The sequence below is a fragment of the Ambystoma mexicanum genome, chromosome 5p (genome assembly GCF_040938575.1).
Source record: "Ambystoma mexicanum isolate Mex_15411 chromosome 5p, UKY_AmexF1_1, whole genome shotgun sequence".
NCBI lineage: Eukaryota > Metazoa > Chordata > Amphibia > Caudata > Ambystomatidae > Ambystoma > Ambystoma mexicanum.
In genome coordinates this window covers 529,341,932-529,486,110 of record NC_090930.1, presented here as the reverse complement: position 1 = coordinate 529,486,110, position 144,179 = coordinate 529,341,932, and positions in this window count along the sequence as shown.

The window sequence follows — 144,179 nt, the reverse complement described above, 5'->3', positions numbered from 1 at the left end:
CTCAGACCCCACCTCCCTAGTCACCCTCTACAACACAACCATTTTAACAGCTATTAACAAAGTAGCACCCTTAATGGTCCAGAAAGCAAAACCTTTGGCACTTGCCAACACCTGGTTCTCTGCAGACCTACAAACCCAATAGACAGCTAAAAGGACAGCTGAATGCAACTGGGAGAAATCCCCATCACCCAAGAATAAAACCACTTCCTTGCCCTAACTAAGTAATACAAAACAGCCACCATTAAAGCCAAAGAGACTCATACAACCTAAGAATCCAGAATGCCCAATCTAGCTCCAGAGAACTATTCAACATACTTCGCAAGCTAGAATCATCAGCCCATAACCTTGAGCACTGCATTAGGGACCAGCAATGTTGTTCAAACATCTAAACTGCTCTAGCAGACAAAATCACCCTCCTACAAAATAAAACTGAAACCAAAAAATTGATACTTAACCCGGACCAGACTCCGGAAGATACTCCACCCATAAGGCAGCTAAATATACACAAATTCGCTTTCACTCCTCTGACCACCCCAGAAACCATCAAAATTATCAAAGGACTTAAACCCTCAAGATGCAAAGGGGACACCTGCGCTCCCACATTCATTACGGAATGCACCAATGAACTGGCCCCATTCATTAATGCACTCATCAACAGCTCCTTTGCCTCTGGCAAAGTTCCAGATGACTTAAAAGAAGCTTCGGTACTACCACTTCTAAAATAAAAACACTTTGACCCAAACATCCCAACCAACTTCCGTCCCATTATCACAGTGCCATTCTTACTAAAAATATTAGATCAAGTAGCTTATCTACAGATTCAAAAGTTTCTTGAATCAAGCAATCCCCTAAGCCTTAGACAGTCTGGCTTCCACCCAGGTCACGGAACAGGAACAGCTCTCTTGGATTTAAAAACTCAAATGGATCAAATTAAGGACAGAGGGGACCTATGCATCCTTCTCCTGCTTGACCTTTCCACAGCTTTCGGTTTGGTTAACCACAATAACTTGTGCCACCATCTAGACAATTTGGGTGTCACATATACTAACCATGCGGATGACACCCAAATACTCATCCCATTCACCGATTCTTATGATACTAACTCAGACACCATCAACAAAATGTATCTTTTCATCCAAGCCTTGATAGCTCAAAAGGAACTTCTCATCATAGGCAGCAAGGCCAAACTCGACAACCTCCCACAACCATACAAATACTTCAAAATTGATGGCAACACTATTGCGGTGGCTAAAGAAATAAAAACCTTAGGCGTCTATATTGACTCAACCCTATCTTAACAAGACAGGTCAATTCCATCATCTCCGCATCAGCATACACTTCAAAACTAATTAGAGCTAGCAGACCCTTACTCTCACCTGACAATTGCATTACTCTGGCCAGAGCACTCATCCTCTTGAGGATCAACTATTGTAATTCTCTCTATGCAGGATCCAACTCCAGAAACATCAGCAAACTTCAAGTTGTGCAAACTAACGCAATCAGAGCTGCCCTAGACTTACCCAGACACAAGCACATCTCATCAACAAGACGCAACATTCATTGGCTCCCAGTAAGAGACAGAATCAGATTCAAAGTCCTCTCACTGACCCATAAATGCCTGTCTAACAAGACCGCAGCTTACTGTTGGAATCAAATCACAAAAACCCAATCCAGCAGGCCTAGCCGCTCATCCCACACCAGCCTAATCTACATGCCTAGATCAGGAGACAGCAGGCAGGTGGAGTAATCTTCCCGGTAGTAGCTGCCCAACTTTGGAATACTCTGCCTCCCTCATTAAGAATGGACACGTCCTCTGGTCTTTCCGAAAAAAAAACCTAAAAACCATTATGTTCAAACAAGGTGCTGCCCAAATCCTTTAGTAAGGCTGCTTCAAAGGACCAAATCCCACATAAACCCTGAACTTTTTAACCTGGGGCAAAACAACCAGTCATTATCTATTAACTGCCCGCTTCATGTCCTGGTCTCTCAGAGTGTTTGTTCAGCACTTTTTTTCTATTAATGATCAGCTCCATTAAACATGCAATGCACAGATAAAATGGCTCATTGAAATGGCACCAAATAATGAAATCATATTATTGGCTATAACATTTGAGCCCTCTACTGGAATTGAAAAATAAAACAAAAGTAGATTGAAATTAAGCAAACCTCTCTCTGTTATCTGCGCATAAACACAATATTTGAATGTGTGGGAATGATTTAATACATTTATATAACATAAAAAAAAACCTAATGGAACATGACTGCTGTCCACAAATTCAGAACTTTCTTGCAATTATGTATATGCAGGCCCGAATAATCTTGCAGGTCCATTCAAGAAATTATACAAGACATATTTAATTCCATTTTGACAATAATTCTTTAGAGGAACAGCCAAATTCCTCCCATTATTGCATGGAAAAATACAATCTGCCAATCACAATAAATGGGGGATTTTTGGGAGTGTCAATATTTGAATAGAAACTAACATAGGCACTGTTCAGTCAGAAATTGCTTTATCAAACAATACTGCATGAGTGAGGCTTGTCTAGAATTGAAGGCCAAACACACAGGAACTTGAGAGTGTTCATGTGTGCATGGGAAGATTTCAGAGGAAGGGTGCAAGTCAGACAGAAGAAGTGCTGATTGGGATTCTATCTGGATGTAGCTGATGGAAATCTCCTTTAAGAAGGCCTTTTCCAGAAGTAGCCAAATGAATATGCCTTTCCCACAACAGAAGCAGGTTGCCTAAGAGGGATTTTGCAATCCCTTGGAATGAGAGGCCTTTAAAAAGATAAACCAAAATTGAGAACAACAACCCCTGTGCAGTGAGATATATGTTTAAAAAATGTGTTAAACCCCTGATTGCAATTGAAAGTGATTTGGGGGAATTCTTTACAAGCTATGCCACTAATTGTGGATCGTAAGGGAAACTTGTCGAAGAATTCTTAAAATAGAACACCCTAGAATGTATGATTGTGCAGAGCGTATTATTCTCTGGCAGAACCCAAATATTAATTAATCTCAGTGTTTTTACCTGGGCAATGTATATATGGATTTGTGAGATCATGTACAACACTATTCACAGATTTGCAGGAATTGGTAAACTTCTTGACATGTGAAAACCATAGTTTACTGGATGATGTTGATAGAATTGGCTCTGGACAGATCAGTAATTAGTGACAGCATAACAAGCTGTTTATTGCACAGTATACGATGTAGTCCCCAGAGCATAATTACATGATTAATTGAGTTAAGTTTAACCTGCTCAAATTTGAGAAGTTCTATTTTGAGTGTGAGCTTCATATTGGAGAAGATGGCATATTTTATGTCTAATTTAGTTATTAAGACCTACTTTTATACAAATTGATGTTTGTGAGCATTGTAAATGTAAATTATTTGTAAGATAACAGGCTGGTTGCATTTCTTCTGTAGACAAGCTGCCTATAGTTGTGTGGAGTACTGTGGGTGACTTCCCCAGCATTTAATGATTGGGGACCACCTTTCATTTTGATGCATTGTTTTGAATGAAACTGAATTTTCAGATAGAAAGCACACTGTTTCTTATCCTAACATTTTAGGGTGGTTTTGTCGTGGTGGAGGGTAATTGGATCAGTGGGCATTTTTCTGTAAAACGAATCTTAAAATCTGAGATATATTTCATAGCTTAAAGTCAATACAAATTCTGCTGTTTCCAACAAAGGAGAGCATTTGACAGATGGGGAGGTCGTCCTTATGTTGTCAAGAGGAACGGTCCTGCTTGGTTGTCGCAGAGAAGGCATTTATGGTTTATGATTGGAACCATAAAATAATTTGGTTTCAGTCCAATGTTAATCAGGATGATCTTTGCAAACTACCAAGCATCGATGGCTAGAGTAAAACTAATTGGGCACTGACAGACCCCTTTTCTTTGAGGAGTAGCACCACTCCTATTTGCATTGATTATGGAGTGTAATGCAGCTTATAGAGCAGACTACACTATGACAGGAGTGCTGTGGACAAAGGAGCAACACAAGGTCAGTCTTTTTGTGGCCAATGCAATTTTATTATCTCAAACATAAAATATGCCATGGATTCTATTTGAAATGTTTAGATTCTTAATGTTATTAAGTTTTAAGTTCCATACCTCAAGGTTCTGACTGTTCATCTAACCAAAAGGAGGGCCAGAGCTACTTGTGGGCCTGAAGGGCCCTAGACAGCCCATATTTTGGATTGCCCTACTAAACAAAAATTCACCAGGCGGAGAGTACATGCTGGTGGCAATGGCCTTGTATTTGTCACTAATATTCCACTATAAAAGACTTGAATAATTCCCTGAAGAGGCTCTCTATGACATGGACAGCAGCATTTCTCACTAATCTGTACCAGCTCTGTGATACCTCTGGGTCTGGGAGTTGTCAAATAAATACATTGAAATTAACAAGCCAACCCTTGCACATATGGCTTTATGATATATTGCTGTTGTCCATTCAGCAAACTGCTTCTTAAATGATTAAATGGTGTAACTAGCACAAGTAAAAACAGGCACGCTTATCGCTGTGATGCATAGTCCGTTCTTGTTGGAATTGTAAGATCGGACCAAAAAAAAAAGGTCCGACCATACAAAAAGTCTTAAAAATGCTACCACCAAAGGTTCGAACACCAAAAGTTCAAACCTTTGGTGGCAACATTGTAGGTAAGTATAAAAAAAAGACTGCGGGGGGTGCAGGGGTGTCCCCCGCAACATCCCGCTCACTATACTGTGTGGTATAGTAAGCGGGGTGTTGCTGGGGTCACCCCTGCAGTACACCTGAAAAAAATAAAAATAAATAAAAAACGGGGGCTGTAGGGGTGTCCCCCGCAACATCCTGCTCACTATACTTTAGGGTATAGTGAGCTGGGGTTGCGGGGGAAAACCCTGCAGCTCCACAGGGACACAGCGTGAAGAGAAGGTAAGTAGGGTTTGTTTATGTTGGGGGGATGGGTGGGGGGGTGTCGTGGGCATGTTGTGGGTGGGAGTGTCGGTATGTAGGGGTATTGAAGGTGTGTTCCCATGGGAAATGTACAACCCTTTTGTGGTTCGTACATTTCACATGCAAACTTTTCAGCCGTGGGAAAATCAACCGCGGTCGGATCACGTAGATCCTTCTTGTTTTATCTAAACATTTGCAGATGGGTTGCTTATTTTAAAAAAGTTGCACATAGTCCATTTGGCCTGTATTATGATAGCAACACAGTTGACATTAAACTCAGCTAACCTCCGATTTGTTTTAAAATGCCCTTATTTTTTATTGCAGAAGGTTCCTGTCACACCTCACAACTTGCATGTCTCTTCTCTGAAAGACAGATTTGGGAGTGTCGGACCTAATTCAGATATGTGACGGGAAATATTGAAATGAATTCTGTACCCAAGTGCCTTAAATCGGGGGTATTTATGAAAACGATGAGAATATGTGGTTACACCATTTTGTTTCTGGTGTCCATACCTTTTACATAATTGACCTTATCTTTTGCAGGATTATCATTTTTGACAGGTTGAAAAGAAATCACGAGCTGGGTATGTGGAGAAGAGCAGTTCTTTCTGAGGGTGGGGGGATCAGCCATGCTGATGAGCTGTTTGGTGTGCAGAAATGGAAACAACTGTCCAGAGGAAGAATGCGATCTGGACAGAAATATTTGAAAAGGTGGTATCTGTTGGCACTGTACCCCTCGACAACAAAGACTGCCGCAAGAAGTGGAATGACCATGAGGCCAGTGTGCAGTCCCATATCTCCATCCACCAGCAACAGGCAGCTGCCACAGGATGTGTCACAGTCGAGCCACTCACCCTCAAGCCCTGGGAAGAAAAGGTCAGCAGTATTCTCCACGTGGCTGCCATAGAGGCAATTGGTGGATCAGAGGTTGGAATAAGCAGGCAACCTGAGCCTGATGAGTAGGAATGTATCTCTGTCGTGTAAATGCATGATCTGAACCTCTAGCCCGGCCATGTGCCAAGCTCATAAATCATGTGGCTACAATGGAAACGCCAGGGCCATGGGACTATCGCTGGAGCAAAAAAGAAAACATGCCACCTATAGAGTTACACAATGTCCAAATTACTGAAACTACAAATGTGGCATTGCATCTATGGAAATGGCACATTAGTATTGCATCTGTCATCCAGCCTCCTTGCCCTAGTCAAATGTTGCGAGTGCTGTGGGAGGCCCATGGAAAAGTCCATTGTCCATGATGCTACAGTACCATGCTGACTCCTCTGAGCAAGCCACAGGGTGCACATGACAACGAAAACCATGAGACACAACATTCCATTGACACACCACCAAGATCTTTGCACATCACGGGGCATACATGCCAGTGATTAAATATTCTTCCCCCTGCATGTGAATCCATCCCTCTCATTAGCCTTAGTTCCGCCTCCTCCAAAACCATGAGTGTTTTGCACTCCCATATGTAGACCCCATGATGAGTGACCGTATTCCATTCACCACCAGCAGGTACACACACCAACAGGAAGAGAAAGCCAGGCTCAGCACACCAGGGCCAACATAACCACCACTGATACTAGTGAGGTGCTGATGGCAACCATTAGCTTTTACTTTGACTTTACTTTAAAATATTTATATAGCGCAACCATGGACTCATGGGAATCAGGGCGCAGACATAAACAGAGAAAGCAAAGGGGAGAAGAGTATCAGACACGGCTGAAACCTCAAACTATGCTGGCCAAGGATTTAATCAAACAGCCATGTTTTCAATTGTTTCTTAAAAAGCACCAAGGAATCCAAGCCTCGGAGAGCTGGGGGAAGCTGGTTCCAGGCTTTAGGGGCTGCGATAAAGAAGGCTCCACCATCTACCTTCTTAGTCCTAGGGAGGATCAGATAGTTCTGGTTACTGGACCTGAGAGGTCTGCTGTTCACTTTGTTAGAAATAAGGTCTTGCAGATACAACGGCATAAGGCTGAGACTACATTTAAAGGTAATAACCAGAAGTCGAAAGCGAACACGCATCTCCATAGGGATCCAATGACCAAGCTGGGCCCATTCTAAAATGGCTTTCACCTAAGAGAGATTAAAATATCCCCCCAAAAGAAAGTAAACATTTTGGGAGTAGTTTTCGATCAGCATAGGCAATGAGGTCTAGGATTTTCAACAAAAAAGAGTATTCGTAATTAGTCTGTAGTTGAGCGGTACTTCTGTTGCAAGACCCAGCTTTTTTAGGATGGGGGTGACCCAAGCCTTTTTGATGTCAGCTGGGCCACCGTCACGTTGGCCACCACTCCTGTGCCCCACAGTAATTTCACTCACAAGAAGACCCATGCCAAGAACACATCTGGCACCAGTATCTGCACAGCAACTGCATCCACCAGCCATACTGCCTCCACCCAAGCAGCTCCATCTGCCACCAGCACCACCACCCTGCAGGCTTCTCTGGAGTCCAGTGACGTCTTGCCCACCGGTCTGCAGGCCCCACCTGTCCCGCCTTACCTGCTTAACTGTTTTAGTACTAGTAGCATCAGGACACTGACACAAGAACATATAATGCTGATATTGGACCTGTGGATGGCAGTGGGTATAGACAGGTATCTACGTGACACACCAAGCACTGACAGTGTGCCCTATTGCACCCTTGAATGGATCTACCTCAGGCTGAACAGCATTGACTATCACCTGTAGTGCATTGAAAACACAGCAGGGCAGCATCCGCAACAGCTGAAGGCCATTGTGGATGCTGTTCAGGGCTCATCCTGATCGATAGCTAAGGCAATGTGCAGGCAGTGGCGCCACCTCATGGTAGTGACAGTTACAATACAGTTTTATATCAATGCATAAGAGAGCTCATGGGGGTTATACCATCACGTACTGAGACAGAGCACAGGACATTGCTCCTGACATCAAATCATATCTGGGGGCAGGATCACAAAGTTCAATTTCTGTCACAATTGCTGTCACACCTACAGGAGACTCACTGGCAGGGATCCCCTGTCATCGGTCCCAGTGCTCGGCAGTATGCAAATGCAATCAGAAATCTGGCATGGTAAAACGTTGCCATTAATAGGAACACAGTACATGAGACACTCATGCTGGGGGTAAGGGTGGAGGGATAGCAAGGGTGGTGAGGATAAGGGTAGAGGGAGGGCAAGGGTGTTGGAGATAAGGATGGATGGAGGGTAAGGTTATTGGGGATAAGGGAGGAGGGAGGACAATCTTGTTTAGGATAAGGGTCGAGGTAATGGAAGGCAAAGGTGTGGTATGGTTTGAAAATAAAGTCAAATATGAACATGAAATGAGGAGTGCTCAATCATCAGTGAGTGGATATGAAAGAGTTGGTATGTAACTATATACAATCATAGGAGGTATGTGTCATCCAATGTCCATTAAAGACATTCTCAATAAGTTCTTGCTGCACAAGATGTCCATCCCTTCCTGTCACACGGTCACTGCATAGCGCAAAGTGGTTGCTAGCACATGAGTTGTCATCCAGCTCTGGGGGTGCCATCTTGACATCCGGGGACATAGGGACATGTCTCCTGATGCACATGTTGTGGAGCATGGCAAACACCACACTTTCCCCACCTCATCAAGCCCGTACTTTAGGAAGCCTCTGCAGGGGTGGGAGGCAATGAAATGTCCAGGGGTGCATGCTGCATGGGGGCACCAGCCTCTGAGCAAGCACTATTGAAACACGTGGTCTGCAACATACCGCTCAACATGCCTGCAGTGTGCTGGAAAGTGTCAGTGGTGAGAAATTGCAGCACTGACACAAAGTTCAGCCGTGGTGGGGTGGCTGTTCATATGTTGACCCTGCTTTCTAAATCTTCCTGCAGCAGGATGTGTAGATCAGCTATGGTCTGCCTATTAAGGAGGCACCGTTTTATTCACTGCCCGGTATGATGGCCTGACCCAGGGAATGAGTGCTTTCCTTACCCAGCATTTCCTTTGCCTTTATGCAGGTGATATTTTGTGATGCTGCTGCGCATGGATCTACAGTTCAATGTACAGTAGAAGGTTCTAGAGGTTGCGTTTTGCTACTGCTACTTACTATGTGGTGCTTCTGAGCGCGTTTGGGGATAGTGTGGGTCTTACATACCCGTTGATGTCCAATTGGGTGTACATGTGTGTCAATTTCCATCACTTGGATGTATTTACCGTTACTCCTGGTTGGCGGTAACTGCACTGCATGTTGATGTAGTTAGCTCCTGTTTTTGGGGGTATTTCAGCAGTATTTCACTTTGTAATAGAGGGGAATTACCATTTTATTTCCCAGTGGTAATTCTTCTGGCACAATTACAGCTCTTTCTCCTTGGTAATTGTCCTGTCTTGCATTATCTGTACTGGGAGAATGACTGTCTCTTTTCCATTACCTTTAATTCAGCAGAGCAGCAAAAGTGAGAATATGCTGTACCAGCCACTTTTTGCTCTTGCATGGGCACTCGTAAGGTGGAACAATGGGCCTCATTACGAGTCAGCCGGTCTGGAAATAATGGTGGCGGTAAACCCGCTGCCACTGTTGTTTCCGGACCGGCTGATCTCGAGTTCTGCAGACGGGAGGTGTCACTCTCGCCAGGTCTGACCTGGCAGGTTTAACACCACCCGCCTGCAGGCGGACGTGTAAACACTAGCACCAGTACAGCATGGTGCCGGTGTTTCCACTTCCCCATTCCCATGGAGTCATATAGGACTCCATGGGAATGGGGATTTACCGAATTCTGCCTCCAGAATTACCGGTTCACTGGGTTGTAATGCCCCAGTGATTCCGGTAATCACAGAGGCGGAATGGTAATATGAGTCCGACGGTAATCTGCCGGTTTTTCTGGCTCGGTTACCGCTGGACTCGTAATGAGGCTCAATGTCTTGATGTTGGATTTTTGAAGTTCTCTCCCTTGCAGAGGTTTGATGATCTTTTTGGTAGCAATTCTTCTGCCATTTTGTCTTCTGTCGAATGTGTTTCAGCAAATGGTTTCTGTAAAGCTGCTTTCCAGTGTTGTGCAGATTTCTTTGTATGGAAAACGAAGGCAATGGCTGCTTTTTAGGCTACTGCTGAATTCAGAATGTTTAGATTGAGCAGTTATTGACCACTTTGTAAGCCTTCCGATAGTTTCAGAGGCAGTCAGTAAAATAATACATGTGCAAATAAGTGTTATTATTGCATCCATAGAATACGTTTGTATGATGTATAAAGTGAAAGCACAAGATAATTTTTTCATTTTTGATACTGACCCAAAAAACCTGCCACTTTGCCAGAATTGATCTCGATCACCGATTTTGGCCGTTCCCTGATTAGAGATGTTTCCATTTACATTACAGTTTTGTATCTGACTTTAAAGTTAACTATTTGCAATGTAACTTGCCCTTTGTATTCCAAATTATAATTTCTTACCGGATGAATCTAGATATTTGATTGTTTTCTGGCTTATGTTCAAAATTTCCTGCTCCTCGGTTATAGATTAAAATGTATTCCTTCCTTCTGGGCTTTGGCAAGTTACCAATTTGTTTTTTTATCTTGGGTCCCTGTTAGAATTCCTTTGTTAAACTGTCTTCACACGGATTAATGAATGATTTCCTGCTTCCTGTCATTAATCATGATTTGGTACATAATTTGATCATGCATGTTCATGACAGCACAGTATTTTACTGAATTGTGCACTTGTTCATTCAATTTTCCCCAACACACTAAAACATCTAGAACCCCCATTCCCCCACACACATACACCTACTTAGTCATTCGCACTAAGGTAAGAGGGACACAATGAAATGAAAAATATTCTGCAAAACATACAAAAACTTTTGCAGTACCTAATTCACGCACACATACCTCTCATCTGAGCTTTGTGCACTAGTGGCAGGAGAGGATAACTAAATTAAAAACTTGACGCAAAAAGAATACGATCCGATGAAATGCCCAACAGGAACTTCTGTACGCAACATGAGATAGGGTTGCTGTACACGTGCAATAGTGTCAGAGGGATAGAACGTAATACAAAATATTCTGCAACATGAGACATATTCTGCAAAATATATAAAATGGTCTGCCAGCCCCAACACAAATCTTTTAACTTAACTGCCATATCATGTTAATGTTAATGTTAAAGGTATTTGTACCGCGCACCGCCACCACCGCAGTGGTCCACAGGCGATCTGGCAGATCGGAAAAGGAGGGTGTGAAAAAAAGGGGAGTGGGGGGTTAGTAGGGTGTAGTGGTAGTAGGAAAGTGAGAGTTGTGATGTCCCGTTGGGTTTGCACCTTTGCTGAGCTTAAAGTGCGGTTTTTGGGTCGGTGCCAATTCCCATGTGCTGTTGTGCCGGGTTATGTGTTGTTAGGCTGTTGTTGCAATGTGGTGAAGTCTGTTCAGATTGCTGTGAAGACAAGTGGAGTTTCTGTATGAGAAGTGTATGCGGACATTTGAGGTTTTAGAATTGGGTTAGCAGGTTTTCCTTACCTCTTTGTTTCTGCGCTCAACATCTATGATTATCCTGTGTGATTGGAATTGTTGTTTGTCCGCCTAGTTGGCAGGCATGTTGAGGAGTGGCAGATGTCCTCTGACTTACTCTAGTTGTATGTGAATCTGGCTGATGCGAGCGTGTTCCCCCACCCTGGGGTTGGCAATGTTTAAGTTTTAAGTTAGAGGATTCTGTTCCCTCCCTGCCCATCACATGTGGTCAGGGAGGGATGTATAGTATAGTGTAAGCGAGGTGTGTAGGAGTGGAGCAGGAAAGGGTGGTTAATACGTTGGGTACTTTCTGAGTTCTTCTAGGTGGCTTATTTCCACAATTCTATCTACATGTGATGCACAGGCTAATCTTCATAACTCTCTCCAAATGAGACGCATGGCCAACCTTTGCAATTCTGTCTAAATGTGTTGCATGGCTGATCTTTGAAATTCTGTCCAAGTGTGACACACGGTTAGTTTTCACAAATTCTATCTAAATGAGGCACAAGCTAATATTCACAAATCTATCCAAATGTGGCACAGGCCAGTAATCACAATTCTGTCTATATGTGACCCAGGTTAATGTTCACAATCCTGTCTAGATATGGCGTTAGTTAATATTCACAATTCTATATAAATGTGACACAGGGTAATACTTCACAATCTTGTCTGGATGTGACGCAAGTTAATATTCACAATCCTGTCTAGGTGTGACACAAGTTAATATTCACAATCCTGTCTAGGTGTGACACAAGACAGTATTCACGATTCTGTCTTAAATGTGGCACTAGATGATATTTGCAGTTCTATCTAAATGAGTCGCAGGCTAATATTCACAATCCTGTCTGGATGTGACGCAAGCTAATATTCACATTCTTGTCTAGATATAACACAAGCTAATTGTAAAGACTGGCGGGTCTGTACTTTTGCCCCATATATGGTAGGGTAAAGGCACAGAACAACCCCAGCAAGGCTCTCAATTTAGTAACGCTGGGTGAGCAGCCAGGCTTAAGCTTTCAGGGGTGATGCAGGCAGGCTCTTAGGTACAGTGTTTCCCCAGAGCCCCCACAGAGGAATGTCCACACACTGTTAGGTGATAACACAGCTTCTTTATATAAAATAAGTTTGCTATCTCTACCAACAGTATATACATATAAATAATAACACTTTGTACATGGAACGACTTATTCAGAGAATGGTAAATATATGGTAAATATATACACTCTATGTGGTACCACACACTACTTAAATTTAGTAAGAACACACTAACTGCAGACAGTTTTACATGGAAGGTGTAACCAGCATAGAACAGGAAAGAAAGGCAGGTTAGTTATGAACAGTGGCAGAATGTTATTTTTAGACTAGACAAGTCATTCTGAGTGAGGATCCCCCACCTTGGCAACCTGTAATAGAAAGATTAGGGAGCAATTTATGTTGTCTTTTACAGCTCAGTCCAATAGTGTTCAATAACATTTGTGCTTTCTTTTACAAGGTTTTAGCCCAACAAAGTACCTGAGAGGCCACAGGAGAGCAGGATCAAAGATGAATCAGGGACCCCTGAATGACTCCTGAGGCTAGAAGATGCCCTTCTTCATCACAGTACCTTTGGTCCCTTGGCAGGCAAAGTGGCAGAGTTTCTTGGTTTTATTCAAGGATTCCCTCCGAAGATGGACCCCCTTTCGAAGAAGGAGCCACTGAGAAGCTCTGTCCAAGAATAAAAAGGAACCAAAGTCTTTCAGCATGGTAGCAGTTTGGCTCTTTGCAGTGCTCTCCTTTGGTCGATTATTTCTCTGACTGTACAAGTCCTGTGAAGAAGAAACTTGCTGTGGTCTCCTTAAAGGCTTGGGGGATGAAGATAAGACCACTGCGACCCTTTGATAACTTCTGGCAGCGACTGATTTATAGGTCATTTTGGTGTCGGTTTTTGGAAGGCAAAGGTGTGGTATGGTTTGAAAATAAAGTCACATATGAACATGAAATGAGGAGTGCTCTTCTCATTTGTTCGACTTTCGGTTCTTTGGGGCTGAAGCTGCAACAGAGATCTCTGCACAGCTTCTGGTGACCTGGACTCGGCCACTGGAATGGACCTCAGACCCTCACCAAGTCTGGACCTTTGGGACAACTTCGTTAGCTTCTGGTGGTGGGAAACCCACTGAGGGACCTTCCACAGCACTCCACGACTCTGGGATCTCTCCGGTGGGAAAAAGAAGTCAGTGGTGACTGCAAGGATGCCCTTTCAAATGTTCTTAGGCAGTTTGGAACTTTTGCAGCTCCAGTTGACCAGCAGCTCTATGCCAGTGTACCCCCTGTTCTGGGAAGTAGATAGCAACGTCTTCCAGAGGTCACAAAACGTACCTCTGGAACCTGGGTGACATCAATGAACTTCTCTGGCTCGAGATGTCCGGCACTACTCTTCTGGAATTCAAAGACCCCTTCTCTGGATGGCAGACACACAGGACTGGCTTCCATTATACTTTGATTAAGAGTTACAGTTTTGCACGATGGTCCCTCGTAGCTCACGGAGAGGTCTCCTTTGCAAGTCCTCTCTGGATCAGTTCTTGGGAGACACAACAGATTTCAAATTGGTGAAGAAATGCAGCAGCAGACTTCTCTTCCAGCTGGACTTCAAAGAGCAGCTTCTTCTTGCTAAGCTTCAACTTCAGCTACTGAACAAATTGCTAAGTGAGAGGCCCCCAGATATACACATCTGTCCCTCATTCACTCTAGCTGAGCCAGCCTCAGACAGCCAATCACACAGTAGGGCATTCATGCAGGCATGCCGCCAATCAGGCTCACAGGCATTCAGGCCATTCAATCCACCCAGACATCCATAACAAAAGATGTGGATTGGGGCAAGTACCCAGCCTTTCATCGCACTACACTGCATTCATGTCAGTTTCAGTCGTCAGGGCTGTCTCATTCCTTTTGTCACACATACAGAAACCAGACACCCATAACAGAGAATGTGAGTTCGCTTCAGACTCCATTCACACAGGTCCCTCCCCTAAGGTGTACCCACAACACACAACACTTGGGAAGGCTCCAGTCAGTCTGACAGGAGGCAGCCTCAGAGCCATATATCATATTTTCATTGAACAGCCAGTCAGGGGCAAAGGGAACAACAGAGACATATATTGTGTTTCCACCTATCAGCCATTCAGGAGGAAGGGACAGAGTCAGGGCTTCCCAGGACTTTGGGAAATAAGGTAAAAGGCAATAGAAACCAAGAGACTACAGGGGCCATCTTGCCATCTGTCATGAATCCACGTATTAAATATGTCACAGGTTAATATTCACAATCCTGTCTAGATGTGATGCAAGCCAGTATTCATGAAATGGCCACATAAACTGCACTTACCAGGGGCAGATGGCTACTCGAGCCGGCTGCAGATGGGAATGCACGCCGGGCCTCGGCCCTGGAAGCACCTTTGAGAACACACATGGAACTGGCCAATTGGAGGGCGAGGGTGGGCTGGGAGGTGGGGGAAGTCAAGAGGGATGGAGGAAATGGCTCAGTGCCTGTAGCCAGGAGGCTGTGTACACAAGAGTCCCAGATGGATACACAGGCCAAAATGGCCACATAAACTGCACTTACCAGGGGCATATGGCTATTCGAGGGGGCTTCATATGGGAATGCACGTCGGACGTCTGCCCTGGAAGCACCTTTGAGAACACAAATGGAACTGACCATTCGAAGGGCGAGGGCGGGCTTGAAGGTGGGAGAATGCAAGGGGGGCGGAGAAAACAGCTCAGTGCCTGCATCCAGGAGGCTGTGTGTACATGAGTCTCAGATAGATACACAGACAAAAATGGCCAAATAAACTGCAATTACCAGGGGCAGATCGCTACTCGAGCCGGCCGCAGATGGGAATGCACGTCGGACCTCGGCCCTGGAAGCACCTTTGGGAACGCAAATGGAAATGGTCAATTCGAGGGCGAGGGCGGGCTGGGAGGTGGGAGATGGCAAGGGGGACTGAGGAAATGACTCGGTGCCAGCAGCCAGGAGGCTGTGTGCACACGAGTCCCTGATGGATGCACGGAACAAAATGGCCACATAAACTGCACCTACCGGGGGCAGATAGGTATTCGAGGCGGCTGCAGATGGGAATGCCTGCTGGACCTGCGTCCTGGAAGCACCTTTGGGAACACCCATGGAACTGGCCAATCGTAGGGTGAAGGCGAGCTGGGAGGTGGGAGTAGGCCAGGGGGTAGAGGAAATGGCACGATGCCTGCAGCCAGGAGGCTATGTGCACACGAGTCCCAGATGGAAAGAGGGGCCAATATGGCCACATAAACTGCACTTACCAGGGGCAGATGGCTGATCGAGGGGGATGCACATGGGAATGCACGCCGGACCTCGGCCCAGGAAGCACCTTTGGGAAAACACATGGAACTGGCCAATAGAAGGGCAAGGGCAGACTGGGAGGCAGGAGAAGGCAAAAGGGATTGAGGAGATGGCTCGGTGCCTGCAGCCAGGAGGCTGTGTGCACACGAGTCCCAGATGGATACACGGGCCAAAATGGCCACATAAACTGCACTTACCAGGGGAAGATGGCTACTCGAGGTGGCTGCAGATGGGAATGCATGCCAGAAATCGGCCCTGGAAGCACCTTTGGGAACATACATGGAACTGGCCAATCGAAGTGCGAGGGTGGGCTTGGAGGCGGGAGAAGGCAATGGGGACGGAAGAAACGTCTCCGTGCCTGCATCTAGGAGGCTGTGTGCACATGAGTCTCAGATGGATACACAGGCCAAAATGGCCACATAAACTGCACTTACCAGGGGAAGATGGCTACTCGAGCCAGCGGCAGATGGGAATGCACGCCGGACCTCGGCCCTGGAAGCACCTTTGGGAAAACACATGGAACTGGCCAATAGAAGGGCAAGGGCAGGCTGGGAGGCAGGAGAAGGCAAAAGGGATTGACGAGATGGCTCGGTGCCTGCAGCCAGGAGGCTGTGTGCACACGAGTCCCAGATGGATACACGGGCCAAAATGGCCACATAAACTGCCCTTACCAGGGGAAGATGGCTACTCGAGGTGGCTGCAGATGGGAATGTACACCGGACCTCGGCCCTGGAAGCACCTTTGAGAACACACATGGAACTGGCCAATCGAAGGCCGAGGGCCGGCTGGGAGATGGGAGAAGGCAAGGGGGATGAAGGGAATGGCTCGGTGCCTGCAGCCAGGAGGCTGTGTGCACACTAGTCCCAGATGGACCCAGATGGATACACAGGCCAAAATGGCGACATAAACTGCAATTACCAGGGGCAGATGAAATACTCTTTTTTAGGTAACAAAGAAAACAGCTGGAAAAATGCATTTCGAAAATAGTTAAGGTTATAAAGCTGAGGTCTATGGCAGTCTTAAGATTTTACATATTATTAAACATAAAATCAAACCAACATTAACATTGTAATAGACTATAATATATTGTAACCTTAACTTTTTTTGGGGGGTAAAGTTTTTTCCCACTAAAAAAAATGATCTAATGTATAAGTCATGTATGTCCCAAAGCCCCGGTGACCCATAGGGAACACTTTATTTCTAGAACTCTCTGACCATTGAGGCCTGCCACTCAAAAAGTTCAATAATTTGCTTGATGGTTGCTAACGCTTATGTTTGAGAACAAATCACACGTTCCACTGGAAAGAATTGCTGAATCACGGCTTTCTATGACTTTTCTCACTTACATATTCTGAATGCCTTACACACCAAAAACATGTGGTAGAACAGCATCCAGATTCTGCGCAAATCAAGGTCTCCACAAAACGCAGAAACATCTGTAGAGGAGGAACCAAGTACCTCTACCGGAAGTTCCACCCCTATTCTGCCTATATGTTGGCAACTGGAAATGGCGAGATGGGCAAAGACAATAATGGTTCCTATATCGCGAAAAAGTCCTTGAAACAAGGCATCCATTGAGAACCCTGTTTATGTATCCAGAGAAATGATGGTCTTCTGAAGGAAATTCCGGAAGAAGTGTGAAAATGAATGTAAGAGAAGCCTGGTGATGTCACATAAAGCAGACGTGACGCACCCACAAGAGATGCGAATGGAGCAATAATATAGACCTTATAGAACCTGATGACGAAGTAGTGAAGTGAGCAACATTTCGGGAGCGAAATGAAGATTGCACATGCGGAGAAGCACTGAAGAAAATGCAAAGCCATTTTACAAATGTACAGATGCAGTAACGCAAGTAGACAAAGTAATCCTAAGGCTGGCTACATAGTGAATAGATTGCAGGCGATGCGCCAATGTATATACATAGGAATGTATAGAATCTGGATGTTCCACAACGCATTTTAGCAAACTAGGACCCCATGAATGAAAGGGCTGGAAGTGTGGCACAGCAGAGTAAGAATAGCTGATGGCGAATGAAGATTCGAGAAAGGCATGTCTGGCTTACTGTCAATAGTTGGGGCCGCCAAGAGCCTTGCCATATACTCGAGAGGATACAATAACGTTAGAAGCAGGCTGAGCTCCTGCTTGAGGTGTAATGAAAAATCAATGAGGGTGCCAAGATTTCCTCATTTAATAATATACAATACAATGAAGGAGCTCAAAAACGTGGTCTCCAGTCACATGGTCAGATGAAAATAGACTTTGGGGCTAGCTACACCGAGACCAGAAGATAAGGCCATGCCACACTCCCTTTTCTTCTCAGGCCCAATGAGCCTCTACAAGGCCGAGTTCAAAGAGCTCATTGAATGGCAGATTGCAGGAGTGATGATGGATGTTGAGCTAATTGGGTGGGAAGGCATGACCAGGCCAACCTCCCAGTAGCTGGAGTACAAGCTTGCGTGTTGCTAGCGAGTGGAATATTCCAGAAGGGTACAATCGTGCCAACCAGTTGTAGAGGGCCATGTATTAAGGAGCCCTTTAGTTTAAGAAGCCAATAGTATGTTGTGTATTAGTCTGACACGGAAGATGACTTGCACTTGGGATGGGCTTAGTTGTCCACCTGATCTTAGAGACCCAATCACGCCCCTTTATCCCATAGAAAGTATATGTAGAAGTTCCCTACAAAATGAAATTTTACATATTTTAATATCTCTCTGTTATTCCACAGAGATAACTCATATAGAGATGAGTTATCTCTGTGGAATAACAGAGAGATACTAGAGACATCTATTGTAAAAGTGTTTAATGATTGTGAAACATGATGTATCATTGTTTTGCCTTCTGTCTTTGCTCCAAATTGAGGTGTAGCCTATGAATTGGCTTTATATTAGAAAAATATATTCTGAATGTATCTCATTTAACATTTTTTTATATATGTGATTGTATTATTAAAATATGTAAACAGTTTTCTTTCTCATTGAGTTGCCCTTTTAGTTCTATTTTCATATTATGTATACCTTATTCTACCCAGAATAGATAGAACAGACACTATTAGCAGGTACTTATTGTGTGTCTACTGGGTTTCCTTCTCTATTTTTATACTGAAGTTCCCCACAAACCAACCAAAATGTCTTTGTAGGTTTTCTTATTTGCCACGTTGTTTGACATCACTTATGACAAATTTTTGCTATAAAAGTAATGTTTTTTTTATGAAATGCATTGTGATTGTGCTGTGCGACACACATTGATGTCTGTTGTACTCCCTATTTTAAAGACTTGTTATCAAAACAGCCTTGATTTTGCCAACTTTCTGAGTCGGTCTGATTATTGATGTATGATTAAGATCTGCATCCCCATCCATCTCAGATACTGTTACCTCGTCTTAAAGGACCCGTTCCTCGGGTTCACTTGGTAGCAGAGAGATGAGGGTTACAGAAAGACCCATTGACCCAGTAGGCTTTTAGAAGTTCGGACTATCGGGCGTCCTCCACCATTTAGCTGGAGGATTGCGAGGCTTCCTGTGGGGAGCGGCCGATATAGAAAACTTGCAAGTAAAGAAGATACAGGTGGGACGCGCCCCTCTTTCACGAAATCCCTCCTGGTTTCCACAGACGCTGAGCAGACCGAAGGCAAAGGTGGGCGTTTGGAGGAGGAGACGATACACAGTGTCAGTAGCCGAAAAGCAAATGGTGAGTGGATTGAGGGGAATGGCAACTAATGTGGGAACAGGGGATTGTGGTAATAGCAAAGAGTAACAGGGGTTGGTTGAGCAAATAATGTATGACGAGGAGCATTAAGATGAGGAACGTCTAGATAAGCCCAGAGTCCTATGCTCAAGAAGCGTCTAGAAGGTGCTAGTTTAAAACCCAAAGTGGGTACTTAGGTGGTACATGGAAAAGGTCTGTGAGTGGGAATAACTCAAACTCCTATTGGAGTAGTTTAGGGGCAAGTAATAGCAGCAAACAGCGCTGAGGAGATACATGTCAAAGTCGGCTAAGTTTGTCTGTTTGGGTATTTTATATATTGAAGAAAAATGAAGTGTTGAAAAGTGACAAGGATAGGTTGTGTTGAGTAGAGTTCAAAAGTTATTATCTATCTGTTTAGTCATTGTTGGCGCTGGCTGACCTAGGTGGATTTGAGTAAATTGTGAAGTAGAGGCTTTGAGCGGCAACAGTTGGTGTGCGCTCATATTTGTTATTTTTCTGAAACGTATTTTGTGTAAATCAATGGTAAATATCGACAATCAATTAAGACTCGTCACAATGGGGGAAGTTACTCCACTGATGCATCTTTGCAAGCAAGTGCCAAAACATGCACCTAAGATCAAACAGTATAGTTCGGAATGGGTTAAGGGCACCACCGACAAAATGTTCATGCCATGGCCACAAGGGGGATCGCTGCCAAAAGCGGTTTTGCAACACATGACCACGTACTTGCATGCTGCGAACACAGGATAAAAATTTCAGAAATGATTAGCTAGCTTAGAGGTTTGGAAAATGTACCAGGAGGAATGAGAGGATCTGCCTCCTGAGGATTGAATGCCTAATCAGTGCATGGAGGAAGGTGTTGAGTCTTCTGCTCCCCCTAACATGCCCAAAGTAAATGGCGATAGTATGAAAGATGATGGATTGTATCCTTAAAGGGAACTAAAAGCAGGTGATAAGGTATAGTTATCTGATACATGAACCGCCTGCTTATAGCAGTGACGAGAGCCCATAAAGAGAAAGGACTAAAGGAAAGGAGGAGACCTTTAAGGTCCTATAAGACAAAGAGGAGAAGAGCGAACGACCAAATGTATCCTTAGAGCTAGAACGAGAGATTAAGTGGTGGAAAGGAGAAAAGGATAAAGCTGACAAGGTTACGCTCGTACAGAACAAATGGATGGGTGGACAGATATTTCTCAAGCTTGATGTGAAAAACATCAAGGAAGTAAGGCAAGGGGAAGATCAAGACAAACAGGATAGAAAAAACAGGGAACGTGAGAAACGATCGAAAGCTGATGAGCATAAAAGGAAGAGTAGGAAATGATGAAATTAATGCTGCTTTTGCGCATAAACCCAAAGTAAAAATTAACACAAATATATACAAAATTGTCCACAATTGTTGCTTGTGTAGGTTGATTCTATTTAATTGATACAGCCCAGCCGACATGTGTTTTGACCTGATGGTCGTTCTCAAGGCTGGTTAATTAAATACAGACAAGGAAATAATAACAAAGTGACATCCAGAATCAACAATAGACAAACACATAAAATTACATATCATTTATAACAGTCCATTGTAGTTGGATTTGAGAGGCAGCGGAGATCGTGAAGGCATATATTAAAATCAATTGGCACTTTAAAAGATTTTAACAAAATCGTCCCTTAGCAACAGCAGACACGTATAATAGAATTACACTGCTTTCGGTGAAAACCTAGCGCTGTGCCATCCCCAGCAACCCATGCCATCACCTTCAAGCTGTGAATGTGTGTGACACCTGATCATAAAACGATCCCAAACGGAGTCCTGAAGAGATAAGTGGACAAAAGACGAAAAATAGAAAAAAGAAAAAGAAGAAATAGATAGGAAGGGTCGATAACTCACCCAAAAATTCTGTGCTGCAATCTACAGAAATAATATGTATATGCATGTATGAATGAAAGGAATACATCGAAATTCTTCATAAAGAATGCTCACCAATCATTGGCAAAACTTGCCACCAGCTGGATAATGTCAATGATATCCGGTTCATAGGACTGAAGAAGGTCCAACTAGGTACTCGTGGTGGTGCCCATCAATTGAAATTGAGACAAATGGAGGCTAAATATATTTGCAACATGCAATGCACTCTGAGGGGATTAAACTCAGATCATGAGATGGGTAATTTTTTGTAACGTTCTTTACCCTGTATAATTGTACTACTGGTGTCGTGCCATCTCCAAGTGGTCAAATCTGGATAGCTTACACAACCATTCTCTGTACAGAGGAACAATCCCTCCAATCTTCGTCAAATGAATATATCTGCATTACAAGTTAGTTGGTTTAATTTATAGGCCAACACTAGTCTATTTGATTGCAATTCAATTTTGTTTAGTTTAAACAATTATATAGTTCGGAGCATCATTTTTGGTGACTGATTGCCAATCACCTCAATTCAATATAGGACTGATCATTTGTTAATTCGCACATATTCTACTATTTTCTCTTATTGATGAAGTCATTTACGAGAGATTCTGTAATCAAAACACTTTGTGATTCATTATGAAGGCACAATTTCATCATTAATTCAAAATGATCTTAATTCGGTAGTTTTGACAATGACAGGTCATAATATCTGCACAATCCTGCTTAATTAAAACAAAAGTTTCTACCAAATTCGGAAATGATCAGTGCCGGTCCATCAGACCATGTGATTTTTAATTTAGAACGTTACAATTCTGGTACTTTTTAAAGAATTAGTCATGCATTACGCACTACTTTATCTTTTCTAATACTTAAGCATAACACATTTATTTATTATATTCGCTAATTATTTGTCACAGTTTCTAAACCATGTGATCCGTGTGTGCTACGTCCCACGTACGCATCACGTGACTGAACCGATGTCTTCAAACTTTACCAGCTACATGGCGCCGGTTCACATCGACGCGTAGTTACTCTGCATTTTAGGCTTCTATATACTCAGTGGTAAGTGATCGCTTTTCAACTATTTGCAAACCTTTCCCCCCTATTGGGAATCTGTATCTTTACAGGATTTGCTCAGGAAGCATGGTCATACACGATTTCGGTTATTTCTAACAGAGTCGGCTACCATAGTATTTGTATTGAAGTCGGTCCGTCTCATGAAATGGGTGTTATTCATTTATATTATGATTTCCTCATATGCACCTATCATGTTTCAGGTATTTGGACCCATGAACGTCCTTATATTTTCATGGACTCCATTTCTATCACTTATGACGCTATTTACTCCGCATCACATTTTGTTCACTTACCTACTTTTCTCATGAGTACCCGCCTTCTATTTTGAGGGATCGAGCATTTTTTATGAAGAATTTCGATGTATTTATTTAATTCATACATGTATATACATATTATTTCTGTAGATTGCAGCACAGAATTTTTGGGTGAGTTATCGACCCTTCCTATCTATTTTTTCTTTTTCTTTTTTCTATTTTTCATCTTTTGTCCACTTATCTCTTCAGGACTCCGTTTGGGATCGTTTTATGATCAGGTGTCACACACATTCACAGCTTGAGGATGATGGCATGGGTCGCTGGTACCAGTCTAAATTATCATTTGTTATATTAGATAATTTTGATCACTTATATGATATATGGTGCTTGGAGATGGCATAGCACTAGGTTTTTACCAGAAGCAGTATAATTCTATTATACGTTTCTGTTGTTGCTAAGGGATGATTTTGTTAAAATCTTTTAAAGTGCCAATTGATTTTAATATATTCCTTCACGATCTCCGCTGCCTCTCAAATCCGACTACAATGGACTGTTATGAATGGTTTGTAATTTTATGTTTTTGTCTATTGTTGATTCTGGATGTCACTTTGTTATTATTTCCTTGTCTATATTTAATTAACCAGCCTTGAGAACGACCGTCAGGTCGAAACACGTGTCGGCTGGACTGTATCAATGGAATAAAATCAACCTACACAAGCAACAATTGTGGACAATTTTGTATATATTTGTGTTCATTTTTACTTTGAGTTTATGTGCAAAAGCAGCATTAATTTCAACATTTCTGACTCTTTGGTGTGGGTTTGGGGGACCACACTAGTTGCTTTTTGCTGCATATATACCCTCTCGTGAGAGGTTTTGGACCAGCGCACACCACAGTTTACTCCCCTGAATTTCATTTCTAGTAAAAGGAAGAGTAGACAAAAGCAGGAGCAGATGTATCAAGAGGAGCAAATAAGAAAGGTAGAAAGGGCAGAAGAACAGAGAAATTGTATCAACAGACAAAGAGCAATCGAAAAACGAGACAGGCTACAAAAGAAGAGAAAAGAGGAAGAAGAACAGAGATTATGAAGTAAATGAATGCAGAGATGAAGAGACAAAGAAGTGCATAGAGCAAATAAAGAAGGGAAGAGAAAAGACAGGAGGAGGATAGAATTAGATGGGAGGTGAAGAAGCAAAGGGAAATAAAGAAATGGAGCTAAAAAGGAGACAGAGGGCACGTGACATTGATCGCATTCAGAAAGAGCTGATTGAACCGAGTCCAGTAATATCATGGGACGACATAGAGAAGTTTCTCCTGTCACAAGCAGCAATACCAGGACCATCTAGGGTAAACCTAGATGAGAATGTTGAGATAGGAAGCATCGGAGATAGGATCGATAAAGTTTATCAGGAGATGAGAACAAAAAGTGAAATCGAGAAGTAAGGGAAAAGAAGATCGATCCATAGGTGTCTAGTCATGAGGCAAAGAAGGAAGCCTGTTTAGTCTCGAGCACAGAGCCTTGTCTTTAGACAGGCTGACTTTAAACAGAGAAGAGAAACATGAAAGTCATACTAGTTGGGGACTAGATATGTCAGACAATGACATGACAACCTTCCGTGAGGAAGAGGGAGAAAGTGTATTTGTTCCTGAGGGGTGTCTGCAGACAGACAAGGAAGTGAGATGGTAGGATTTAGACCAACCTAAAGAGAGGATGCCAGACCCCAATGCATACCCAGAGCCACCTAAAAGACAATTGCACACTGAGAGGGGGGAATCACCACCATATGTGAACAGGTTGAGGTCATTGCCAGGTAGAAGGCAATCAGGAACCATTGTCCCCACTATGAGTAGGCAGACGCTGGGAGCCGATTGCGGATTCAAGTTTACCAATTCCCCTTAATAGAGAAAGGACGGACCAGACCACAATATATCCCTTGGCCCCAGATGGACAAGGATAATTTAAGATGCAAACTTCCTAGTTTAACAGCAGGTGCAGGGAAATGGATTTATGAGCTAGAAAAAATGACAGGAGGAAATGCACTAGCTAAAGGGGACATTAGGGGTCTCCTAGCATCCAGGAAAGAGCTGATGACATTTGGATGAGAGCAGGTTACTCGAGTGTCACGGCAAAGAACACAGCTCACGACGGAGCACCATTTAATAATTGTAAGGTGGCTGTTTGGAAAGCACTCAGGGTACAGTATCCTGATACGTCAGATATGGGTGCAATTATGGCACGTAATATGAAGGATGACAAGAATCCGCTTGCTTACATTCAAAATGTTCAGGAACGGTGGACTTTGGAAACTCAAGAGCCGTGGATGAAATCACTGCAAGTATTTTATCACATTTTGTGTCAGGGTTTGCCAGAACAGGTACAGACACAGCTTAAGAAACTAGTGCAAATGGAAGCAAAGCCATGGGCAAAAATACATTTGACTATCGTGCATCATTACCGATTGCTGCAAGAGAAAAATAAGATGAAGGAGAATGCTAGGAAGCTTGAGGAGGGTAAGTTAGTCCAGAAGAAATTATCAAAGTACGCCATAGAAGCAGCGGTTCTGACAAGCGGTGAAGGGCTAGGAACGCAGCAAGCAGTGGGTATGCCACAGGTGAATAATCAACACCAATTGGATCAAGGAGGGAATGAGTTTCTGCCGAGAGGCAGAGGAACGAGTTTCAGAGGAAGAGGTGGTTTCCAGAATAATCAGGGTGGCTTTCAAAATAACCAAGATGGGTTTCATAATATGCAGAATGACAAACAAAATAAGCAAGGAGGGCAAATGAGAAGTCTCCCTCCTATATGTTGGACATGTGGTATGACAGGTCACATGGCACGAACATGCAGGAGTCAAGGGTATGTACAGAATGGGCAATTCTCAAGAGGGGGGACAGCTTATTCTCCAGCATATAGCTCACACAATAGGGATGGGTTTGCCCAAGCTCAGACGGTGTATCAAGCACAAGCGCCGCAAATGCAGCAGGCTTTGCAACCACAGCAAGAACCATTTAATCCTATGCTAGGGCAGTCACAGCATGCACCCATGCAGATACAGCAGAGTGCAAACACAGGACAGTTATTCACTTCTAGAGCAGGGGGTGTCACTGTCATGGGAGGAAGTCCTTTTACAGGCACAGGAATGCGCATGTATCCACAATAGGACAGTTCACAGGGTGACTTGATGTGTTCAGTACTATCGGTGACACCAAATCCTCAAGAGGAACTAAGGGTTGATGTTACTATAGGAGGCAAACCTTTTTCTTTTTAAGTAGATACTGGGGCAACTCGCTCATGTATATGAGAGAGAACGTTTTCTGTTATCAGGAAATGCCATGAATGCGCAAAGGCTTCTCTGGAGCTACAAGTAGAGTTCCTTTTACTGATGAATTGCCTGTCTCTATAGGAGAATGTGATATGTCTGTACCTTTATTGTTAATGTTCTGGGTCAAGATTTAATGATGAAGCTAAAGATGACAATTTCTTTTACTGATAAAGGCATAGTGGGTTCCATGCCAGGGATACATTATCTAAACGTGGCTACATTTATCATGGTGCTTACAGGGCAGATAGCTCTGTGAGGAATGCTATAAGAGCCAGAAGTCTTTCATTATGGGGTACACATTTTGTTGACGTGGCTACCTGGCTTAGTGGGAAAGATTATGAGGATACCTGATGAATTGTTGTTTAGGCCACAGATACCCTTGGACGAAGAGGGGGGGACAGATTTTTATCTGCCAGCTGCAGGAAGCCATAGTACGAGGGGAATTGGCCATGCTTAAAGGATTTGAAGACAAGGGCAGGCCGTGTAGAACGGTAATTGCCATTGGGGAAGGGTATAGATTGACTGACGTCACAGACGAAGATATGTTTAAGGATGATCCATCTGACGATTAATTGATATTTGAAATTAGTATTACATATTGGATACAAATAGAGAGAAGGGAGATCCCACAGTGAATGGTGATAGTGCGGCAGAGCCCTGCATTTTCTAATGAAGACATAGAAAAAGTACCAACCTCCTAATGGACTACATGCCCTTATGAAGTAGGCCTATTGAAGGGGGTGGGAGAAGTTAAGATTAAGCTGAAACCAGGAGCAATTTTACCTCGGGCAAGGCAATACCCAATGTCTCGAGAGGCAGATGAGGGTATTTTTAAGAATATATTGGCTATGATGGAACAAGGCAGCTTGGTGACATCAGAGTCACTGTTTAATAGTGCTGTGTACCCTGTGAAAAAATCGAAAGGAGGGTCATGGCATTTAATTCAGGACATGAGACCAATTAACCAAATTGTAGAGGCAGAGATTCCTTTAGTTCCGAACCATGCAATGATTTCATGTAGTATTCCCACAAAGGCACAATAATACATGGTGATTGACTTGAAAAATGTGTTTTTCTTAATGCCGTTGCATAAGGATTCTGAAGACCTCAGGTCATTTACGTTTCATCAGACTAAGTTGAAAAGCACTTGCTTGCCCCAGTGGTACTTTGAGTCTCCATCGATCTTTAATAGGGTCCTGCAGATGGACCTAAGCAATATTGATTTGCCAAGTGTTGTGCTGCAGTACGTAGATGATGTTTTAATTTGTAGCACAACAGAAGATGAGTGCAGACAAGACTCGATTCAGCTAATGACTATTTTAGCAGACAAGTGATACTCGGTAGACAAGGAGAAATTGCAATATTGTCAGGAGGAGGTGTTGTACATAAGCCAGTTAATCTTGCCAGTTTTAGGAATTCCTAATTATTCTGAGGAGTTCTTCCTATTTTCGCACACAAATGGAACAGTTATGACAGCAGTTCTTACACAGAGAACCACACTTGGGTGTAAACCTCTGGCATATTATAGTGGGATTCTAGATCGAGCCATGAGAGGACACTTTCCATGCAAACAATCGCTGGCAGCAGCCATGTTCGCTATTGAGAAGTCTACAAGTATCGGGATGGGGTGTTCCATGACCTAAGGGCACACTGACATCTCAGAGGACCTCTGCATATGAGGTAGTTATATCGAATTCAGCGAACAAAATAGTCAGGTGTAAAATAGTGAACTCTGCCATATTTGTAGCCGATCCTGTGACAGAGGACGAACAAGCGCATGATTGCTATGACTATGAGGAGTTTTATGACGAGATCCCAAGGGTAAAGGAGAATGCTCTAGCAGGGGGGCAGGTTCTCTTTATTGATGGGTCATCAAATATTGATCCAACTGATGGGCAAAGGCATTCAGGGTCAGCTGTGGTAAGACACAGAGCTAATGGAGAATGCTAAGTGGTAGCAAGTGCAAGATTACCATCTCACTTTTTGGCACAGGCTGCAGAATTGGTGGTGCTTATTGTCGCGCTCGTGAATCCCGCAGGACAGGAAGTGATGGTGTACAGTGACTCCGCCTATGTGATGTCAACCGGGCACGCAGGGCTAACATGTTGGAAAAGGAGGCGCTACCTCAGAGCGGACGGCACTTCAGTGCAACACGCTGCATTATTGGGCATGCTTATTAAAGCACTACAACTCCCAGTAGACATTGCAATAGTTAAATGCACAGCACATACAAAGAGAACTGATTTTTCTCACGCAGGAACAAAACTGCAGACGAAGAGGCCAAAAGGGTTGCATTTTCCCCTGATATTTCAAGTTTTGATACTCCTAATGTAAAGGAAAAGATGGTCATAATTATGATTGTAAATGAAGGATGTAATCATTTGTCTAGAACGTAGTTGATGGAAGTTCAAGGTACTGCTCCACAGGAAGAAAGGGAGCTATGGACACAGAGGGGGTGTTCTTTATCCCCCTCTGAAGCATTGTGGCATCAGGTCAACACTGGTAAACCGGTGATGCCTGTAGACTTATTGAGCGTAGCATTACAACAGCTACACTACCCCGTGCATGTAACTAGGGAAAGCCTTGCAGCAGCTATTCCGGAAGATTGGTTTGTACCGAACTTGTTAGAACACGTTGCTTTTTATGTAGCAAACTGCATCGTATGTCAAAGGTTTACTGCTGGGCACAAATTGCGAACAATTAGAGGAGTGATTCCTCGACCTAATGGTCCTTTTCAGCATTTACATATCGATTATGTTGATATGCTGCAAGTATGTAGTGCATATAGGTATATGATAGCGGTGGTGTGTCCCTTTTCAAGATGGATTGAAGCTGGTCCATGTACACACCCTGATGCCACTTGTGCTGCAAAGTTTTTTGTCTGAGAAGTCTTTCCTAGATGGGGAGTATGTGAGGTGCTGAGATCCGACAATGGGCCCCATTTTCTTAATGAAGTATTTGAACAGATCAGTCTATTGCTTATTGATATTTTATTTCTATCGCGCTTGTACACAAGTGTTTCAGAGCGCGACAAGGCAAGGGATGGAAACAGGGGAGAACAAAACAGCGATCTTACTGTGCCCAGTGACATTGAGAACGCGCAAGTGCATGGGAGAGGGGGATGGAAGGGGGGGAGAAGTGGAAAGTGTGAAGCAAAGGAGAAACAGATAAATAATAATAAATAAATGAATAAATAATAAAGGCAACAAACAGTGGTAGTGCAGCCAGCAATTTGCAAGTGCTAGGTTTAAGGCAGCAGACAGGGTAGGTCTGATAAGTACAGGAAGAATAAGGGGGGCTGTATGGGTACAGGTACAGACCCCAATGTAAGGGGTCGCCCAGAGGTAGTGCGGGAGGGTGACAGGGTGAGCGGGTACCTGAGCCCGGAGGACAGAGGATGGTGAGGTGCACGGTGCCAAGAGAGAACAGATCATCAGGGGAGAGGGGGAGCGAAGGCAGAAGAAAAGAGGAAGGTCTTGAAGTGCTTCCGGAACCGGAGATGGTTCTCCTCAAGTTTTAGAGTGGCAGGGAGGCTGTTCCAGAGGGAGGCCCCAGCCAAAGACAGAGACCTACCCCCAGCTCATTTCTTTGAAAAATGACTGACCCTGAGGGAGTCAGAGGTAGAGGAGCGAAGAGCTCGAGAGGGGAGGTATTTGTGGAGGCATAGCTGAAGGTATTTTGGACCCAGGCCCCAGAAAGCCTTGTGGACAATGCAGAGGGTTTTGAATTTAATCCTTGCATCCACTGGGAGCCAATGGAGAGATTTCAGAGCTGGAGGGATACGATCTCAGGGCTTGAGGCCAAGGACAGGTCTTTCAGTCCTGTTCTGGATTAGTTGCAGAGGACAGAGAGTAGAGGCAGGTAGATTTAGAAAGAGACCGTTACAATAGTCTAACCTAGAAAGAACCAGAGCTTGAGAGACAGTGAACTTCTGAGGGAAGGAGAGGAAAGGCAAAGTACCTCTGAGGAGGTGCAGTAGGAGTTTGACTTTTTAGAGACCTCGGAAATGTGGGCAGAGAAGGAAAGGGTGGAGTCAAAGATGACCCAGAGTTTCTTAGCTTCTCAGGTGGGGGTAGGAGGAGGGCCAAGGGAAGCCGGCCAGAGAGTGAGGGTAAAGGCTGGTGAAGGTGTGCTGATGAGGAGGATCTCCATCTTGCTGGCATTCAGACAAAGATCATTGGTGGCACACCAATCATGAATGGCAGTTAGGCAATCAGAGAGGAGAGAGGGAGAGGAGGTGGGCGAGGGCAGCCTGAAAATGAGTTGAGTGTCATCAGCGTAGCACTGAAAGTTTTAGCATAAAATGGCAATGCAGTGGCCGAGAGTTGCCAGGTATTGGTTGAAAAGCCAGGGCATAGTATTAAACATAAGTTTTCTTCTGCTTATCACCTGCTGGCGAATGGAATATCTGAGAGACTCAACAGCCTTCTCAACGAAAAAATCACCAAACTAAAATTGACACTGAAGAAGGGGTGGCTGTATTGCCTGCCCCTTGCATTATATGCATTAAGGAATCAGCCCGGATCGGACCACCATCTCACACCCCATGAGCTAGTCACAGGAAGGTGAATGGGAATGCCTCTGTCACCTCCAATGAAGAGTAGAAGTGATGCCCAGTCAACTGCGGAATTGTTAGTAAACGAGCTACGTGCGTATTTAACATGTTTGACTGCTAGTAGCTCTGTCATTTCAGATCAACTCAAGCGTAAGGGGTGTCAATCTCAGGACACAGATGAAGACCATTCTGCAACTGGATTCAAAGAACTACCTATACCCAAACTATTTATTGCCGATCCTGTGTTAATCTGCAACTTCACTAGGAAGTGACAGAGCCCCGATTTAGTGGTCCGTTTATTGTGGAGAATATGACTCCATCTGCAGTAAAAGTTCAAGAAAGGCATGCCTGGATCCACTTGATTGAGGTGAAGCCATATGCTGGTGAGACCGGAACACCCCCACCCAATTTGGAAGCAAGTCAAGAAGAAGCAGTTTAGCACATGCAGACTCTATCGATGACGAGGAAGAAGTACACTAAGATTGCTGATTAACAAATGCAAGTTTGCATTTGGACTGTGGCTTTTCCTGGACACTCTTTACAGATATTTTAGCAGGAGTGTGAAAGTAACTGTTCTTAAGCCACAGGAATTTGTAAAAAATAAATTGACTTTAGAAAATACTGATGTGATGAAAAAGGCCGGATCTTGATTTTATTTTCCACGACTAGAAAAGGGAGCAGTTCTCACTGAGTTTCTCTTTGGTCAGACATATGGTCCTGTCTGATGTTGATGCCCACAGACTTCTTATTATGGTCTTTTATTATATAATTTGAGTTCATCATTGTCTTGTTTGGCGCAACACCAACACATATCTGTTTCTTCAGGCACTTAAAAATGTCCCTGCGATTATAGATTATTGGCAGCAATAATTGAGCAAATTCAGCAGCTACCTGAGCATTTAACGAGGCTGCCTGATTAAAAAAGTGTTGTACTTCCTTAAAAATAGTACACTGGCACAATATAGTCCATTGAGCATAATGTAGTTCCAGAGAGTGAGCAGACTCAACGACGTGTGGAAAGACACCAATGGTGGGGTTTTATGTATTTGTGCATAATTTATGTGTGCACCCGCATCTGTCATTGATTTTCTATTCTTGATCATTCACGTGGCTTACTTTGTTGGATCCAGAAAGGCAGAAATCACTTTGATTCTCCCCACTCCATTGACCAATGCAGAGTTAGATGTTGTAAGGAGGCTGAGGCCATATGTGATTCTTCCTACACCAGGGGCACATATGAAGCCACCCATTTCTCTGATAAGTGTTCCTATGATTCCCCCTGTAGGAAGGATGATGTCTGATGTACTCCATGAGCATTTTGCACATATTCATTTGAAAAGAAATAGACCCAAGAGAAGTGCAAAGGAAGATGATTATGAGTTAAATAATTATCTAGACAGTACAACACATTTGGGGAACAACATGTGGTATCAACACATGAAGGAGGTAGGAAAGGGTACCTATGAGGAAGATTGTTATGTTTGTGCTCTCCTACCTTATGCTATGGGGAAGTCCAAGATCTTCATAGCTATAGAAGGAACAGTACTTTCTCCAGATGGTGGGGAAGAAGGCATAGTTGTACGCAGAGCTGTGGCAGTAACTGGACATCATAAACCCGTTATAGATCACGTGGAAAAGCGATGGAAACCACTATGGCCGAGGCTTGCAAAGCTGCTGACATGGTTCAAAGACAAAGGAGGCCTGTTGCAGATAGTGCCTCTGGCTAGTGCAGAACTGTGCTTAAGAAATGATGCCACACGAAAAGTTGGAGACAATCAGCAGTGTGGGTAAATCTTCAAAGTACCAGGAATGAAGGATGGAACAGTAGTGATAATGGACGACTACTTGGCCTGCGGATCCAGATCACACATGAAGCTGCCCCGAGATTGGGGAGGACTGTGTTCTATGGTAATTGTTTATGTTCCAGCATTTGTAATTCCAAATAGAGATTTGAACATTGTTGAGTTTCCAAAAGCAAATGCTCACATGAGAAAGAAGAGATCTATTGGACTCCTCGATCGAACAAAGAGGGAGAATTATTTCTCAGCTAAATCAATAGAAGCCTTCAGTTCTATTCCGTATGAACACAGGTTGTTCAGTCGGACTTTAGCAGCGCTTGCTACAATCTTTATGCCAGGGATGCAGTTGATAACAAATGCCAAATGGTTACAGATGACCAGATGAGAGCTCCTGCAGACAATTAACACTACTATAAAGGGATTCACTGCTATCAAGGAAGAGCTGAGAGCCATACGACTGATGACTCTTCAGAACAGATATGTCCTAGACATGATTACAGCTATGGATGGAGGTGTTTGTGCCAAAATGGGAGGATCATGTTGCACATTCATAACTTCTCATGATGACGGGAATGGCACCTGAACAGAGGCCATAACGATGTTGACAAACTTGCACGTCAATATGGAAGATGAGGTGGAAGACAATGCTGATGACAGCTGGTTTGCATCAATCTTCTCATGGGTCCCACGATGGATAGCAAATATCTTCAAGTTCCTTTCGAGCCCTGTTAGTGATGATCATGTTTGGATTCTGTGTGGTCAGAATAATAATCGCACAATGCAAAAAGACTGCAAAGAAAGCAACAGAAATGAAGATTATGATTGATGTTGAGTCTGGGTTTGGACCCAAAGAGCTGAAGGATGAAGAAATCAGAAACCATGTTAAGGCCAGTATTCATGCACCTGAGGGAACAAAAGTCATGTATCCAAGAAACCACAAGAAGTATGTGGCAAGATGGATCTATACAGTCCGAATGGACAATGCAGTCTAAGGACCTGGAGAGTTGTTGAACATGTGAAATCAGCAGGATACCTGAAGGGAGTAAGAGATATTTGGACTCCAAAGAAGCATTTCTTCAGACAAGGATGTCTGAATGTGGAGACTGGTGAAAGAGTGGTCAATGAATCGCTCAGAGTGGTGAGTGTAGAGGAGGAGCCAAGTAACTCTACCAGAAGTAACGCCCCTATTCTGCCTATATGTTGGCAACTGGAAATTGAAACATGCGCAAGCCAATAATGTTGCCTATATCATGAAAAGTCCTGGAAACAAGGTATCCATTGAGAAAATCCTATATGTATCCACAGAGAAATGACAGTCTTCTGAAGGCAATTCCGGAAGAAGTGTGAAAATGAATGAAAGAGAAGACTGGTGATGTCACATAAAGCAGACATGACGCACCCAGAAGAGATGCAAATGAAGAAAGAATATAGACCTTATTGAACCTGATGACGAAGTAGTGAAGTGAGCAACATTTCGGGAGTGAAATGAAGATTGCATGTGTGGAGAAGCACTGAAGAAAATGCAAAGTCATTTTACAAATGTACAAATGCAGTAATGCAAGTAGACGAAGTAATCATAAGGCTGGCTACGTAGTGAATAGATTGCAGGCGATGCGCCAATGTACATATATATGGAGATGTGAAGAATCTGGATGTTCCACGACACATTTTAGCAAACTTGGATCTCGTGATTGAAAGGGCTGAAAGTGTGGCATAGCAGAATAAGAATAGCTGACGGCGAAGGAAGATTTCAGAAAGGCTTGTCTGGCCCAGTGCCAAGAGTTGGGGCTGCCGAGAGCCTTGCCATGTACTCGAGAAGATACAATAACTTGAGAAGCAAGCTGAGCTCCTGTTAAAGGTGAAATGAAAAACCACTGAGGGTGCCAAGAGTTCTTCATTTAATAGTATTAAATTCAATGAAGGAGCTCAAAAACGTGGTTTCCAGTCACATGGTCAGATGAAAATAGACTTTGGGGCGAGATACACCGAGACCAGAAGATAAGGCCATGCCACACTCCATTTTCTTCTCAGGCACAGCGTGCCTCTGCAAGGCTGAGTTCAAAGAACTAATTGAATGGCAGACCGCAGGAGTGATAATGGATATTGGGCTAATTGGATGGGAAAGCATGACCAGGCAAATCCCCCAGCACCTGGGGTACAAGCTTGCATGCTGCTAGCGAGTGGAATATTCCAGAAGGGTACAAGCGTGCTAACCAATTGTAGAGGGCCATGTATTAAGGAGCCCCATAGTTTAAGAAGCCAATAGTATGTTGTGTATTAGTCTGACATGAACGATGACTTGCCCTTGGGATGGGATTAGTGGTACAACTGATCTTAGAGACCCAATCACGTCCCTGTATCCCATAAAAAGTATATGTAGATGTTCCCCGCAAACCAACCACAAGCCCTATTAGGTTTTCTTATTTGCCACGTAGTTTGACGTCACTTATGATCAATTTTTGCTATAAAAGTAATGTTTTTTTAATGAAATGCATTGAGATTGTGCTGTGCGATGCCCGTTAATGTCCGTTGTACTCCCTGTTTTAAAGATTTGTTATTAAAACAACCTTGATTTTGCCAACTTCCTGAGTCGGTCTGATTATGGGTTCACATCTATAACTCATCCTTCAAAAATGGTAGAAAAGAAACAAGTTAACATACATTTTAAAGTGGTAACATCCTTCCATGTCTGTCCCTAACCCACACTATCACTGTGACACAATATGCCCATTGCAGGAAGTTGATCACTCTCCTCCGGCAAACGTCTAGAATACTTACCTACCCACGTATGATTTCCCAGTTCTGATAACACCACACTTTTTCTTTTCACTAAGATCGCTGTTCATCTGGAGGAATAGGGAGAATACGTCTGATATCATAGGATTCTCAAGTTATGCCTAGTACAAATCTGGCTAGAGCTAAGAAATTGCTAATATAAGGCATTTTGGAGGCACTTTGCTGATAAGTGAAGAACAATAGCATTATTTTCTAGCGTTTGGTTAGCTACACAGACAGCCTTGTCAAACATATATAGAAGAACAACCTGTACTGAATGGGCAGCGAGGGAGGGCCTTCTCCTCTTATGCAAGCAGCACCACAGGCAAACGTTTTACGAGCCAGACATAATTCACAGCTTTTACGAGCCAGACATAATTCACAGCTGGCGGTGACCAGAAAGAAGCATCTCTTGCACATGCAGGGACTTCTCCCGACCAGTACCCGCAACCTCTGGATCAATAGATGTGTCTGGACCGTAGGCCCTTTCAGGTTCTTGGCAGCCTGTCGGCGATGCCATTGGTGGAGGTGATTTCATAACATGTTGCAATGTGCTCACTGATAATCAAGATAACATTAGTTTATCTTTTTGATGTTTCTGTTTTGTTGTACAATCTCACCAAATAGCAATCCTGCATTTTTGGGTTGGTGTGTGCATTCCAGTGTCTGCCAGATGGGAAGAACATTCTGGGTAATTTAAGCCCCATTATCTTTTGGACACTGCTTTTCACATTGGCATGTGTAAATGTGAATTTATTTTTTATATATTTAATTGTTCATTTATAACGCGTGTAGTACCAGCAGGTGTTTTCTAAGCAGGGGATCGGGATTCAATTATGTGTTGTGATGTAGTCTTGCTTCCAAGACAAACGCGTTGCCCCTGAGCCATCCTTCCTCCCCTATAGTATACTTTTGTGGTTCAGTAAACTGACCCCATCTTCAATTCAAGCTACCCCTGAAGGGAGAAGAAACCTGCATCGCGGACCAGGGGGACTTTCATTCTGTACTGAACTAATAAAAGCAACTCAATTTACCCCATTGATTATACCCTCTCCTTTTTGTGAAGGCACCATTCAATAGAGAGATATATGTCCTTATCATGGAAAGACTAACAGGGGTCTGCGATATTGTATACAGCTAATTGCAAAGTACCGTATAGGGATCTATATCAGACTTCAGCTCCTTTAGGAGTCCCTGCATGCCTGCTAAAATTCTCTCCATCATTCATTAGATATATGACAGCTACTCAGGCTTATCCAATAACGGAACTTTCAAGCCTATTTGTTCTGCCTTGTCTACACACCAAAACGAAGCTATGCCACCAACCCCACTGGACTACAGTAGTGCTCCTGCAAATAAGTTCTTCCCCCCTGCTTAAAATGCACATTCCATCAGCCCAGCAGATGGCTGCCACTGCATAATTTATCTGTGCTGAATCCCTTCCATTCATGTCTCCAGGTGGTGTAGTGGGGCGTGACCACGTGAGTACCACTCTCTCCCACACCACTTGTTTCAAATCTCGGCCTGCTCTGTTGTGCCTTGTATGCTTTGTTTAATGACTCTATTGAACCTTTCCACTGCACCGTTTGTCTGGGCATGTAATATACTACTGATGTGTGCTCTATCCAATTATCACTTGAAAGTTCTGCATTTCAGCTTTTTTAAATGACACCCCATTGTGTGTAAATATGCTTTTGGTGTTGGTTAGGGCAGGCTCTGATATCCACTGGGCCGTCAAGCAATGTCAGCCACTGTGCATAACGCCCAAGCTAAACTTCCTCACCGCAAGTCATAATAGCCCCTAATAGAGGGACCTCCACATTATCAGTGTCCAAAGAGACCTTCCTTAAACACTATCACTAACGTGTCTCACAACAAGCAGTGGTTGGCTAAGAACATGTTTCTTACAAGGGTTGTGAGCTCATTCCAATATATCAGTTCTCTGTCCTGTAATTTAACTCATTCATTCAATTTCAAGTGTTTAGTGCCGGCCGGTGTTACCCATTGTTTTGCTTATAATGCCCAGCACCATATATATTTCCATCAAAGAGTCCAAATTACCATCATCCGAAACCTTACAATTCTGACTTCAAAATTTCCAAAAACCTGGTGAAACTGTCGCTTCCATCAAACTTATATCATTATAAATGTCACAGTGGCTACCTTCTTAAAACCTGTGCCTAGGCATGCTCCAACATACACCCTCTTAATCTAAGTATACAACCAATCCCAAACCTGATACTTTCAAAGACATCTCTATGTACTCGCCAATTACTTATAAAGACCTGCCCCTCCCACCCCCATTTAAAATGCACGTTCCAACACCCCAGCACATAGCTGGCACTGCATGACGGGACTGCTTCAAAAGAATCTCGCAACAGCATGCTCTTATAAGCCCTGGAGAGTCTGCATCATAATTAGCCAAGCCTCTTTGGTCCCCGTTTAATGCCCTGCAGTCAGCGACCGGAATTACGCCTCTGACGTAAGGTTGCGCTCTGTAATGCAGCCCAGTAGGCTTGATTCAAGCCTCGATATTGCTAGCATGTGCAAGTCCTGATATGCACATGGCCATACAATATTCACTGACATGAAGCTCTAACATCTTTAAACAATTGCAGTCATGGGGCCTCATTACGAGGTTGGAGGTAGCCAAGGAGCTGTTACCTCCATGGCTACCTCCAAAACCCTACCGACTCAGCCCTGTTGAATGGAGCAATTACCGGTCCATTCCAAGGTTGGCAGGACTGGTAATTCCCCATTCACCAGGGCCCTTCCCCATTCCCATTGGGAATGGGGAAGGCGCTAATAACGATACCGCAAATTGTGGTACCGTTATTAGCTCCAGAGTCCCTGTGCGTCCCTTCCTTAACGCCTGGAAAAACCAGGCGTTAAGGGAGGACCCACAAAGGGAACTCGTAGTAGGGCGGTAAGGGATTACTGACACTGGTGCCTTTACCGGTGCGGTAATTCCTTACCGCCTACCTCGTAATGAGGCCCATGGCCTTGAAGACCAGACACTACTGACTCAAGTTATCTATGTTTCAAACCTCTCACTTGCTAGTTAGGGTTCAGACTTAACGAAGGATAACCCCCAGACTCCCCCAAAAAACGATTTGTTGTGGCACCTATTTGCACAAAATGCCATTTTTGGCAGTTTTACCCTCCCAAAAATTGTGTAATTGGGGCGTGGCCTTATTTTTGAGCAGACATTGTGCTGGTGTGGTCCAGTTTTAAGAGTATGTTAACATGTGGTCTAATTCAGCTGCTGCTGTCCAGTGTTGGGCATCGCGCTGAGGGGTGTGGTGAAGGGAGTGGATTTGTCTAAACTGGGTGGACTGAGGTTCGTGAGACAGCTCTCAAGAGGGAGCAGCAACCTACCACATTTCAGTTCATCAAAAGATGCCTGCCTTCCCATTTATGTAGCCAGTGCATGTACATACTACCTAAGGCAACCTTGAGTTCATTTCTACCTGTGTAAATTCTCCTTTTATACATATGGCCCAAGAGCTAAGATAGTATGCAAAATAACTTATAAATCTCTGGTAAGTGCCTTATTGCTACAGGCATACACAGGCTATCCTTTCCCAGCACGCTGGCAACCCTGAGCTGCCACAAATATAGATTCTCGAGCCTTGGTGTTTATGAAGATGGCCGCCTCCACCTCCCGTTACTTGTAGGTCTGATGTAATGTGCACAGTCAATATGATTTATCTGCTGACTCTTCAGGCTATAGCTGGGCGTCGTCTGCATATTTTTGTAATGAACACCAAGTTGCAGTATGATGAGGCCTTTCACGGAATTCACAAAGCCACTCTCAAAATCGGAGGAAGATGTGAGCCACTGGAACTGGATAGGAATAGTGACATCATGGGTATGGAAATAAGACTATGGGCCTGGTATGACAGGTAGGTGAGGGGGGATAGCTCAGGGGCAATGCCTTTGTCTTGGAAGCAAAACAACGCAGCCCTGGCGCTTAGAAACTGATCTCTGGTATTAAGCGCGTTAAGAACAATTATAAACTGGTAGTGCCAGTGACTAAAGCAGCTCTGCACTGCGGAGATAATATTTGTGAGTAGATGTACATATCAGAGACACATTATAATTCTCCGTTTCCTCTTCAGTTATCCCAGAACTCCTTTCAAGGATGTATGTATTGAGCCTGTTATGTCCCTTCTGAGTCTTTAGTGGAAATGTTGCTCCTGAAACGTTAACTGATGCCTTCATATTATGATACTTTTTCGACTTATACTGCTGTTGTTTAGTGGCTTGTGGGATGTACTACTTTGAAAAAATGTACACAAAATACTTTTAAAAAATTGCCTTAAGAACATGTATTTGTTTTTACAATTCAGCTAAAAGGCGATGTCTGCTTTAGAGTTAATGCATCGGTGGAGCAGGTTTTTGGCATAGAAAAGCGAGTTCCCTTCTCTCAATTTCCGATTGTATGACCTGGCTGTGCCATGTACATATATAACTGGAAAATACATATAATGTTAAGTTGTTAAAGCTCAATGTAAACTGATCATCAGTCTATGTACTTTGATGAACACGTGTTTCCCCACAAGCAACGTTACTCAAAGCACCCGAAAAGAATAATGGCAAAGGAGTCTGTCAGTGATGAGTGATGCAGACTTGGTAATAAGGACGAGATCGGCTTATTAAGCAGCTTTTGTCAGAAGCAATCCTTTTAGGAGAATCTAAGGAGTTTTCTCTTGACTATCCGGCTTCGTAACAACCTTGATTTAAGGGCTAGAGTGACCCCGGAAGCCTTCATTTCCTCCCACCAGCATTTGTAGTAGAGTTCAGTCATTCGCTTTGGGGTGCATCCTTTCCAGTCATACACAGCCTGTCACTTCTCTGCATGAACAGCATGTAGTATAATGCTTTCAATGAAGACAGGAGCCTCTGATCTTGTGACGTTGTATTTATTAACTCACAAGCTTTATGCAGTGTGCACACAACGTGTGTGCCTTAATGCTAAGGGCCAACGGGCCTAAGGTGGCTGGGAGAATGTATTGCTGGAGTCTCTGTCCTAGATCTGTAAGGAGCGGGCCCCGTAGCCGGAGGGCTAAGCAGGACGCTCCTTATCGCGTCCTCCTCTCGTCCCGTAATTGCGCGAAGCTTGAGCCTGCAGCGAGATCTCGCGAGAGCGCGGGCTCTCGCGATGTCTCTACACAGCACCCTACTTCAGGAGTGCGGCAAATGACAGGGAATACACCCGCTGTCTGCAGGGACTATGGCCCTGCAGGCCACCATTTTGGGTCACACAAGGAGAGGGCAAATCTAATCGACGGAGAGTCTCCCAGTGGGAGCCAGAGCAAACAAAGCGTACACAAGGGGACTTCCTCAGGGTAACAATGTACCAAGTGGGAATACAATACACACATATACTCTCTCTTTATTTGCCACAATACCACAAACAGTGAAAGATCAGACAAACAGAATCACAATGTGTAAAATAAAAGAAACTAAAACCTAGAAACACTCGTGTACAGACGGGTTATACATGCCATATCATACCAAATGTCATTTATATTCAAATACAAATTCATAACATACTACATTACATACATGTGTCATCAGCCACTATTAACACCAGAAGTTCCACTTAAAGTCCATTAATTTCCACTTTCGTATCTCACTCACACGCCATTCATGCAACTAAAACATAATCACGCATTTAAAACCGAAACAATATTTAACAACCAGCATTGGATTGATGACGTTTTAAAAAATAGGGCCTCATTACGAGTAGGGGGGGTGCAGTGAAACTGGCGGTAATTCAGTTACAGCCGTGTTCCCGCTGCATTACCACACCGTCTTACTGTAGGTTTGGTGGTAAGGTGAAGTATTTTTTTCCAGCAAAAAGCTGGAGGTAAATCCTCCACCTTACCGGCAAACATTGGCATACTTACTACCAATGGTAATTCTACCAACATTCCCATGGAGTCCTATAGACTCCAGAAATGGGGACTTACACTGCCCTACCACCTTGTAATCCTATGGTAAATCCACAGGACCAAGTGGCACTAAGTTAATTCCGTTTGGTGGTATTTTGGCAGATTTACTGCTGGAATACCGCTAAACTAGTAATAACGCCTGTTGTAATCTCTCTCAGTGCAATTTTAGCCATTGCACCTAAGACTCAGGCATCAATTTTTGGCCCTTAATTGCTCAAGACATTTATTCATTTTGACCCTAGGACCACGGTTCTGAAAATTATTATATCTTAATGGTGTTGCAGGTTATTCTTCATCAGGGCATTTTAAATATCATTTTGAATGGTTTCATGACTTTGAACATGTTCCCTTTATCTAAAGGGACAACATATTTCTCAATCACTGCATTGGGACAATCACTTTCAGAAGACCCCACCCACATCTGCACCCAAATTCATTAATGGTGCTAACTAGGGGTCATGGGTTATCTAGAAGTCCCATCAGGTTCAAGCAGTCAATCCTAGGTGAAACCTTAAGGAAGAGAACAAGCGTGGAAAAGACCTACACTGTTTCTCTGGTCCCTACACACACATCAGTTAATGCTGGCTAATATCAATGATTTACACTATTAAGGTCTCAGGCAGATACCTGTACCTACCGGAGGTCATGCAGCAGACCGACCATCAGGTGTCAACCTCCATACAGTTGTTGAAAATGCAGAGTATTGTGAGCAGGTTGCAAATGGAGCAGTATACAATCCATGTATCTAAAAAAAGTCTCAAAGGGACCCTTTAGTCGCTGGTCCATCTCATTCATTTATCAAAACAGTAACTCAATAAAGACTAGCCAATGCTCAATGTGAATAGAGCATACCTATTAAAAGGTCGTGCACATGATGTTAACACTAACATGTCCAGATTATCCTCTCCTTTATAGAGGTTTGTTCACATATGTAATCCTGGATGCTAGCAACTTTACAAGTGCAGTTTTCTAAACCGGTAAGAAATTCAAAAAGGAGAACAGCGAAAAGACATGGTTACCAATGGTGTGGCTTCATACTCATAATGGCGAGCCCCTGGTTCACCCTCGTGGGTTGAAGAGGCTGATCCTCACCTGTGACGGGCTTAGCATGTCCATTGTTGAATAGAGTAGTACTCGCTCTAAACGATAGTGGCTGCGTCTTTGCTGGTCTTCACTGTTAGGGCAAGAGGTGGTCGACCATAAAGAAATACTCATTGATAGCCTTTGAGACAGGGACGTCTACCCTTAATTGTGCTACTGCCCCAGATGGCAGCCTGGTGGGCTTCTGTTCCTGCAGGCAATAGGCAGAGCAAGGGAGCACAGTTCATAGCAGGCGATGATGTTGTCTATTTAAATACCCAGCTCTTTTCTTTCTATGGGTTATGTGGTGGTGGGGCCCAAGGCGCAAGAGAGAACAATGCCAATCAAAATCTTTTCCAGCTTCGTGTTTCTGCACAGGGACTGGTGGAAATGATCTAGCTGGGTGAGGAGCCAGGTGGCAGAAAAGTGTTTAAAAAAATGCATCCAGTGTGAAAGTGTGTGCATGTGTACTTGCGCATGTGTGTCTGTACTGTCACATGGTTGACAATGATCTTTACCAAAAGGCCCGACATAATGTTGTGATTAACAAAAGCTTTATTTGGTGCAGCATAATCATTTGTGAGAAAATATTGAAAATGAAGGCTTTTAATGAATCCAGTGCTGCTAGGATGATGATTCTCCTGGATGTGGGCTGTTCTTCATGCCAACTAAAAAATCAGGGTCTCAGGGAAGTTGAAGAATGTCCAAATAAAATGTTCTCTCAGTTCTCTGTAGTTCCAGGGCCAAGTTTCTTCCAGCAGGTTAAGGCAATTACCCAAATGCTTATAGTCTCAGGTTTACAAATTACTGCACCCTTCTTCTTTAGTCAAGTCTTCTCAGGGTATCTTTTTCTTGGTGCTTAGTCTTCACCTTAAAGCGTTACCATACCCTTCTTCTGGTTTCCACAAGGGGAGCCTTGTCCCGAGTCTCATCTCTGGGGTACAACCAGTTAACAGACAGAGTACGTGGGGTCAATAGGATTGTGCCTTCTACTATGGATTAGAGTCATTGGAAGAATAGAGGCTTCCCTAGATTCTTGACAGGGTTCTCACTGAGCCTCTCACCACCTCTCACTCTATCTGTGTCCAGGTTCCCCCGCCACCTGCTCCAGTTCCTTTCTCCCCCTTGGTGTCCCACCCTCAGTCTCCAGCTCCTTCTGTTCACCTCTCCAGGCAGTTTCGAATGAGATTTTCCTCCTAACTTCTCTAGCCTTCTGGCACAGGTCATGTCTGATATAGGGCTCTGGCTTGCCTTTTAGCCTCTCTCTGGTGTAGGGAATTCTGATCTGTTTCCTTAGGTGGCTGGGGATTGGCTGCTGGGCTTCATCACTATGGGTGGCTTACAGCCCTGATGTGGGATTTTGGGTTGGCTTGTCCTTCCGTTTGGCCTGTTCTATCTCTGTCAGCCACACCCTTGCCCTTCCAGTATCTCTCTCTCTCTCTCTCTCTCTCTCTCTCTCTCTCTCTCTCTCTCTCTCTCTCTCTCTCTCTTTCTCTCTCTCTCTCTCTCTCTCTCTCTCTCCCTCCCTCTCTCTCTCTCTCTCTACCTCCTTTCTATGGGACCTTGGTTAAGTGTCTCTTCAAGCAGCTTGTGTAGGGATTGGCTCTTGGGCATCTCCTCTGTAGCTTTGCCCCAGTTTTCTTGTGATACATGAGTTGATTTGTACATCCCCCTTAACAGTCCTATATCTGGTTGCCACACCTTGGAACCTACCTCTAGGTGGACTCACTTGGCCTATCTGTATAGGAGTGGAGTCCTTTTCTCATTCCTAGTTCGTATCCCTCTCTTTCTTTGTGTAGTTTATATATGATAGTTTAGTACCCATGTTAGAAAAGCTAAGCCTGTAAGAGTTGCTAGCTCTGAAGGTCGTCACTCCTTGATTTGTTTAATGGAGCAAGAGTTTTTACGATGATAATAGGACAAACCTTTACCTTTCATGGATCGCATGGAAGGCCTATCTAGGGGATCCTCTCCCTGCCATACCAAGCTTCTGGCTGTACCTGGCCCTCTTGACGACCCAAATATCCACCAGGATGGTCAGGCAGGGGACTGCATCAAATATCTTCCCTGTTACTTCAGGTTTCCCCTTGTGTAGGTTTTAGGGTTCTTCTGAATTTCAGCATCATACTATAGATGTTATGTTTGTTATGTTATCTTATAAAGCGCACAGTCGCCCGAAGGCATCATGGCGCTAATGAGAGCAAGAACAGATGCCTAGTAGAATCAGAATAAGTGTGTTTTAACCCTCTTTGTAAACTCCAGATAGTTAGGTTTTTTTCACGGCAAGCATGATACTATTGCACAAAGCAGCTACAGTGATGGAAAAAGCCTAACCACCAAACTGGTCGCAACTGTGTTTAGGCACCAAAAGCTGTTCAATTTTGACAGAGCAAAGGTTGCAGGCAGGAAGGCAGTGGGTGAATTTGGCCTGGAGATATTCCGCTCCCTGATCATGAAGGGCACGATGAACAATACGCAAGGCCTTAAACTCCACCCGCTGGGCCCCCGGGAGCCAGTGGAGAGTCTGCAGCACCAGAGAGATGTGAGCTCCATAAGGAGTATCAGTGGCTACCCGAGCAGCCAAATTTTGTAGCCGTTGCAGCTGTTTAATCAAGCTCTTGGGTTGGACCAAATACAGAGAATTACAATAGTCTATCCGTGATAAAACTAAAGCTGCTACCACTGGGGGATGCAGTGGAGCTGGGATCAAGGGCATTACCTTCCTCAACATTTTAAGTTGGAAGTGACCAGCCTGGCATACAGCAGTGACTTGGTGGTCCATAGACAGTGAGGCCAATAACACGACACCCAGATTTTTTACTTTTTTAACCGGGGACGGCAGGGGTCCCAGAGAGGGGGGGCCAGAAGGAGGACACCCAAAGTGTGGGATTAGGGGGGTAACCCACCACCATCGCCTCAGTCTTATCACCATTCAACTTGAGCCAGTTGTGTTTCATCCAGTCTCCAACAGCTCTCAGACAACCGGGTAGGCAGGACGACACTTCAGACTGGTCAAAGTCTAATTGGATCAGTATCTGAGTGTCGTCGGCGTACGAGTAGCATCTGACACAGAAGGAGCGGATGAGACACACAAGGGCCCAGATATAAACGTTGAACAAAATAGGTGACAAGGAGGAGCTCTGAGGCACCCCACAGCTGAGGTGACAAGGAGTAGAAAGAAAGGGAGGCATCGCGACAGTCTGTGTACGATCTGCAAGGAACGACTTAAACCTGCTAGCACCTGCCCTGAGATACCAAACTGGGCAAGACGGGATAGCAGGATGGAGTGATCGACCGTATCAAAAGCCACTGAAAGATCCAGCAGAATCAGGGCCCCCACTCCACCAGCATCCACTAGCCTGGTCATGTCGTCCAAAATCGCAACAAGAACACTCTCCGTGCCTCAACCAGGATGGAACCCAGACTGAACTGAGTCCAGAAGATTAGTAGATTCAAGAAAAGTTGATAACAAAGGAGACACCAGTGACTCTAAGAGCTTAGCCAAGAAGGGAAGAAGAGAAATAGGGCAAACGTTGCCCGGGAAACGGGAAAAGAGTAGCAGGATCCAGGGTCGGTTTCTTCAAGAGGGGAGTTACCCTGGCTGACTTCAGTTCCCGTGGGATAGATCCTGTCTGAAGGGAATCATCAATAGCATTCGTAATCTCTGATAACAGATTAGGGGTGATCTCTTTCATAACCCATAAGGGGATGGCATCCGAAGGGGAGCACGACTTAATTTTCTCAATAGCCGTCAGAGTGATGACATAGTTCACACACAGTGGGGAGGATGAGTTTGGACTTTCTGTTAGGTCTGATGGCATGTTGTCTGCCTGTAGTGTTTCTCTAAGCCTCTTATTGGTATCTATCATGCTGATTGGACCTCCAGATCATTGCCTTCTAATTATACAGACTCTACTGGGTTCCCTATTACTTTAGGTGAATCACAGATGTTTGCAAGAAAAAAAGTGTATTTATAAATATGGGAAGCGTTCCTTGGTTCTGAGCTTTAATACAAAAAATATCCACACGTGTATTCTCACGTTTTTCCAGTTTAAATTCCTCATTTTCAGAATGAAGCTAGAGTACATTATCAACAGAAACAGGCTTTTGAAAGCCAACAGTTTTTGCTTTTGTGCAGGAATGGGGTAGGCATGCTAACAGTTGACAATGGCATGATTACCTGCATATGTTATAGCAGTGGCTGGTAAATACCCAACTAATAGCTATACACGAGCCAAGGTTGTTGGCTTTGTAAATGCTTACTTTTAACAGGACCTCAGTACACTTATCCCATATAAATCAAGTCACACTTGGTTAAGTTATTTGTATTACACCAGTAGTTCATCTACACCTGCAATTAAGCTGGCATTAACTTTCAGCAGACTACGTCAAAATAACACTGGCAGGTTTCAGTTTGATGTTACTTCTTGACAGTGCTAGCCCAAAGAGATCTCAGGTGAAAAGGGACTGTCAGTGGGTGAGAATGACCTTAGAGATTAGCATATCCTTGGGTAGCCAATGGGTGGTAAATAGCGAAACAACACCCACAAGCTGTAAGTCCCTTTTCACATGTCATCTACCTCCTAGCAGTACTCCAATGCAATAGGTATGGTTTATAAGTGACTCTTAAAACTAGGTACAACCTAATAGCAAGGTTACATTAGGAGGACTATTGTGCTTCCATATGGTAATAATCATAAGGACATCTTTGCTACCTCTTCGTAGGTAGGCATTATTTTCACTGCCTGCCTATTGGAACTTTTTGGATACCTACTAGGGGATTCCCATATCATTTACATGTGATGTAAAAAAGACGTGGATGCACTATGCATATATATTTAAGTCATGTTTTGTGCACACACAAGACTAATGGCACAGACACTAATTAAGATTGGGCACATCACCCTGGGAGCATGTGCGTACACCCTGGTCGTGCGAGCTGTTCAAACTGCACGCACTACATTTGCAATGTCAGTATCTCAAAATACACAGTTATTATGCATGATAAATCTACATGCAAAATATGACAATGGGTAGAATGAGGCACTATTACAAATGTTTTACCATCAGCATTTACACATACACATTATACCTGCTCAACACAGGTTCACCACATGTGGAATGCACTACCTGATGCAAGTCTAGTAAACCTTTGTATGAACTCTATTGAGATAACTGCAGTAGCACCCCCAGCAGTCAAACCATCTGCCTGCCCTATAGCTGACCCATGCAACCCGCCATCCTGTTTGTAGTCCCCTAACAGCAGTGCCAGGCAAGGAGGAGGCATAAGAGAACTTGAAGGCTGTACAAACGCATGCTTTACTGGCCCGGGCTGTCTCATCAAGACCTCACTGACCAATAGGTCTAGGTGGGACACTCACCACTTGGACCTGCCCACCATCTTAAGTCTCCTGGCTGAATTTGAAGGCAGACTTGAGCTCAACAGGTAGAACACGACATTATCCCTCGCAATTAAGCTGTTCCTATTCCTGTCCTGCACTTCTGTGCTACAGGCATATTTTAGCATACTGGGGCCCTGGCACATTGCATCGCCCATCTATGCTTTGACCGCCATGATGAGACAGATACAGCACCACATGCCTTCCACAGTGACCCGGTAACTATTTGTATAAAGCCACATCTTAATGGAATTATGGGTTGCCCTGACATTGTTGGGGCCCTGGACTGCACACATGTTGACTTTTTACCACATAGGGTAAGACAGCAGGTCTTCAGAAACAGACCCATGCAGCACAGCATCTATGCGTAGATTGTCCCTGATGCTCACTTTTCCTCGGGTGCGCATATGCGCAATCGGCTTTGTTCAACCATTACTCCATGATCCCGTTAGGCATCCTGGACGGATTGCAGCAAAACAGGGCATGGCTTCTGGGTGTGTCATTGAAAGCACATCACCTCACAAGTGCATGCCAGCACACACTTAACTTGCCTGTTTCCCTACTACATCCTACACTGTGCTTACATCTGTGCGACAGCACACAAATATGGTGGGACACTTCCTCCATGGAAAATGTGGCTTCTTCTAACACATACCAATGCATGTGGCAGTCCGTCCTAGCCCATTACTTGCTTTCAGGGTCTTACAGTTCCTTACATCTATTCCAAATGTAGTTCCACAGGTCACAGAATGCAAGGAAAAACACATGACTGGATATTCCACTTAGGCATGGGATATGGAGATCAGACATCCATGCATGGGGACATTTTGCAACATTACCAATGCAATAGTCTTAAAATGGGCTTCAGATAGATGCCAAATCCCACTCCTTGACATTAACGTGAGTCTAAATTGCGCTACCAAGAAGCATGTGAACATTCATATTGCAACGCATGTCCTAAACACATTTCTGCATACAGGGCCTCAAGTCATCACAATTTCCTAAAGTGCAAGAATGACAATCACAATTCTCCTGTATCCTCCATCTGTGACTCTGGATACCCAATGCACCAATGGCTCATGATATCACTACAGCAACTAGTCAGCCCCTGGCAACACTGTAATGTTCAGAAGCCGCCACAAATACCGAGGTAAATTTAAATAACTGGTTCAATGCATCATTCAGTTTGAGGCGCTGCTTCCATCATAGCTCCTTCAACAGTCATGACAGGCACCGTGGTCCGGACTTATATGCACCTGGATGGAACTTAGAACATGCACCAAGTTTCTCTGGCAACAACAATAACAAGTGTATGCAGCAGTATTAAAGCATACACAGCTAGTAACATAGGAATGTAAACAAGCACAGTCAGAAATAAATAAATAACAAGACGGTAACACACATAACACAACCCGCACCCTTCCAAAAATTCACACCACACAGAGTGAACTCACATTCCCCACTGCCACGTCACCCTTATTCCAGATTCCTCCAACACCAACACCAAAGCATCATTCATAATCCTCTTAACCTGCAACAGTCCTGCAAATTTACTCTAACCCTTAATCACGCCAATGGGTCTAAGCACTCACATTCTGTCACCTTCCTCTACAAACCTCTCCTTCATGTTTTCATTCTTAGACCTTATTCTCTCTCTCAGGGCATCCTCATCCCAATCCACAAACCTCATCCTACGCAACCATGGGGGACAAATAGAAGTAGATGCCTTTCTCCACCTCAGAACTTCAAAAGGCACCAACCAAGTGGTGACATGTGGGGCCAATCTGTACGCAAACACAACTTTGTACACATACTCCTCCCTCTGCTTGAGCGTCCGATTGAAACGCTCAACCACCCCATTGGCGGCAGGATAAAAGAGAGATGTCTTATTCTGCACGACTCCTATTCCTGCTAGGAAGTCCCACATAATCTTTGAGGTAAACTTCACCCATTGTCCGTAAGACTTTTACTTCTGAAGCACTCCCTTTGAAACACTTGGTCCAAAAACTGTTCTACCGCTCTTGAGTCAGACTCCTGTACCACTTTAATCGCCACCCATTTCGAGTACAGGTCCACAAGCACAGTGACATACTTCTTCACCCACCTTTTAGACACAATGTGACCAAGTATGTCCATTGCAACAAAATCCCATGTCATCACAGGGAAATCCAGCGGTTTAAGAGGCTGTACATAAGTCCTAAATGCCTTTTCCGAGGCTATACAGACACTACACCCCTTTACCAATTCCTCTACTTTCTTATCCAGTCCAAGCCATCAGTAGTCAGATCTTAGGCGACCCTTCATCTTTGTCATTCCGAGATGCCCCTCATAGGCCGAGTTCAACAACTTACGCCTGACTCCAACAGGGGGAACAATGCATCCTGATTTTAACACATGCCCACCTTCAACACTCTGTTCATCTCTGATCTTGTGAAATGCACCAAGACCCTGTTCACTAGTCCACTGTGGCCAACTGGTTCCAATCATTTCCTTGACCCTGTTCAACTCTGCATCATCCTCACTGGCCACTTCCCAGACTCGTTCAGCCACTATACCATCACAAACAACAAATACCTCATGGCAGGAATCTTCCTCACCCTCATTTGACTTAGCCACACCCCAACTACTTCGAGACAGGAAACCTGTGATAATGTTCTCCATTCCTAGCACAAACTCCACCTCAAAATCATGGGCCCTCATTATGAGGTTGGAGGTAGTCATGGCGCTATTAGCGCCATGATTACCTCCAATACCGGTACCGTGTCCGGTCCCGTTCAATGGGGACGTACCGGTCTATTCCGACCTTTGCGGGACCGGTAACTCCCCATTGAAAAAGCCATTCCCCATTCTCATTTCAGCCCCCATAGGGCTCAATGGGAAGGGGGAAGGTGGTAATAACGGTACTGCAAATTGCGGTACCGTTATTAGCTCTGAAGTCCCTTAAAGGGTCCCTTCCATAACGCCTGGTAAAACCAAGCGTTAAGGAAGGGACCCGCTAAGGGACGTCGTAGTAGGGCGGTAAGGGATTACCGGCACCGGTGCCCTTACTGGTGCCGGAAATTCCTTACTGCCCACCTCGTAATGAGGCCCATGGTCTTGAAGGAAGGTGATCCAACTCGCAATCCTGCGTGATACACCATCCAACCCATTGGAAGTGAAAATTGCAACCAATAGCTTATGATCAGTGCCCAGTTCAAGGTGCTAAATACCTTGGTGTAGTGAGACTAACCACTTCACCAACTATGGGCAATGAAAATCTATCCACAATCACACACCTATTGGGACCACAAAGGTCAACACACAGACAGACACTTGCAATGTTCTTACAAACTACCACCACCGGAGACACCCATTCTGAGGCCTCTACTTCCTCAATGATTCCCTCTGAATCCAATTTTCTAATCTCTTCCGACACCTCACCCCTCAACGCCAGGGGAACACACCTGTGTTTAGCCATCATGGGAAACGCATCCCTTTTCAACCTTAGCTTGTATGGAAATCCTTGCAGACATCCGATGGTGTCCTTGAATACCTCCTCATGTCCATCCACAGGACAACCTACTGGGAAAGAGCAAATCACAGCAATGCTACCAGGAACCTTAGGATGTATGATAATGCTTCTAGCACTTTGCTGGTACCATTCTAGTAGGAACCCCCCTTTTCCAGAGGCATAGACCTTAGCTTTTATGAATCTCTATAAGCACTCTAAAGCTGCAACAAATTATCAAAATATACCAATGTGTACGCCACCATAGCCGCTGGCCTTGATGCGAGGTGGGCACAGCCTAGCTCTTACAAATTTCTTCTGCCAAGTGTCACGATTTATTATCGTAAAGTCTGACCCAGAGTCAACCAGCATACAAACCACGCCATAACAGAACCTCAGCATGAGGTTTTTTGTCTTCACTGTTTTCAATACCAAGCTCACTCACTGACCAACTCACCTCACAACACTCATCCTTCATGCTCACTACTTCTTCATACTCACATTCTTACTCTCCCGTTATCTCTTTGACTCCTATTTGTGACAAATGTTCACCACACAGAGCATAATGCCCTTTCCTTCCACACTTATTTCAAATGGTAGTGAAACCAGGACACTCTATAGAATTATCACATTAGAAAGTGCTTCCACAGCAAAAACACCTCCTCACCATGGCCCCCTAACCCTTCATCTCAGGGGCTCAGCGCTCCTGATTTTCTGCTTGATCCACCTTCTTGGCGGGGACCCTCCCTGGGACGGGGTTCCTTTTTTTACAGGAGTGGGGGAAGTTCACTGACATGGAGTGTTACCTTCGCTGATACTGCACTTTCTTTTGGTTTCATTGAGGCACATTGGATGCAAGTAGACTAGCCTAACAGACTGGCCTACAGCTGAAACACCCATGCCAGGCGAGGTGACAGCGCAGAGCAAAGCTGAGCTGAGATGTGAAATGTGTGATGCCTCAGGCTGATGAGGCCAATTCAGGGCCCGGCTGAGAGTGTACACAGTGATGGCGCTGCAGACTGAAATCCCTAGGCTGCCAGAGGCTACTTTGCAGTTATGATCATGCCTTTCGCAACTGCAGGTTGTTCTTCGAAATTGACCTTTTTGTTATACACTTACTGTTTCATAGGTGAAGAATGGATTTATCCACTCCATTTGTATATAAGGATGAGCCAGGCCTGGGACGGGGGGGGGGGGAGTGAAGCAGTGAGCACCCTCCCATGCACTGGTGTGTTTGCATTACAGCCCATTTCTCTCTACTTCTGGTCTCCTATGTATTATTTGTGTCCAAGTGCTGAGTGCCTGGAGTGCCTGGAATTCCTGAGATGTCATAGCAGACCTGGATGAGTACTGATATCATGGGGAGCAGGAATAGCCTGTAAAACAGAGACTTTGTGCTCCTTCTTCTCAAGTTCTTTGACACATGCTAGCTTGTGTTGAAGTCTTTTAACAATGTCAATAACCTCCTCTAACCTGGGATCCCCTTTAGCCCAGATCCCTTCTCAGGTCTTATCTTCTTTCAGTTTCAGCATACATTTTCCCCCAATCTTTCACTGTAGGAAGGACCAAAGTTGGACTGAATGACCAGCGTTTTAGATAAAAAGTTTGAAAAAAAAGTAGAATGCGCATTTGGTGCGCATATGGCATGGTAAAAAAGACCGAAGCCCATAATACCAAACAAAGGGAGAGGGTATTGCGGGGATGTCCCCAGCTCCCCTAGTTCAGTAATATGGGCAGCAGGGGTTGCCAGGGTGTCCCCCACATACATTAAATGCACAGCAGGGGACAACCAAAATCACAAAAGCTTTAGTTACAAAATGCAAAAAAGTGGGCTTTGCAATTTTGTAACTCAAGCTTTTGGGATTCAGTTTTTCAAAGCCAGTTCCCTAAGTGGTGTGACAAAGTTTTCAATGGACTCATCTGTACCTTGATCTCTGGTGCTGAAATAATAATGCTGAAGGATAATACTAATCTTTCTCTCAAAATGTTTGTCCATTTTATTCAGTATTGTCTAATATGTTTTGGGGGGATCTTCTCCTTCACCTGGTCATGCACCAGAGACTGACAACTTTGGAAGAAATCCCAAACTATGAATGATTAGTGCCCTGCGACGGTCTTTGCTGAAGGTGGGGCCATGTATGGTCAGCACATAGTCCTGGAAATCCCCCTTCCAGGTATCCCATTTTAATACTGGCTCTCCTGGAGTGGGTAAAAATTGAGCAGGAAGAGTACTCATGATGCAGGCACCCTACTCCAACCCCACAAGAAAGGAATTCCACCCAGTGGCGGCAGAGTGAGGCCCTAATCCAACTTTGCGTTACTCTCTCACCCTGGAATGTGTACGGGTGCCGCTCATACTCCACAACAATATCACCAAACAGGGGAATGTCTAACCAGCAACTACAGGGAACGTGGATGGCAAAGCTCCAGAAAGCAAATTTCGCCTGTGAGGAACTACTACAGCAGCCTAACCACTGCTTCTCTAGGCAACTTCACTGGACAGAAAGTGGATGTTGTCCTGCTAGCCTCAGCATTGGACCATGCAGCACACTGGCCCATTATCATTTCCTTCCTCAATGGCCACATCAGGGAGAGACCGCAAACCACAGTACTGTCTAGGCCATTGCCAACCATGCTATTGCACAGTACTTTCCTCTGATGTGATGCAACAGGCATGGGAAAAGTATTACTCAGAGAAGCGATTCCTACAGAATATGATACTGCATTGGTTGCCTGTCAACTACAGGACGTCAAAGTGTCCCTTCCTGTCACGATTAATCAGGCGGTCACTCTCAACTCCGGGTGGCGCACCTTTAGTGAGCCCACCAACCCATCTTGCACCACCCCAACAAATACCCTCTGTACCACCAATGAGCTAGGAACCAGGCCGGTGTATAGTAAGAATATATGGGACTCATTATAAGTATGCCGGTCTGGAAGCAACGGTGCTGGTAAGCATACCGGCACTGTTGTTTCGGGACCGGCACACTTCAACTCTGCCAGGTGGGTGCCCTCCCGTCCTGCAGGTCAGACCTGCCGTGCGGGATGGCACCCGCCCGCAGAGTTGTCACAGAAGTCAATGGAAAAATTGCTTTTTATTTGCATGAAAGGCAAAGTCAGGAAAGGAACTCAATGGGAAAATCATGTTGGGCTTTTTATTTGCATAAAATGCAGGGCTTTGGGAACATTGTTTTGGGATACAAGTAAATTAATGGGACATTTCAATTTGCACCCTTTACATTCAATTGAATGGCAACATTTACAGAAGACAGGTGTTTCAGAAAGGGAGAGTCACCCAAGTACTTGATTGTCTATGCCAGCTCTAACACAGTGGGCATGAACTTTGTTAGTTTTGAACTCTAACATCACTCATCCTGTGATTTTCTACATGGGAATTCATTGATTTAACTTGAATTCACAGCTTCCACCCTCCCCACAATTTAATTAAAAGGATTAAGGCCAGCAGTTCCCAACACAATTCAATTTAAATGGATAGGATAATTTTGTAAAGTGGAATTAATTTGAATTAGATTTAATAAAAATGTGCCAAGGGTCTCCCCAGTTCCACCCCCTACCTGCTATGCGAGATGGAGCTTAAGGCAGGCCATCCCCCCCACACTTTTGCTAGCTTTGGGATATATCTACTTACATGGCAGGCCTTAGTTATGGACCATCCACAGAAACATCAGGGTTCCTCTGAGGACAACAAAGATCTGGTCAAAGGTTTTGGTCAAAGGTAGTCCTCAGCACCCATACTTCCTCTGGCTCCTCACATAGCAGGCCCAGCTAGCTTCTAGATTTCCCAGTCTCTGTCTCACACACAATTTGTACGGCCTTGGTAGTATTCCTGCCTCACTGGTAGTTCTCTGCAAGAGTCCAGAAGCAGACTACCTTCAGCAATAGGTTGGGAAAGTCAAGGGAAAAATCAAAAGTCTAAAGAAAAGTCCCAAGAGTCAAAAAGTCAAAGAAGATCAGCAAGTCAGCCCCTCTCAGATAGAAAACTGAGCTCTTATGGGGCTGGTGACACTCCAGTATTCTCATATTTCCCACGCTGCAGATCGGCCAGTTTTCTCCCTTCAACTTGAAGACGCCTACTGGCTGCTAATAGGACCAGAAGTTGGGAGGTATGGGGTATGTAAACTGAGGGTGGAGGAAAAATACATAATTTCAAAATGACAGGAAGTTTTACACTTTTGGTTTCTGAAAATCTAACAACGTTGCAGCTACCCTGATTCTTCAGATAATTTCCAACACATATATATTTTTGAATTCTATATTTTATGGCGTGCCCTTCCTGGGCAGAGCTGCCGTTTTTTATCGATTTACTCCTGAGCCGAAATAGTCACACATCTGCCCCTTCCTGATTCAAACCTTCCTTCCATAACCTATCATCACAACAGCTTTCTATTCCCTCAGAGTTGGAAGGCTGGAATCATAATTTTTCTCATAACTCAAGTTGTATCCATCACACAAAATGTGTTTTTATATGGTCCCGATGGGCTTTTTATACCCTTCAATCTGAATCTGGAATGAGCTCACTGGAACATACAATTCTCTTTTAATTAAAGAAAAGGTGTCCCAATGTTAATCAATGAGACTGCATCACATGGGTCCCTCAGTTTCAGATAGCCCCCACCAAAACTTAGGGTCAATGTCCCTTCTATGACCTGATCAGGACATCTGGCTGGCCCATGTGATCATACCTTCCCCTTCTGGGCTTCAAAGAATTTTGTTCGAAGCTAATGCACATTAAATGGGAGACCTGACCTTATAGGTCATTTCTGCTGGCTGTGTTATCCGCATCACCGCAGTTCAGATCTCTCTTGCTACATTTCATTATATTTTTAACTGAAGCTCCAGGCCTATTTCCTTGATAAACCCAGCCCAAAACTCTGGGGGGTCACAGTTCGAGATACAACCAGTTCAGTTACATGCACAATTCTGAGAAATAGCATTAAAATTTAAGAAACATATTTACACATGACATTTTGTATTGCATCCAGGCTTGCTGGAAAGAAATAAACTCTTTCTTTACAGAATGCTTGAACAGAAATAAGCCCACTCTTGGTATTATTTACACAGATAGACCGTAGTTACATAAGAAACCAGTGTTCACTTCTACAAAAATTAAATAGGGCTTTCTCTTTACATGCTGTCGTATATGATGAAAATTAAGTCTCTTCATTCTTGATAAACACAATCTGTCCCGTGACTCTATTTCTTAAATGTTAGACATCATTGCTCCTTGGTATTTTTCAAATGCCACTCCTTTCGAAGTATATTTTCACATATGTACCGCTGCAGTTTTGAGTCTGCAAAAAGGTGCCTTTTCCCAGTTTACAGGAAGTCAGCATCTGCAGCACCTGTGTCTTTTTGTTTGCATCCATTTGACACAGTTACAATCACAGTTCTAAGGCACACTCTCCTTCAACTTGGTGTCTTTGTATTTTACGAAAGTCGCAATAGGCCCTTTTTTATTCATTCACTAGGCCTTATATCATAAAACAATGTTTTGTACTGGCTTTTACAATTCAATGGGACTTTACATTAGCCAGATTCATTCGCACAATAAGGGCCTAGCATGGCCTCTCCATCTCTGTCACTCTGGGGCTGTCTTTTTACATCACATACCTTTGATCCAACTTGCCACACAGCTGAATTCTGCCCACGTTGACGATGTGTGGGGTTGCACCGCCGTTGCAGCTCGCCCGCCAGCACAAGCAGGCTGTGACAGCTGCATCAATCCAAGTGTAATGATGCAGCTGATGGCATTGGTGGATTCGCCCTGCTGTGGACCTGAAGGACAGGACACGAGGACCTCGGTTCAGTTCATCACCAAATTGTAACGTTCAGAAGTCACCACAAAGACAGAGGTAAGTTGCAAAAACTGGTTGCATGCATCATTCAATTTGAGACCATCCTTCCACCATAGTCCCTTCAACAGTTATGACAGGCACCGGGCTCAGTCCTATCTACACCTGGATGCGACATGCACCAAGTGTCTCTGGCAACAACAATAACAAGTGTATGCAACCGTATTAAAGCATGGAGAGCTAGTAGCATAGGAATGTAAACAAGCACAGTCAAAAATAAATACCAAGATGATAACACACTTAACAAACACCTTTACAATTCTGAAGACACCCACGCCCGTATCCCAATTACAAGACCAGCTTCTGGTGTCTTCACAGGACTAATGGTGCATTTATGTACTGCCCAGATCATGTCTGCATTTTTGTGACAACGTGTTGCATGCTTCACAACTTCACTATTGGAAACAATAAGCCCATGTCCTATAAGGCTGATGATGAGGAAGACTGGGAGGATGGGAGTCATGGCCATGATAGGACAGGAGCTCCAAATAAAAACAATCTGGTGTAAGTTTGATGAAATCAAATGTCCAGTGTGAGTTCTTCAAAGTCAAATGCCAAAGGTGGATAAAAATGCAGAGTCAAATGGGGGACAAAACAAAATACCCTGTGAAGTATATCCAGCTCAAATACAACTTCAAACCACATTGGATCGCAAGGAATTGTAATTTAAAGAAAAATGGACGGGATTGTTAATTCCTTCTCTGTGGCAAACAGCTAACAGGAGAAGTGATGATGATGGGGACAGAGAACTGAGGAATGGTGAGTCGATAAGGGGGCAGACTGGGTGCTGGAAGGGATGGTGGAGGGAGAGGTAGGGGAGCCCTCCCTCCCGACAAACGGTGCCTAAATTACAGGCACAAGTTCTAGGCTGTCAGCAGCTCAGTCAAGGGGCCATTGGACTGGGTATGCCACCGGCTGACCGCGATCATTTGGCAGCAAAGGGAGACATTACAGTGGAAAAGTTTTCAGAAGTGTGGAGGAGACACCAGCAGCATGGCAAGTAATGTGGTTGTGCCTGGAAGCTGTGTCTCAGGCTAGCCAAGCATCCATGTCACCATCATAGGCTTTCACGCTGTTGCTGTGTCAAGGCCTGCTCTTGGGCAATTTGACCATTCCGCGAAGCCTAGCATAGCTGTCTGCTGCTGCGCTAGCCTCTTGTCATGCTGCTTGTATCTCCTCTACCAACTCACACCGTTTGCTGCCTCCAAATCTTGATGCATTGCCACTAGGTACTGGTGTACCATGAGCAGGGTATCCCCCAGTTAGGAAAAGCATCGATTTGTTTCCTCCCATTCCCGTACACCTGTATTTTGGCTGCCTCTATGTGTGACAGTCTCTATGAAAGGTGAGCTAAGACAGTGTCAGCCATGATGGCAGGAAGAGGAGTAGATGATATGGGGCAGCAGTAGATGTCTGTCCCTGGGGTGGCACAGATCCCAATGGTTGTGCAGGAGCAGCAACCGCCAAACCTGGTACGGGAAGGGACAGCTCCAGGGAAGTGATGATATCTCCTATCCCCTTCGCCAACTGCAGGCTGTCTACTTTCCTCAGCTGCTTGATAATGGGTGGGGCCACAGTGAAAATAATCATAGTGAAGGTGGAGATGGCCTCCTGGTACTTGTGAATTAGCAGCTGGTTCGTAGTGCTCGTGGAGGGCATGGTCTGGATGGTGGTACAGTAGAAGGTGGTAGGATGGGGGAGGTGTAGTGTCGGTCTCTTTCCAGGCGTCTAGTCCAGCCTCAATTGGCCCCTCCATGGATTCCTCCCCATCATCGTTATCTTCAAGACTGTCATGTTCCTCTGTGAATAAGATCACAAACTTAGTCAACATGGTACATAACAACACGCACATGTGATATATATATATACACCATTTATGTCAGCATTGCATCTGTCCACACTATCTTCCACCTGATGCCACCGTGCCAGAGTAACTGTGGCCCACATCAAGGGTTATGTCATTGTGTGACCTTTGTAAATGACCATCTGTACTGAATGTGGACATTGTAGTGGAGTAAGCGGTATTACCCAAATTGTTCAAACACAATTGTTCAAATTACCGAATTGACCGAAAGTCGAGGGTCCGAATTGACCTTTGCACAATTGACCGCACATATATATATATATATATATATATATATATATATATATATATATATATAATGGAGGGTTGCGGGGGGTTTCCCCCCCCATATATGTAACAATTGACCTTCACAATTCGGTCAATTGTGCAAAGGTCAATTGTAATTCGAACAATTGTAGTTCGAACAATTCGCAAACATTGGGATCATATGCAGGGCTTTAAGTGGGGTAAGAAATCGAGGGGGGCCCTCATTTGGGGGCGTGGCTTGTGGGAGGGGCGTGGCCTAAAAAGTACGCAAATCATAGGGTATACACACAAATATATATAAATGTTATATATTTGCGTGCGTACCTTACTATGGTGTGTGTACTGTGCAAGCCATCTTTTCTAAACATGGAAATATGTAACATATTTCTATGTTTAGAAAAGATGGCTTGCACAGTACACACACCATAGTAAGGTACGCACACAAATATATAACATTTATATATATCTGTGTGCATACCCTACGGTTTGCCTAGTTTTCAGGCCATCTTTCTTAAACATTTCGGGTTCATAAAAGATGGCTTTGAAAGTACACAATTCAAGCCGTCTTTTATAAAGCTTTGACTACGGACAAAATTGTCCGTCGGCAAAGCTTTATAAAAGATGGCTTGAAATGTGTACTTTCAAAGCCATCTTTTATAAACCTCAAAATATGTCGAGGAATCCCCAGGTTCGTCGAGGGTTAAAGACGCCTCTGCGACCTGGGAAAAAAAAGGGACAGTAACGGCAGTTACTATGACTGACAGAAGTGGCAGCCAGTCACAGCGTCGCTGTGGTTGGCTGCTACTTTTGTCAGATCGCCTGACTTCATGTCAGGCGCATGCATCTCCCGTCGCGGCTGCGGCCTCGATGGCATAATGCATCCTGCCAATGTTGCGGGTGGTGGGACGGGGCCCCGGCAGGGCCCCGGCTCAGCCCCACTTTTTGGAGACTGCCGGGGCCTGGCCCCGGAAGGCCCCGGCCCACTTTAAGCACTGATCATATGTGAAAAGGATGTGTGGCAGCTCAGGAGAGTAGCTAATGGCCAAACATTCCTGATGTACTGGGGAATTTCCTTTCAGTTCCCAAACGTGTGGCAGATGAACCACGACATTGGTGTTTGAGATTCTACAATTCAACATCCGCCTTTGGTTATCTGTGGTCATTGCCTCGCCCTTTAGCATATGTTGCCATTAAATTAGCAAGTCAAGAGCGCAATCTGGGCAGCTGCTGCACAGCACACTTTCAAAGAGAGCGCTGATCATTTCTGCTTTTTTGCTACTTTAAACAACGTAACCATTCATTTTAGGATAACAAATGAAATGTGAAACTTTCATTGGGGACACAATGCTAAAAGAACCAGCTAAAATCTGTCTATAAAACAACACATTTAATTATTGGAAAGCCGTGACTGATACATTGTTTGGGTCCACCAAAACACATAAACATATATTTTATTTATTTATTGGGTATTTATAATGTACCTATACAGCAAAGGGTGCTTCAAGGCGTCTCCGCATTTATAAACGCAATCTGTTATATCATAGAAATTATGAAAATAGGACATATTGGCCCTCATTACGACCCTGGCGGAAAGGGGTTTACGCCGGCGTAAACCATGGCGCCCCTTTCCGCCTGAGTACGAGTTCCCTTAGCGCCATGGTGATTTTAACGCCTGCTTTTAGCAGGCGTTAAAATCCATGGCGCTAAGGGACCTTGTTGTTAATTACGCCACCGTAATTTACGGTGGCGTAATTAACGCCTTCCCTACTCCCATTATACCCTATGGGGCAAAAATGGGAATGGGGAAGGGTAAATGGGGATTGGGGACTTACCGCCCCGCCAAGGTCGGAATGGGGCGGTAAGTCCGCCAACCACCATGGCGGAGTTGGCAGCTTAGCGCCATGGACCATGGTGCAAATAGCACCATGGTTCTCCGCCAAGGTCGTAATGAGGGCCATTGTCAATTAAAATTCATTAAATTACGAGTCCCTGAAAACTCACATTCGTAGGTCTTGCAAGATCTTAACATGAACGAATTTCAGAAAAATGAGTGAGTCATACGTGTGGTTTGAGCGAACATTAAAAGATACGCACCTGTATGCTTAGAATATTCTTTTGTGCTTGTTAGGCGACAATTAACTAATGTGTATCAGTCGGTGTTTCAAATCATTTGTTTTAAATTCTAAACAACAATAAGTTCAATGAACTGAACACCTGATAGTGGTGCACATTTTGCGACCTTTTAGATCAGCTTCTAACCTCTGCTTTCCCTGTACTTGAAGATGCGTTTAAATGACAGCATAATTAGCTGCGGCAATGCTATGGTGGATGGACATGGCAGTAATGGTTACATTGTATCCCCTCCTATGGTCCTTTGTACCATTGCAGCAGATTACCGATGGCCAACGTTTCCCTTCCCTGTCTCCTTTCCCCTCTGAGCTCGGGGGTGTCGACCACACTGTACAGTTGGTTCAGGCCATATTCTTCCGAGGCGTCTGCTGGGATGCTCTGTGTTGAGCGGATGACACTGGAGAGGTGATGCATGTTCCAGACAATAAAGGTGCACAGAATGCAAAGGAGGCATTGTTTTATACAATAAACTTCACCGGCAGGTATGTTCACACAGAGGTTCCTTTATTAAGTTATATACAGTATGTCCAGTATTATAAGGAGAAGGACACACCAGTGCCCATCACCCAGGCTACCTTATCCAACTGTCCCCAGTGGAATGCCAAGGATAGGCACTCCACATACACGCCCACACACACGTTCCATTCATGATATCACCGACACCCTGACGTCACCCACTCACACCTACACACAACACACCTCCTTTCTTTCCAGCACACATACTACAGGCACACACACACACAACCATACACACTCCCACCACCACCCAAAAATACTAGGAATTTGAAAACAAATTTTGAACGCAGAGTATCTTGCCACTTTACATCACATAGTACCTTCATATCCGTTACCCCGTACATAGATAGCACTGTGCTGCTTCCATAACTATACATTCATACTGTTTTACGTGGGTATATTCGCCAGATCCCATTATCTTCCTACATCTGAACACTTAGTTTGCATGCACTACTGCAATACTACAATAACTATGCACCCACTACAGTCTGTTTGACTGCATTTCTCCACAATGTTACAATAAGTGCACATCCACAACACTTTGCATGCATTCTTCCGATTGCTAAAATGACTATACCTCCATAATACTTTCTGTGCAAGCTACAATAGCTATGCATCCTTTACAATTTCTTTGCAACAACTTATCGACAATACTATGTTAACTCCACATCCAGAATTGTTTCATTGCATTCACGCATACACAAATGCTACTATAACATTACATCAGAGAGCTTTTTCATAGGCATACACATCCGTGTAATGTCAACCACACCCAAGATACGATGCACCCTCCCTCGTCAAACTTTATAATTCATAAAGCACCTTTGATCTGTTTAACTCGACCTCAACACAATATCAACCAATTGCAGGGCTCCCATGGTCAGGTAATCTGCTTCAGAAAGTGGTTACCAGCAAACGGTAGGTGTATATAGAGGAGTCGCTACTTGACCCATTTCCATCCGGTTTCAGACACAAATTTGGGCGTGAGACAGTTTGCTGGCAGTGCAGGATGATTTGCTAGAGGCGGCGGACAGTGGATATCTCTCATAATTGGTCATGTTGGATCTCTCCGCAGCCTTTGACACGGTTGACCATCCGATCCTGCTTAGCCACCTGAGAGAAATTGGCAATGTCTCTGAACAAGAAATGAAATGGTTCGGTTTGTTTCTTTCAGGCCAATGTAAACAGGTTAAAATAGGGATTTTTCTCTCAGATCCCGTTCATCTGGGCTGTGAAGTACCACGGGGGTCTTGCCTGTCACCCCTGCTCTTTAAAGGAATGGTTCAGTCAAAATGTTTTATTGTCCCTATGGGTCGGGCATGTGTTTTTAAGCCTAAGTCACTCGATTTTAGAAATATTTCCTATGGACCTTACCCGAGTTTTCGTCCATTAAACGCACGCGAAAACAGGCACCAGGGCGCTGCCATTTTGTGATAATCCTATCACTTGCCTCATCGCCCTGGCTGACCTGCTTTTGCGGCACTAAATCATATCCCCCGCCCCTGAGCTTGACATTATCAAAATATTCATATTCCCCGCCTTTGTCCATGACGTTACTGTGCTGCATAGGCAAACGTGCCCAGTCGTCTTTGGGGATACAAAAATTAGTAAGGTTTTGCCCATGTTGTAGCAAGATGAATCCTGTAGAGCCTCAGAGCAGAAAAGGGTGATTGCGTGCGACCAGGCAGTGTTGCAAAGTTTGTTTTCTTGTTAATCAGATGTCAAATTCCAAGAAGAAGGGAAGGGCAGAGGGTGGTAAAGGCCTGACACGACAGATACAAAATAGTCATGAACAGCAGAAGTGAATTCCCGAAGAGTGCCCCTGAGATGCAGAGAAGGGCATAATGACTGTGCAGTTTTAGGCTAATCAGCTCACCCCAGGAGTGTGTTTACGAGGAACTCTTCTGCGCGAAAGAGGGATGGGGCGGAAGAAGATTACGTGACTAACTGCTATGCTTATGTAAACTCCTTCTTTGTGAACGTGCTAGAGATTGGAACCAATGATATTTGAAAATGTATATAAACCATGCAGACCTAATACTTATCAGCTCACTCCTGCGCAGTCTTTTGAATGTGAAGGAAGTCATGCCCATTCGCGAATGCTGAAATTGGATAAATGGATGACTTGACCAACCGTCTGAGTCTTTTTTTGGAGTGGGGTCCCCTTTGACAGAAGTGGGGTAAGAAAAAGTGTACCCCCATCTTCTACGCAACTTCACACAGAACCCGGAAACCAACACAGATGAACTCACAACACAGCACGCCACAATTCGGAATATGAAACTGTACTTTAAAATCAAACAGCAACACGGTACATTTGGTAAAGTACATTTATTTGACATTAAATGTTTATAGAATATTCAGCAATTGGCATATTAAATCGGAATGTGATTTTTTTTTCTTTTCTCTCTATCCGCAAATGTTGTTCCATTTTATCGTGAGTCACGGGCTGTTCCTTTATGGTACACAGAGTGTTGGTTTTCGTTAAAAGAAGCACTTTAGTTGCACGGTGAACCGCAAGGCTGTTCCATCAACTAGGCACTAGGCCAGCGTAAAGGTTGATATGTTGCTTCTAGCCGCTAGTACCGCGTAAGGGCATATGGGCCCTTGGCGATCGTCCCATAAGATCGTCAAAGTGGTGCAGTTGTTTACAAGAAGCTGCAGCTGGCGGTTGAAAAAACTATCTGCCGGGGTCTGCAACTGGTGGTAGTAGCAGTAGGGTAGGATATACCTGTTTTGAAAACATAAAAATTATAAATAGTCTCGCCAGCCGATCTTTATTACTATTATTCATTTTATTTATTACGGGCGATCAGCAACTATTTGCTTGCAAGGATAGTGCACTGGAGTATGTTCGGCTCTAAAATCAATGCGAAAACTAACAAAATAAATCGAGGTTAACACACAATGAAAAACTACTGTTTGTCTACATGCATGTGGAATGTGGACCTGCATGCCCATGTGCCCGGTACAAAGACGATCCCACAAACGTTTTACTTGCTCTTCATTCATTAATTCATCCATTCATTAATTCTTCATTCCGGTATAAAAGCGTCTAAAGAGTTACTTACATTATATTTGCAATTTCCATTGTGTCTCTGCGTAATGCAGTCCATAAATCCCACTGTGCTTGTGACAACGATTTTTCGTATACTGAACTAACATGAAACTCAGTCTAGTTTCCGAATTTTCTGCCTTATCGTCTCTTACGTTATTGCACCCCTCCTTCAAATGAAGTCCTTTCGGCATGGTCCCTGTCTCTCAAGGTCAAAAAACAATAGAACCTTATACTGCCAGTGCGAGTTGTGGGCCTCTTCAGGCCGCGAGCTGAAAATCAAAGCCGCTGACCTTCACTTGAAATGAGCATACATTCTTACGTTGCAACATCCCGTAGTAAAGCCATCTGTGAGAACTTGAATTTTCAAATCCATCTATGTACTGGGCCTAAATGTGCAAATGCGAACTGGCTTCTCTCCCATCTGCAATGGCTCGCTTGGCACGTTCTGAGGCCCCCAATTTTGTCCTTGTTGTCCGCGAGCTTTGCAGCCCTAGAGAACCATAACTATGGAGATATTGACTTTTTGGGGGAAGGTCAGGGAAAGTATAAAGTACCCGAGGAGTTGAGTTGAAAGTGAGATTTATTGTTTGTTTGTTTTATTATTTGCAATACGCAAGCCTCCCCTCGGTTAACAGTGCGCAGCATTTACATGAAATTGCGAAACTTAGTTACATCAACAAAAATATATGCATACACATATTGACAAGGTCAGCGATATGAGGTGAATAGAAGTCAAAGATGACACCCAGGTTGTTCGCCACCCAGGGTGGTGAAGGTAGGGGTTAGGGTTTGCATACTTTGTATGTACACTGTACAATAACATGTTTTTGCAAAAAGACAATCACATTATAATGATTTTAACCGGGATTTGTACTTCTCAACAAGCTCTTCTTGGGTGGACATGGCACAGTGGCAATGTTTGGTGGCAATGCATCAGTGCTCTGCACAGAAACGCTCAAAATTCCATATCTGTGCTTCTCGAGTACAGCAACAATAAGGCCTTTAACAAAGTCGAACTCCATTTCCTCATAGACTGGTTTGATCACCCATTGCTTACTTCTTTTTGCAAAGGCCGCAGTGTAGCGAAGTATCCCTACATTACCTGTAGTTCTAGATTGTTCACGGCACACATTCTCGTTATGGGCCAAGACTGCAAGTAGAGTCCTATGTTTCATGCCCTGCATGCTGAAATACAAGCGCTTTGGCCTGTACTTTAGGCACATATTGTGGAACACTCCCAAACCTCCAGTGTGACAGAATTCTGTCAGCCCCCTCAAATCTCTTGATAGAGTTTTATTGAAAACAATCTCAATGGCTTTGTGTGTGGGTGAAGATGGAACCAACCACTTCTTCTTCCGTGCCTCCTCTGGGGACAAAGGGTGGAAATGTAGGTTTTCTGTCCAGCGGTGAACGTTGGTACAGTGGTGCATCAGTGACCACCATTTTTCAAGTAGGATTTCCACTGACCCTTCACAAGTTTTGGAGCTCCACCAAAGATGGTTGCTGATAGACTGGGACCACTGTGAAATACTTTCCAAACCTTTTTTTTCCCTGAAGCCGAGATTTTCTTATTGATTGATTTAGCAAGATGCCATACATCAAATTGATGTTAATATGTGGGAACTGCTTTCTCATTGTCTTGGCAATTGAAATGTGTCTGTCCGTGGCTATGAGGTCGATGTGCATTCCCCTCGATTGTAGATATTCCACTGATTTTATAAATCCTAGTTTCTCCATGGCCACTGAGGATTTACATTGGGACACCTGCACGACCACCGAACTCACAATTTTCTTACTATCCATGTCCTGAAAGTGGTAGGTACAGTACTTGGCATAAAATCCAGGGCTGTCGCACTGTCCATCCCCAGCTAGCCTGAATCGTTTGCCTTCGAATGTACTTGCTAGAGGCAATTGTTCAGTTTTTCAAGCATCACTAATGGCTGGAAATAGATAATCATGTTGGAATTTGTAGTACTGCGTTTTAGAAATGAAATGGAGTCCCACAAACTGAAAGAAAGACTCTAACTTTCTAAAACTGGAGCCACTAAAAAGTGATGCAGCTGCATACAGTAGATTGCCTGCTGGCAGTTTCCCCAGCATCGATTGTGCAGACCATGAGAACGTATGATTTCATCTACAGGCGGCATGTATTGTGACGTTACTGCCTTGTTTTTGACGAGTCACATGAATCAATGGCTTCCCACATACTTTCCCTCTGACGGAATGCTCACATTTCAGCATACTTATAATATTCATCAAACAACTGTCGAATACCATGTATTTGCCCTCTTTCATTAGACTGTCATCCGGCATCACACTTGTTTCGGACTGCATCGTTGCGGACATATCAGCAGAATGTAAAGAAATATCGCCGATATCAGGTTCTGATGCGTCGGTGAATGCTGCTGCTGGTTCATTCTCTGTCATTTCAACTGTTACTTCAACATTGATGGGAGAACACAACAATGTCGACAGCTTTTTTGGTGGCAATTTTTTGGCGGGTGTAGATTGTGTGAATTGATCTGCGACTACTTCAGAGCTATCTTCAATACATTCAGTATCATCTTCTTGTGGTGTTGCAGTCGCACTGTAGCAATGGTCCAATACAACTTTACTGGATTCTCCGTACACATTCATTTCATGTTCTGGCCATTGGACATGAGCATCTCTAGTCTCAACACGCGGCGTCTGAATTAATAGTTCCTCCATAGCGTAAATAGTCTGGCAAGCAACATATCTCATTCGCTTCACTGTCTGTGTATGTATAGTTTGTAAACCCGCGGGTAACTAGAGGACAGATTGGAAAAGGGATGTTCAGTTTAAACACAAGATAAAGTATAGTACAATTGACTGGAAAAAAACATAAAATAGTCCCCAGCACAAAAGAATTTCTAAAGTTATGAACTGTTTGTAACTAACCTTATTTTTGTTTCTTTTCTTTGCAACTTTTTTAACTCGACCTTCAACATCTGCACGCTGTAGCTCCGATTCGTTTCCGCATCTCTTCCCTTCCTGTTGCGCTGCAACGACTATATTTTCTGTATCCGCATAGACAGCACGGAATAAGGCTCCATCGACTCCCTGAAACACAGTACTTTCATTACTATGTATCACAATATTGTTAGCATAAAACACATCTGAGGACGAATACACAGGTACATCTCAATAGCTAAACACGATTTAAACATTGTGTAGAACAATCAAACGACAAGTATTCAAGCTCTGATGACCTAGTTCGATGGAACTGTCAGTTCCATCGAACTGTCCATAAATCTGGCTCTGCATGGACTGCCATGAATGATTGTATTGGAGAGGATGCATCAGCAACTCCCTGAAACACAGCACTTGCTTTAGTATGGTTTTCAATATTTTAAACATACACACACTTGGGGTCGACGGCACAGGTACATATAAAGAGATAACCACAAATGATGCTTTGTCTAAAAGAATCAAGGAATATTTAAATATGATCAGATTTAATCGACTTATTTCTCTGATTTCTTTACATCTGCATCATCTAAATGGGATGTTGTGATTGTAGTGGAAGCTCCATCGTCTCCCTGAAACACAGTACTTGCGTTAATAGGGAAGAAAATATAGCAAATGGAATCACGTTATATGATCACGCTCGATGGAGCTTTCAGTATCCATACCTCGTGCTGCTGAAGAATTTCTAGGGATGTTGTAAATGTAGTGCGCATTTCCGAAAGCTGTTGCGCCGATTCGTATCCTCATGGTCCTGCTTCCACTTCCCCTGGAATTACTTGAATGTCAGGCTCCGCATCAAGTGCGGGGGCTGATGCTTCAACAACTGCCTGAAACATAGTATTTGCATTAGTAAGGATTACAATATTGAAAACATAACACACACTTGGGGTCGACCGCACAGGTACATATCAATGGCTAACCACGAATGAAACATGGTGTAGAACAAACGACCAGTGTTCCAGTCCTGATGATCACGGTCGATGGAGCTGTCAGTATCCATACCTCGTGCTGTTGAAGAACATCTAGAAATGTTGTAGATGTGGCGGACGCTTCAGCATCTCCCTGAAACACAGTACTTGCATTAGTATGGATAACACTAATTATAACTGAAAACAAACACCAGGGGACGACAACTAAGGTGTATATCAATTGGAAAGCACTAACCAAACAATTGGTAAAATAATCACACGATACATAAAAACTATTACTTGACATGCATAAAACAAGTATGTAGCGGAATAGCCAAGTAAGATTACCTGATACGCGCTATAAGTGGTTGATAACTGCGAGCACATCACAGAAGTAGAATGTTTTTGCTTCAGATTCAAGGGATAGTCAAGCAGTTGTAAAGGTAAATTATTGTTTGATAATGAAATGCCAATATTTAAAATTGCCATGTAAGGAGACAGAATACTTGAGTAAGGCTATTGAAAATTTGCAATATACCACAGTTCCCTGTGCCCATATATAGATTTCGTTTGTGGGTTATGAAATCTAAAAATAATATATTGATAAATGTCATTATTCAAAAAGCTATACACTCATATCAATGTCGAAAGTATTACAAATTGGAAACAACACCTAAAACATCAATTAATCCATTCGGCTACCTACACACTACCGCAAGGCCTAAAGCTAAAAACGGACACTTGACTCACCAGTAGCGGAATGTGGACGAATAGAGTGGGAATAGTGTTTGCGAGAAATTTTCGTGTCGTTCGCCGTTTATTCTTCTTTGTTACCCAAGATGTGGCCACATGTTCGAGGAAAAGCGCCGGCTGCAGATGCAGGATTGATCACCCCTCTTGTTCTGTAAGACTTGTTGGACTCTACTTTCAAGCTCATCCAGTGGATATCCGCAATGTCTGACCCATTCTCTTATTTGATCAACAGTTTTCGGGAATACATGCATTGTAGTGCCTTCAGATTTAGCATGGGTCTTCGAAGGGCAACCGCTAATCGAACAGGCAGGCATTGTTGAAAATTCTGAAAAGTAAATATCGACATTATTAAACAATCTTGATGAATAAAAATGTGATACAAAAGTAAATGAACCATACAATGTTCAATGCAAAGTTTGTTTTACTCGCCGGAACTATACCAGTTCATCATGTGCATTTGTGTTTGCATAAGTTGCAGAAATTTGTAAATGATGTGACTAAACTCTGAACATGTGACTCGTCCCTTGGATGTTCTGTCTTGCACGAGAAGGAAACATGCTTACATTATAGACTGGACCCCCAAAGGATGCAATTCGATGACAATTGACACAGATGAAAATAAATAGATCTATCGATAGCACAACAATTGAAACTCAAGTCAATCGCAATGAGCCAAATGAACATAGCACTATTGGGTACGCTAATCGCAAATAGATAGAAATTAAAAAATGACCGAAATATGACTAGGATACATGGCCTTACCTTGACCAACAAACAGTTGGATTCAGCAGGCCGAGCAGTATGTTGCAGGAAAACAGGTAGATGGCCACAGGTAGCACACTGACGAATTTGCTCGAAGCAGTCACAGATAGCACGACGACGAGCAGATTAGCATAGACCTCAGTGCTTCTCAGGTAGAACGTTCAGGAGTTGACTTGCAAAGCACAAAGATGTTCTCATGAGACATATCAAGTGGTTTATAAAGTATTAGAAACAGGGGTGTGTTTGTGAATGAATGACGTGTGTATGTCGTGGTATTATGTGGTTTGCAGGGGGGCGGCCAGCGTCAGGCTTGGCCTGCCTGGAGACACGGGGTCTGAGGAGGCCATGTGAGCGATTGCCCAAGGGCGTGGGATACCTTTTGAAGTGTACATGGTGTTTGGCACCTTGGCCGTTGTCGCCCCTGACAGCACACCATGGCAGCGCTCATCCACGGGTGCGAAATGCCTTTGATAGGGGAGGGGGGTGGATGGATAGGCCGGTGGGCGTGCAGACAAAGCACAGGAAGACGGCTGAAAGGAGACACACTTATGTGGATTGCAGGGGGGTAGCCTGCCTCAGGGGAGGCCTGCCTGGAGACACGGGGTCTGATGAGGCCATGTGAGCGATTGCCCCTGGGCGTGGGATACCTTTTGAAGTATAGATGGTGTTTGGCACCTTGGCCGTTATCGCCCCTGACAGCACACCATGGCAGCACTCATCCACGGGTGTGAAATGCCTTTGATAGGGGAGGGGGGTGGATGGATGGGCCGGTGGGCGTGCAGACAAGGCACAGGAACACTGCTGAATGGAGACACACTTATGTGGATTGCAGGGGGGTGGCCTGCCTCAGGGGAGGCCTGCCTGGAGACACGGGGTCTGAGGAGGCGATGTGAGCGATTGCCCCTGGGCGTGGGATACCTTTTAAAGTGTACATGGTGTTTGGCACCTTGGTCGTTATCGCCCCTGACAGCACACCATGGCAGCGCTCATCCACGGGTGCGAAATGCCTTTAATAGGGAGGGGGGTGGATGGATGGGCCGGTGGGCGTGCAGACAAGGCACAGGAAGACTGCTGAATGGAGACACACTTATGTGGATTGCAGGGGGGTGGCCTGCCTCAGGGGAGGCCTGCCTGGAGACACAGGGTTTTAGGAGGCCATGTGAGCGATTGCCCCTGGGCGTGGGATACCTTTTGAAGTATACATGGTGTTTGGCACCTTGGTCGTTATTGCCTCTGACAGCACACCATGGCAGCGCTCATCCACGGGTGCGAAATGCCTTTGATAGGGGAGGGGGGGGTGGATGGATGGGCCGGTGGGTGTGCAGACAAGGCACAGGAAGACTGCTGAATGGAGACACACTTATGTGGATTGCAGGGGGGCGGCCTGCCTGGAGACACGGGGTCTGAGGAGGCCATGTGAGCGATTGCCCCTGGGCGTGGGGTACCTTTTGAAGTGTACATGGTGTTTGGCACCTTGGCCGTTATCGCCCCTGACAGCACACCATGGCAGCACTCATCCACGGGTGCGAAATGCCTTTGATGGGGGGGTGGATGGGCCGGTGGGCGTGCAGGCAAGTGTGTGGGAGCGAGGGGCCATCAGGTCCCTCTCATCCTTTACTTCTCAGTAGAAGCTCAGACCAAGTGCCTCCAGTAGTGGGTTCGCCCCTTGCCCTTATGTGATGTTAACTTTGGTTGACATTCGCGTAGATGGGACCACTGAGCAGGACACGGGGCATCCACTTTTGTACCCCCTTTCGACTCCATCTTGGTGACCAGGCCTCACTGTGATAGTACAGCGTGTAGAACACATGGCCCCCACCCTCGTTCCCACTCTGACTGGAAAACTCTGGAGGTATTTACAACAGCTAATAAATGTAACACATCACTCTTCCTCTGAGATCACTGTCCTGGCTGTGAACCAGCCTGAACTAAGCACATAGCTCGTTCATCTCCACAAACATGTCCTTGCCCACGCACCCTCGCCAGTGGAAACTTACTGCCATTCTGACCCTGTGTCCTTGCAAGGTATTCTCTTCATGTGCCAGACCACTGACCACGCCATGATGCCCACCTTGCAGATCCCCAACTAACATTAGGCCCCTACCACAGTATATCGTTGTCTATCAAAAACAAATTACACATACCGGAGATTCTTGTGAGCACATACCCACACTTCAACCAGTGTATTATAGTGGTCAAGACCCTTAACCTAAGGCCTGTATAATCCAATGTTAATTGATAGTATAGATATATGTGTGACTTTTATAGAGACATAACCTACTGAAAGACTTTGAACAAGTGTTATTTAGTGCATGAAAACACACTGAAACACTTGTGTACGAGCGCGATAGAAATAAAATATCAATCAATCAATCATGCATTATTGAGAATATATTATGTTAGCTTAGATAGTGACCATCCCGCTTCACAGCGACCTGACCTTCACCCATTCAGAGCACAGATGTCTGACGTCCATCCTTGAACGGAGACACACTTCATTAATTTAAAAAATTGAAACAACCGTTGTTGACATATATGTGGTGTTTTATTTAATGTCTTATTTTGATGGCACAAAATATAAGACTTTACACATTGTACAGGTCAGGTTGAAGCACAGTGAGGGAAAATCCCCTGTACTGGTGGCTGTCACCCGGGAAAGTTTCTCTTATGGCACGAATGGCACAGGCGGGTATTACTCTTTGAACGCGGTGTCCAAGCCTCCCGTGAAGCCACCATGTAAAGGAATGATAGGCCACCAGCCGGTACCATCTGTGAAAAAGAATGATACAAACTGTTTTTAAATGAACAAGATAAGTTTATTAAACGTTTGTTGTCAATGACAATTCTTGTAACTAATGGCATTCTGCTTGGACAAATGCTATCTAGAGACTGCACACTATTGAACGACTTTCATGCGTTAACATGATATGTATATGTAATTTTGAATATAGTAGAAGACCATGAAATAGGAGTGGCATCACAAGCAGAGTATACTTATTTGTTACTCAGATTACGAGGACGAACATTTGCGCAAAGTTCGTTCATAAGCACCATCATTATTCTCAACACGGACCATGTGAGGCAGGCTGCCCTGAAGTCTGGCAGCTCGGTGATGCATTGCGGCCGTGGCTCGACTTCCGAAATGTAGCCCACGCATCTCGAGTTTTTCACAGCAGCAGCAGTTCTCATCCTCGGTTGGCATTAGCTCGCACCAATTGCATGGGCACCAGGTGGAAACACCGTCCATGCGACTAGGTCCAGTGTCTTCATCCGTTGATTCGTCCTGCCTACTGCCGTCCGAAGCCCCATCGTTTTCGGATGTTTCCCTTTCCAGTAGTTCCTCCTCGGTATACTCGGGCTCGTACATGTAGGGCATTATTGTAGCCATTGTGTGTTAAACAAACTAAAATAATTTATAGCGGTGGTACTGGTATCTGTTCACACGGGCTACAAGCAACGAAGGTAGCTGACCAGAGCACAGAAACGAGTCACAGAATACTCAAAGTAACACAGAGAGAGGAATGGAATCGAAAATCTGCTGCTGTGTGTTGTAAAACGGTCTGTTTATACTTGTTGAATAAAGAGGCGTCCTGCCGTTTCAATGGCGACACGTCATTAGCTGAAGCGTAGCGATTGTTGACACAAGACGTGCTTTGGCGTTGTGAAATGGGCGGTACGCGTCTGCTGATGACAGGCACAGGGGCGGGGGATATGATTTAGTGCCGCAAAAGCAGGTCAGCCAGGGCAATGGGGCAAGTGATAGGATTATCACAAAATGGCAGCGCCCTGGTGCCTGTTTTCGCGTGCGTTTAATGGATGAAAACTCAGGTAAGGTCCATAGGAAATTTTTCTAAAATCGAGCGACTTAGGCTTAAAAACACATGGCCGACCCGTAGGGACAATAAAACATTTTGACGAACCATTCCTTTAATCTTTACCTGCAGCCATTGATGGACATCCTGCTGAGTAATCAGATACATTTTAATTCTTATGTCGATGACACCCAGTTGTTCATCAAAATAGAGTATGTTGATGAAACATTTCTTAAGGTCAAACTGGATCTCGATGAAGTCAGCCTCTGGATGTCAGAATATCAGATGCAACTTAATCCGGCCAAAACCCATGCTTTTTTGGCTGCTAAATTAAAACTTGCCTCTAAAATAGAAAATCGTGGGTGCATTTGGCAGGATAACCTGGCCAGTGAAAGCCAGGTCAGTGCTAAGGTTCAGGCAGTGTACTACTCTCTGCGTTTGTTACAAGTTTTGCTGTTTATTCCAGCCCATGATCATGCTGTTGCAGTGGGTTCCTTAGTAAATTCACATCTGGACTACTGCAACAGCCTTCTCACTGGAATTCCACCTAATCTGTGTCAGAGAGTACAAAGGGCACAGTACTCTGCTGTAAGATTGCTTTGTCGATTGAGCAGGTCTGCCCATGTCTTGGCTGCCCGCCGGACCCTCCACTGGCTGTCAGTGGAAGACATAATTCATTTTAAGGTGGCCTGTCTGATCTTCAAGAGCTTGAAGGGTTCCACCCCTTCATATTTGGGGATAAACTTATTTGGTATCAACTGACTAGGAGCAATTGCTGTTGAAAATTCCTCGATCCTGCTGTGTCACACGGGGAGACAGAAGGGTTGCTGTCTATGGTCCTAAATTGTGGAACAACATCCCTCAAGAAATTAGAGCCTTGGACTCTATCAGTTTCAAAGTGCTTTTAAAACATTTATTTTTAAATAAAGGGCCGACAGAGTTTCATTTTGTGGGTTTCAAATTGAAAAATGGCCCCTTATGCTGTGTGTTGGCTTTGCTTTACATCTCTACATATCATCCGTGCCTCTATACGATTAAGTTAATCCGTGTCCACGATTCCAAATGCTTCAAATTCACATGTCCAAATCCTCACGCTGTATTTATTCCAACTGCTCATTCCTCATTCGTCCAAGTATCACCTTGCCCCTTCAAGTGCAAAGGTGATATACATTTTTCACATGTTCAAAGCTAAAATGTATTACTCCTAGGATCCCATATTTCACCAATGCTCACGTAACAAAACTATGTGTTCCACTAATCCTCTACACACTTCTTAAAACATTTCTTTGATATCAGGTCAAATAACTTCTTATATTAATGGAAATCACTACATGCTCATCATGACGTACTTTGCAATGCCTTCCATTTCCACCATTTCTCGATGCACCACATGCTTCTTCATCGCCTTCTTTCCTTACTGTGTTGCTGGGCTACTCTATCGCTGCCAGGATCCACTCAGGACATTACAAAGTAGTGACAGATTGCTACATGTAATCCACGTTGGCCATGCAGACCCTACTTCATTATTCATACACAAGCATTAACAATTACCTGGCAATGCTTTCATTCATGGGGCTGTGGCATAGGGCCTCATTACAAGTACTCCGGTCCGGAATTAACACTGCCGGTAAAACCATACCGGCACCGTTTGCATGTCCGCGCAATCATGACCCGCGGCCCCGGTAATAGCACCACCCTAAACCGCCACCGCGGAAATAGGGTTCCCCTTAATTCCGCCTGCACGGAAACCCCTCCGTTACCGGCAACATGAAACACCGTGAGCATCACAACTAGCGCGGACACGGAAATACCGGGAAAAAAATGGCGGAAATACCGTGATCACGGTGGCGGAACCACCGCCACCGCAAACATGGCGTTATACACTGCCGGCTGAACTGAATCAGGGCACAGGTGCACCAAATCAGCCCAGCTGGACCTAGCAGGCCACTGGGAGCCTACAAAAGGGCCACACCCAGCCCAACACAACACAGAACCATGCAGGCAGCAGGGCTAGTAGCACTGGGACTGGGCCTACTCAACCAACAGGCAGTACTGCACATGGCGGCAGCAATGGCGCAGAGGAGGAGGCGTAGGCGGAGGAGGCGCAGGCGGCAACCAGCCAACCCTGCAGCTATGGCAAACCCCATTGCCCAGCCAGCCCGACCCCGCCGCCAGCCACCAATACCACGCATCAGGGCCTCACCCTGGAACCTCACCCCAGGACAGATCCACACCCTATACCGGCTGGACCGTGCAACAATCCTGCACATCACCGCCATGATTGAGGACAACATCAGCAGCCTAATTGACACCCCCACTGCCATCCCCCCCCCTCTTGAAGGTTGTCTCAGTTCTGCATTTCCTTGGCACTGGCACCTATCAACACACGGTTGGTGAGCTGCACGGCATATCACAACCGTGTTTCTCAAAAGTCCTGGTACAGGTACTGGATGCCATGTTGCGCCATGTGTCGGAACACATAGCCCTACCCCGCACCCTCCCCGGGGTCATTGCCACCAAGTTGGCCTTCCATGCCATAGCAGGCATGCCAAATTGCATAGGCGCAGTTGACTGCACCCACGTCGAGCTGACAGTACCACATGCAATTGAGGCGGTGTTCCGCAATAGGAAACAGTATCACTCTTTGAATGTCCAGATGGTTTGTGATGCCATGCAACTGATTACACACTGCTGCGCACGTTTCCCAGGCTCATCACATGACTCAATGGTACTGCGGAATTCCACGTTGCCACGGTACATGGAACGCTATGCCGGACAAAGCACATGGCTATTGGGTGAGTACAGCTGACGATGCTACAACCCTGTCGGAGTGGTGTGTGTGTGTCCAGGCAATGAGCATTGTGAGTGTGCCGCTGTGACCGCACATGCATCACCCCCCTTCCATCTACCAAATACACAGCGGATGCCAAACATCATGAAGGAAGACATGACAGGGCACCACAATGTGCCCGTGCACACACTGCCACAGCCAATCCCGTCACTGTCCCATGAACCCTGTGCCACTGCAGACACCCACCCTCAATTGAAACACTGCCCCAAAAAGCACGAGAGGCGTGTAAATGATACGACGAGTATTTACTACTTCCGTACAGTGAAGTCACTCTGCCATGTGTGGACAGCACTGCACCATGACATGCACACAATCAAATGTCACCCGCAGGGCACAGCAAACATGCAAGTTAATGTGTAGGCCCATATGCAGTCAGCGACATTCCTCGTGATGGCCAAAACATACCTCCAGACACTGCATGGTTCATATGCATGAATGAATGATGATACAAGAATGCACAGCAGCAGATGAGGACATGATGCCACAAACACTGACATGTTCCCCCATCTACATCCCATGTAGGTGATGCGGGATATGCACTCACGCCATGGTTGATGACACCTGTACGGAGACCAAGGAACAGGCATGAAGAGGCATACAATAGGGCACATATCCGCACACGTGGAATGATTGAGAGGACATTTGGACTGCTGAAGGCCCGTTTCCGCTGTCTGAGCAGATCTGGCGGATCACTGCTGTACAGCCCAGTGAAGACGGGCAAAATCACGCTGGTATGTGCCATGCTGCACAATATATGCCTGCGCAGGAACATCCCAATGCCACCAGACGCAGATGAGGAAGATGGGGATGGGGATGGAGATGGGGATGGGGATGGGGATGGGGATGGAGATGGGGATGGAGATGGAGATGTGGATGGGATGGCACCGCCTCCCCCTGGGGGTGCACATGATGGCCAGAGAGCACGGGATGCCCTGATTCGCATTTACTTTTGAGTCACAGCACATTCACAGTAATGCACAAACATGGTGACGACAATGAATTAATAGTTGCACTGCAAAATAAATGATCAATGTCCACACATGTATGTCTTGATTTGAAATGGTGATGTATTGATGTAATAACAACAGGGAAGAAGGTGCATTGGTTAGGGAAGCTGTACACCCGGGGCCACCCACCACCCAAACGTGCCCACCCCCACCCAGAGCCCATTGTCCAAACCCCCAAAACTACCTACCCCACCACCCAAACGTGACCACCCCTCTCACACCCTTGTAGTCCACATGTGTCCTGCACTGCCCCACACACATGCCATCACTTCCGTGTGCGCTTCTGTGCAACCTTGCCCAAGGGACCCGTTAGCCTACTCGAGCGCCTCCTTGGACTGGCAGTAGTGGAGCTGGATGGGGTGGTAGTGTTTGATTGGCCATAATCAGGGATTGAGGGCATCCGTGCCAGATTTGCCTGTTGGCCAACCAACATGGCCTCCACAAGCCTGGAGGTGTGGTCATTGCCCTCCCGCACATGGCGTGCAAGGGTCACTATGGTGCTCGCAAAGCGTCCAATGGACCTCGACAGGCGACGCACTGAGGCGCTGTAGCTCTCCCTCTGCAGCCTGGATTCCTCTAGCTGCCTCTCCACCAGCTGGGTGAGGGTAGCCTGCTGGTCCTCCATCCGCTGCATGCGGGCATTCAGTTCGGCCATGGATGGGGTGGGCGACCTCATGGGACTCCCCAGTGAAGTGGGGCTGAACCCCAGCTCATGGAAGGAGCCCAGGTCTTCCAATGTGGGCATCTCCCCCTGTGGCCCCGTTTCCGAGTGCTCTTGCGGGGCACTGTTATCACTGCAGGCCGCCCCCTCTGCAGTGCTGCTGCCTTCGGTGTTTTGTTGGGTGGCCATGATAGGTTCCTGTGGCACCTGTCTGGACTCAGCCAGTGTGGAGATGGTGGGGATGTTGGTGGTGGTGGTGGTGTGATGCACATCTGTAGTGGCTGGTAATGTGGCCAGAGGTGCAGAACTGCCGGCAGCATCCTCCTGTGTGGTGGCGGTGGCTAGTGTACTTGCCGATGCTGATTGGCTGGCCTGTTGTGCAGTATCACTGTCACTTGAAACGGCTGTGGGGACACAAAGGGCATGCAATTAGTGTTGTTGTGGTGGCAGATGGGTGCATCACATGCGTCATTAAGATTGTACATTGAATAGTGTTAGTCACATGCATCTGATTGCTGGTGTCTGCATTCAGTGATATTGGTTGCCATACGGATCATAATGGGTCCTTTGGCCCACACATGCACTGCCTGGGGGGGGGGTTGTTAATGGGTCCTTTGGCCCACACATGCACTGCCTGGGGGGGGGTTGTTAATGGGTCCTTTGGCCCACACATGCACTGCCTGGGGGGGGGTTGTTAATGGGTCCTTTGGCCCACACATGCACTGCCTGGGGGGGGGGGTTGTTAATGGGTCCTTTGGCCCAGTACTCCCAACTGCATATTTACATGTGGCATTCATGTTTGGGCACTTACCGGCATCTGCAGGTGGGCTCACTCCTGCCTCAGCCTGCCCAATCCCATGGATTCCCTCTAGGTGGAGGACGCTGCTGCAACGCTCCTCCCATGCTTGCAGCCTCAGTGGGGAAGGGGGTCCTCCGCCTGTCCCACTGCTGCATTGGCGGTGCGTGGAAATGAGGTTGCGTACCCTCAGCCTCAGGTCGTCCCAACGCTTGTGGCAGTCCTTCACGCTCCTCACTGCCACGCCCACAGCGGTGCACTTGCGTGCAGCTTCGGCCCACACCTCCTTCCTCCGCTGCTGTGTGGCACGCCGTTGGTCGGCGCTGAACAGCATCTCAGCATTGTCCACAATGTGCTCCACCAAGACGGTTAGCTCCGCCTCGCTGAAGTGCTCTTTGCGCTGCCTCTGAGCAGGAATCCTGGCAGACATGCTGGTGGTCCCTTTTGGCTTCTCAGAGTCAGGATTGTGCTTGTGCTGGCTCTGGATGGCAATGGATTGTGCTTTTATATGATGGCCGCCTCTCTGTTTCCTGTTTTGGCGATCATGGTATTTCCGGTTCCGTGTCCGTGGCGGCGGAGGCGGAAACGGGTTTTGCGCCACTTTTGGCTTCGTTATTTCCATTTCCGTGGGGTATTCCGTGACGGCGGTAACAACGTTTCCGAGTCCGTGTGGTGCGCGCGACCGACAGCGTGTAATCGTGCGGTTTTTCCGCACCCTTGCGGACACGGAAACGTTTTTACCGCCATCACGGATTTTGCACGTTCCCAGACTTGCAGGTTGTAATGAGGCCCATAGAGTCCTTTCTACCAACCCTCATGGGTTACATGCATCCTACATCATCATTCATCATTCTGTCAGTGACTGAGTTCCTTGCCCTTATGCTTTAACCAACCACAATTGTCTTCTCATTGGCAATCTCCTCAACATTGATACAACAGTATTCCCCAACTTGAAAATGCTCCCTGGCATGGTACGTTTATCACGTCACAAGGTGGCACACAACAAAGATCTTTGCAGATTAAACTTTAGTGAGGCCTCCAACCCATATAGTACCGTTCAGCAAATACCCTCTTTACCACCAATAAGCTATGAACCAGGCCGCTGTATAGTAAGAATATGTATTTATTTCAGTTTTTACAAAGAATAATAGAACAGTCACAAAAACATCACCCGCCAACGCTGTGGCACTACACAATATCACAATATCAAATGACTTGCACCAATTGACTGACATATATTGCTAATGGACTTTCAGTTACTACAACACACAGGTAAAATTTGGAGATGGGCAGTCATCACTTTACATCAGATTTTGTGCAAGTAAACCATAGAAAAATGTAAAATACACAGTGATTGCTTAGTTTCTTAGCATGCTCTTTCTTCCCAGCAACCCCCACCCTCCAGGTATCAAGCAGATATGAACCCTTTGATGTGAAGGCAAAGTACAGGGACTGGGAGTGCAATGGGAGAATCATTTTGGCTTTTTATTTGAAAGACACGGTTTGGGAATGAACTCTGTGGAAAATCATTTTTCAACACACAAAGTGAAATGCAAGGCTTTGGGGATTCTGGTTTGAGAATAAACAGGAATGAATGGGAATTTTGTTTCTGCAAAACTCATACAAGGGAAATACAATGCTTTGGGATTCTTGTTTGAAATGAAAGGGAACAATCGTTTTACACACTTTACATACACTTGAAAGGCAGCGTTTTAGGGTACTTATTTTGGGATTAAGGACACCCCATTCTGTACAGAAGTCATGGGTTTCAGAAAAATAGTCACCAAAGTATTTATTGTCTATACCGGCTTTAACACACTCGGCATGAACTTTGTTAGTTTTGAACTCTAACAACACTCATCCTGTGATTTTTCTCTATGGGAATAAGTTGATTTAACTTTAATTAAATGTGTTAAGATTCTACTCAATTTCACCCTCCTACCCCACAGTGAAAGGTAAAGGCTTACGGTAGGCAGTTCCCAAAACAATTAAATTTAATTGGATAGGATGTTTTTCTAGGGAAATTAAAAGTTATATTTTTAATAAAATGTGCCACGGGTCTACGCAGTTCCACCCTGCTACGAGCTATGCGAGATGGAGATTAAGGCTGGCAGATTCCCCCCACATTTTTTTTGGCATTTGGATTAATCTACTTATGTAATCTACTTACATGGAAGGCCTTGGTTATGGGGCATCCAGGCAAACAGCGGGCTCCTCTGATGACAGCACAGATCTGGTCAAAGGCTTTGGTCAAGGATAATCCCCAGCACTGAGTCCTCCTCTGGCTCCTCAAATGGCAAGCCCAGCTAGATTCTAGATTTCCCAGTCTCTGTTTCCTATGCAAGGTGTAAGGGCTTTCCAGGTAAACAGCTTTTCACCTGGCAAGGTTTACCCTGATGGCCTTGGAAGCTCTACTTGCCTCTCTGCTAGTTGTTCCCCGCAAGCGTCCAGATGTGAATAGAGTGAAAAAAGTCCCTCTCAGATTGAAAACTGATCTCTTACAGGGCTGATGGCATTAATATGTTATAATATTTCCCATGATACACATTGGCTAGCTCTCTCCCTCCCCCTCCCATCATTACACCCACTGCCTGCTGATAGGTCAAGGAGTTGGGAGGTGTGGATGATGGAGGCTGAGGGAGGCGAAAGATTCATCATCTCAAAATGACTAGAGGGTTTACCTTTTCAGTGTTCTTAAAATCTCACAACATGGCAGCTACCTTAATTTTCTTAGATAGCTGCAGGCATATATATATATATATATATATATATATATATATTTACATACATATATATATATATATATATATATATATATATATATATGGAAAAACAAGGAAAGGTGCGCACTCCAATTCTCTGCATGACCTTCCAGCCCACTGGTGTACTCCTCCGACCGGTTTCTGTGCCAATACACGTCATCAGGGAGGCTGGATGGACTTGCAGCTCACCGCAGGTGCAGGTGATAAAAATCTGCTGAAAGGGCTACTGATAGATGTAGTCATCTGGTCAGCAGAGAAAACGCTCACGCCCAATCCCACAGTGGAGAAAGGGGGGGAGTGTAGCCTCAAGTGAGGCACTCCAAAGCCGGGCATATATAACCCTGTTGTTGCACCTTGTCAGGTCTTGAGGATTCCACCCCTCAAGGTCCTGCAAAAAATGGAAAAACAAGGAAAGGTGCGCACTCCAATTCTCTGCATGACCTTCCAGGCCACTGGTGTACTCCTCCGACCGGTTTCTGTGCCAATACACATCATCAGGGAGGCTGGGTGGACTTGCAGCTCAACGCAGGTCCAGGTGATAAAAATCTGCTGCAAGGGCTACTGGTATATGTAGTCATCTGGTCAGCAGAGAAAACGCTCACGCCCAATCCCACAGTGGAGAAAGGGGGGAGTGTAGCCTCAAGTGAGGCACTCCAAAGCCGGGCATATATAACCCTGTTGTTGCACCTTGTCAGGTCTTGAGGATTCCACCCCTCAAGGTCCTGCAAAAAATGGAAAAACAAGGAAAGGTGCGCACTCCAATTCTCTGCATGACCTTCCAGGCCACTGGTGTACTCCTCCGACCGGTTTCTGTGCCAATACACATCATCAGGGAGGCTGGGTGGACTTGCAGCTCAACGCAGGTCCAGGTGATAAAAATCTGCTGCAAGGGCTACTGGTATATGTAGTCATCTGGTCAGCAGAGAAAACGCTCACGCCCAATCCCACAGTGGAGAAAGGGGGGAGTGTAGCCTCAAGTGAGGCACTCCAAAGCCGGGCATATATAACCCTCGTGCAGCACCTTGTCAGGTCTTGAGGATTCCACCCCTCAAGGTCCTGCAAAAAATGGAAAAACAAGGAAAGGTGCGCACTCCAATTCTCTGCATGACCTTCCAGGCCACTGGTGTACTCCTCCGACAGGTTTCTGTGCCAATACACATCATCAGGGAGGCTGGGTGGACTTGCAGCTCAACGCAGGTCCAGGTGATAAAAATCTGCTGCAAGGGCTACTGGTATATGTAGTCATCTGGTCAGCAGAGAAAACGCTCATGCCCAATCCCACAGTGGAGAAAGGGGGGAGTGTAGCCTCAAGTGAGGCACTCCAAAGCCGGGCATATATAACCCTAGTGCAGCACCTTGTCAGGTCTTGAGGATTCCACCCCTCAAGGTCCTGCAAAAAATGGAAAAACAAGGAAAGGTGCGCACTCCAATTCTCTGCATGATCTTCCAGGCCACTGGTGTACTCCTCCGACCGGTTTCTGTGCCAATACACGTCATCAGGGAGGCTGGGTGGACTTGCAGCTCACCGCAGGTGCAGGTGATAAAAATCTGCTGCAAGGGCTACTGGTAGATGTAGTCATCTGGTCAGCAGAGAAAACGCTCACGCCCAATCCCACAGTGGAGAAAGGGGGGGAGTGTAGCCTCAAGTGAGGCACTCCAAAGCCGGGCATATATAACCCTGGTGCGGCACCTTATCAGGTCTTGAGGATTCCACCCCTCAAGGTCCTGCAAAAAATGGAAAAACAAGGAAAGGCACGCACTCCAATTCTCTGCATGACCTTCCAGGCCACTGGTGTACTCCTCCGACCGGTTTCTGTGCCAATACACGTCATCAGGGAGGCTGGGTGGACTTGCAGCTCACCGCAGGTGCAGGTGATAAAAATCTGCTGCAAGGGCTACTGGTAGATGTAGTCATCTGGTCAGCAGAGAAAACGATCACGCCCAATCCCACAGTGGAGAAAGGGGGGGAGTGTAGCCTCAAATGAGGCACTCCAAAGCCGGGCATATATAACCCTGGTGCGGCACCTTGTCAGGTCTTGAGGATTCCACCCCTCAAGGTCCTGCGAAAAATGGAAAAACAAGGAAAGGTGCGCACTCCAATTCTCTGCATGACGTTCCAGGCCACTGGTGTACTCCTCCGACCGGTTTCTGTGCCAATACACGTCATCAGGGAGGCTGGGTGGACTTGCAGCTCACCGCAGGTGCAGGTGATAAAAATCTGCTGCAAGGGCTACTGGTAGATGTAGTCATCTGGTCAGCAGAGAAAACGATCACGCCCAATCCCACAGTGGAGAAAGGGGGGGAGTGTAGCCTCAAATGAGGCACTCCAAAGCCGGGCATATATAACCCTGGTGCGGCACCTTGTCAGGTCTTGAGGATTCCACCCCTCAAGGTCCTGCGAAAAATGGAAAAACAAGGAAAGGTGCGCACTCCAATTCTCTGCATGACGTTCCAGGCCACTGGTGTACTCCTCCGACCGGTTTCTGTGCCAATACACGTCATCAGGGAGGCTGGGTGGACAGCAGGTGCAGGTGATAAAAATCTGCTGCAAGGGCTACTGGTAGATGTAGTCATGTGGTCAGCAGAGAAAACGCTCACGCCCAATCCCACAGTGGAGAGCCTTTTCAGTGTTCTTAAAATCTCACAACATGGCAGCTACCTTAATTTTCTTAGATAACTGCAGGTATATATATATATATATATATATATATATATATATATATATATATATATATATATATATATGAGTTCTATATTTTATGTCGAGTCAGAAAATACTAATTTTATTGTCGTCAAAGTTCTTTGTTCGAAACTAATGCACAGTTAATGGGGTGGCCTGACCTTAAAGGTCATTTCTGTTGGCCGGCTTATCTACAGCCTCCACAATTGTGATCTAATTCTGTATATTTCTTTGTATTTTAAACTGAAAACCAAGCCTGCATTTCCTGGTGGGCCCAGCCGAAAGGTCTTGAGGTCAAAGTTTCAGAGGCACAGACCTTTCAGTTCAGTGGGGAGAACAAAGCTACATACAGAATAGCATTTCAACTTGACAAGATTTGTTCAACATGACATTTTGTATTGCATCTGGTCCTGCTGTTTATAACTACAATAGAATATTTAAACAGATATAAGTTCACTTTTGATATTATTTTTTTATTTGCTTATTATTTATTAGTATTTGGCTTTAAGAAAAAAACGTTTAGGATTTACATCATTTACATTCATTATCATCAGCATGCATATCCCTCCAATCCGAGTGAAAGACTATTTATTTAAGCATTTAGGCGCTCCATAGGTTTTTAGACATTGAACTGGGGCATACATTTTTTTAAAAAAGTTCATCAGAGCGATTGTCATTGATAGACTCTCTCTCTGGATCAAAATTCTCCATCATTGGTCAGCCGATATTGAGGGTTGATCTTGAATGCATACTCCCAGCCATTTAGTCCTTGTTTCTGTTAATGTTAATCCCAAACATAATAGCTCTATGTGCTGTAACATTTCCTTGGAGTCTCTGTGGAGGGCACAGTCTACAATTTTACTCCACTTGGTTCCTCGCCGACCTGATGCTCAAGACCTCTCTGCTGGGAAGGAAGTTTAGTCGAAAGTGCATAAACTGGGCATGATGATAAGGGCTTGGAAATTTTAAGAGGTATTTTGGGAGCACGTTTAAGGGCTGTGATTCAAGGTGACTTGCCTTGTAGTGCTTGACTCCTGATCGTTCTTGCTACATCTTGATCCATTCTTGATCCCATAGCTTGCACTTCACGCTAGTAGGATTAGCTATAAGAGTGGCTTCAGGAGCCCCTAGATCCTCTAGGATTGCAGTGCAAATGTGCTTCCATTCACGCAACATGCCCTCCGATCTTTGCCAGAGAGTTTCTTGCAGAGGTGTATAGCCCAGTGGCGGCCTTGGGAGAATACATCTACGATACAAGCTTAGTGATTTCCAAGCCACCATTGCGTACATGGACGTTAAGCCAAGCTCCATTCTTATGATGACCTGAATTGGAATACTTCTCGCTACATGCAAGATCTTCTTCCAAAATAGGACCTCCAGTCAAGGCCATGTTTGTGCTGGACTGGCAAAGAACGTTTCTGCACCGTAAGTAAGAATGGGAACCACCTTCATGCGGTAGAATGTCACTATTGGGCAGATGGTGAATTTACAATACCTTTTGAGGATTATCCATGCCTGTGCCGCTAGGGTATTGATCTTGCTTCGCAGAATGACCTCTCTTGGGTCGTTGTTTGTGCTGGTGTTTAAGCACATTCCCAAGTATGTCAGCAAACATAGTTTTGTAAGCTTCTTACCGTTCATGAACCAGGAGCTTTTACTTCCTCCTCTACCACACTTTGTTTCCATTATAATTATTTGCGACTTCGTGGTGTTATCTTGAGGCCATTTTCACTGGCATATGTTTAGAGAGCATCAAGCTATCTTTGTAGACCGATCAGGGTTTGATCCATAAGGACTATGTAATCTGCATATAGAAGTCTGTCCAGGTGGTCACCAGCCAATTTTGGAGGGAAGCTTGTCGCTTTCACCAGGGTGTTGCAGATGTCCAAAATAAAAAAGGTTAAATAGCACTGGGGCTAGAGAACAGCCTTGCTTCAAGCTTTTCATGGTCGGGATAGGCTCAGAAAGCAAACCCCTCCAGTCCAATCTGACCCTTAACGAATTCCCAGTGTGCAGATATTTTATGGCTTCCAGTATATCTTCTTGGCATTTCCAATCTTGAAGCGTCGCCCAGATCTTTCTACAATCAACTGTTTTAAAGGCCTGGGCCAAGTCAATAAATGCCAGGTAGAATTTGGTACCTTTCCTCTCCTTCAAACAACGTTTTAAGATGTTAAGATGTTTGATATTATTCACCCATAGGCCACAGTTAACATAGGAAATTATTGTTCACTTCTCCAACAAGTAGGCATTCCATTTAAATGTCAGTTTATTTGTGGAAAGTAAGAGCCTTTCTCCGAAATGTGTCATTTGGCTTCACTTTTTAAATGCTAGGCCCAATTCTTCCGTTTTCTTTTTCAAATGCACAGCATTTCAAGGTATATTTTCCCACCTGTACTGCTGCAGTTTTGAATCTGTCAAGATGTGCCTGTTCCCAGTTTACACAAAGTCGGCATCTGCAGCAACACATGTCTTGTTTTTGCAATTCATTGGACCCAGTAAGCAATATGACAGTTCTGGGGCACACTCTCCTTCAGCTGAGTGCCTTTCCATTTTGACACCACTTTTGTTCCTTCTCTAGGCCTTATGTCAGAAGTCAAAGTGTTGAACTTTCCTACATCTTCCCATAGGTATCAACATCACCCAGCTTCATTCTGATAATAGGGACTTGCATGGCCTCTCAATCTCTGTCACCCTGGGGTTGTATTTGCACTCCACACAATGTTAGTGGAGTAAAGCACAAGACCAAAGTCACTGGATTATTAAGGTTAGGTGGGGTCCTCTGCAGAAGAAATAACTGTATCTAACATTTGCCCAGACTTACTGGAGTATTTCTACAGTTGTAAAACGTATGCTGGCTACACAGAGGCACAAAGAAATTAGCATTCAGCCTGAGAGATCTTTTCAAACAAGGAGAATCCGAGTATACATAAAACAGATGCCAGCATACAATCCAAGAGGGCATTTAACCTCTATATTGCTTTAGGCCTAACCGCTGAACACCCACCTGGCCAGGGTCACAGCGCCCAGACAGGAGACAGCATCAACCCCATCACACAGGTGTCAGCTGTTTCCCTGAAACGCAGCACAGAGGAAGAGCAGACCTCAACTATAAAACAGCCAGCCCAAACAGCTTTCTCGAGTCATGGCAATAGATTTATGGGGAAACAGATCATGAGAGACCCCATCAGGAAGCTTGGCTTTAAAAGGAATTCACACCTGGGATGAACTGTGCATTGGAAGGCAGTAGACCCTTGGATGCCTCGACCAGAGAGGGTTCAGTGGAGAGTGAAAAGGTGAATCAGTGCAAGGAGGAAGCCCTGATGAGAGGTAACGTTTGGAATCAGTTTGTGTAGCGCAAGAGTCCCCAGAAGGGAAGGGTACCAACTTGGGGAGGGAAACAAGGGGTAACATCTGTGAAGTGAGAGAAATAGCAAAGCAGAAGAATGGTACTAGCTTGGTGAGGGAGACAAGGGGTGCCATTTGGGAAATAAATTACAATATACAACCAAAGCGTGCTGAAGGAGCCCAAGAGGAGGAAAGAGATTATTACGGAAGATAGTGACACAAATACAAATTTGGAAGGAGACTGAAGAGTTACCATTTGTAAAGTAGAAAGGTGAGTTGGCCAGAAAAGGAGTCAGGGTTTACAAAGAGAAAGGAAGAGTTTGCTTGGAGAGCGATAAAGAAGGAGAGAGGTTGTGAAAAGAGTGGTAATTAAAGAAGGAAGGAAGTGGTACTAGCTAGGACACATTAGGAGTACATTGCTAAGATAATAAGATTTCACCATACAGAGCGGAGAAGAGACAAAAGAGGAAGTATAAGCGAGTGATGGATACGAGAGATCAAGGCAGGGAGGTTCTCGAGGGTCATGTTGGCCCAGGTGAGAGCACAGTAGGAGCATGAGGTTCGAGTCAGGCACCAGACTAGGGGTCAGGAAGGAAAGATTAGAAAAAGGACAGGGAAGAAAGGCAGCCCTAGGGAGTGGCATGGGAAGAAGAGGATGGTTAGGAACAGGTTCTCTCCATCAGACCTGAGCAGGGACAGACCCCCTGGCAAGTGGAAGGAGAGACTCAGAAGTAAAAAATTCTGGTTGATCTCCCAAACATCTCTTTTCCCAAGATCCGTGGATCCAAGGCAACAAACTGTTCACAGGATTAGGAGGAGGAACACCTTTAGCCTAAAGAGGGGGAGGATTGCATGCTTGGTTATTTGGACTGAGCAATCACATGTCCAAATCCTCACTTTAGTAATAGACTTGTAATGTATTATATATCCATTTACTTTGAGGAACATTACCTCTGATCACCAATATTGAATTTGGCCACCATTAACTTGACACTTGTTTGTGTTTTAACCCCCAAGCTGGACACCAACCCTGAATAAACCCTTATGGCACTTTAAATTTGAGTGTGAGAGTTACTTGATTCTCAGTGGCTGTTCTGGAAGATGATGTCATTGTGGGTCATCAGGCTTAATCAGGGTAAGCCATCTACATACCCAGAGGCCAGAGCCCATTTTACCCAGCACATAGGGACCCTTGGAGAGGAGTTAGGGGATAGCTACCTCATCCCTAGGTGCAAAACTATTAGGCTTGGCAAAGTTCCCCAGGAGTAAGGGTAGGCATATTCCATACTGACATCTCCATAAGGTTGAAATCCCACCCAGGCCATCTCTGCTCTCAGACCTGGATCTGGAAACAGTTAGCATATTGAGTGGACTTCCACTTCTGGACACTGAGTCCAGGACCCAGCATCAGGGTAAATTAATGTATGACAGCAGCAGAGGTAGAGGAACAACCTGCCCAGCGATTTGTGTGACTGACATTGGCTGCATGACCCTGACACCCAAGAACCTGTGAAGTTCAACATACAAATGAGCTAATTTTCGAGTTCCAGAGTAATTCGGTAGCAGGGACCTGTATGTTTATACTTTGTGTAAACGGGTCCCCGCTGCTGAAATTTCCCCATTTGCATGGCAGAGTACAAAAGGAGAGGGCAAAAGATGGTGTACACAACTTGTACACTACCCTTTTGCACTCCACTGTGGAAATTGAGTAAACGCTGCCTGCCATGTCTACATGACAGGCATAGTTTAGAATGGATTCCTATGATGTCCATAGGAATCCACAGGATTGGTGGCGGCATGAAAATCCATGCCGGTGGAATAGCTGTAATATTTGTTTGGTGGAGAGGACGGGAGCAGTGGAAACATAAGATATGGTCCGCCCCTCCTCTCCGCCATATAAATTAATGAAAATGGAGCGTGATGTGGATGGAATGCATAAAAGCCTTACACAAGGCTTTCACGTCTTTCATTTATGTTCCGCCCCATCAAAATGAGCTCAAAAATGTTTTCTCCTAACAAGGTTTACCGCTCTTGAGAGGACCTGGATGGCATTGACCATTAAGGTGGATATCACTGTGCACTAATATGGGATTCTGAAGTCCCTGCATCCCACCTTCTGAGTCTAAAGAATTAAGCAGAACAGAAAAATGGCAAAGACTACCATTAAGACTGCAAAGATTTTCTAACCCCAAGATTGCAACAAGTCCCAGAACCATGTGCTAATATTCCAGTTTCCCTCTGGGACATGTACTTCAGTACTTAAAGTATGCAGATTCTGAATTGCCTTAAATATGGTGGGAGAGGAATCGGGTACAAAAACACAACATGCAGATCCCACCATTTTGCATACCCCACCACACTCAGCTAAAATTATGTCTAATACCATCCTATTTTGGAGGGCTACTAATCTAATTGCATTTTGCTCTAGCGTCATGTTATACAAAACATCAGTGTTCCTATTGATGGTTTTCTCCAATACCCTTGCTAGTTTTCTAATATCTCCGGAATTCATTATCTGTCCCCAGAATGGCACAAAGGATTTGGCAACATTACCCAAGACTTGTGAAGCAGTATCAGCATTCTCATCCCGCCTGGGACGAGATTTAGAGACTTTGGTGGTGGTGGTGACATATACTCCTGGCAGCAATATACCCAAATAACAAGTAATCTCCCAATCTCTGGGTAACCATGGGTAGGCCTCATTGCTGCAAACAAAGTAAACAGGGTCTCCTACATACAAAGGTATAGCCTCACTGGATAGAATTGCAATGTTGGTACAACCCTCAAATGCACCCACTGGTAGAGAACCTTCTCTTTGTATGCAGAATGGAATGGAGCTTGAACTATGGTTGATAGTATAGGAAGGAGGCATGCATCCCTATTGCTTACGGGAGCCATCTTGAAGGTAATTAATGATTGGAAAGGTCTAGAGAGTCTGTCAGAAGGCCTAATAGAAGCAACATTTAGCTTGCTCCTATTTGCAAACAAAGAACATCATAAAGGTGTTAAAACTTGCTTTTCAAATTCATTAAGATTAGCACCGTCAAAATTCCCAGTGACACTATCATTCTAACGGCCAAAGAATAGTGCCCTAAGCGAAGCGTAGCAAGCAGCAGATAAAGAGAGAGTATGAATATACCAGCCCAGTCCCTTTTCCCCATGTTGTGGCAAATGAGAACACACCCAGCAATTTATTTTGTTTAGAATGGCATGGGTTGCATTCATAATCATTAAAAGGGTGTTATTATGATAACCCCCTCTGTGTTGGAGGTCTCGAGGAGGAAAAGTGTGCAGATGCACATAAGGAGGAGACACAGTGGAGGTACTTGCAGTCGGTAACAAGACATCAAGCGGATGCACATTTTCTAGATACCAGAGCCCAAATGTCAATATAATCATAAAAATTGCTGCTATTGTAACCAGTGACCATTTGCTTCATGAAGACCATGATCCTTGATGGGCAGATTCATCATCAAACAAGTGACCAACATCCTTTTTAGTATGAGAGGCTTTTAAAATGGGCATTGTTTATCAGTGTCCGTTAAGAAGCCTCACTGATCAGTTTTTTTAGTTCATCCGGCGGTGGCTCCTGACCACTTGGCCTATGTTGATTGAAGGTAACTTTGCAAGTCCCCCGCCTCTTATTTGTATTCAGCAGAGGAATGACGAGGGACTGGCTCAACTGTGGTTTCTTCTGAGCACAGCCTATGCTGCACTATAAGTTCGATTCCGTGGTCGCAGATCGTACCTTAAGTCTCCAGGTACGGTGTGATACGTGAAGAAAGTGTTATTGTTTCCTGAAGACAATGAGGAAGCAGAAGCAAGATTGCTTGATGGTGAAGAAGAATTTGAAGAAGAACTTGAAGAAGAAACAATCTCCCCAGGCCCCACAGGCTCAGGAAGGATTTCCATGACACCCTCGGTGTCGATTAGAGCAGGCTCGTTGTGAGCATCAAAAGCACCAATTCCCTTCTCCTCCCCTTTGTCGTAGGGCAGAGGAAAAGGAATCCTCTTTGGGTGTGTTGCGTGGATGCAGTGTTTCTTCCCTGCCACTCGTACGGCGGCCTGCTTGGCCAAAAGGACTTGGTGCGGTCCCTTCCAGCGAGGTGCAAGACAGGAGGCTCTTTCAAAGTTCTTGAGCAAGAGCCAGTGGCCAGGTCAGAGTCGATTACCTGGACCCTCGTATTTTACTGGGAGGCCATCTTGCACCTGTTGATGAATCAAATACAAGTTTTGAGTTAACTGGTCACAATAGTCAAAAAGAAGCGGGTGTTTGACATTTTCAACAATTTGGGTTTTGGTATATTCCATATATTGGCTGGCCTCCCCATGATGATTTCGTAAGGGGAGAGCCCTGTCTTTGATTGTGCGGTCATCTGCATTGATAATAAGGCTATTGGTAAAGGGTCAGACCATTTCAAATTACTATGTGCACAAACTTTTGCTATCTTGTTCTTCAATATACCATTATGGTGTTCTACAAGTCCGGCACTCTGAGCGTGCCTGGCTGAATGGAACCGTTTATCGATCTGTAATCCTGCACATACTTGCAGGATGACAGCAGTGATAAAATGTGGACCATTATCAGACCAAATGACTCTCGGCAAGCCAAACTTAGGAAAATATTCCTTAAGCATGGCGTTTGCCATTGACATTGCTGTGGCATCTTTTAGAGGAAAAGCTTCAACCCATCTACTGACTACTAAAACATACTTATAGTTCTGACAATGCTCCATTTTAATAAAATCAAAGTGAATCACCTCAAAAGGCAAGGAGGGAGGCCAAAACTACCATTTGGTGTCAGTGTTCCTTTTCCAATATTATGCTGCAAGCATATCATGCAACTCTAGACAAATCTATCAGCAGTCTTCTGAATATTAGTATTGTACCAGATAGGATCTAACAGTTTGCAAAACTTTTTGACACATATGTGTGTTGGACCATGAGCCATTGTCACCATAGCAGTAACATAGGCATTGGGTAGCATCCATCTTTATTTTTCATTATGCACCCAACAACCCTCATCATCTAGACTCGTTGGACCATGCGCCCATTGTTTAATTTCATCTGGAGTACCGTCAGCCTGAATTTCTTTTATACAACCAATTCCTTCATCTATCATACAAGTGTCAGTGACCCCTTTCATTGGATCTAACACGCACATTTTGAATGCAAATCAGTGGCAGTCTGTTTAGCTATACTGTTAGCAAAAGCATTTCCTTTTCCTACATCATCCGTCACCTTCTGGTGAGCAGCACACTACATTATTGCTAACTGTGTAGGAAGCGCAAGTGCTGAAAGTTACGGAACTATTAAAGCGCCATGCTGCATCTTTGTTCCATGCAAGGTCAAGAAACCTCTCTCAGCGCATAGTCGACCAAAGTTGTGAACTACCCCGAAGGCATATTGGCTGTCCGTGAATATGTTCACACTAAGCCCTTCAGAAAGTTCACAGGCTCTAATCAATGCAATAATCTGTGCGGCCTGCGGAGAATTATGCAGAATTCATTTGGTTTCCACTATAGTGCTTAATGTAGTTATTGCGTAAGCAGCAGTGGATGTACCATCAGGGAGTTTAAAGCAGGAGCCATCACAAAACAGCTCCCCTTGCAGATTTTTTAGAGGTGTATCACTTAAATCAATTCTGGCCTTAGTTTCTTGTTCTGTGGTATAGAGGCAGTCATGTGACATTTTGTCACTACAATCAGTTTCTTGCGGAAGAGGCAATAGTTCGGCCAGATTTAATGAGTAGCATCTCTTAATTTGGATATGCAGAGCAAATAGAATCAGCTCGTACCTTGTTAGTCATGCTGATGTGAGATGTTATGTCTACTTTCTGTTTAATAGAACTCTATGGAGTGGGGTACCATCAAGGTTAAAAAATGACCTAAAACCATACCCTCACTTTGTTTTACAGATGCAGAAGCAGCAGCTACAGCTCTCAAACATCTCAGCAAAGCACATACAACAGGGTCTAACGTGGATGAAAAATAACCTCATGGTCTATTCTTGCCCTCATGTTCCTCTGTTAAAACAGCCAAAGCACATCCTTCACATTCATGCACATACAACACAAAGATCTTTTCATAATTTGGTGTGCCCAAAACCGGTGCGGAACACAACGCAGCCTTGATCAGATCAAAAGCATTCTGGCAATCCATGTTCCACGGTAAAGGCAAAGAAATGCCCTTCTTTGTCAGTGTCAACATAGGTTTTATCATTAATGAAAAATTTGGGATCCACTGTCTGGCTATGCCTATTAAAGCTCTGACTTCTTTCTGTGTTTTTGGGACAGACATATTCGAGATGCTTTGTATCCGTTCAGGTGTCAGCCTTCTTCCCTCCTTTGACAGGAGATGGCCTAAATAGGCGACCTCCTGCAGACAAAACTGAAACTTTTTCAACAAAGCCTTATGCCCATGTTCTACTAAATGGATAAGCAGCAACACGGTGCCCTCCTTGCAAGCTACTACAGAATCTGCAGCTAGAAGCAAATTGTCTACGTACTTTAACAATGTGCAAGTAGAAGGTAACTCAAGCATATCAAGTTGTTATTTCAATGCTCTACTATAGATGCTTGGACTCTCAGTGTACCCTTGTGGCACACAAGTGAATGTAAACGAGCGTCCCCCTAGGGTGAACGCGAACAAATATCTACTATCAACATGTACAGGAATACTGAAAAAAGCGTTTTTCAAATCCACAACACTAAAATGTGTAGCCATAGCTGGAACCATGGTCAATATTGTAGTAACATCAGATACAATCAGAAACCGTGTAGCAACAACCTTATTAATGGCGTGCAAATCAATAATGAACAGAAAAGGAATCGCATTATATCCCTTTCTTATAAACGGGTAGAATCAGACTATTAAACACGCTCCCTGCAATTTCCTCAATCACACCAATATGTACAAAATCTGAAATAATACTCTTCAAAGCCTGTTAACCTTCAACCGAAATCTCATACTGCAGAATACGTGGCAATTTAACACCCGGTTTCAACACAATTTTAACTGGTTCAATTTGTAAAATGGCAACGTCATTGTCATTAACTGCCCATAGACATGTCTGAACTCTATTCAATTCAGGCGGTAAAGGTCTAGACAAAAAGTTTGGAATAGAAGTTTGTTGAGACGCAATCGTTAAGTGCACTCCATCCGGAGAACAGTAAATTACAGCATTCAATTCTTTTAATAAATGTAATCCCAACACATTTTCGCCACAATTTGTCATCAAAAGAAATGGACATAAATCAGTGAATGGCCCCAGTGAAATCGGTACCGGCCGAGAGACCGGACTAACCACTGGTGTACCAGAGAACCCTACAGAAATGTTGTTCTGCCCTGACAGTGGAATATCTGGAACCCATGAATGATCAATAGAACAATTTTGTGCTCCTGTATCTATAAAGAATAGAGCTCCCTATTCCCCACCTTTATTTCAACATACAGCCCTTTCTGATCGATGGGAATAGGTACTGGTTCCAGACTCTGCTTTGGGCTGCCCTAATGGAACAATATATCATCAAATGCGAGATCCTCACGAAAATAGACAGTTGAAGGATTATCAAAAATGTTCCCACTATTAACACTTTGTTGCTTAAAGTCTTGTGAAGGTGTCTGTTGATTCTGTGAAAACTGACTTCTACCAGGACCCCCTATCCCAGGACGGCCTCTGGGTCATCTATCCATGGCACCACATGTGCTATTCGATCTCTGATGAAGGATTGGGCATTGTGCTCGCCAATGACCTTTCTGTCTACAATATGCACATTGGTTCATGTGTACAGGACCCAGTTGTGCATTACCCTGTGGTGTAAATTGACCTCTAAACTGTGTATTCCCACCTCTGGCTCCTTTAGAAATATTCTGCAACAATACTCTAGTTTTCAAGTCTCCCTTCTTCTTTTCCACTCTCTCCTTCTCTTTATTAACTCTATTTTCATAGTACTGAGCCATATGTAATAATTCAGATTGTGATTTTGCTTGCTAAGCATTTTCAGAAGTCATAATCTGTGATTGGATTTCAGGCAACAATCCGCACACAAACTTGTCTACAAATAGCCTTTTTCCTGACCCTGTACTTAAGTCCTGACCACTAAAATCTGAAAATACTTGTTCAAATCTATTAAAATACTCAGTTGCACCCTCTGACTTCAATTGTATGCAAGCCGTAAGTTTATCCCATATGATTCTTTTCTCAGGAACCAGAGTTTTCAATTTAGTTACTATTCTGTCTGGCAACATCAGTATCACGTGTGGCAGTTTCTCACTAGCATTTATTTCCCCATCTATTCATACTAAGCTAATCCATGTATCACCCATCCCTGCCTGATCATCTACAGTTCTAATCTGCTTCAATAAATCAGCAGGTAGAATCACGGGAAACAGCAAATCTATGTCACCCAGCGTAAAAACTGACGAATGCAAAACAGGTTCAATTTCTTTATAAAATCATGTTGGATTCTTCCTAATATCTGGAATTGTTTGTCTAGTGGTATTCCCTTCCTGTCTAGAAAACGAGACAAGAACAAAATGTGAGAAATAATGTGCTTCAATAGTAGTAGCAGGCGTTCCTGCTGCAGCATCAGCTGGAATTTCTACTTTTGGAACAAATGTCGGGGGAACCTCTCCCATTGGCAATTGAAAAAATAGGCAAATCTGAACGTTTATTAAGCAATTAAGCTAAATTGGGTGACAAAGTAGTTAAAGCAGTATCGGGCGAAAATGCTGTCTTGTAAATGACCATCAAATCTGCGTGACAACAGACTTTTTTCTTCATAAACTCATCTTGTAGATACTCTACCATCACCTGTAACACTTTCCTTTGCATTGCCGGAGCATAGTGACTAGGCGTGTCATGCACTTCAATGGGAGAATTTGAAACATCCAAAATCCATCTAAGAGCATCTCTTGTGCAAATGTGCATTTCTTCACTCATTGGTTTCAATGGAGGATGAAATTGTTTCTGCACATATGAGACTTCCCGTCAATTACCATCCAATTCATCCTTCTGTAACCAATCTAGCTCCCTTTTAAACTCAAATACCTTCTCAACATGCTCATGTACTTTCTCTGCAGTGTCCCTTGAGCGGGCAAGGACATTCAAATCCCTCAACCCCTGTGGGACAGTCATGTCCGTGAAATCACTCCATATATCAGCTAAATGTGTTCCCATCCCTTCTATCAAAATAGTCGGTTCAGGAATACTTCCTTGGACAGAAATCGCAACTAAAACAGCTGATTCATTGCCCTCTTATATGTATTTCTTAGCTTATGTATGCAATTCTTCTTTTCTAGCTTTGGATACTGTACCACGAGTCACTATTCTTGAATCAACTCCCGCCCCTTCAACTACTACAGGTGGAGCAGAACCACCTGGTAAAGAGTCAATAGGTAACAAAGACAATACCGCTGGAGGTTCAGACGGAATTAAGGGGACAGCAACTATCGGTAAGGGTGGAGGTGCAGGAGGAGAAACAACAACAGGAAGAGGATCAACAGCGGGAGGAGGAGGAATAACAACGGGAGGAAGGACAACAGTAGGAGTAGGCACATATGGAGGTGGTGCAGTTGCAACATTTCTACGTTCATTCAAGAAATTGTTCATTAGTTCATCTGATGTATGAATATCCTGAGATGGATATATCTTCTGCACATTAAGTGAGAAAGCCCTATCCATACTTCTGATAGATTCAGACTGTTTCTGCTGATCATGCAATAATGCTTTTTCAGTATTTGTCATGTGTCTACGTGCATGATTTTATTTACTTTTAAGTTGCTGCATAGCTCCCTTTCTCCAATCTTTAATTGCATCAAATGCTGCAGGCTTTGCCTTTTTCTTTAACAATATAGATTCTAAATACTCTAGTCGGGCAATTTCAAAACTGCCATAAACTGGCCACTGAAGTTACGGAAACATGTCTAGTTTGTCTGTGCCAAATATAATTAAATACGATACTACCTAGGCTGTACTTATAGTACATTAAAGAAGCGGACGACCCAATGGGTGGAGCCGGTTAGCCTCATCCCAAAGATTGTCTATCTCTGTGGAATAATACCCTGAAACAGAATGACAATTTCCCAGGCATGTCAGATTACTGGTGTCACCTGGCGTTGTTTGTATTCGCGATTACAAAACTGCAACCAATATCAGGATTCTTAGGAATCGGGGCACGACTCACCTGACTTCAAAGATACTAAGGGTCTGATCGGATTTCAAAGGATCGTCGTGGCTGGCGATTTTGGCAAAGAGCCTGCCTCGATATGGGGACCCTCGTCAAGATGTCCTCTTGAACCGTGTGCTCACCGCCCAAGGATTGGATCGTGCAGTACTGCTGAGGAGTCATGTCTCTTGCAGGGGGCCCCTTCACTCTCTGATCCCAGTCCGGTAGCTGTGTCTCTTGTTCAGTGAGGTGACATCAATCTTGAGGGTCCCTATTTGGGTGCCATCTGAAAGACCAAAGAAATATCGAGGCTTAGTACCACCAAAATGAAATACGCCAATCACGAGTTCAGAGATACATGTATTATTTATTTCTGTACAGATAGCTATCTGGCTCCCAACACCTCGCAGTGTGTACCAGCAGACACCGTGACGGGAGAGAGTGCTGGACATCACAAAGCATGCATCTTTTATACACAATCCCGGTTACATCGTCCAGCCCTTCTCCAAGTTAACATTTTACTAGGGTTCATGCCCAGTTCACATGATAAATACAGCAATGTTGTCTTCAAACAGTTGAGATATTTTTCTATACACAAAATACAATGGTAACGTTGGTTTTCCAGCTTAAAGTAAGCCCAGTATCAAGAAATGACCACAATGAGTTTCTGCAAAGGCACATAGTATCAGCTATTCAGTATTCAATTCCACTGTTTGAACAAGGATGAAGCTATTGGTGCAGATAACATCTAAATTGAGGTTCAGTTCAGCTCCAAGGTTTCTTAGTGCAGGACAAACATTCTGGTTTCGGCAGCCTCAACATGTTGACATAGTGCAAAGTTAATTTTGCTCAGCTCAAGCCAAAAACACAGTTTAATATGAAACAGAAAACAGTAGTTTAATCAACTGGCGGATGATTCTAAAATGGGGGTGTAGTCAGCCTCATTCAGGTGCATTTAAACGTGGTTTTCAGTGCGATGCGAATGTGCTTAGGCTAATGTTCATTATCAGGCGGTATTATGTGAAATATGGTTTTACATGAGGATCAAACTTATTGAAGAGAAAATATTGGGGTAAGGGAGGAACAGAAGCCTGAAGTAAGAGGTTAACTGTGAGTGTCAGCTCACAGCCCCTCATCTCCTGGTCCAGCAGCCAGTGACCATAAGACCTCAGCTGAGAACTCATGAAAAACATGTGTACAAACCTCCAGTTCCCTGAAGACCAATAACTCTCTGCAAACAACTAAGATCAGCAACAGATAGGAATACCCTCTGGTGGATCCCAGACAAATGATCAGAGAGGGGAATTAAGACATCAGGCACAACCACATTGAGTTCAACTGAGGAACTACCAATGTTGACCTGCAGCTTGGCAGCTCCACCATGCAAATGCTGTTAAAGATGTAAGTTCACACACTTTTGAGCCAGAAAAGGCCTTGTAGGGCAGACCTCCAGAAAACCAGACAAAATAATAATCCTCTAAGGAAAAAGGCTTGGTGCACCTCTTTGCAAGGAAAACAGGTGTATTTTGTGTACAAAAAGGAAAAAGGTGACGGAGGGTACCATAGACTCGAACTGCCACAGAGCTCTCTCTGCTTTAGTTAGAAGAATGCAGGTTGTTATAAAGCAAATTAGGGTGATGCACACAGTATACAGTGATCATCCCCCACCCTCATTGACTACCACCTATATACATACTACCAGTCCCCTATAGTCCCTTGATCGATTGTACACATCTTGATCTACCCCTGCCTTCTAACACCTGATCGTCTACTCTGTCACCTTGGTTCCCTGCTACCTGATTGGCAGACCTCTGGGAACATTACCCTCGACATGGGCCTAGTCACCTGGTGTGCACTTGGTTATTAACATAAGCTCAGTGGATACTTTCGAGGTCAAATTGGCCCTTCAGAATAAAGCAGTGTGTTTCTTGATCCCAGACATACTTGCGCCCCCCTATGCCTCCCCGTCACAAGACTACATTCGTTGGAATCACCTCTTGCTCCTCATATTACAAATCGCAGGTTGTTTCTCTCCTTGCTCCATCCATATCAGCTGCCCTTCCCTGAAGCTTCTCCTGGGCCTCTTCAGGACCACTCTAATCAGTTGAATTATGATGGATTTGGGTGTTCTGTTTGTGGGCATTTGGCACTTCAAATACGTTGACCATTATTCTGGGGGGGGGCGCTAGTGCCCTAAATCTAGACAAGGCCTTTGGTAACTCGATACCTCTGCCCATCAACCATGGGTTTGTCCTTCCCGACGGGGCGCGGCCCTATCCGTGTTCAACCATTCACATTAGTTTCTAGTTTCCCAGGCCTACAACACAATACGGTGGTATTTTATCTCTCAGGCCTGAAGGCCTCCATGTTCAGTTTCTCTGTTGGGGCTTGGGATGGGAAAGTGATTCAGAACTCATTGCCATGCTATGCTGCTACTTTCACCATTGCCTGCAGCAGACTAGGCCTCACTCTAAATATGGCTATGCTTCAGTATTTCTCGGAGCGGGACCAGGGCTTTCATTTACATTGTTCTTCATTATATTTCAACTATGGGACTCCAATATCACAAACGCCCTATACCTAGCCCTACCTACATTTCCACAACTGTTACAAAATGTTGCATGTGTTACACCTATTTTGCATGTTTTACCCCCTTCAACCGTGCAAGTTACTTTTCTCGTGCACTACTATATTTTCCTCAACCTAAATAGTTTGGGTTGACATGGGAGCTGGACATGCATCCCAACAACCTGAGTGCCTGGGAGAAGACCCAACCCTTCCCACCAATTCTACTTGGTCAGCTAATTCCAGGTGGGATTAGAGGTTTGGAAAAACCACCAAATATCTAGGAAATCCAGCCTAAAAGGGTGTTGGGAATTAACCCAGAACACCAAAAGGGCTGAGTGGAGATATGTAACGAAGTACCCTGCTTGGTTTCAAGAGGTGTAAATGCGGTGACGCCCCCACCCCAGGTGCCAGACACATCCTGGCCTTCAGATTGATGGCCACGACAGTGCTGCCTTGCAGCCTCATCACATAGCAGAGGCAAGTCAGATGGAGACTACAGTTCCCATAATCAAACAGGATCTGAATCAGACGTTACAACTTCTTACCTCCCTAGCCATGCTCACTACCCAGACAGGCAGTATGGAAGACACCCGTAAGACAAATAAGATACTCATGGGTCAAACACGTCCCCAGGAAAAATAGGCAAAAGCACCTTTAAGGGATCACCAAGTTATACCTGCAACCACTGTACAAGGACGCCTAGAACCAATGGCATAAGTACAGGGGAGTTATTTAAAGAAGCAGAGGCGCAGTGGTCCGGCAGAGCCAATAGTGCCTTCACACTTGGTTCCATTCATGCAGGAGGTAGAAGACCAGCATCAAGGCCAAACTCAGAACTAGCTGTCACCATCAGGTGAGGGGCATCCCTTCCAATGTCCCGACAATAAACCTGAAGAGGGAGTTAGGAACTCCAAGTTGGAAGACGTAGCTCCTCAGGCTGCAGTGCAGCAGTCAATATAGACCCACTCAAGCCCAGAGTACTACAATTCCCAAACAGCCTACACCAAGTTTGCAAACATGAATTTTCTTACCCCAAGGAGAGGCTGGAAGTTGGTGCCAAGACACTTTATAAAGCTATTCTCCTAGCCATTCAGTGTTGGAGATAGGAGGAAGGAGGACAGCAGCTGAAGCAAGAGCAGGAAGAAGATGTTTGCAGAGAGCTGAAGGAATCAGTGTGGAAGGAGCTGCAAGGTGTCTGGAGAAGGAGTTGGGAGAGGAGGAGCCGAAAGGCCAGTGGGGGACACAGCCCTGATGGAGAGTAATGAGAGCAAGAAGGTGGAAGTAATATTGGAAGAGCTGAGAGAGGTGTCAATAGAATCTAAGTAAGTGGTGAAAGATTTGTCAAAGAAAGTTAGTCAGAGTCAAGTAAAAGGTCAGCGGGTTGTTCAAAGAGAATATAAGAATGGGATGTTTGCAATTACAGAGACTGTCAGTGCATTTAGAGGTTCAGGGTGTTGGTCAGAGAGATATAAAGGTGGAGATTGAAGGTTTGATGTGTGTCAGATGAGGTTGCAGAGTCATTGGAGGAGGTTAGGGGAAAGCAGCAGGAGTGGATTGCTTGTTGGAGAGGGTAGGACTTTTTTAAGAGGAGGTGGCTGGAGGAGGTGTATAGGAGATTGACGAGGAGGTGGTAGGAGGATCACGAAAGTGGTGGGAATGAAGATTAAGGTGGGGGGATGAGAGTCACAAGGAGGTGATGGAAAGTGAGGTCAAGGAGGTGGAGAAGGAGAGGACTAAGGAAGTGATCTAAGATAGTACAGAGGAGAAGGGGGTGGTAAGAAAAGAGATTCAGGTGGGGGTGAGAGTCATCAGAGGAATAGTGAACTAACTAAAGAGATCTAGTATAGGAAGAAGGTGTGTGAGTCTCAAAGAAGTGAAAGGAAGACAAAGACTACGGAGGATGAGGAGATAGGCAAAGGTGAATGGTGGCTGAGGAAAAAGAGGGCACTTGAAGAAAAAGTTTAAGATTTTGTAGAGGAACTGATAAGAGAATTAAAAGAGGAGAGAAGATCAGAAGGTGGAAGGAGCTTGAGAGAAAGAATAAGGATGCCATAAGGAGACTAGAGCTGGATACAGAGCCTTTTTAAAATATATCAGAAGGAGACCTTGGAAAGTGGGGACACTGGCAGAGCTGTATACTAGAGGTCTTGAGACAAAGCCAGATAGCAAGACAGCATCAAGGAGTACAAGAGGGCCTGATTGACCGTAGGTAGGCACGAAATGTAGGAGGAGGAACAAGTGGAAGCAAATGCAAGAACCAGGCAAAGCTTGGGAACCCCAGTACGGGTCTAGACTTCCCAGGGGGACATCAGACAAGCAGAGCCAGTTCCCTCTCCATGAGAAACTATGACGCTCCCGGTAAGCAGCACGTAAACGACTGTTTTTTAGTTTCCCTAAATAGGTATCAGGAATCCCTTTAAACCTGCACTGGGAAGACCCAAGGAGAGACCACCACACAGGGCCAGTTTTTGTGTCAGGCAGCCCAGGCGGCTTCCTGACGTCAGTCAGGCTCTAGGGGGCACTGCACCAGCAGTCCACAGTGCCAGTGCTAGAATACACGTGTAACACGTTTGTTTCCTAACATTATAAAAATTAATGTGCCTTTTCATTTTTATAATGTTAGGAAACAAACGTGTTACACGTTTATTCTACCACTGGCACTGCTGCAGGCTGTGGCCTCGGCCAGGCCAGTTTCTAGTCCATTTGGTGCCCAGGGCGAAATACTAGGAATGCGCCCCCCCTGCACCCCATCCCCGCGCACCACTCCCAGTGCACCCTGCGCTACATTACCAAACTACACCGTTAAGGAACTCCTACCCAAAGTCAAACAGTCCGTCACACAAGGAATGAATTGCTATTTGCAAAGGTGGACCACTTTTTCACTGGTGCCCAAGACAATTTTATGCCCCAGTCCCACTTAGGCTGCAGATAATGAGGACTGGGCACACCAAGAGACCATGAATATGGCATAGGATGCAGTATATACAACCAACAAAGAACACAAGATGCTGAAGGGGGTTTGGAGGCAACGGAAGCCAAAAGGGCAATGACAAGGAGACACCTGCACCCAATAAACAATCACTTTTAACATTCTTTGAATGGGAATCAAGTGTATGCTTTGATACAGTGAAGTCTTGACTGTTGTAAGGATACATGGACCAGGATTATTTATGTATTCATGCAATTTTTGTCGGGTACCTGCATATTTATTTAGGTATCCGACAAACATTGCATAAATAAATTATCCGTCTCAATGTACCCGACAAACATTTCATAAATAAATAAATAAATAAATAAACCGGTTCGTGGCTTAAAGAATATTTACCCAGCAACACTGGTCAAAACTATTATCCGTATAGTGAAGTAACTCATCACCAGTGGCATGGAAGTGGTTTAAAGTGTGATTTATATATAGTTTGGAAAAGAAGCGGCATGAAAGAAATAGCGCTGCTTTAAACTATTAATTTGGCCATTTTCAGGGCTTGCAGGGATGCACGATGGGCCCAAACGGGTCTCCGTGCCGGGGCCCACGGTGCGTCCCTGAAAGGCACGCCCACTCCCCACAGCCCACTGCACCTCCCCTCCCATCTCACTGCCAGCACGAAACCATTTAGTGACTAATGGGCCACCATTAGCAGTTTCCTGCCGGCATTGTGAACAAAGGGGCTGGATTTAGCTGCAGGGGGACCTAAAGTGTTTTTATTGGTGTGCTTATGCCTCCCACCCCAAGTGGCGCGAAAGTGGTCAGAGGGAGCCTCTGACTTCTGTAATGTCACATAGTACTTTTGCACTACGTGACATTACAGTCGGAAGGAGCAGCGCCAGGACCGGACCTGTGGAACTTTCACCACATCAATGCGCCGCCCCACAAACTGGGAATTCCATCCCCTCCAGAGGCTCCAGGGAGCGGGGCAATTGCGCCAGCCGGGGCTATTGCACCTGGACAGTTGCCCGCCTCGCCCGGGCCAAGAAATGGGCCTGGCCTTGGCCCTCAGGCAGGGCAGGGCAATTTACAAATAAATTAGCAACATTTGTTGCTTTATTACCTTCCCCCAGCCCCGGGTGGCGCCGGCACAGCTGGCGCCAGCCAGGCCCATGAGCGCACGTACAGTGTGCCCTCCTCCAGGCTATGGGCGCGCACTGACACTGAAGTGTGGATCGATTGGTGATGGCTGGTGTTGTCGGCCCCGGCCATCACAGAAAAGAGGAGAGATTGGGTCACTAAATCCTGAAATTGTTCCCATCACAAGCACACACTGCCAAGCAGCAGCAGAATCAGGTGTCCGGTCAAATGTTTGAATGCATTTGATTGAATGACAAAATGCTCGAGTCAATTTGACCGAAAACAAAAAGCTTTTTTTTTTGCTCTAGTATAGGTAGAAAAAGGTGTTTTAACACCAAAAATGGCGGTTTAGGGGTGGCCCCCCCCCAAAAAAAAATCAACCCTTTTTCTCTGTCAAAATGACTCAAGCATATTGTCATTCGATCAAATGCATTTGAGCATTTGACCTATAACCGCAGAATCAGCAAATACAAACAGTTGCCGCATCCTGCCCTCGCTGATTGGGCCTTGTTTCAGGAAATCCGGCAGTAACTACAGCCTGCCAAGGCAAGCACACTTCTTTCCTCCTGCTCCCGTCCTCGCAGGTGAGGCCTATTGCTGCATAGGTGTTTTATTTATTTTAAAATGGTATTGTGGAGATGGCTGGACCAACCAAGAACGGCCTCTGGAGGCCACAAAGCTAGACACTTTTGTCAAGGCTTAAGTAGTTATTGTTATTGTTATTGTTATTTTGCACTTATATAGCGCCTTATATACCATTGGTATGGTCTGAAGGCGCTGGTAGGTTGAACGCCCTTGGGAACCGAAGTTCAGATCAGTAGAGAGAGTAGGGAGAGTCAAAAGGTGCGTGTGTGCACCGGATATGTGTGCAGCTCGTGCGGTACGCGTGTAATAGCTGATTCTTATCGGTAGGTGTGGTGGTTGAGAGATCAGGAGAATGTGTTCGTTCTGGCAGGATTAATCCGGAACGGATGTGGCTGCGTTAGGCCTGGGGAAAACGCATGGCTGAGGGTGTGAGACCAGCAGTGTTTACATAGAATGATGTGGAGTAAGCGGCGGATGTTCGTATGAGAACAGTTATACCGAATGGTGTCATAGTATCTCTGTGTTCTAGTTGAGTGGTGATGTAAAGGAGAGAGTAAGCGTGGGGTGTGGTATGACTGGTTATATGCTCTTTCAGTGTGCAAACTTCTAAATGCAACTTTCCCAGATAGGGTACTGGGCGAACTTCTAAGTTCTATTTTCCACAGAGAGGCAACTAGGCAAACTTTTAAGTACAATTTTCCATACAGAGGCTATAGGGAACATTTCTAAATTCACTTTATCAGCGAGGCTACAGGGCACACTTCTAAGTGTAATTCTCGCAGAAGTTATTGGGTACACTTCTAAATGCAATTTTCGCAGGGCGTCTACTGGGCACATTTCTAAATTCAATTTTCCAGAGAGGTTATTGGGCGAACTTCTAAATGCAACTTTCCAGAGTGTCTATTGGATACACTTCTATAATCAACTTTCACAGATGCTATTGGTAGCACTTCTAAATGCAGCTTTCACAGCGTGACTAATGGGCACACTTCAAATGCGGCTTTCACAGAGGATATTGGGCCCATATCTAAATTCAGTTTTCCACAGAGAGGCTACTGGGCGCACTATTAAGATCCATTTTCAGCGAGGCTATTGGGAATACTTCTAAATTCAATTTTCCAGCGAGGCTATTGGGAACACTTCTAAATTCAATTTACCAGGCTATTGGGCACACTTCTAAATGTAACTCTTACAGAGGCTAATGGGTACACTTCTAAATTTCACAGAGGGTTATTGGGCACACTTCTAAATGCAACTTTCAGCGAGTGGTTATTGGGAACACTACTAAATTCATAGCGAGGTTATTGGGCACACTTCTAAATGCAACTTTCCAGAGTGTCTATTGGGTACATTTCAAATGCAACTTTCCAGAATGTCTATTGGGCACACTTCTAAATGCAATTTTCACAGAGTGGCTATTGGTCACACTTCTAAATGTAACTCTCGCAGAGGCTAATGGGTACACTTCTAAATTTCACAGAGGGGTTATTGGGCACACTTCTAAATGCAACTTTCCAGGGAGTCTATTGGGTACATTTCAAATGCAACTTTCCAGAATGTCTATTGGGCACACTTCTAAATGCAATTTTCACAGAGTGGCTATTGGGCACACTTGTAGATGTAGCTCTCATGGAGGCTAATGGGTACACCTCTAAATTTCACAGAGGGGTTATTGGGCACACTTCTAAATGCAACTTTCACAGAGGAATGCCTACCTTCAAATACAACTACACAAGGAGTCCAAGCCACTTAACGCTTTCATCACTCCGTTTGGCACTTATCAATTCATAAAGAGCTGTTTGGCATATCATCCGCAGCCTTGGCGTTTCAAAGCATGATGGACGCCCTACTACGGAACGTCAGGAACGTGTCCTACTTCCAGGATGACATCCTTGTATACACAGGGGACGAGCAGACGCATGATGCCACATTGAAAACAGTCTTCACCAAGCGGGAGTAAGATTAAGGTATAAAAAATGTGTATTCAAGGCAAAAGAAGTTGAGTATTTGGGGTACAAGATATCAGAGCAAGGTATAATTCCCAAGCAAAACCTACTGCAGGCTATAATTAAAGCTACTGAACCCACCAACAAAGATGAAGTGAGGTCATTCCTCAGGCTGGCAGAATATTATGCCAAATTCATCCCCGAATTCTCTGAAACCTCAGCGCCGCTCCACGAGCTTCTCAAAAAAGGGTCAGAGTACACTTGGCAAGAAGCCCAGAAGAAAGAGGTGGAAAGCATCAAACGAAACATAGTCGAAGCGCCGTGCTTGCAACCGTTCAACCCAGATTGGAGGACAGTCATCACTATGGATGCCAGCGCATACGGATTACGTGCTATCCTCACCCAGAAAAAGGGTGAAATGGAACATGTAGTAGCATTTGCCTCGAAAGCCCCATCGTCAGCTGAACAAAACTACTCCACTATCGAGAAGGAGATGCTGGCGTGTTCATGGGCTGTGGAACATTTCAGGACATATGTGTGCGGCACAAGGTTCAAGTTAGTCACTGACTACAAACCCCTCATCCATATGCTCAGCCCAGGCGGCACCAAAGTGTCAACACCCAGATTAGCACGTATAGCAGCCAAACTGCAAGAATACACCTTTGAGGTGGAACACATCCCAGGGTGGAAGAATTCACAGGCGGACTGCATGTCAAGATTGCCAGAAGGCAATGACAATGCCTCCACCTTCTTGCAAGAAGAATGCATTGTAGCATCCATCACAGATCTCAAAGCGCCAGACTACCCAGAGCTCAGTGAGAGACACTGGATGGAAGAAGACCGAAAAGACCCCACCATGGTGAGAATTAGAGAATGGGTCAAGACTGGATGGCCAGATGAAAGGGCAGTGCCAGAAGGAATGAGACCCTATTGGAAAGTGGCAGAGGAAATCTCGGAAGCCGACGGCATAATTATGAAAACGGACCAGGTAATTCCACCCACAGGCATGAGGAAAACCATCCTGTGCAGAGCCCATGCAGGCCATTTGGGGAACACCATGACATGTTGCAGAGTGAGGGAAGCCTAGTGGTGGCCGTCCATGGATCAGGAGATCCGTACCATGATTGAGAGATGCCATGAGTGTCTCAACAGTGATAAGCGCTTAAAGATCAGACAGGCGCCCATGATTCCCACAGAAACCCCGGAAGCGGTGTGGTCAAAAGTGGGCCTGGACTTTATAGGACCATTGGAAGCAATGGCGCCCGAACATCGCTATGGCATAGTGCTAGTGGACTACTTATCAAAGTGGGTCGAGGCCGAGTTTGTCCCCAACATCACGACTGCCACCGTAATAGAAGTCCTCACTACCATCTTCCAGAGGGAAGGGCTCCCCAATGAGTTAGTAACAGACAACGGGGTACAACTAATATCCAGAGACATGGAACTGTTCCTGAAGAAGCACAACATACACCAGAAGAAAGCAGCGCTGTATAATCCCCAAGCCAATGGGCTCGTAGAGAGGGCCAACAGGTTTATCAAGGGAGCCATCCAATTAGCGACCGCCTCGGGAATGGATCCCCTCAAAACGACCAAAGAGGCCATCGCAGCTCACAGACTGACACCTAATGGGATCACCCAAATCTATCCTTTTCGCATGTTGAGAGGGAGGAGAGCAGTCTCCACGCTAGTGCCACCATGGTTGGCCAGAGTAAGAGAAGATGAGGAAGTAGACATGTCGGAAGTGGTGTGGAGAATAGAGAACAGCAAGGCACGCATGAAAAGGTGGAGGGACAGAAGAAGAAGGACAAAACAAGGGTCAGACGTAAAAGAAGGAGATTGGATCAAAATACGGTTGCCGATCAAATGACGGGCTCAAGGTTCGGCAGACCCGTAAAGGTGATTCACAGAGGAACCAACCATGTCCGCACCGAAGACAGGCGCACATGGAACATGGAGAGAGTATCCATGTTTGAAAAGAGGCAAGAGAGAAAAGACCCATGAAAGACCCGAAACGAAGGGGTAATGGACAATGAGAGAGAGAGAGAGAATGAGAGCCGGAGACAGACAGAAGAGAAGTTGAAGAAAATGAGTTTGAAGCGGATGCACCCACAGTAGAGCAAGATGATGACCAGAAGCAGGATGCTCATAGCGAGAGAGGTGACCGGCCGCAAAGGGAACACAGAAGACCGGTGAGATACAATGACTATGTCCTGCAATAAACTGTTTTTGCATTATCAGAGGGAGGTGTGTAGAGATATCGCGAGACCTCGCGGTCTCGTGATATCTCGGCCGAAAGCAGAAGTGCGGCCCCCGCGCTTTGCGTGCGGCAGACACGAGGAGAAGAGGCACGGAGCGACATCAGCTCCTGTGTGCTCCTTCATGGGACTGGCCTTTGAGCCTCCAGAGAGACTATAAAGACTCATATCAGCTACACAACAGTTCAGGGGCCTGTTGCCCTTTTGTTAGTAGAAGATGTATGATGCAGATTCAAGTTGATGTTACACCTGAATAAAGAGACATCTGCAGCCACACAGCCTCTGGTCTATCATTTCAAGTATTATACAACAAATGAGACAAACACAAAAAGCATTAAGTGGTTATATAGCACATCTACATTATTCACACTACAAAATTACAGTACCAGTGACATTTGTTGTTCACATAGAGTACTATGTACATTACTTTCTTAGACTTTCACACAACATATATGCCCCAGTTGTTTGCACATTAAATACATTCATTTTCTGACGCTAACACACACACACACACACACACACACTTATAGCTCAATCTAATTTCAAAAGTTTCATATCAAATTGTTTTTAAACAAAACATTAATTAGATACAAATTCCACCTACTTAATACAATGCTTTTTTCAAGATTCCTTTTGTACACATTACATAAATGCCTTTTCTCTACATAAACTATCTGTGGTTAGCCCATGTCCCAACAAACATCCCACTGAATGTTCTGAACGTCATACCTAGCATAGAAGTCTGCACTCAACACAGTGAGGAAAACACTCTTACCCTAAATTCTGGTTCATGATAGCTTCATTCATAATGCTGGTCGCTGTAATGCATGACATACATAGACCCTGGCTTGGTTAGGGGAAACACCATTTTGCTATCCAATTGTGCCAGTGACATTCACCCTACACCATTGTTTACGTGCGTGCAATCAACTTATTAGATCCACATTGTGTATTTACAACAATGCTGCTTGCCATTATAAATTACTTGTGATGTTTTTTGGCTGGCTTTCCTTTCTTCTTGGTTTCCATTTATGCTTCTTATGTCTGTTCTTTAAGTGTCTTTGCTGGCTTACTACTCAGCATTTCTCCACTCTTATTTTTTTTTAGGGTTCTGCATGACCTCTCCAATCTGCCTATCAAGATTGCTTGATCCGTATTTCCCCACCATGTACACCATCCACTTTGAATTAGTTGAAACTCAAAACCCTTCTCGGTCTGCTCCTCTGTGTTGCTTTCAATATTCTGCTCCTCTCTCTAGGGATATCTTCATAGAGCATTTCCAAATACATTTCTCTTTTAGATTTTAGTTTTCCAGTCATCTCTACAAAGTATTGCACCTTATTTAACATGATGCTTTTACAATTCTTCTGTGACAGTGCTATATAAGCAGAAATCAAACTATAAATAATAAAATAAAGTGCACTTTGATACTTGATCCTAGCACATATGAAAGAGCCCAACACATTACTTCCATATATAATGAGTATATCAAATACGTCTCTACCTTAAGGTATCACATAGAAGCCTATCAGACCTGCTACAACTGCACATGAGCTGAAAGAATGTCAAATGCTGGTCCCCAGATCTATTTGTAGTTTAATCATGGAAAACAAAGTTCCCAAACAACTGAAACAATTTGTTAAACAACACTTCCCTCATCAATTTAAAAAAATAATGAAATAAATCAGAGAGGGGCACAGAGACTATCCTCAAGGACATCAGGATGGAGCTACTTGTTTACTTTCACAAGGCAACTTCATGTCGATTATCCAGGCCTTCTCTGCATCATGATATCTAGCACAACTGTTTCCAGAAATTGATGGCAATAACAATCACCACAATGGAATGTATATTGTGACGAATCAAGGGAATTTGTTCCTTCTCCCCAAGGGGGAGCCCATCCTGTACGACTAGGGAGGTGAGCCTGCTCCGCAACACCCTCCCTTGGGGTCGAGGAAAGTGAGACCTCACCGGGAGAGATTCCACCTTAGGGGACAAAGACTCCTGTTCCTGTGAGGAACTCCCGAAACCGTTAAACATAATGGCATACATGTGACTCTCTAAAATATCAAGGACTTACCTGTCCCAATTCTTAGGTGAAGAAAAATCCAATCTATACCATTATCAAAAAGAATAGGAATGTATCACTTTAAATACAAGTCTACAATTAACTGAGACAGTTACGTTGAATAGCCAGTACATGCCGAACAACGTGGAGAGAGACACGCATACACAAGAAATGGTGGCCCCCTTCCTGCATAACACCTGAAGGAGGCAGAGCAGAAGCGAGCTGCGGAGCCTGCAACATTCAAGCTTGTGCTGGAAGGCAAGGCAAAAAAACACCAGAGACACAGTGTATCCTGGATTCAGGAAGCGGAGAGGGCTGGATCCCAACACAAGGTGGTGTCGTAACCACGAACGATGCATAGTGAGCAGGCGTCCCTCAAACCAACGCCGATACCATCCCGAGAACGAAGCAGCAATTGACCTGGTTACCTGAAGAAACCCAGGAATGCTGCAGGAACAAGAAGAATAACAGGAAGGGGACACCAGCAACAGTGAGCCAGCGACCACAAGGAGTGAGAGAGAAGTTCCCAGACAGGCACGGAGTACAGAGATTATTGAAGGTAATGGGGAGAATGGGAAGACCGGAAGTCCAAAAGGGAATTGTTATACCATTCCAAGAAACTTGTCCTAGTACAAGTAAAAAAAAGGTTGAATACAAAATGATGAACTTAAATTGCCTTTTTGCTAGAAAGAGAAGCATTGAAGTCCCTGAGAGGGAGAGCAAGCAACCTTAGATATCACTAGACTGGGAAAAGGGGAAAATACCCGAACCTTCAACACAGATAGAAGGGAACATTAGAGAAAGAATGTTATGAATGGACGTACAGAGAAACAACCAAAATAAACAATATACGAGACAGGGAATGTCAGCCTAAGGTGAACCATAATTATCTAGACGGCCGGAAGTACAGAAGAAATTGTACATCTCCAATTTGTTCTGAGTCCTTTAAAAAGGATCAAAGTAAGTATAAAAGTCAAGAAAAGATGTTCTTCAGGGTGAGAGAAAAGCTAATAATCTCATGAGAGCTGCATGAATTTATACAGCAAGTAACAAGACTAGTGTGATGAATATGACAATGTCATCGCTCCTTTCCCAGAGGTAGCCTCTTCTCAGGTTTAGGTCTATTTGATCAAAAATAATTGACCAAATTCTTTTTGTTTATTTTTTTTAAATGTGGGGGAGACCCCCTACCCCCCACTAACCTCCACCATAACCTGTTCCTTTACCCCACCCCATATCTATATTTAATTGAAATTGACTGAAATGCGTAAAGAATTAGAACAAACGAATTTGGTCAATTCTGAAAAGGTCAATTTGGGCCTCAATCAAGTATGCCAATACCCTCTCCTCATGTGGCCAGGGGACGGCAACGGGTACCTGACCCCAGGGGTGGCTATGTGAGAGAGGATCACATAAGGGGAGGCAGCCCTGAGGTAGAGGGGAGTGAGACATTGTCAAATGAGAAATAGTATCCCCCTTTCCCTTTTAAGGATATCCCCTCCATTCCCCTCCTGCCTATTTGACATATTGTTATGTAGAAACGGAGACAGCAAACGCCACTGATTATTCCCTACATATTCACGACTCAAGGGATGAAGATCTGTAAAGCCCGAAAACCAACAACACGCTCTAATTGTGGGAAGGAGTGGTGCAGTGGCGGGATCTTTAAATCCCCCAACAGCGGTTACGGAAGTGAGAGAGGTACCAGACAGGAGCAAATGGCTCACGTTGGAAGGAGCTCAGATAGAGCTTGGTGGCAGTAGAAGTCCGTTGAAATGGGAGGAGCAGGCGAACCACTGCCCGACGCTGAAGGGTTGTCAGTGTCCCTGAGGAAAAGGCACAGAAGAGCTGGAGCTCTGCTGTATCAAGGCTGACAGCAGGAAGCTGTCCGTAAGTCTTGGTGACCTTGCACAGAGCGAAGAAGAGGCAGAACGTTTTCCTGACCCACCGGCAAGCTGCAACATCGCGGCACAATGAGAGGAAGAGCGAAGTAGCCAAACACAGCAAGGTGTTTGCTGTGTACTAGGAAGACGGCTGAAAAGCCTCTTGGAAGGGCAAGAAGCCCTGAAAGGGAAAAACCGTTGCAAAAAGGGTCATTGACCCATTGAATGATAAATGCAGGAAAAAGCTGAGGCCTAAGAAACTCTGAGTTTGGGACCCAAACCCAAGCTGAGAAACCTGTAAGAAGCCCTGGCAGGATAGTGAACCAGGCATATGTGGAACTTGTAACAAAGTCCTGGCAGGAGAGTATACCAGGTGAAGAGCGGGTCTGGGATCTGCACCCATAAAGAGTTGTGTTGTACAGAAGCCCTGGTAGGAGAGTATACCAGGCATTTGCGAGCCTGGGACCCACACCCAAATTGTGAAAAGGAACTGTATTAAAGAACCTGGCCAGGTGTTGTGTGAGTCTGCGACGCGCACACTAGTAGTGGAATTTGAAAAGAGATTCCCAAGAAAGATTCATGCCCTTAGGGTTTTAAACTGCATTGCATGTGCAAGGGACCTGGGGAAAGAAGTCATTTCCTTGAGAGTGAATTGCAACCTCAAGAGGAGAGGGCTATCCTCTTGGGTTACAAAGAACATGGTTATTCTTTTGGAACTTTTTTTTTGGCGGAGAGAAACCTGGGGAAGGGAGCCATTCCCTGGAACTTTGAAGACTATCCATTTGAAACCTCTTTTGGATTTATAGCCGTTTGGTGAACTTGAACATTTGTGCACTTTCTGAGCCTTAGCATCTTATAGTTACTTTTAAAATGAGAGGGCTAGGATAGGATTTCGGACACAGGACATTTTTGCTTTGGACATCTTGAAACAGGACAGATCCTTAGTTTTTGGTTGAGGTAGGGAAATACCTCCCAGAGTAGGGACAGTGAGGCATTTCCCAACCCCACTTTAATATTTGAATAAAAGTTTATAACTACAAACATGAGTCCTCTGTGTCTGTGTCTCATTGCTGGTTCCTCACACTATCTAAAGATTATCTATTAACAAGAAACCCAGAGACTGAACAAGAAGTATCCTCAGGAGAAGTCACTCTCCTGACCGTAGTTTATTTAGAATAGTGGTAGGGCCAGTTAGATTTAGTTTTGGACAGCAGATGTAATCCTTTGGACATTCACAGACAACTGACTAGAATCCAATTTAGATATATATGTAGGTAAAATGCCATAGCCATAGGGAAAGTTAGGCCTTATTTGTATTTCTTTAATACAACATTTGGAACATGTCCTCATAGTGTCTGCGTCCTCCTTCTGACCCTCCACAAAAGGTATCCAGTGATAATGTTGCAGTGAAAATGGCTGCCAGGTGGCAACATTTCCCTAAAAATGCACCCTCCAGACAATCAAACACTTTCCCAAATATTCTTGGATTGGAGGTGGGAATATATCATTGTACCCATCCTAGAATATTTGGGGAAATAACTTTAGGGTTCAGGAAAAAAAGTTGCTTAACTGGTGACTTTTTCACAGCCACATTATCATATGGAACCTCACAATATTCAGCCAACATATTAAACCAATGACATATCAGACTGTCAAAAACATATGCTTTGAAATACACCAGGAGGCTGCCCTCACTCTTCTGGTTCACCAACTAGGCATGATTGTTCTCCCAGTTAACATATGTGGATGATAACCAAATGTACTTCCAGCTGGAGGACAGCATGGGATATTTGTTACACCAAAGAAGCATGACTAACTGCTTCAAACATATGTTGCATTGGAAGAGTAATAACGACTGATGCCTTAATGGGTCATAAACCAAGGCATAATCATTTGGAAATGATGAGATAAACAGCATTCTCTTTATCTGGGTCTGTAACCAGGGAAAGGATTAAGCCATCTTTGATTCTGGTCTCTTCTTTGTGCCGCACAAGAACTACAAGCCAGTCCTAAGCGTATAACCTGGAAATTAAGCATACTTTGAGGTTGCAACCATTGTTTCAATCAGAAAACCTTGTGGACATCACTAGCCTATACTCCTAGAGCTCTATGTCGCAGGTCTCCAAAAAGCCCACACAAAATCTACAAATAGACCAGTGGCAAACAGTATTCTCTGTGACTTTATCTGAATAATCTAAGCAGATTTATGTAGCACTGATAGGTATATACAGGTCCCAGGTGAAATTTGCAGGCCGATTCATGGAATTCCTCACAAAAGTGTCGCACGCGGCTGGCGCACAGCGTGCCCGTGCGAATGTCTGCGCCAGCCGTGTGCGATAAAATCAATTTCCGCGCACAGCGTATTCATGGATTCTCGCCTCCAAAAGCAGACGTGGCGCAGAGTGGCGCAGCGACCCTGCAGCAGCGCCAGTTACGCCCCCAAGAACGCCCTCGCGCAAGGAAAAGCCATCAAGATCGAAAAACCATTGCAAAGGGCTGTGCCAACCCTGTACCAGTTTACCGGACTGGCAAACAGCAAACGCAAAGCGGGGAACGCGTATTACGGGTTTCGGGAACACGCGTGCGCGAGAAGTTCCACACGCGATCCGGCCCGGGGGAGCGTGCGCGTGCACCCCAGGGGCGCGACAGTTCCACACGCGACTGGCCTGGGCCTGTACTTTGTGTAGTCATGAAAAAGGAAGCGAGCACTGGTGGTGGACTCTCCTCAGGAGATCAAAAGGCTGGTTCTCGAAAGACCTGGGCAGAGTGTCACTGTCAGCAGATCTTAGACAGTTGCAAGTTCCAGCGGGGTTGGATTGCTCCGTCCGTCGGCAATTCGGCCCGTGGCCAGGCCAAAATCACTTCGAGGGCGAGGCCCTGGGGGCCAATACCACACGTGGGCCGGTTTGGAGGTTACTACGCCACCCTAGTTCCTGCTCCCGAGTATATTGGTCGTTGTTCCCTCTTTCCTTGGCATGCACTGCTGACTTTATTTTAGTGCAAGAGTTTCATACATTTTACTGTTCGCTCAGACTTGTCTTATACTCTTCTTTGTTGTTGTGCTTCTTTTGTTTGGAATAGCAATCACACTAGTCTAACGAGATAAACAAACACCTACACAAACGCGCCTTGTAAATGATGGTGTGAAGAATGGATGCAGGCGCTGGACCAAAAGCTGAGCGAAGTCTGCATAGCAGCTGGCCTGGGAAAGCGACTCAGCAACTACAGTAGAAACCGTCTCTGTGGCCGGTTGGCCCGTCATCCGTATAATGCAAATACCTAGACTTGCAGGATGCGTGCTTCACTTTCTTTGTTCCATTGGGGGCGACATGATGTAGCATCAATTCATGGCCTTTAAAATACCCTGCATGGTGCAGCTTCCGATCTCCTTTAACACAAACGCTGGGTTGGCCATGACTAGCTAATGCCACATTAATCAAAGCCAGGTCTCTGCAGAATGGTTCAAGTGTTGGGGAATCACCTGCTCACACGTTCTGTCGTGTGACCAACCAGTGCGCAAAAGGTGTTTCAGAGCGTGGGGCTCTTGATGCCACCCATTTCTGCATTTGATACAGCAGCAGCTAAACACACCCTGGGGAGGCAGCTCCTTCTACATAGTCCATTTCTCTCCCAAGCTCGGGACAATGTTCTTTACCATAGTGGAGAATGTGAAAAAGTGCAGGGCTGCAAGGCTGGGGGGTGAGGGTGGAGGGCAAAGCACACTACGCTTGGGGTACACTGGAGATGCTTCCCCTGATACCCGCAGTACTCCAAGTCCCTTGAAATGAAATTCGTCTATACACTGCACAATGTGCAAGGGCCGCTGTTGTTCAAGCAGCACACGACTAGTAATTGGCAAAAAGTAAACTTAACGAGTCCCAAGAAAAGGTTGCCTTCCACCCTTTGAGAATTTGATTGTTTTTGTTTTTATGTTGGGATGGTAGACATCGTTTTTCTTTGCGATCTTACAGTTTGATGGTGCTGTCGGGAGCTAAAATGAGTGATCACGAAGGAAACATTTAAGAATTTTGAGAGTTCACGAGCATGAGCGAAACGAACCCCAATACTCGAACTGCCATTTCTCTGCCGCGGTAATGCACTGCAGTGTGTTTCAATGCAAAGTCCACATTGTAAGGTCATAATTTTAGAACGCCACCTCTCCAACATTAACATTGGGAGCTATGTTGAATTGTACACGCATGTCAACTATCTGCATATGTTTAAAGTAGACTTTACCACTCACATGGAGTAGTGATATTGTTTACGTGTGTCCCTCCTAAATATGTTTAACTTCCCGTTAAATATTTGATGCAATACATATTGCATAAATGCATGTGTTTTAATGCTGAGATAGACGGGCTTGTACAGCTATCGGTGGGTATGTTGCTGGTGCTTGTTCTTGGAGGTTCGAGTAACACTGTTCAAGACCAGTTCATCACCTTTTAAGAGTGGCTAAATGTTTGAGGTTGTACGAATGACATTAGTGTAGATCTGAAATTGTCGATTCTCTGACCTGAGTCACAGCAGCAAACTGGTCATTGTAACTAAAAATGAAGAGCAAAAGCAGACTACATAACCAGGCCTGTTTGGGTTTGACACTTTTATTGCTGTTTTCTGAGGTTCATGAAATTCAGCAGATGCCAGCATTGACAATTTTGTTAACTCATAGTCCCCACTCCTGCTGCTCAGCCCATGACGCATGCATGAGATCACAGGTCGGGGGTGAGGGGGCGCTAACGATGCTTCCCGCCTGGGGTGCAATCTGTTGTAAGACCGGCCCTGCCACCACAGAAGTAACACTAAAGGCAGAGATAGAGAGGCTAAATTGGGAAATCATTCCCCCAGGAAGGATTGCAGATTAACCTTGACAAACCTTTGAATATCCTTCACCCGCCCAGTTTGTTGTATTGGCCCGAAACTGTATACCAATCCTGATTAAACCCTTATTGCACTCTAAATTTGACTCGGGTTTCTGTTGACTCCCGAAGGCTGTCCTAACACTAGGTGCAAAAACATACGTGTTGCAATTTCAGGTACACTTGTGAGAGGATTTGTCTCCAATTGCTCAGCAAAGGGTTCGAATTGCCCTCTGGAAGTTAATTTGTGGTATTATTCGAATTTTTGAACCACTTGATTGAACATACTTGTGCCACCACATCTTTCTTTTTATAGGTTGCATGTTAATTCACAATATGGCAAAAGTGCTGAGAAATATTAGGCATTACATTTATATGCTGGGCTTATGGTATGTTGCACACCAGAGGCTAGAAGCTGTGCTCTCATACTAATGGCACTGTGTTGAGGATGGAAGCCTTGATAACAAAGTGCTTGGAAAAACTAGAAAAAAACAGGCATGGTTACTCACACAGGGGGGCATCAATGGCTTAACACCTTGTTGTTATATGTTGTTATTAGAATGTATACACACTATACCACTTTGTACTATGTTAGTCATGCAGACCCATCATGGAGGCTAGAAGGTGTGCACTTACATTCATGACACTGGGTTAAGAACAGATGCCATGCGCATCATAACAGCCTCGCCTCGTTAGGATGTTTAAAATTACGAGGAGCTTGTATTGCATTCCGGAGGATGACAGGATTCGACAAGGGTGTTGCACAGTCCTTTGGATTCACTTCAATGCGCATGCAAGGTCTACCAATGAATAGTTTACATTTAGCTTTGGAGGAAGAGCCCGCGATCAAAAACCACAATTTAAACAAAATGGCGTGGCAGGGAAAAGCCTAAGCTAAGGAACATATTTTTTTCTAATTGCACGAAGCACGCACAACCATGTTTGAAGTTAAATAACTAAAACAAAGGTTGTTGAAAATCAACAAATTGGGTTGTTTTCATTAGAACAGAAAGCAATTCAAAACATCTCATTCTGCACCCCATCATCACCAGATGAGCTGTAATATTAACAAAAAAGTAACAATCGGTATTCCAGGTAGAGCAACACAGACGCAGACCCAGAGGCACCTGGGGGATGCTGGCAAGGGGCCATGTGGGAGGGGTTGGGGAGATCCATGCAGACTAACACAAGCAGAGCTTCCAGATGCAAAGAGAAGTGTAAAAGCCTTTCTACATACAAGCCAGGGTTTCAAACTGCACCATAGCAGCCGATGGGGCCTGCTTAAAACCACGCAGAATTAACACATATGACAACACGAAGGCACCTGTAACGATATGCAATACATTACACAGCAAACTTTAATGGGAAGTAATCTTTTAGAGACTTGAGCACATGACAGAAAACTTTAGTGGATGTAATCTTTAAGGTATTTGACCATTACAGCATACTACAATGTATAATTTACAGATTTGCAGCTGAATGCAAGGTGCCAGCGCTTGATTAGCTGAACAAGTTTAATTTGCTCGACATGTTTTCATTTGTGTAATTTAAAGAATTTACAGGGCTTATAGATAAGAATATGTTTTGTTTTGAGAGAACACACTGATTTCGTTTTTTTAGAGTCAAGCAAGTCATTTTAACAAGGCGTTGGTCCTCATAACGAGTGGGCGGTATCCCAGCGGTAAGTCCGCCGGGATACCGCCCAACGCAATAAGCGTTACCGCAATCTGGACCGGTGCTATTAGCGCCAAATTTCAAGTAGCGGTGGCGGGGCAAGTCCCCATTTTTATTGAGTCTATAGGGCATTTTCGCTGCAATAACTGTGGTAAAAGCATTACCGCCACATTTTTACTGCTCTGCCCAACTCCTGATGAGGCCCATAGACTGCTAGCCTTTGTCAGAAGAGACTGAAGCCTGTATAGAACCGATGAAGGCTTGAATGGAATGAGACTATACAAGGTTGCCTGTAAAATCATACATGTTTACCTATGAAATAATTTAGGGTTGAAGTGGAGAGAAAAAGTAAATGCTTGATAGAGATTTTATATTTTACAAATAAAATTTAAAAATACAAAATGTGGGATTTCTAACGTAATGAGTACGAAATTCCTAAATAAGTGTCTTACATATGTTCATATGATCCAGCGTAATAATGCACGCATGTCTGAAATGTCATGTTAAGTCTACATTCTCCTTATAGAGAAGGGAGAGAATGCAGCTCTGTGAATTATGTATTGCACTGCTAAGGCAAATCTAGAATTAGGTTACCCACGACTAATTGTCGGAATTTCAAATTCAGTCAGACAGAGTTGTCTTTAGGGCAAAAGAGTCACTTTGCACCTTTTTCTGAGAATAAAGACAGTTACCTCACCGACTTAAGGCCAAGCCGCAGACTCAGTGGAGGAACTGGCCCCTTATAGAACATTGATACCACTAAGCCAATCAACACTCTACCTTTTTTTTGCAGGGCCTAAAGTGACAAGAAATCACTCTATAATAAGACCCAGTATGATAACAGTGCAATTTAGTATCCAGGAGATAATCAGTGTGGGACTCACCAGAGAATATGTGCTGGACTGCTATACCCTATGGGCTTTTGATTTACAGGGGTTGTGTTCCCTTATCAATGCATAACTTTAGCAGCATGTTCAGGACATTTCAATTCTAAGGAAGGGTTGGAAGGGATTGTGTACTGCTTGCTGTCCGCTGGAGCAAAGGAATATCCGAGTGAAATTCACTTTTACATTCTCCTTGGACAGGTGGAAGGATTTTCCTTCTTGAAATGGTATCTGGGCCTCTGTGAAATGGTCTTTACATCAACAAGGAAGACATAATAGGAGGGTTTTTGCTACTGAAGTTTCCCATTGCATGGATTTTGAACTTACATGCAATAATATTGGCACTTTGATGAGCGCTCATGTTCTACCTTTAGAAGGGGCTTTTACCAGGATTTATTAAGTGCTGTATATTTGAGGAGTGCTGCAGAACCCAATCCCCAATCTGGACTTTGTGGTCCTCCAAAGTCAGCCGGTGGTAGAGTCATATTTTCTTAAGTAGCCTGTTAGTCAATTGTTAGTGTAGCTAATGGATTTATAAGCTGTTGGCCTTTGTAGTTTTGGTGGCACTCTGAAGGTGTAGCATTAAGATACTATATGTCACCTTGAAGTTCAATGCATGTATGTTAAAGTGCTTTAAAGCAGAAGGAATTTGGCATAAAGCCCTATCAAAAATGTGTTATTATTACCTCATCATCATATGGCACCAAACCACTCTGATAAGATACTCATACTATAAAATGTATGCCAGTTAGTGGTTGCTTAACTCCATGTCCCCCATTACAAGGTCGGCGGTAACCCACCGGTGACACTGCTGGGTTGCCGCGACCTTGTAACACTATTCAACCGCCTGAGATCCTAGTTGCACAGGGATATCCCAAGTCCCAGTGGCCCGGGATGTCAGACGGTGAAAAGTGTAAGTCCCCATTCCCGTGGAGTCCCAAAGGATTCCACGGGAATGGGAACATGAAAGCACTGGTACTGTTGCTAACGTGCCGGTGCTTCCGTTAAACCATGCCATCAAGAGTCGGTGCACCTGGCAGGTCTACCTGCCGAGAGCAACGGTCCCTGCAGGCATTCTCGTACTCTGGCAGTCCAGAAAGAGTGCAGGTACGTTGCTACCGGAACCCTTATTTCCAGACCGCCAGGCTTGTAATGAGGCCCCATGTCACTTATTTTACTGTTCTGGTCAGCCATCCCATAATCAAAACAATGGCATTGGATGCGATTGTGACAATGATGAACTTTAGGGAGAAATGTTTCATGTTGTCTTGTTTTACTATTAGAGTTGTGTGTTTAGGGGTTTCACTTTGGCTGGAAACAATCTATTACCTTAACAGGGCTTGCTGACAAAGGGACTTTCCCAGGATCTCTCAATGTTTTCAAGTGGTAATCTGCTCTCCCCTTACATTTGCTCATCACTTCCAAAATCACAAGGTCTCCCATTCCCCTTCCAAAGTCACATCCTCTCCCATACATGGTCCAAAATCTTCTGCTCTCCTCTTCCTCTTCCTTCTGCTACCTTCTCATGTTTCATTCGTTACTCTTTTCCTCTTCCATAATGCCTGCCAACCATCTTACCTGCCATCTGCTACTCTATTCAAATGTTATCAGTATCCCCATCCCTCTCACCTTCCATACACTAATAACTACACCTTCCATTCACTCTCGTATTGCCTGTTAGGAAAATGGGCTTTGCCACAGCCTGAAAAATGAAAACCACCTGAACAAGAGCCTGAGAGGTGAATCCCAATTAATCATTCCATAAGAATGCAAGGCATTCACCTTTTCGTCAACATTCATGCATTAATTGAGCTATAAAAACAGTACCAATCCATAACAAACACCAATCAAGAAAAACAGTGTGGAAAAACAATTGTCTTTTTCCTTTCTCTTCCGTTGAGCCCCTTTAACCCCAGTCACCTTGCATCTGATTCCCCTTACCACAGTCTCCATTTACCACCACTCCCATGCAGTACATGCATCCCCACTTTTTCTTCTTTGCCTGGCTCTAGAGAAATGAGGATGATGCCTGCCCTCCCCTGTGAAGGGCTGAGCCATTTGGCCCCAACCCTTCCACGACACCAACTTCAGCACACTCCGACAATGCCTCCGTGAACACTATGGCCACTCCTAGCAGGCCATGGAGGAAGTGCTTGGTGGCATGACATCTTGGCGTGAAAGCCAGACTCCCCCCACCCCCAGAATAGTGCAGGGTGTGATTGGACATTTTGTAGCTCAAACAAAACACATATTGCAGCACCATTTAATTGTGGTATTATTTCAATTAGGTCAAGGGTGTGAGGTAGTGCTAGGATGCCGGATAGTGTGCCATGTTGAAACAGCAACAACAACTGGAGATGTAACCTAGCTCCTCAGGTTGACACACACATTTGGAAACAACAGCTGCTTCTTTGTCTGATGAATATTAATGGTCACAATTATTCTATATGGCGCAACGCTAGTCTATTGAACAAGAGGGTAGTGTAAGGGATCAAGAGTAAGACTTGGACACAGTGGCAGTTTTGGTTGTGGGTAAATACTTTTAATAATACAAGAAAAGAGGGGTTTGGGGAAATCCTACCTATCCCTAACTCTAGGAGAAGTTTACCTGCCTCAACAAAACTAAGGAACGTCTGTGTCAGAATGTCCAAACCAGAGTTCTCTGTCCTGTGTCCAAAATCCTAAACTGATCCTCACACACTAAACTTAATATAACCTGAAGTGGGAATATATTTTAGCTGAACACCTGCAGCTTCTTTCCAAAGTTCCAAACACAAATTTGTAAAGTGTAAAAGGAACCAATAAAGTTCCACCAGAAAGGGGGGCCTTCCCTTCCCCTGGATTTCTCTGGCTTTTCACTATCACATTAATATAATCCACAACCTCAAGGGAGATGATTCTTCCTTGAGTTTCCTCCACTTTACACAGATTATTAATTCCAGATATGTGTTCTTTCTCTTGACTTATTTTGGGTTATACCATTCCATAATCTAAAGGGGTATGACCTTTACCTTCAAGGTTTTCAAAATTCCACAATAAGAGGGTCAAGGGGTGTGTCTCTGCCCTGAGCTCTCTTAGCTTTTCCACAGTTCAAGCGTTCTTAGCTTTTCCATAGTTAACATATTTCATAGTTTCACACGCTTAAGTAGCGTGTTTCTGTCACTGAGCTTTCTTAGTTGTTCCACTTTTCACATATCTCAGTTTCCACAATTCACAGGCTCAAGGAGTGTATCTTTTGCCCTGAGCTTTCTTAGGTTTTCCACAGTTCATAAGAACAAGGAGTGTATCTTTGCCGCTGAGCCTTCGTAGGTTTTCCACAGTTCATATATTTCATATTTGGGGGCCTGCTGTTTCCCCTTTCCTCAAGTTCAACAATCTTGATGGGGTGTGGCTCCTCAACTCACCTTTTGGGTGTGGGTCCCAGGCTTACACTCTTGCCAGGGCTTTCTTAATTCATTATTTAGATGCAGGTCTCAAACTCTCTGTATGCATGGTTTACTATCCTGCCCGGGCTTTCTTATCTCATTGCTTTGATGTGGGTCCCAAACTCACAGTGTGCCTGGTTCACTCTCCTGCCAGGGCTTTCTTATCTAAATACTTGGGTGCGGGTCTCAGACTTGCTGCATGCCTGGATTACTCTCCTGCCAGAACTTTCTTGTTTAACTATAATATGATATGGCATTTATAACGCGCCTGTACACAAGTGTTTCTAGGCGTGACAAGACAAGGAGGGGGAAGCAAAGGGAGGACAAAACAACAATCTTACTAGACCCTGTGTCATTCAGATCATGCAAATGTGGGGAAGAGGGAAGGAGAGAAGTGGCAGGGGGTAGGTAAAGGGAGAAGTGCAGGTAACTCAATAAGTGAAGCCAGCGAATGGCTCATAAGTGCAAAGAGAGGGACTGTAGGGTTGCAGGCACAGACCCTTAAGTGCTAGGTGCGCCCAGAGGCGGTGGAAGGGCAGCTGGACATGCAGGAGCCTGGGCCCGAGTTCAGAGGGTATATAGGTGACCAGTGTGCGGAGCAGTCAGGTACGTCAGCAGAGGCGAGGAAGAGAGAAAGCGGAAGCAAAAAGAAAGGTCTTGAGTTGCTTCCGGAACAGGAGGTGGTTCTGCTCAAGTTTGAGAGAGGCAGCGAGGCTGTTCCAGAGGGAGGCGCCAGCCGAGGAGAGAGATCTGCCCACAGCTCTCTGCTTGGTGAAGCATCTGACCCTCAGAGAGTTGGAGGTGGATGAGCCGAGAGCTCGAGAAGGAAGATGTTTAGGAAGGGAAAGTTGGCGGTAGAGTGGTCCCAGGCCCCAGAAAGCCTTGTGGACGATGCAGAGGGTGTTGGACTTGATCCTTGCAGCCATTGAGAGCATTAGAAGAGATTTCAGGGCTGGGGCGATACAATCCCTGGAATTGAGGCCAAGGACAAGTCTTGCAGTCCTGTTCTGAATAAGCTGTAAAGGTCGAAGAGTAGAGGCAGGCAGATTTAGAAAGAGGCTGTTGGAATAGTCAAAAGTAGAGAGGACCAGATCTCTGGAGACTGTGAGCTTCTGGGGGAAAGTGAGAAAAGGATGAATACCTCTGAGGAGGTACAGCTGATAGTTTGACTTTTTAGAGCCATCAGAGATAGGAGGAGAGAAGGAGAGGGTGGAGTCAAAGATGACACCAAGGTTCTTAGCCTCACAGGAAGGAGCAGTAAGAGAGCCGTGAGTAGGTGGTGTGAGAAACCTGAAGGTATCTCCCTGGCTGGTCCCCGGGAATCTGTCAGGCAGGTGGCCAGGACACGCCCATCTCTATTGGATCCAGTTCCTGGGGGTGGACCAGTGAGGGGGATCACCTGGATGGGGGTGTCCTTGGGGAGTGGGATATTCTAAAATACTGCCCCCCCTTTCCACACGAACACTTTCACACAACACGAAAGACAATGGATTAACAACAGGGTCGTTTACCTGATGTGTCCCAATACCAGGGTCAGGCAAAGTCAGGCAATTGACCAGAATCATACACACCTGACGTCCCTTTACTTTCCCCACAGGGATAAAAGTTGAAGCATGAAAGCACAGTAGGAGCAAGGCAGACTGCACGATGTGAGAGCTAACTCAGCACGGCAATTCAAAAGGAGGAGAAAGATGGCACAGACAGAGAGGGTGTCAAGGAGAGAAGCGACCTTGCCCTTTCCAACCAAGGCCTGGAAAACCTGAGCAGAAAGTATAAGTCCACGAGCAATAGCTGGCATGTGTTGAAGCAGATGTCTACGGTCTGCGAGACCCCCCTCCACTGATAATCAAGCTGGGGAAGGACGCTGGTCTCGGTGGTACCAACCTTGACTCCAAGGATAAAGAAAGGCACGCAGTTCATCTTTGCCGGTGAGTTGAGGGGAGATTCGAGAAGAGGCCGAACTGTGTTGAACGAAAAGAAGCCAACGGCTAATTTGAACTTTAAAAGGCTTAATGATACATTGATAAAAGAAGGGGAAAACCAACAACAGAGGAGTATGGCACCACATGGGTGCTCAAGTAGGAAACCCTGGGCAATTAACCAAAGGTAGAAACTACTGTAATCAGAAGCCCTTGGGAAGAGGTGAAGAACGGTCAAAGTGGTCATGCAGGGGTCGTGTAAGATTCTCTGTACCGTCGAGAGTCTTTGACCGATAATGAAGTGTGAAAGCTAAAGTAAATTAATCCTGCATGTTGAAAACTAACACATGAACTGTGGAAATTATCAAGAGAGAACCCGGGTGAGGGATGTTAATGAAAAGGGACGCAGTCTGAAATTCCTGTGAGGAATTGGTAAATGTCGACAAGAGTGAACCCGGCAGGGGGAAACCGACAGCCAAAAGTTGGCGAGAGTGAACCCTACAGAGAGAAGCTGCCAACCAGGGGCAAAGCCTGAAAACCTGTTTAAAAAGACATTAAGATTTGTGAAAGCACGAAGTACTGCAAGACAAGGGGAAAGGAAGTGTCGTCCTCATCATTTGGGGATCCAAGCCCAGCTGAGGGAGATCCAGGGGTGGAAAGTTACCACCCAAAGTTCGCTGAAAAGGGAACTAATTAGTTGAAAGTGTTCTGAAGGGTTAGCGCCCAGAAGAGGGGGACCCAGAGGTGAAGCCATCACCTAAAGTGTTTGTAGAACAGAACTTTTGTGTTTGTTTGTTGAGAGCATCAGACCTCAAAGGCAAGAGACCTTTTATTGAAAAGAGACTTAACTATCGAAAAACATGATATCTGATACAGAAACTGGTAGCTCATGCTGGAACGGCTCGAGCGTGTTCTGTGCTCCAAAGTCCCAGCTTGTCCCGTGCTAAAAACGTGGGCAAGAGAGACCTCAAGGCAATCACATCCTGACTTATTATTCAAACAATGTTTCCTTTGTTTTGATACCCTATCCCTTTCTGTGATTAGTTGTAAGGATTTTGCAAAAGAAAGGGCCTATATCTTAGTATAGGCCCTTTTACTTTGACACAACGCAACTAGGACTGGCTTATTTTTCATTTGATGGTCGAGGTTTGCGCCCATCTTAGATTTAGGTTTAGTATAGGCATTTTTCCACCCTGCGTTTATTGCTCAATAAACACCCTTCAACTGTGATCACTTGTGTCTGTTTTTACTGTTGCCACCATGAGTTCCTTACAGCGGCCAGAGAGAGAGAGAGGAAAGTAGGGAGCAGGTGTCCCAATGAGGAGGATCTAAGTCTTACTGGCTTTAAGGCAGAGATCATTGGCGGCACACCATTCCTGAATTGAGGCCAGACAGTCTGGTGTGAGAGATGGGGAATAGGTGACTGAGGGAGCCTGAAAGAGAGCTGGGTGTCATCTGCAAAACACTGAAAATTGTAACAGCAAGTAGAGATGCGGTGGGCAAGTGGTGCCAAGTAGTGGTTGAAAAGCCAGCCAGAGAGGATAGACCCCTGGGGAATACCACAAGTAGATAGAGAGATATAAGATAGAAGAGAGGAAAGACCCCAGTTGGACTTGAGAGGGTCGTCAGTGAGAAAGGAGGTCAGCCAGGCCAGTGCCTTATCAGTGATGCCCAGGTTGTTACAGAGGTGATTGAGCAGGATGGCATGGTTGACCATATCAAAAGCAGAGGACAGATCGAGGAGAGTGAGGACAGAAGGGAGATTAGAATCCAGATTGGAGAGCCACAGGTGTTCATGAGAGTAGTTTCCGTGCTTCTGGCAACTCGGAAGCCAGACTGGTGGTTGTGTAGAAAACCAACAGATGCAGTATATAGATTAATCTCGGATATGGCTAGCTTTTCCAGGAGTTTGCCCAGGAAAGGAGTGATGGAGGTTGGATGATAGTTACCAGGAGATGAAGGATTGGCTGAGGGTTTCTTTAGAAGGGGGTGCACAAGGGAGTGCATGAGGAGGGAGGGGGAAGTTCCAGTGGCAAAGGCGTGATTACAGAAATCGGCCAAGGCTGAAGCAAGGGAGTCGATGTGGTCCTTGATGGCTCTGGATGAGAAGAGGAGAACCTGCTTTGACAAGACTTTCATAGATCCGGCTTGTCTAGAAACGTCGGCAGGGGTGAACAGGCGAAAGGAGGAGAAAGGAGGAGGAGAGATGGCATCAGACAGGCCAGGAGTGGTAGAGGAGGAAGAAGAGGAGGTAGAGGAAGAGGGGGAGGACATGATGTCCTGAGTTTTAGTGGTGAGATTAGAAACCAAGGCTGTGCAGAGGGCCTTGGAGAAATAGGAGAGGTAGAGACTACAGCAGGATTGGCCACCTCCTTGCAAATTTTGAAAAGTTTGACCCGAGTTGTTAGATGCAGGCTTGGATGTAGGCTCTCTTCTTAGAGACGACAGAGAGTCTGTACTGCCTTGAGCAGGCAGCAGGGCAGTTTGTCAGGGGGTGCGCCCAATGCCCTTCACTTCCTCTCCGCTGCCGTACACTTGCATTAAAGGGTGGTGAGGTCGGAATCGTACCAAGAGTTGCACTTGTATTTGGGCATCAAGCGGATCGTCATGACAGGGGCAAGGACATCCTGAGTGTCGCGATAGAGAGATGAAGGTTAGAGAGGGCTGTGTCAGGGTGTGAGTCAGTCAAAGATGCAGGAGGAGGAAAGAAAGTACCAGCTAAAACCTTAACTGACACACGCTTCATGGGTCGGATGACCGAGAAGGTTGGTGGCAGTGCTGGAGTCGGCTTGGACTCAGGGATAAAGAGAGAGAAGTGGCAGGAAAGGAGAGAGTGATCACTCCCAGAGAGAGCAGTGGTGAGAGGGTTAGAGAAGGGGAGGTCTGGGGAGATCAGAACATCCAGGGTGTGCCCTGCAGAGTGAGTCGGGCCAGAGGGAAGAATAGAGAGAATCACAGAGGTTGTGAAAGAGTCCTAAAGAAGGGCTGGTAGCATCCAGGTGGATGTTCAGCTCTCTGAGGAGGAGAAGGTGAGAGGTAGAGGCAAGTAGGGAGGAGCCCACTCAGAGAGGAAGTGGGCGACCTGGCCAGGCAGCATGTAGATAGCGGCCACATCGAGAGAGAGGCCAGGAGAGATAGGGAGCCTGCAACCCAGGCATTTAAAGGAGGAGTAGTCCTGCATTGGAATTATAGAAGCAGGGATGCTATCTGGGAAAATCAAGGCTACACCCCCACCAGGACAGTTGGTTCTGGGTTCAGAGAGGATCTTGTAGCCATTGGGAAGGAGAGTGTCAAAACTCGTGACAGAGCTGGCCGTGAACAAGTCTCGGTGCAGTGAGACTGTGTACATCCAATTCAAGCACCTGCAGGAGATGGCAGATGTCAGAGGAATGTTTGAGAGCTGAACGAGACCAGGTTGCCACGTATGAAGGATTTACAGGGAGGGGTATAGGCCAGAGGTACACCCTGCAGGAGTGATGAAGGTGGCCAAGAATGGGCAGAGGAGAAAGGAAGAGAAGGGAGGGTAGTCAGAAAGGAAGTAGAGAGTGCTAGAGGGGTGGCGAAGGAGGGAGGCAACAGGCTGGCCAGAGAAGCAGCAGGGGGTGCCAAAGAGGTGGCTGAGGGAGGAGGTGGCAGAGGACCCAGAGGGGGGTAAGAAGGGATAGCAGGAGAGGAAAGGAAGTTGATAAGGCATGGGAAGCATTTATCAAAAGGAGGAGATTGGCCCGAGGGCCCTGGACCACGACAGTGCCATTTAAGTAGCCATTAATGATGGTCTTAGAGTAGTGGAAGGCGGCCAGGAGGGCCTCCCACCGGGTGACACTATTAATGGGAGAACAGGAAAAAGTAGAGCGAACAGAGACCATATGGGGGGTCCATAGGTCTGGAGAGAGAACGACAACGAGTATTTCTGTAAGGGTCTGTCTGGAGGAAGCAATGCTGTAGGTATCAGCGATAGGGAAGCCTGGGTTGGAAACCAGGTTGTCCCTTTTGAGCTTCTTCCTGCCACACTTAGCATAGTCAATAGAAAAGCAGTTACAGAAGATAGGTGAGACAGAGAGCACCATAGGGCGTGCTTGGAAGAAATAGGGTGTTTGAGGTGAGCCCAAGCACGGGGCTGCACAGGGGACGGGGGCAGACAGGAGGTAGGCACAAGGGGGACCCAACAAAGAAAAAGAACAGTGGACCTATACATAAGATGCAATACAGAACCAACAGCAAAGCACAGAGCACAACAGGGAAACCTGGAAGTAAAGAATGCAGATGTAATACAGATTCAAAGGCAATGAACAGGGAACACAGGGGTCCTAGAGGTAAAGAATGCAGATGCAATAAAGAACCAAAAGTAAACAGAGAGCACAACAGGGAACCTAGATAAGAAGAAAGCAGGCAATGCAATGTAGTGCCACAAACCGTAGAGAGCAGTACAATATCAGAACTGTGGAGATCAACACAGTGTCAAAAACAGTACATAATAGATTGAGGAAGGGAAGGGCTAAGATAAGATGCGAGAGGAAGGCAGGGACCGGGGGGGGGGGGGGTGGGTCTAATAGGATGCAGGGGACCTACGATGAGAGGGAGCACATGCGGCTAGAGAGGCAAAGGAGTGCACGCAGCCAAGTAGCGAGGGAGTGCACGCAAGCAGCATGATGCAGGGACCTATGATGCAAGGGCACGCATGTGGCTAGGGATGCAAGGGAGCACACGCAAGTGAACAGGATGCAGAGACCTACAATTTGAGGGAGCGCACATGGCTGGAGAAGAAGGAGCGCACGCAGCCAAGATGCGAGGGAGCGCACAAACCTGAACTGGGTGCAGGGACCTACAATACAAGGGAGGGCATGTGGCCTAGTTGTGAGGGAGGGCATGCAGCCTAGTTGTGAGGGAGCGCACGCGGCCTAGTTGCGAGGGAGATCATGTTGCCTAAGTTGTGAGGGAGTACACATAAGAAAGGGAGACGCGAGGTCGGTTTCAAGGGGAACAACGAATATGCAAGAGGGAGAGGTGGCCCAAGTTCAGGGGGGTTGCATGGAGTCTAGCAAGCTAACTCTCCCTGCACTTTCTTACCCTGCAGCCGCAGACAGGAGGATGAGGTCGTCTGCGCTCACAATCTGCGCCACTACCCCATCGCTGCCAAACACCTGCGTCGCTCAACGTCGCAGCTTTGTCCTGCGAGAGCTCAGTATTTACGTGCAGGTCCTGGAGTCACACTTCTCACCAGCAATCAACTTCTCTTTTATCTAGTCCCAAGATTCTTTAACTATTCTTTTCATATATTGGGTCAGTGACCCCTTTTCAGTAGTCTTAGTCTCTGTTGCAGGTGGAAGAGCAGAGGACGACCTTAAGGGAGGAACGACCTTAAGGATTAAACTGAAGGGAACAGAACGGGAATAAGGAAGGAAGTGCAGGGGCTGGGAAATATGTACGAGAGGGAATAAAGGGAAGGTTGCAACCTCGCATGGCTCTATGTTGTTCATGGTCCTAGCATGGGGCGTCCACCATATGTCATGTGGCCCAGTTAGAGAGGGCCACAACAGTCTCTTTGTTCAGTTGCCACATATCCCAGCTCCCTTGTCTGGGCTTACTAGGTTCATCAACATTACGCACCATCTGCCATTAAGTGCCTCAGCCTCCCAACCTCTCTGCGCTCCACAACCATCACCAGCGACTTCAGGATCCCTCACATCTCACTGTTCTCAATGCTGCTCATTTGTCGGCTGGAGAGTGTCCCGTCAACTCTCCGGTTCCTGTTTTGCTTCATCCTCACTTGACAGATCCTGCTGTCAATGGTACAAGTGTGGCAAACCTTCCACTACTCGAATTATCTGGACAGAACTTCCAGCAGCTTCTCCGCTCCACACTTCAGCCTGCTCCCCTTCGGTTTCCCGACCGATGTTGAGAGAAGTGTGTTTCTCTTTCTCTCCAGGTGTGGTGCATTGCACGTCTTGTGATTTTCATTACTCTCAGTGTTATTAAGTAAAGGGGAATGCAAATATGGTACGTGGTTAGTCATGACTAGAGATTCCACACCTACACTACAATATGCCATACATGAATGGTGGAGTAACTTGGGTGTTACCAGAGGTAAAGTTAATAGAGGAATGTCTGTTTTTACTCAACAAGTTCACTTTGCCTCCCAGAGGGTTGTCTTCCCTCATGTGGCCCTTCCACAGATAGCCACCCCCAGGGTCAGAGTCAGGTAGCTCCTGCCTTTCCCATGCCACATAAGAGAAGCCTCCACTCAGAGAAGCAGTGATTACATCCCTAGATTCGTCACAGTAGGCTTTTATGGAATAGCATACAGTGCAAATGGAATCACAGAGGGATCCTGATAAACCATTGTGAAATTTAATGGTTTGCCCAGGATCACACACATAAGTGGTGATGCTGAGATTTCAGTTAGACTGATATTTAGATAATTGACTACATATATTCCCATCTAAAATTGTTACACATATCTGTTAATGTTTAAGTTTGAAGTCCTAAAATAATACTTTCTTTTATGGAGAAGACTTTAAAAGTGCATGGCACATGACAATAAATATTTGTAAAAACATGTTGATACATAAAGAGGTATGATTGTAGTTTTATTTCGATTGGTAAACAGAATCTGTAATTATCTGCCTATTTTCGTCCCTACTGTGGGCTATACGGGTCTCTAGAACCAACATTTATACCTTTAATCTTTTCCAGTCACTGGGTGTCCATGTCATTTGACTGTCAAATCGCGGTCCAGAGTGAATCTCTTGCATAGATATAAATAATGTAATGATAGAAAAATAAACTGGAACCATTTCCTTGTGAATAATGATTGCATATGCCCATTCGGCATAGGGCACATTAAATGGATTTTCTTTCCTCCTTGTCTTTGAATTATGAGATACATTAAAAAATGACATAGATTGTTCAACTAATGACACAGAAATATATATCTTATGGACGACATTTTAATGCTACGACATCATTTGCAATTATATACAAATGTTTCTTCTTTTCCTTTTGCTTTAAGAATTCGATTTTGGCCTTTTGAAGAAGGGGAACATGTCCTCGAAACGCGTTGCCACTTGAATTGGATTCTACCACTGTTTCAAAATTGATTGTGACCTGTTCATGCAACAAAAGAATGTTTGCCTCTTTACCTGATATTGTTTTCTTGTGTTTTTTGTGAATGAACATTGACTATATACTTTATAAATCTTTATTCTGTTGTACAGAATTGAATTATCTGGTCTACATTATTTTCTGATATTATTCTTTAAATTGAGTAGTGGACTTAGTCCACACATTTGAAAGTGTGCAGGGGATGGGAGGGTTCCTAGACTGAATCCTCTGCTTCTTTGTTTTCTAATGTTGGGGTTTTGTGCCATGGCCCCAGTTCCTCCCCCGCACCTAAAACTAATCTAAACAGTTTGTAAAGAATATTCTTATATTTATTGAATTTGAGGTGTGCACCCGTATTCAACCTTTCCTGACTATGTAGCCCCAGAAATTAAGGGAAGAAATATGGAACAGTTACATCGCTTGCTTCTCTTTGCTGGGAAAATAATGTGACCAATGAATGACAAAATGAGGTGCAGGATAGCAAGGATGGTGATCGGAAAAAGGCACCATTAGAAAGAACATTGTTAATTGGGTGATGAGTTTCTCAATGTATAAGTCAGCAATGTTGGAGAAAAATATTGAATTGGCACCCAAGATTTTTGCTTTTCAACTCCTAATTTTGTCAGCTTTTAGGGATTTTTTGCATGATGCATGGATCGGGTATGATGAGGATTTCAGAGGTGCCAAGGCGGCAATCCAGAGTTGGATTGTGGGAAAAAGGCAACAGACATATGGTTAAAAAGTATAGCAACAAAGCAGAGCATGGTCAGGGCAAATCATTTGGACTGGGTGGTCCAGCAGAAGTGAAGAAATTAACCTATTGAGCCTTCAATAAAAAAGCATGCTCCAAATAAACTGTGACTTGCACATTTAGACAGGTCTGCTCATCCTGCAGTTTGGCGGTCTCACCCTGAAGCACAGTGTCATAAGAAGACAAATGAGAAGTTGGGTTGGTGTAGGAAAGGGGAATCACCTTATTCCTACACCACTCAAGTTTGAAGTGCTGAATTGATGGTTATCATCGTATCCACTGGTTAAATAAGTGCATTTTGTGTATGTGGTTTTTTACAGAGTTTTCCCATCCCGTCTCAGGCTTCTGTGCTAGCGAATCCACGTATTATAGCTATGAAAATTGGTACGGAATGGACCTCAAATAGTGTGGCAGGGTCATACCAGGTCCCGCCGTTGTAAGGGGGCATTTGTTCGCCCCTGGGCCCTGTACTGAAAAGGAAGAAGGACAATTCCACCTGATTCATAAGTTGTCCTCTCTAAAGGAGGCCTCAGTTAACAATGCAATAGACCCCGGAACTCGTGCAGTCAAGAATGCGTCTTTCGGCCAAGCCGTGCAACACTCAAAGAACCTTAAAAAGGGGGCAAATATTGAATCAGCTTTCAGGTCGAAGGGAAACATAACATTATCACTTTATCAAGTGTATGCCAATGAGCTGTTCAATTTCTTGTTCTTACTTTGAAAAAGTTAGCAGGTTTTCTGAGTGGGTGACTAAGAAGGAGTAGGAGTCTGAGCAGTTGTGTATTACTTGGATGATTCTGGTTTTCTGGGCCCGCCTGCAGACCAGGAATGTGGGTGTACATTGAGCCATTTTATGCAAGTCATGGCAAGGCCTGGGTTTGGTTAGTGCACGAAGAAACAGAATGGCCAATGACATTCTCTGGCATTACATTGGATTCACTGTCTGTAGTATTTAGGCTGTTATTCTTGATATTATTCTCCCATAGAGGTAACACTGACCATATGGAGAAGCGAATTGAGAAAAGGTAGTGCAGTGTCCTGGTAAAACAGTATGTCTTTGGTCCAAACCATCAACAATCAAAGGTCCTCTTGCAAGATAGTGTTGAGAATGTTGAAAGAGTTGGTGTTTTTTGAAGGCCAATGTATAAAAGCACATGCCTGGTATGGACAATAATGTGCCGTGTTTTGTCTCATTTTAAGATGCAGGACTTCAGGTGATTGCATCAAGCGGTGGCAGAACAGATAACCACATTTCCAGCAGTACTGTGGAGGCCTGGTGCCCAGCATGCCCATGTTTAATAACAGCAGCGCTTACTCAAAACCTAAACTAGCCTATCAGGGGGCTTTCAGGATGTTTGATGAATTCTGTCAATGTGGGAAGAGGTACCCATATTCTCTTTCTTGGAGACATTGCAATATGTGGGGTACTTGCATGACAGTGGAAGGACAGTGACTTTTGCTAAGGTGCATGTGCTAGTAATAGAATTCTTCACTAGTCTGGCTGGTGAGAATGTTTGGTCCAAAACCTTCCCAGTGAACAAAACCTCTGCGAGTTGGTTTAAAATGAAAGGGTCACAGCCAGATGGCAGGAGGCCGGTGGATGCACAGTAGGTATGGGAAGTAGTAAAATGGTTGTGGCAGAGAGGTTTTGATAACTATGAGTTCTGTTTCTGTGCTGGATTGTTATGGGGCATTCCTCATAGGTAAACTGGTACCACATAACAAGAATGATGTGAAGGGGGTCTTGTATGGAGGAGGGAGGGTAGCAAAAGGGGTATTGAGGATATGGCTACCTAAGTCTAAGACAGACCAGAAGGGGAAAGGAGCGAGAGTAATATTGGGCCAAGCACAGGGGCAGTCCACATGTCCAGTCCGGGGAGTAGTTTTTGTCAATGAGACACAAGAGTGAAGGGAGTTCCATTTGGTTTCACCAGGATGTGTCACTTATGGCACAGTTTCAGTTGAACGGATTCATTCAGAATGTAATGGGAGTGTCAGGACTGCACATGATGTGTTACTCATCACACTCCTTCAAAGCGGGTGTGGCAACCATGTCAGTGGCCTCGGGAGTGGGGGATGTGCATGTTAAGAGTATCAGGAGATGGAAGTTGGATCTATTTAGGGGCCATGTCAGCTCATATTTAACGTAACAGAGGTGCAAGAGAGATGGGTGCCGTAAGACATAAGGAATTTTGTAATGATTGTCTAAACAACCTTACAATGTTGTGTGCAAGGGAAATGCCGTACCCCTGATGGGCTACCGCACAGCCTCGGGTCATACCCTCCACTCACCATCTCAGCACCTGCTTTTCGGAATGGCAGGTCATGTGACCGAGGCACCACCAGCAAGTGCTTAACATTGCATACTTCACAGGACACCATATATGGCTGTGCAGCTTTGCGCTACTGTGTGAAAGGGAAATGCAGTGTCCCTGCTGGGCTGCCACAAGGCCTCAGGCCACACCAACCACTCACCATCTGGGCTGCCCCCTCCTTGATATGGCAGGTCACGTGCCAGCTATAATAAACATGGGTGTCCACTTGATGGGCTGTCAGTTCAAGGGCTTCCTACCAAACCTTCTTGCAATTTTCTCACCGGGAGCAATAGTTGTGCTACATATTTTCATACCGTTTTTGTGAAATTGATATGCGTTTTTTGTTTTAAGTCTTTCTATCAAGCAGAACTGTGCACATCTTGGCTGTCATATGTGGGGTAAAAATACAGCCCCAGAGCGACAGAGATGTAGAGGCCATGCTAGGCCCCATTGTGAGAGTGAAGCTGGGTAAGTGTGGAGTTCCATTGAAATATAAAAGCTAGTACAAAACAGTGATTTTGACATAAGGCCTAGTGAATGAGCGAGAATGGGCCTCCCTCCATTTTGTTAGATTGTACAGGCATTTAGTCAAAGAAAAGTGAGACTTAGAACTGGAATATTGTTAACTGCGTCCAATGAATTCCAAGGACATGTGGCACTGCAGATGCTGACTTCGTGTAAAGGCACCTGTGACAGATTAAAGGCTGCAGGAGTGCACATGGAAGGAAATAAATACATTTGAAATACTGTGCATTTGGAACTAAAAATGAGGAATGATGCCTTACATTTGAAAAATAAAGTCGAATGACAAATTGCCTTCATGAGGAATAAAGAGTCTTAGGTTCAGCGCATAAAATGGCAACATTTATAAGGAACTGTCTTTTTCGTTTTTTTGCATAATGAACACTGGTTCGTATGTAACTGTGACCTATTTGAGTGCACTAGATTAATAGTGAATCTACCTCTATTCTCATGTAGTAGAAAAGAAAGATTGTATTTATGAACAGCAGGCCTAGATATAATGCTAAAATGTTATGTGTAAGCACATCTTGTCGCTGTATTTTCTGAAGACTGGGTGCAGCTTGTGTTTTTCCCACTAAACTGAAATGTCTGCGCCTTTGAAAATTTGAACTCAAGACCTTTGGCTGAGGAACCCCAGGAGAAGAAGGTCTGGTTGTCAATTTAAGTGCTAAGATATACAAAGACGTAGGTTGAAATTATGGGATTTAGAGATAACACAACCAACAGAAATGACCTTTAAGGTCAGGTTACGAATTAATGGTGCATTAGCCCGGAGCAAAGCCCTTTGAAGCTCGGGAGAGGCAGGTAGAATAAACATTGGCCTGAGCAGATGGCTGGTCACATGTGTAAGGAGAAATAGAAACCTAAGAATTGATGGGGCCATTGTAACAGTTAAATGGGCCTGGAAACTCCAAATTCCAAACATCTCCTGCCAAGCAGGTGTATGCTAATAATTTCCATTGGTGGCAAAAGCATAGAACATAATTGTTGGTTTGTGAGAGATGTCCGTCTACCTTTTACTTAGGCAGTGACATTCTCAATCTGTTCGCAATTAATTTGGACCCAATTAATAACAAAGCCTGGTACCGACTGGAGGTAACTCCATGGGCTTTGACAACACTAAGAAAGCATTTTGTTCAGTTCAGTTGCTGTCGTATGAGGTTGAAGTTCAAGTGAGAGAATAGGTTAGCATCCCAGCATAGGTGCGACAATTTACAATTCCCTTAAAAATTAAGCGAGGACAGAACCTTGAAAACAAGGACGCCTATATAAATTTGAATTATCATCTCCAACTGGAAGGTTTGTATTTACAGCCGACATCCCTAGTTGACTTAGAACATGACACCATTCAAATATTGGTGGATAACAGAGACCGTCGAATTATCACCTTGGACGCAGACACCTTTATTGGAATGGCGGTTGAGGCCCAATATTGTTCTATTGATTTAGGTAATGAGATCATTGGCCCAATTCCAAATGACTGCTTACGTAGTGATGGTGGTATCCCTCCAGAAATGATTTTCACCAGGTAAAGGGGACATTTCTTGGTGTACTCTTCCTGCCTTTTGGTGTGGAAGATGTAACTTGTGACATCAGGAAGGATGAGGTGGTATTCCGAGTCAACAGTGGCTATCTCACATCCTTGGAACCTCACGTCCAGGCCAACACAATAACAAGAGATCTCTCCCCCCACCTGGAGGATACTGCTGAAATTGCAAAGCCCGAGGTATTTGCAGGCTTTAAGCAGATGGTCTAAGAACTAATCAATCTCACTGAAGCCTTTGAGACGGAGTAGCAAAAGCAGACGCTGAAAAAGGTGTTTTTTGGATTTTCAGGATATTTTTGCAGTGGATTCATATGATTGTGGATGCACAGAGATACAATCAACCACCATACCCACAAACCCCTGAGATGGCTCCATTATTTGTGATGCAATACCAGTTACCTCTCACGTCTATGGAGTCACTCACAGAGATTATAAAAACCTAGAATCCTGTGGGATAATTCATCCAATCCACAGTACCTTTAATAACCCGGTACGAGGACACTCAAACCCAATGGCTAATGGAGACTTTGTGCAGACCCAAGGGAGTTAAATAAAAGGGTCCACATGTCAAGATGCCCCTTCCCTACATCGATCAGGAACTGACCCAGATCCAAGGGTCAAAGGTGTATACCAACATTGACTTGACCAACGGTTACTGGACAGTACCCCTGAATAGGGAAGACCAGTACCAGCTTGCCTTTACCTTTGTGGGCAGCAATACACGTGAACCCAAACCCCCTTTGGATACATACATTCTGGCAATTAATTTAATAACTTCCTACATAAGGTCATGCCCCATTTGGGCGAAAGAGGAAACCTGGCCTATGTATATGATGTCTTAATCAAGAGCTCAACTGTGGAGGGACACATAGCTGAAATACGCTATGATCTGCTTCAGTTGCAGAAAGCCAGTGCAAAACTGTCATTTCAGAAGGCAGAGTGGTGTAAGGCCCACATGAACTTCTTAGGACACAAAATCACCCCTGAGGGTCTCTATACCCAGGAGAAAAAGGTAGAAGCATAATTGAAATTGAAAGACCCTAGTACACTGTGAGAACTATGAAGCCTCTTGGACTCACAAATTATAGTAGAAAGTTCATTGATGGCTACGCAGAGGTAAACCTGACCCTTGGTCCATCTATTAAAGGTGTGGGTCACGTGGGAGTGGGGTCCAGAACAATCTGAGGCAGTTAAACAATTTAAGAGAAGCCTTTCCCAAGCCCCTTGATTGGATTAACCCATAAAGAACAAGGAGTTCTTCTTGGAAACAGGGTTCTCAGATACTTGCTTAACAGCCTTATTAGACCAATAAATACAGGAAGGTCAACAAAGTAATCTCGCACGCGACCATGACTTTGTCGTCTGTGGAGGAAAAATTCAACGATTGCGAAAAGGCACTCCTCGCAATGGTGTGTGCATTGAAGAATCACTGCCCCTTCATCCAGGGGGAGCACATCATACTGGAGAATCCTCACCAACCCTTGTAATACTAAAAACGTGACCAATCCGAACAGGGAGCGTGAATAATTCCAGAATGACTTCCTGGATTCTGTCCATGCAAGGTTTTCCTGTGGAGGTCTGATATGGCCAAAACAAGAAGAGTCCTCTAGCGCAAGGATTGGCTGACTAGCATTACTCTGCTCAAGAAAACTGTTTTGAGGATGAAAGTCAAAGGACCAACAAAAATATCTTCCCCTCACGAAGTCTATGAGGAAGACACGTGTCAGGGGATACCCACAGTTTTTGTGGATGGGTGCTCCTACCATGTTGACAATCACATGGAAAAAGATCTAGTGGCTGGCATTGGGAATACCTGGGTGAATGATGTCCCAGAACCCTCGGCTGCATACAAAATAGGTCACTGAAGTAGTCAGGTGGCAGAGTTGATGGCGATACATCAAGCCATCCTCACTGCTGTGCAACACCAACTCAAAGAACTGGTCATAATCACTGATTCAGATTATGTCAGGAATGGGTTTGTGGAACACCTGTGTAATTGGAAAAATCGAGGCATGATGTGTACGAATAACAAACCATTCAAGCACAGGAAATTAATCCAATCAATTGATTATCTAGTAACTTCTAATGAGATGACCATCTATTGTAAAAAGATCAGAGGTCACTCCAACATAGAGGGAACAGACAAAACTGGAAATGACCTGGCTGACCAGTTGGCCAAATCCAGAGCCATTCACGGGGATCTGCTAGAAACCTAATCCCTGTTGGAGGAAATCCAGATTCTGCTGTCACCAGGTACCAAAACCATGCTGAAAATGAACTCTTAACTGCCCAGTGGAATGAAGAAACTCCAGATGCAGATTTGATTACTTCACAAAAACAGGACCCAATTATTGGGAAATGTTATCAACATATTGAAGACACCGTGAATTTTCCCTCGACAGAATCAGATCATATTGGGACTGAGGATCTCTTGGTGTTGATGACATTTTCCAAAATGTTCCAAATCCAAGACGTTTTGTTGGTATGGAGATCCATATCTGGATGTGACCAGTGGTGGTATCTACCTCATTCTGAAGCCTGATATTGAGTCACGTCCATGAGGTGGCCACTGCCGGTAATAGGGGATTTCAGACAATATTAGAAATCTTGTGCAAGGTCGCACATTGACCACACATGGGCCAAGACCTCGATATCTACTTAAAGGTGTGTCTTGTTTGTGCTCAGTTTCACCCAAATTCTCTCACACACAGAGCTCCCCTACAGAAAAGGGAAATGACACTGCCTTGGTTGGATTTGCAAGTCGATTTAATTGGACCAGTGATTCACTCCCCTGGAGGAAACAAGTACATGATGACCGTAACATGCTTGTTTACCAAGTACATAGAATATCTTCCAGTCCTGAATTGTAAGGCAGAAACAGCTGCTGCACTAATGATAAATCACATCTTCTCTCGTTTTGGCCTTCCCCAAAGGATTGAGTCAGACCGAGGAAGTAATTTTACTCGCAAGGTGATGACCAACAATTGGAAGATACTAGGGATAAAGAGAAAACTCTACATTGCCTACTGCCAAGCCTCGAGCGGGGGAGTTGAGAGGTACAATAAAACAATTGTGGGCTTCTTGTAGAAGTTGTGGCAAACTTTGGACCTAGTTTGGACATCTGATTACCACTTGCCCTGATGGCCATAAGGTCTACACCATCTTAAGCAACAAAAATATCTCCATTTAAGCTCATGGCGGGATGAAAAATGGTGCTACTTTAGCATCTGCTCTACAGAACTCAAGAGCAGACCCTGATCAACGCGTTCACGACCCATGAGTACAGTGAAAATGTATGGAAACACCTTCAGCATGCTTTTGCTTATGGTCAGCGCAATTCAGAAAAGTCAGCAGAGGAAATGAAAGCCTACTACGACTTAAAAACTACCAAGAAGGAGTACAAAGTAGGAGACAGGGTCTACCTGTACAATTTCCAAAGGAAGCAGACCAAGGCGCGGAAGTTCCTCCCCTCTTGGCACGGGGCCTTTGAAATTGTCGAGAAAATCTCACCTATAAGATCTGCATCCCTAAAGGAGAACATACAGAAGAGAAATGTGTCCATATCAATCAGTTGAAGAGCTGTCACCCCAGACAGACTTTACAACTGATTGAAGAACCGAGTGAGGGTAGAGCCCAGGAACCATGTGAAGAATGAAAGGAAAGAAGGGAAACCCGGATGGAGAATATCACACATTTACAGGGAGTAAAACAATTCATACTTATAAGGAATATCACTAAAAAAAACTTTAAGGCGACTTTATGGTTAAGTTGCCTTACTAAAAACCTGTGCAATTCACTAAAAAGACTTTACACACCTGACATTATGGTTCAAAGTAAAACCAAAAAACCCCTGAAATTTGCCAGTTATGGTAGTCTAAGCAACCATAACTTGCGCCACCACCTTGCACTTCTATCACATATATCATTGATGACATCACTGATGACATCACATTTGCATTTACTTTTCATACAAGGGTTTGTGAATGTAATGTTGCCAAAAATGTATCAGGGATTATCGGGAGATATGTAATAAACTACATACTTCATTACGCAATGTAGTGTTCTGTTACGCTCACCTGGCTCTCACAGAGGCGTCAATTTGAACTGGACAGCTGCGGTCTCCACCAATGTGACGTGTAGGGCCGAGATGACGGACTGGACTGGCCCACCTAGCTTCGTTTGCTTGGCCCGTAGGAATATTCTTCTGCAAATGGAGAAAGGGAATTAACCACCCGTGGAGTTGAGCGTAAATCCCCCCACCCCCGCTGTTCTCCCCACAGATCACCTTTGATGTCCCCTCTTATAGTCTCACCTGATGGTTTGAAAAGATGAGCTCTCCATCCTGCAGTGAGCGCAGGGGCGCGTTGATAACCAGTTGCTTCATTGGCTCAAAGGAATTGGTGAGTTCCAGAGCAATATTGACTCCGAAAAGCATGTAGTTCGTAAGAGTCAACATGTCTGACTTGCACTCTTGTCCGATTCCTTGCAGTTTGCAGCTTGACCCCAGCGAAGAGTTCCTCGTGGTAGCTGACGAAGTTCAGGTAAGGATTTGGCTTATCCTACACAGTTCAATAAAATAAGGCCAGAATGTAACCTGTTGCTTGCTCCCTTATTTAGGTGTGGAGAGAAAATATGAAGTTCGGGGAATAATGCCTCCGGCGGTAAAATTAGGTAAGTCTATTGCGGTGAGAAGAATTCCCCTCGTTTGTCCCTTTGTCTCACGTTGTTGTCCTTTTGTTCCCCTTAAGGGCTGGGGTACGGCGAGGATGCAATGGAGACTGCGCCGACCCGTGAAGAGGAATAGTACCCCCGGCGGTAATCAGGTAAGTCTATGGGCCTATTGCCTCTGTTTATTCCCTTGGCTCACCTTTGCTGTTCTTGTGTTCCCCTTAGGTACCAGAGTGCGGCGGGAATGTGCAGAAAGATGCGGTGGATCGTGAGGATGCTGCGAAGGCCGGTGAGTTCAGCGCGGCACTGGAGCAGGCGAAGCGGCGCGCGTAAAATGCTTCTTTCTTCCAGCTCGAAGGCGCAGTGGATCCGGAATTCAGGTAAGGATCGAAGGTTTTGCTCTTATTCTAACCCTTTCTCCTTCTGTTCCTCCCTTTTTCTAGAAGCTTCAGACTCGAGGCGGCCATGGCAGAAGACTGGATGCAGGCTTGCAGACACCGTGAGCGTTATGCTGCTGGATGCAGAATAACGCGAAGCGTGTGCTGCTCTTCGGGCGTGGTTTAAATAGCCACCAAAGTAGTCCCAGGTAAGTATTCCACCCCAGCCCCACCCGAGTAAAAAATAGTCCCTAGGTAAAGTAGTCTCTTCGAAGCCTCATTTGGCTTGAAGATCTGCAGCATGGTCTGCATCAGGTAAGTTTTACTCTATGAGCCTGGCGCCTATGGCGCCAGGACTGACTCTCCATATGAGCCTGGCGCCATAGGCGCCAGGACTGCACCCAAACAGCCCCTAGCAGGGGTTTTTGGGCTTGCTCAAAATAACTTGATGCCTGCTTCCGGGGTTGCTGGACCCGGTCTGGTTCCCCGGGGATAGGCATCATGACAGTTCTAAAGAACATTCCA